The sequence below is a fragment of the Podarcis filfolensis genome (genome assembly GCF_964270895.1).
Source record: "Podarcis filfolensis genome assembly, chromosome: 15".
Lineage (NCBI taxonomy): Eukaryota > Metazoa > Chordata > Lepidosauria > Squamata > Lacertidae > Podarcis > Podarcis filfolensis.
In genome coordinates, this window is record NC_139618.1 from 21522860 (window position 1) to 21624838 (window position 101979).

At 42.8% G+C, this 101979-nt stretch overlaps 2 protein-coding genes and 1 long non-coding RNA gene across 4 annotated transcripts; 2 read left to right on the forward strand and 1 right to left on the reverse strand.

Moving 5' to 3' along the window:
- Window positions 1–17189: 17189 nt before the first annotated feature.
- Window positions 17190–70911, forward strand: CLMP (CXADR like cell adhesion molecule). Its single transcript, XM_083588941.1, has 7 exons — window positions 17190–17609; window positions 57298–57455; window positions 59911–60112; window positions 60228–60392; window positions 60650–60772; window positions 62956–63097; window positions 68067–70911. The coding sequence occupies exons 1-7, from the start codon at window positions 17582–17584 to the stop codon at window positions 68359–68361; spliced, it is 1113 nt and encodes a 370-aa protein (XP_083445067.1). The 5' UTR covers window positions 17190–17581; the 3' UTR covers window positions 68362–70911.
- LOC310750739 lies at window positions 41720–47148 on the reverse strand. 2 transcript variants are annotated; one of them, XR_014542211.1, is made up of 3 exons: window positions 46784–47148; window positions 46000–46094; window positions 41720–42841 (listed from the first exon to the last, which is right to left on the reverse strand). It is a non-coding gene; the product is annotated as an uncharacterized lncRNA (long non-coding RNA). The 2 variants fall into 2 exon arrangements; XR_014542212.1 differs by having other exon boundaries at window positions 41720–42789; window positions 45771–46094.
- Window positions 70912–74550: 3639 nt separating the features above from the next.
- Window positions 74551–81210, forward strand: HSPA8 (heat shock protein family A (Hsp70) member 8). The gene is made up of 9 exons (XM_083588624.1): window positions 74551–74730; window positions 76533–76742; window positions 77567–77772; window positions 77863–78015; window positions 78116–78671; window positions 78986–79188; window positions 79605–79803; window positions 80036–80268; window positions 80840–81210. The coding sequence occupies exons 2-9, from the start codon at window positions 76538–76540 to the stop codon at window positions 81023–81025; spliced, it is 1941 nt and encodes a 646-aa protein (XP_083444750.1). The 5' UTR covers window positions 74551–74730; window positions 76533–76537; the 3' UTR covers window positions 81026–81210.
- The last annotated feature ends 20769 nt before the right edge of the window (window positions 81211–101979 follow it).

Consider the following 101979-nt stretch of genomic DNA (forward strand, 5'->3'; position numbering starts at 1 on the left):
CTTGTACGTCTCCTCACCATGAAATCTTTGCAGTAACAACTCTAGACCACTGCAGCAACATTTTAGAATGATCTTTCACATACAACAGTGAAACACAAGACACCGTCGCATAAATATTTCCTCACAGATTCTTTCCCTTGGCAGTCATCTTGTCTTAATTGACTGGATTAAATTAAGCTCCCTACTGTTCATTTTTCAGCTTTTATGCCTGCCACTCAAAAATTTGGGATTTTGTGGAGGGACCCAGAAAGGCAACCCGAGGTGACAGGCTTTCATAGCAGATTCTAGACCCTTTGAGCATCATTCTCATTTTATGTGCCCCCTTTCTTATTTGCCATATCTATCAGACAAACCTGACAGGAAGTTAATGTCTTCTGATTGGAACTCTTGCCAACATCACACACCCTATGGTGAACTTACCCCGGCTGTAACAAGGAGCAGGCTATAAATCACAGACCACTATTGCTAGGGAAATCTCTTCACAAAACAGGGAAGGGGTGGAGAATGGCGAGAACAATTATCCACATGTTTCTGAAGTGCCTCAGGTTATTCCTTGCACATCAATTCATCCAAGGTATGTCTCCCCCCCCCGCCCCACCCCATTTTATTCTTTTATAAGTTTAAAATGGGAGAAAATACTTTAAAAGGGTTTTGTTTTGTTTTTTGCATACCTGGAGGAGCAGGAGATAACAGATCAAATGACCACAGAAAAGGGAGTATAATAGAAATCTAGCCAGAGGCAACACCACTACCTTCTCATAGTAAAACATATCATTCTTGACTGTTTCTTCCTTGCTTCTTGCCTCTTCTATGAATTGTTACAAGTGTTTAAACCTCTAGTACAGGGGTCCCCAAACTAAGGCCCACGGGCCGGATAACGCCCAAGGGACTCATTTATCCAGCCCGTGGCAATGCCCACTGCCGCTGCCCCCTCTTACCGGCGCTGCGCTGCGTGGCTACCCACTTCCAGGTCGGAGGAGCACCGGAAATAGCTTGTGCGCATGCGCAAGCATTATTTAAGGGACGTGGGTGGCTCTGTGGGTTAAACCACAGAGCCTAGGACTTGCCAATCAGAAGGTCAGTGGTTCGAATCCCTGCGACAGGGTGAGCTCCCATTGCTCGGTCCCTGCTCCTGCCAACCTAGCAGTTCGAAAGCATGTCAAAGTGCAAGTAGATAAATAGGTACCACTCCAGTGGGAAGGTAAACGGCGTTTCCGTGCACTGCTCTGGTTCGCCAGAAGGGGCTTAGTCATGCTGGCCACATGACCTGGAAGCTGTACGCCGGCTCCCTCGGCCAATAAAACGAGATAAGCGCTGCAACCCCAGAGTCGGCCACGACTGGACCTAATGGTCAGGGGTCCCTTTACCTAGTAGAAGACAGCTCCAACAGTTGCAACTGTTGAATGCCTGTGTATGTGCAGGGGGTGGGGGCGGAGTGGGGGTGGTATGGCCATTATCAGTTTCAATAGTTGCCCTCCACTTGGGGTCTGTGGACTCAATTGTGCTTTTATCTTCATCCTCCACCCTCTCCCTCTCTCTCACCCCCCCCCCCCGCACCAGAGACCTTTCACGAGCTGCTATGCTTCAGTTGCTGCCAAGCAGCTATGTTTCATCTTCACCCCCAAAGGACTCTGTGGCTGTAGATATTTAAAGGAATTCCCTACCCCCCACCTCTTTTCTTGGGGGCCTCGAATAAGCTTTTCATAGCTGCAATTAGCTGAAGGCCAAGCACAACCTTTTAAAACACCAGAGCTCCTCGTTTCATCAATCATTCCGCAGAGGGATGGAATTAGGCTGCTAATGTTAATTTCATCAGACAGGGAGCTGATTTCCTCTGGGGTTACTGCATGACTTAACTGTAGCATCACAAACGAACCCTAATTTGCCTAGATCTGGGGTCCTGTGGAAAGACGGACTAGGAAGAGATGGTTGGTGGACAGCTAGATAGCTGAGCTTGACGTATCTGTGCCATACCATGTTAATGCACTAGGGATGGGGGCTGGGGCTGGGGAGGACAGAATAGTTCTTTCTGTTTTTTCTTCATATGGGAAGAGATAGGATACGGGTAGATTTGGGACAGGGAAAGCAAAATGCTGCTAGGCACGTGGCTATGATAATGTCTCTTTATTTCCACTGAACCTCTCGTCCTAAAGTGTATGATGAATAAATGGCTATCTATTCATCCAGGTGCAGTAAACGCTTCATACTGTTATAGGAATTCCAAAGGCTCATGTATATAATGTTCATAAATTTACAAGGTCTGAAATGGTACAGGAGAGCAATCCTGAAGCCATTTTGACTCTTCCAGTGACCTCAAATATTCTCCGCAGTGAGGAAGGAAATGGGAAAGCCTCCTCCTCATTGTCTCTTCGCTCAAATCCTGTCTTAAGGGCGTATTTGTGTATGAATAGGATGAGCCTGTGACCTGGATTCAGAAACTAAGTATTTAGCATCTCAAAAGGAATGGTCGGGCTGCCCAGGTGGAGCAGTCAGTGACCATTATCAGGTATCCTGACAAACAGGATTTTTTGTGGTAGACCACCCCCTGTGATGTATTTCTGCTGGAGACTGTCCCCTTCTGTGAAGTATGTATGATGTTTTGAGCTACAGGGTGACCAATTTCAAAAGTCTATATAAGGGCTTGCACACTATTGTTCATGGTTCCTTTCCTCCCTCCCTGCATGGGGTGAGCAGGGGACCCTGTTGCAACAGTTTAATAAAGATCAGGCTTATTAGCTGCTTATTAGCTCTCAATATTCTCTGGCTGACCTCTGTTATTTGCTCCAACTGATAGGGAACCCACTTAAGGACTCTGTATGGGCTCTTGGATACCCCATAAGGGAAAAAGAGCAGTTTTTTCTTATAACAATACTATTTATTATTGATTTCATTTATACCCCATGTCTTTGTCCAAGGAATTCAAGGTGGAGTGCATGATTCTCGCCCTCATTTAATCCACACTACAACCCTGTGAGATAGGTTAGGCTGAGAGGAGAACCATGTACCGTATATCACCTTGAGTTCCTTGGACAAAATGGTGGAATATAAATGAAATAAATACATCAATAAATATTTTTGTCCTCGGAGCTAATCAACATTCACATGAGACCTCTAAGATCAATCAGTTCTATTTATCAGTAATATATTAATCTGACTGTCCTAAACCGGTTTCTGGACACTGTAATTGGCTGAAAAGGAGCCAATAAACTGAAAATGAAAGCCTTGTGGGTGAATGGTTATTCAGTCTGGGATATTGGTCAGTTGCTTGCACTAGATGGGGTTGAATTCCCTCTGGGAAAAATGCTGTGTAGCTTGGGAATATTCTTGACACTCAAGGATCAAGTATCTAGGAGTACCGTTTACCAGATTTGGCTGGTACACTAGCTATGAGCATGAGGGATCATTGGGTGACTGTTATCCATGCATTGGTAACATCTAGACTGGTTTACTGTAATGTGCTTTATATGGGGCTGCTCTTGAATTTAGTTTGAAAGTTGCAGCTAGTGAAAACATTTTTTGCACGGTTGCACAGACAACGTATCGACAATATGTGGCACCTCTGCTGAAAGTGTTCCAATGGCTGCCAATTTTCTACTGGCTTGGAGCCAAGGTTTTACTACTGGTGTATAAAGCCTTACATGGTTCTAGTGCAGGGAATCTTGGAAGATCCCTCTACATCTCACCCCGGTTGCTTAGATGTGTGGATGAAGATGATGGTGCCATGCTCCTCTGAAATTAAGCATGATGCAACTCAAGCACATCTGTTTAGCACTGTGACACCAGTTCTCTAGGATGCTCTTCCTTAAGAAGTGAAGCAAGCCACAACATAGTTTATGTTTTCAATGTTCGATGGAAAATTTCCTCTCACATCTTCCAAAATCAATTTATTTCATTTCTGCAATTTGCAATTCTTGTTGGTCTTTATATTGTAATATGGTTTAAAATCCATTTTATATTTTTGGGTATTCTCTGAATGCAGGTGAGCTTATAAATTCTGAAACAAACAAACAAAAACAAACAAACAAAATGATTGCACATCCATCACAGCCTTCTTAATCCACTGAGTTTAAATTGTTGTTTTCAGCAACTAAAAAACTGTCAGAAAACAGCTTGGGTGCCAAACAGTAACCACTGCAGAGTTTCTCTGGACTGTGAAGAGAAAACCACCAAGACATCAACAATGAGACGGGCACTTTATAGGATTTGAAAGAATCTATCTTGTTACTTCCTCCTTTTTACAGCTTAGGTCAAATTAGCACCACACTTTTTAAGGCATTCCTTTGGACAGAATGATTTGAAGTGAACGCCACAAGACATATTCCTCAAGGTGACTGTATATTAAATGAAGAGGAGTTAATATTTGTAGACTATCCTAACCTGCAAGCTACAGGAGAGAAACACAACCTTCAAAACAGATTTGTCGATGTAAAATATAAAATGTCAGCTGAGAATATATTTCTGATTCTAGTTAATTTGTACTGGTCCATCATTTTGGTGTTTTGTTTTTTCCCCTGTTTCCAAAGGTTGTCCAAGGTTGGGCAACTCTCTAGAGAAAATGGAATGTTGCAAAGCTACATTAATGCTCATCAACCAAGATACACCAGGGCCAGAACCAACACAGAGTCAATCAATGGGCAACTGTGTCACATTGCTATAATTAGGTATGCATTTCTTCTATGAATTTACAAGCGAACACCACACCATGAATGCTCTACTCCTCTTGTCAGTCCTGATCAGTGTGTGCATCTCTGTGTGAAGATAAAATCCAGTCACTGCTTTCCTCCAATTGCGGTTAGATGCATTCCTGCACAGTACTAGGACTCATCAATGTCAGAATTCTTACTTCTTCTGCCCAGAGTCCATCCTCATTCTGTTCTAGATTTATCAACTATAATTATTATTATTTATTACATTTGTATACCACCCTTCATCCTTAGCTCTCAGCATGGTTCACAGCAGAAGAATAAAAGATAGAAACACAAAATGTATAATAAAAACAAGGAACAAAACAAACAATAGTCCCCCATGCCCCAAAACACCTTTAAACAGATAGAGGGTGTTAGTCAGCCCAAAGCCTGGTTGAAGAGGAACTTTTTTGCCTGGTGCCTAAAGATGTATAATGTGTGGAGTTTGGAACTGACAGGGTCAGAACTCCGAGGTGTCCTGTATCTGGGAGGAGGAGGAGGAGTAGAAGGAGGAGCTTGTCGCAGAGCAGTGAGTCACAGAGTCTCTCTGCGTTCAGACTTACTTTCACTTCTCACTGAGCAGCAGCTTGGCACAGAAGCTGCGTGTGTGCTTTTGGAGCACGGCTGAGAATGCCTCCAAGTTCCGATGGAGAAGACTGATTTATGGCTTGTAAATAAACGCTTCTAGAGAAAAGAACCGAACTGTCTCTGGACTTGATTTATCCCTTATCTCACACGGACCCAGGACCACTGCGACTCTGCTCTCCTGCCAGGTCAGCTTCTGAACAGAGCTGCGCAAAGGAAGTGTGACTGGACGCAGGGGTTTTATTTTCGCAAATAATGAAGGTGCCAGCTGAAGCCAGCGGTGGAAGAAGAAGAGGAGTTTGGATTTGATATCCTGCTTTATCACTACCTGAAGGAGTCTCAAAGCTGCTAACATTCTCCTTTCCCTTCCTCCCCCACAACAAACACTCTGTGAGGTGAGTGGGGCTGAGAGACTTCAGAGAACTAGCCCAAGGTCACCCAGCAGCTGCATGTGGAGGAGCGGAGAAGCGAACCCAGCTCACCAGATTACGAGTCTACCGCTCTTAACCACTACACCACACTGGCTCTCAGGAGTGTATGTCTGCCTGTGCACCAGAGTTCAGGGTTGGAGAGGAGCAGGGAAGCTCTCCTCCTGCTCTCTGCCTCTGAGACAGGCCTGACCTGGTGGTGGAGGCAGAGCTACTGCGGCCAGGTGCACCTCAATGCAGCCAAGGTGGGATCTTCTCTGCCTCCGGGTCAGACATGACCCAGCGGTTGAGCTACCGGAGCCAGGTGCAAAGCGCCTCAGAGCCAAGGAGGGTGGGCGTCAGTATTGCTGCTGGGTCAGACCTGTCCTGGTGACAGAACCACTGCAGCCAGACATGCCTCACTTCAACCGAGGAGGGTGTTCTCCACCGCCGGGTGGGTGGAACTACAACAGGAACAAGCACTGCAGCCAAGGCACAGCTCCTTCTGGCACGGAGCCAGACTCCGACGAAGGAGCCTGCTGTGGGGGCACCTGTTTGCGCCGCCTCTCAAAATTGCGCCAGGGGCCACGGCACCCCCCCATGCTACACCTCTGGCCGAATCTTCCAGGGGAGAACATTGCACAAACAGGGAGCCACTGTGATGCTCACAAATAAGGTCATATGGAGAGAGGTGAAAGATTTTATGCTCCATGTGACACTGGGAAAAAAGGAATTTGTCCAAATGACCTTGTACATGTTTTCTTTCTGCAACACTTAACAAAGTGCTCTAGCTGCTGCAACCACTAGACTGTGCAAATCCAACTGCCAGAGAAGGATTGGATGCAACAGTTGAAGAGGAAGCAAGAATGACATGGAAGTAGTCGGTTTAGTTGCATTGGGATTCACCAAGGCTGCATCCATCTAGAATTGCTGCATGTAATGAAATTTCAGTGATGCATTAGCACTGTTGCCAAAGAGTGAAGCCCTGCATATCTTGACTCACCCCATTTCCCTTGTCTCAGCCATTTGTCCAGATAATTTCCAACCAACTCAATCTTTGACAAGAATCTAGCCTATCATTTGTGCTTCTGGTCTGTCTTTCACGGGATATAAGGAACTGCCTTATTTATACTGTCAGGCAGGCCATTGACTCATCTAGTCCAGCACTGCACTAGACTTTGGTCCAGTTACAAATTGATTGGCAATTGCTCTTTAAGAGTCCAGATAAGAGTACTTACCCAGTTTGCCTGATTAAGCTTTAAATCACATGAAGAGCTCTGCTGGATCAGACCAAAGGTCCTCTAATCCAGTGTCTTGTTCTCACAGCAGCCAACCAGATCCCTATGGGAAAACCGCAAGCTGGACATGAGTGCAACAGCATTCTCCCCACAAAGCTTCCCCAGCAAGGGCACTCAGAGGCATACTGCCTCCATCTTTCACTATAGGACACACAGCCATCATGTCTAGTAGCCAATGATGGCCTTATCCTCCACAGTTTGAGATGCGGTGGACTGAATTGGCCCCTTTCGCTTCCAAAGCATGCACTCTACTCTTCCACTTAAATGGTGATCCCTCTCTCATCCCTGCCTTGCAGTTCCAACCTGGTGACTCTCTGCCTTCTGTCCTGCCTCTAGCAGCAACTAACTGGCTCTTCTTCCCAAGGCCACCTTGACACCCTTTAGAAGGCTCCAGTTCTTGTTTAACCTATTGCCACTCATTTCATGAATATAACTTCAAGAGGCTGACCATACCTCCAGTTACACGGGAATGATGGGACTGGGGTATGACAGTGTCAGGGAACTGCCATCGGAACTAGAGGAGGAGGCGAGGCTCCACAGCGATGCTGGAGAGGGGCCAAGCAGGGAGAGAGGCAGGTCTCCGGCTGGGGAAGAAAATCAGCGCAACACCAGGGATAGAGGAGGGCCGATGGGGGAAGCAGAGAGGAGGCTCCAGGACTCTTCGCAGGAGACCAGCGAGGAGAGCACAGGTCCTCTGCTGCCCACACCCACCCTGCGCAGAAGACTTCCGCGCAGGGAAAGTAGGCGGCGACTTGGCGTCAAAGAACTTCTTTGCTGGAAGAGGTTCAAGAAACGCCCACTGACGGATTCTGCCAGCGACTGAACAGCCACGGAGGGGATGGCTGTCCAGAGAGAAATGGTTTAACCAGGCAACCTAGCCCAGAGCGGCGGTAACTTACGCACAAGCAACCCCTAAAGCCATTACAGACAGGATTTCATTGAAAGCAGACAAAGCGCCTTTCCAGGCAATTGGTTTATTGCACAATGGACTCCAAACTGTAACCTCCGATTTCACAGTGTCTGTAAGATACTGAATTGTTGCTTAAGAAAATCCTGGCCTACAGCCACCAAACTCATTTTGCAAAAGCCACAAGGGAACCATTAAATGGCAACATGTTTTTCCAACCAAGGCACAATGCTGAAAAGTCAAACAGGCAATCTCATTTGCCAGTTCCTATGCACACCAACTGCTTAATTCTTTATAGAAAGAGAGTGCTCATATAGCAATACTTGAGTTTGAACAGGGAAAAGCCACCTAGTTTGTGGCCACCGTCTTTCCAGCTACAGCTCAGTGGTAAGTTTATCCTCTTCTTTTTAAGGGTCATGCAACACAGCTTTCTCATGGAAAGCAAATTCATGAAACACCCACGATGGCCGACAAACTGGTGCCACCTTCAGAGAGGAGGATATGAGCTGCAGGGATGCGGAAGTAATGCAGCCTGACTGTTTCCACATAGAAATGGCTTTCCCCCCCCAGCTGAGCTTGAATAAATGAAAAGTACGAGAGACCACAGTAACTTGGGAGTCAGAGCCATCTATCCCTAGCTGGGTATTGCTGAACCACTTCAATGCCACAGCCCAAGCTATTTCCAGTTCACTGCTAGGCATCCATAAATATAACAAAAAGAACCTCTTAAGTGTGTTCTTCTTATTTTTTGTGGAGAAAGGGGAAAACAGAACCTCAACTGCTTCATTTCAACTGAGTGTTGGGGGAAAGACCCTTGTAAGCTTAAAACAAAAATCCTGTTTGCTAACCAAAGCTTTCACACTCAGTAATATGTGCTAAGCTATCTGCATGAGGCAGAGGGTGTATTTTTGTTCGCAAGCCCTGAATTCTGCATGTGCTTTTGTTAGCTTGTTATGTTTCTCAAAGCTGCTTAAGGTGTATGGGTATTGAAAAGACATCTTGAACAGCCTGTGAACTCTGAATCAAGTTCTAGTCACCCGTATTGCAAGAAACTGTTATCTGGCATGTAAGGTTGATATACTTTGTGTGGGGTTAAAAAAAGGGGGGAAACATACATTAGATGTGTAAGGTTTTCACTCATGCCACCTTGCTTGTCTTAGATACCCAGGTACACAGAGTGTCTTCTACCAGTTTTAGCAGTTTATGACCTTATGTGGATGGGAATAGCTGGACTTCAGTGGTCTATGCTTTGGTAATATCTAGATTAGACTGCTACAATGTGTGTCTGTCTGGCTTTGAAGGCTGTTTGGAAACAGCAGCCAGAGCAGAATAGTGATCAGACTACTGATTGGAACTAGATGACCGGAACATGTATAACTCCAGTTCTGGCTCACCTGCGCTTATTGCGTATCTTGCTTACTCCCAACTGCTTGGCTGCCAATTTGTTTTGGAGCCCAATTCAAAATGCTGGTTTTGACCTATAAAGCCTTGCATGGCTCAGGACCCCACACCATAACTCAAGGACCACTTGTCCCTATATGAACCCACCTGGACCCTGAGATCAACATCTTAGGATTATTTACATGTGTCCCCTGAGAGGGTGACATAAAATGGAGTCATTTCTGTAGAGGCCCCAGTTGTTGAATACCTTCCTCACAGAGGCTCACCAAGTACTGAATTCGTCATCCTTCTGGTGCCAAGCAAATACGTTTTTCTTCTCCTGGACATTTGGTCAATGCAAATGGTCTGGTTTGGGTCATTTATTTTTTGGTGGGGTGATTATTATATGTTGTTGGATGATTACTGTTGACACTTTAAGCGTAATGGGGGGTATTATATACTATTATTCCTGTAAACCATTTTGTATGAAGAAATACACACATTTAACAAAGCTAATCTAAACACACTCCAGAGCACATCTCCTCAGCAATGAGAGAATAAGTCTATGTACTTCCAAATGTCACAATTCATTGCCCAGCACTGGGAGCACATATCTACAGCTGACCCAAATAAAGAACAAACGCCCAAGCAGATGTGGGAGACTCCATGGAATAAAGCCACACTGGAAAAAATGAAATCCGAACACCACCTCCTGAGAGAATACCTTTTCATTCTGGTTCCTCTCTGGTCCATCCATCCAGTAATCCAGTTCCTTTTTAACCAGGTCTTTGGTTGATCTGATTGACATCCTATGCCCATTTAAAATGTGGCTATTTGGGGGGTGGGTTATTATGTTGTTTTTATTTTTATTATATATATTGTGGTTTTTATGTTGATCTTCTCTGTGACCTGAGACCTCTTGCTTTAGGATGGTACATGAGTAATAATAATAATAATAATAATAATAGTTGAATAAACTGTAAACTATGCTTTCAACTTCTGAGCTCTCAAATGTAACTAGAATGGGAAAGGTGCTTCTTATCACCTTCAGCACCTGAATCCATCAGTCTCTTATCTCCTAGCATCCCACACATACTTTGTTAATTTTTATCAAGCATTTGTTGTGGGCTCCAGTCAATGCTACTTAAAAGAATATTTGCAAGAGACATGGAAGCAAAGATATTCCACTACTTCAACACCCATACTCTCTCCTCTTGGTAGCATGGGATTTGAAACACGTTTGCTTCCATCATTGTCTTACAGTGCATTGCTATGCATGTTTTCTCAAAAGTAAGTTTCATTGAGCTAGAATGGGTATAGAATTGCAGGTTTTGCTTCTCACATTCCTCTGATGATTTCCATGGACACTGGGGAATAAGCACAAGGAATGATGCCTCTTTCTCTCTCGACCCCTGATGCATTGATTCTATTAAAACGATGAAACATTTTGGGTAGCGTTCATGGCGTAGCTTGGGATGTCGTCTATCTGAGCTGTAATGTGGAGTGACAAGCTCAGTGCTTCTTGAATCTGGGAGAGTGGGGGATGGGGGGAAATGCACTTTTCTCCATTGATTTGTGTCCTATGCTGAAAATTCAGCCATGCTCCTGGCTCCAGTGCTTAGAAACCAGCAGCCTATTCAGTCAGGCAAGTACAGAAGTTCAGAAGGAAACCAACCTCTTATTTTGTAGGCAAAATATGCAGATGCTGCTCCCTTTTAGCAAAGGTTGTGCTTGTTTGTTAATGATGAATTTTGCTGCCTTTGGGTGGGCTTGCTTTTAATAAAGCATTTAGCCAAGACAGTATTTTAAGTTATTCCTTTCCTATGGCTGCTCTAGGAAGACTACATATTCCACAGCTATTTAGTGATCATGAGGTTGGATTATATATATAAAAAATGAATTTCCCATTTCTAAGTGGTTTATTTCTGGAGGCGGTAATGAAAGTTCCTAAGCCTAAATTAACACTCACATAATTCATATGGGAAGCAAAAGACTCCACTGGTGTGGCTTCTCCCAAGCAATTTTTTAGTAACTGTTGTTCTATCTTACTATCCGTCCTCCTCTCTACACTCATATGTAGGATACAAAGGCCACTTAGTTTAACATCTGCTATGGGGAAATGGGTGGAAAGTATTATTAATTAAATATAGAATTACCAACAGAAGAACAAGTCTTTCTAGTGTGTAAAGAATCAGCATGGCTTCCACAACAGTAAGTTCTTTCTGAATTTTTAGAGTTCTCTGGTAGTTTTGATAAGTATATGGATAGAAGTGATCCAGTCAAAATTATCTACTTAGGCAATGATTTAGTCCCTCCTGTGTAAGCTTAGCAGTCAAAGGATAAGAGAGCAGGTCTCCATATGGATCAGTAACTCATTAAAGAACCAGTAGCAAAGAGTGGGAATAAATGGATTGTTCTTCCAATAGAGAGTTGTAGGAAAGCACAATTCTACAAGGATTAGTATAAGGACTTGTGCTTTTTCAAAAATGACACAGATGTGCTAAGTTTTATTTATGACACCAAGTTGCCCAGGCTGGTAAGGACAAAAAGGGATTGTGAGAAATTCCAAAAGGATCTTGCCAATTTGGAGGAATACACATTAAACTGACAAATGTAGTTCAAAGCACTGCACATTGGACCAAATTACCTTGGAAGTATGTGGCAGCTATGAAAAGGGTGAGTTCCATGTCACTGGGAAAACAATTAAGAATAAAACCAACAAGCTCATAATGTCAGTAAACAAATCTATGGCATGATTACATTTGGAATACGGCATACAGTTCTGCTTGCTACACTTCAGAAAGAATATTGTGGGGGAAATTCAGCAAAAGGGCAATCAAAATTATAACTGAGCTGGAACAATTCCCCTAAAAGGAAGAGTTGCAACACTTGAGCCTTTTTATTTTAGAAAAACATGTCTAGAAAGTGACAGGATAGAGGCATTTAAGATTATGCATGGTGTGGAGGAAGTTGACAGAGACATGTTTTTCTCCCTTTCTCATAATACCAGAATCCAGAGTCATGTTGGAAGATTCAGGAAAGACAAAAGGAAGCATTTCTTAAATTAACTATGGAGTTTCCTACCACAAGGTTTAGTGTTGTTGTTTAGTCGTTTAGTCATGTCCAACTCTTCGTGACCCCATGGACCAGAGCACACCAGGCACTCCTGTCTTCCACTGCCTCCCGCAGTTTGGTCAAACTCATGCTGGTAGCTTCGAGAACACTGTCCAGCCATCTCGTCCTCTGTCGTCCCCTTCTCCTTGTGCCCTCAATCTTTCCCAACATCAGGGTCTTTTCCAGGGAGTTTTCTCTTCTCATGAGGTGCCCAAAGTATTGGAGCCTCAGCTTCACAATCTGTCCTTCCAGTGATCTGTCCCTTCATGGATCACTGCCTTGCCGTGGCGAAGGGGCTTGAGTAACTCAGAAAAGCTATGAGCTATGCCGTGCAGGGCCACCCAAGATGGACAGGTCATAGTGGAGAGTTTTGACCAAACGTGATCCACCTGGAGTAGGAACTGGCAAGCCACTCCAGTATCCCTGCCAAGAAAACTCCATGGACAAAGAAACAAGGTTTAGTAATTGACACCAACTTGGGCGGCTTTAAAGGGCAGTTAGACAAATAAGGCTATCAATAGCTGCTAGTCCTGATGGCTGTATCCTACCTCCATATTAGAGGTGGTATTCATCTCTATACCAATTACTAGGGAGCACAACTGTTGCACCCATGCCTCACTTGCAAGCTTTTCACAGGCCTCTGGTTAGCCACTGTGAGGACAGAATGATAGCCTGTATGGGTCTTTGGCTTGATCCAGAAGCTGGGCACTTCTTATATATCCTTATGAAGCTCATATAGAGGGGAAATGGAAAGAGCAAGGCCAAGCCCATGGACATTTTTTTCACAGGAGACTTGAGGAGCCTTTTGCTTCAATAGTCTGTAATGCAAATATAAAGCCTACATTTGCCAAAATGCTCATTTACATTACAAATGCTCCTCTGAGTTCTCTTCCACAAGGATCAGTTAATAGCGACAACAAAAGCTCAAAAGCAATTTCAGCTTTACAATTGCTTCTGATCCTTTGCATCTATTTAGTCCAGCTATCTTTGAAGAGGGGAGGATACAGGATGGAAGCTTGTGATCCACCAGTCTATTAGAAATTCTATTTTCCTACTTCATTCAAGACCTAGCAATAGCTTTCATACAATACCTTTCATCTATCAGTCAGGGTGACTGTTATATATCTGGCAAAGCACCCAGTGGCTTTCCGCTTAGATCATCAGACGTTCTTTTCGTTTTGATTTTAAACATCTTGTAGGCACACAACTAGAACCAGGTCAAAGGATTGGTACATCTAGCTAGTATCACCTGCTCTGATTGGTAGTGGCTCTCCAACAACTCAGAAAGATCTCTTGCTCCTCACTTGCTAGCTCATCCTTTCCAAACTAGAGAAGCCTGAGATTGGTCCTGAAAGCTTCTACATTCAAAGCCTATATTATGCGCACCATATTATGATGAAGAGTCCCATGGACTGCAAGAAGATCAAACGTATCCATTCTTAAGGAAATCAGCCCTGAGTGCTCACTGGAAGGACAGATCGTGAAGCTGAGGCTCCAATACTTTGGCCACCTCATGAGAAGAGAAGACTCCCTGGAAAAGACCCTGATGTTGGGAAAGATGGAGGGCACAAGGAGAAGGGGACGACAGAGGATGAGATGGTTGGATGGTGTTCTTGAAGCTACCAGCATGAGTTTGATCAAACTGCGGGAGGCAGTGGAGGACAGAAGTGCCTGGCGTGCTCTGGTCCATGGGGTCACGAAGAGTCGGACACGACTAAACGACTAAACAACAACAACAACATTATGATGAAGAGAGTTCTACGGTCTCTCCCCATGGAAATTGGAAATCTGGTAAGAAGGCAGTCTCTCAGATATTTGGGTCCTATGTCCTACCCCCACCCCAGCTGCTACCACAGGGGTTTCTGAAGGACCATCTTGCCCTGAGAGTGGAGAAGAAGCAGTTTTGCTCATTCTAAGCAAACAGTTGCATTTCCCCTTTATTGCAACTTACAACAGTAAGTGTCAATTTTGTCTTTTCAATGGGCTTTTGTGAATTGCTTTGTGAGGTTTGCCTGAAAAGTGGTATACAGTGGTACCTTGGGTTACAGACGCTTCAGGTTACATATGCTTCAGGTTACAGACTCCACTAACCCAGAAATATTGCCTCACATTAAGAACTTTGCTTCAGGATGAGAACAGAAATCATTCAGCGGTGGCGCAGCAGCAGCAGGAGGCCCCATTAGCTAAAGTGGTGCTTCAGGTTAAGAACGGTTTCAGGTTAAGAACAGACCTCCAGAATGAATTAAGTTCTTAACCCGAGATACCACTGTAAATAAATAGGGGTGGACGGCCAGTTTTCAACCGTTCAAATAGGATGTGAAGCAATTAATATAAACAAATGTTGGTATGTGCAAGTCGTATGGCGATATAATCAACTAAATAATACATAGCATTACCATGCAGAACTAAGAAAAAGTCTTCATTAATATGTGCGGGGGGAAGCAGGGGACATGGAGTTGGGGGGGTTATCCCCCCCTTTCACCAAATTTTAAGCAACCGGACTGTGGAAATAAAAGAGTGATTAAAAGATTCTTAAGTGAATCTGAGATCGCAGCTGAATAATCCAAAGGGGCAATTGTGAAAAGAGAATTGTAGGATATCTGCTGTTTGGTATTCTGGTAACTTGCTCATCCCATGAGTGAGACCTGCTGCCTAATTGCTGTGCTGTGTTGTTTTTGACTGCTTTTATTGTATTTTTCACATCTCCTTCAGACACGTGTGTGGAAGGCGATAGATCGATTACTCAGCTTTCTGCAAGCTGGAGACAGGGAGATGCAGGCATCTGAGCCAAGTTGTAGTGTCCACACAACACACACACTGCCCCTAAATCCAGGACCAGCCTAAACATCCAAACCAAAAATTGCCAGTGTTAGCAGCCACCCATTGGTCTTTCCACTGATGAGCTGAGTGATATTTGCAGCCACTGGAGTTTGAAAGAAAGGCAGCACTCTGAAAGGAGCAGGAAGGCAGATATTTTTTTTAAAAGCCCATCCATTCTTTGTCCCCACTTGAGTGGGACCAAAAGTTGCAATAAACAACAAGGTTTGTGTGTGTGTGTGTGTGTGTGTGTGTGTGTGTGTGTGATCCTGCCAAACCCAGGAGGGTTTCAAATGCCAGTAACAGTAGGGTAAGAATAAGCTGAAGTACAGAAATACCACAGGCTAGCTTGCACTCTGGTTGGGTGAATAAAACTGATTTGGTTGACCTTCTACATCATGGGTAGGCAAACTAAGGCCCAGGGGCCAGATCCGGCCCAATTGCCTTCTAAATCTGGCCCATGGACAGTCCCGGAATCATGTGTTTTTACATGTGTGCTTTTATTTAAAATGCATCTCTGGGTTATTTGTGAGGCATAGGAATTCGTTCATTTATTTATTTTTTCAAAATATTGTCCGGCCCCCCACAAGGTCTAAGGGACAGTGGACCAGCCCCCTGCTTAAAAAGTTTGCCGACCCCTGTTCTACATGATACCACAGCTGCTAGATAATGTAAGATATGTCCTGGAATTGGTGGAAGGGGGGGCAAAATCAGTACTGTGACCTGTAAACAGCTACCTGTTGCTCTTCCCTCTGACTAGTTCAACTGATGATGTTGGCCAACAGGAATTTGTATGGGGAAAACCTAGACAAGAGGAAAAAGGAGTCTAACTTCACTAATCCTCAAACCACTAGGCATCACCTAGGCTTTTCCACATGTACGGCTGTGTAACCAGCTGTGTAGCTAACCACTAGGCATCACCCATGCTTTTCCGCATGTAAGACTGTGTAATCAGCCGTGTAGCTGGCTGCTCGGGCACCCAGGGTGGCGGGTGCACCCTGCGGGCAGTGTGGAGCCTGCAGGCACCCGAACCACCATGTCACTCCCAGGAGAGACGTGTGGCTTGGGCACGCTGCAGGCCCCGCAATAAGTGTGGCGCCCAGTGCCCTCCGTCTCCCTTAGTTCCGCCTCTGTGTGTAACACAGCCATAAAAGCATTCTCCCCTCCTGTTGTTTCCAGCATTCAGAAGCATTACAGTCTCAGACCAGGAACGCAGGGCATAAGTGTCATGGCTAGTAGCCACTGATAACCTTCTATTCCATGAATTTGTCCAATCCTCTTTTAAAGTCCTCCAGGTCAGTGGCCATTGCTGCCTCCTGTGGGAGTGAGTTCCATAGTTCAACTATGTGCTGTCTGAATGTTTTCTCTTATCTATCCTGAATCTTCCAACGTTCAGCTTCCCTCGATGTCCACACGTTCTAGCATTAGGAGAGAGAGTATTACTGTTCTTTTCCATGTCATTGGACTTCACTTTTGATCAGCCTCAACAGGATGGCCAAGGGGCAGGGATGATGGGAGCTGCTGCTGCTGTTGTTGTTATTAATATTTATTAAATTTATATCCTGCCCCTCGCAGTGGCATAGCGTGGGGGGTGCAGGGGGGGCTGGCCGCACCGGGCGCAACATCTGGGTTAGGGCAAATCCACGGGTTAGGGGGCGCAAATTACTTGCCTTGCCCCGGGTGCTGACAACCCACGCTACGCCACTGGCCCCTCGTTTCAAAGGTGCCCGGGCCGGCAAACAACTGACAAAGCAATAAAAACATATTTAAAACATGCTGTTGAAGTTCAGCAACACCTGGAATGCCACAAGGCCCCCCCCCTACTCGAGGGACAATTATTTTCCAAATTTAATCTACTTAACCATTTTGACACCAGTGCAATCTACTTGCTTTGCCACAAAACGTACAGTTGCTCTTTTACCAGGAGTAAGTAACAGCTCACCACATGACCAGCCTTCACTGTTAATCCTGGCTGACGGTAGGGAGGGGCTGTTCTGGGATTCAGCCATATGGTTAAAATTGTGCGCTGTGTATTTTCCCTCCTCTTTTCTCTCTTTCTTTCCAGACATGCGAAATTACTCTGTGCAGCCATAGATGTGTCTCTCAGCTGCACCGCCTCTTGTCTTTCCTCTTCCAGATGCTGACAGGCTCCGAACCAGCGGACAGAGAGAAACAGGCTCTCCTCGTATCTGCATGGAAACTGGATGGGGGGAATGAATAGCAGAAGGGAAGAAGGAGCAAAGTTGGTTATTTTTCTGGCACATGGATGCAATTACATGGAGCACATTCCAGAGGCGTTACTTTGAATTCTGAGCAGGTCTGCCTGCCATTCCTGAGTGGAGAGAAGTAAAAAAAAGGGGGAAGAAAAGTCTCTCTCACAGAGACGGAATGTCTGCACTTTCTATCCTGTTTCTAGGTAAGTTGGAGGTTTTTGTTTTAGTCTTTTCTAAAAGGAAAAAAAAATCCTAACAAAAGAGGAGTTGCAATCATAACAGTAACTAGCAAGGGAGGGGCTCTTGGAAAAATAAGTTACTTTTTATGATTTAAAGCTGGGGGCTGGCATCGAAGTTTGTTGAGCATGGAGATCATCTGTTTTCAATTTCTTGGCATTTTTATTATTTTTATGGAGAACAAAAATAGGGGGGGCAGTTAAAATTCAATTCGCATATCGGAATGAATAGCGTTTAAAGCATGAGGCTGTCTTCTCCTAAAGGTGTGGGTTGTTGTTGTTTTACACAAAAAGCTGTTGAAGCTGTTTAATGTTAAATACTTCTCTTGGAGAAATCTTAAATGCTGCCTGCAGAGCTCACACACACAAAAAAATGCTGAGGTTTTTAGGATACAAAGCCTTAGACAACTTTGCCATCCACACATTTGAACAACAAAGCATTGTTTCAAGATCACTGGCCAATCTGCTCACTTTTGTGTATGTCGTTCTGCTCAGAAATTTGTTTCTGATATTTTAAAGGAGCCCATTGTTTCCAACTGATACCATAGACAGCCCCAAATTAGAAACAGATGTGTTAAAAGTACATGGGAGGGAGGTGAAGAAGGGAGAAAGAAGGAGCGGGGATGCACAGGAGAAGAAAAGATAGACAAACTGAAGCCAACAAAAGAGAGAAAATAAGAATGGGCTGAAGACAAACATAGGGGAAATCAAAGGGGAAAGGAAACAACAGAAAGACAGTGGAAGAAAAAGAAAGTAATTTATATTACAGAGAGGAGAATCAGGTTTGCCACAGAGTCAACAGGGAACAGCAGCTAATAATGGCTTGCTGATGAGTGTACCTGTAAGATTCAAATTTTCCCAAATGTGTTGCTTACACCTTCACGCTTTCCATTTTTAGCTGCATAACTAAATTATATCTGGCATTTCAGCTGACTTTAAGCTACCTTGGGAAACCATTTATTTAAGTAGAGGGAGCTTATCCACTTACCTGGGAGTAAGCCCCACCAAACTCAATGGGACTTTCCTCTGAGCAGACATGAACAGAATTACATGGTTCTATATTATTATAATGCATGTTCTTAAATCTCTTCCGTTGAAATCAACGGGACTTCTAAGTGTTTAACTTGAAGTGGATTGTGTCCAGTGTGCGAAAGGACCAGAAAGGCAAGGATAGAAATCCAGGGGAAGCAGTAGAGCACGGAAAATTATTCAAAAGTCTATTTAAAATGCCTTTTTATAATACATGTTATCACCGCCAGCTACTTATACTACAACAAAAGGTTGATAATTATTTGCCGTAGATGGCAAAACAACAACAACAACAACCCCAAAAAGCTGCTGGCTGTTGTGTCATCTTCATAGCAGGCAAACTAAGTTAGTACCGATACATCCCATATAAAAGACATTCTCTGTAAAATGGAGGAGGTAAAAAGATGGAGGAAATGATTAAGAAAGGCAGGCTTGAGTAAAATGAGACGAAGGCTGGCCTCCCTTGTGACTGAGTCAGCGGCAGCCTCCTTCTCCACCTCTCCAGAGACATCACAGTGTGGAGAACAAGCTTTCCCCTCAATTCCACTTTCCACATTGGATTGACAAGCAGGCAACTCTGTGAAAAATCCCGTATCAGCGCATCGCAAAGGGCTGCTATGCCTTCATCCCTCCTCACCAGTCTGGAAGACCCAGAGTAGATTCAGAGACTCCTCCTCTCTTAGGAAAGCTGATGGACATCAGAAAATAGCAAGAGCTTGCTGGATCAAGCCAAAGGCCCATCTAGTCCAGGATGCTTTCAGAGCGGCCACCCAGATGCCTGTGAGACGGTGACAACTCAAGCACAAGAGCAACCTCCTCCCCATGGTTTTCCAGTAACTAGTATTCAGAAGCATTACCACCCAGAGAGGGTACTGAGGATGGAAACATGAGGATGGATGGAGTACAAGGTTTTGCTAGCTGATGCGTCTAAGGGTGTGAATCAATGGACCTTGGATTATCAGCAATAGCTGGGTGAGGCGTAAACATGAATGACCTATTCAAGTTCTTGTCTCCTACCAGCTGTCACATCCTGCAGTCTGTGTAAAGGTTTCCATCTCTTGAGCAACTCCAAGCTTTTGGGTCTCCCACAGGAAGTGGGATGTTGCAGTGATGTTGCAAAATGTCCACGGTGGATGGGCAAGTGGGAGCATGTGCCCTCTCTCATTAGCCTTGGCGCCAAGTCCCAATACAGAGTAGGTTGGGAACGGGAGTATCTAACATTTCCCAACTTTCTGGCCTCATCAGACTTAAACAGAAGACTGGCAACCAATATCTTGCACTTGTTTTAGCCCCAACATGGCACAAACTTTTTTTTGCCAAAATCTACAACAATTCAAAGGCAGCTTACTCGCAGGAAATGTGATATGCACTGATGGAATACAATGGGAACAAATTAAGTACAAATGGGTAAAAACTGCTTTATGACCCACCCAAAAGACTAATGGAGACACTCCATATTAAGGTTGTTGGGTTCAGGCTCTGTTTGTAGGATACCTGAAGGCAATTTGGCCAGCTGCTGTGGGAAGGAGGATGCTGGAGTAAATGGGTTTTTGGCATGATCCAACAGAGCTCGTAATATGAGGTTTCTTCTGCACGCAGTGTTTCTCCCCTAGTTTTCACATTTTGTGGCCATTTGAATGAAATCACAATACCGGGGATAATATCAGGGATTTGTAACCATTCTATGCCCAATAATGGATAAACTGAGCAATGGCCAGTCCTCAAGATAGAAGGCCAGTTCACTAGCAGGAACACAAGCAGAGTATGAAGAGTTGTAGTTCTGTTCATATACGTATGAATATAAATTAGTATATTTGTGGGCAAATATTACCAGAAATGCAAATTTTCCATACATTCACTTTTAGCACAGCACACACCCATGCTCATATTTCTGTGCAACCATTTAGCTATGCCCATGTTGCTCCTGCTGAAGAAATTTAAGCTTGTATTTCATTTCCACTTTGTGCAAGGTTAAAGGCTATAGCCAAATTGTCCATTTCTTTGATAGAAAAGAATGCCTTTTAAGATGTACGTTTTCATGTGTAATGTGCAGTTGGGCAAAGTAACAAAAATAAAGGAGTTCCAAGAGCTGTGCTGTGCTACTATTCTGAAAATGCTGCAGGAGACTTCACTGTGCAAGTTCTGTCCCATAACAGTAAAAGTTAGAAGATGAAAAGTCAACACACTCAACATGGTCCTGCGTGTACAAACTTTGCAGAAGATAGAAGTCCCAATATCCAGTAGTGTTGGTACAAAATGAAGTTCCAGTTATTTCAGTCCCTATTATTATTACTAACAACAATGGGTTGTAGCCAAACAAAGAGTTTCACAGGGACAAGGACTTTTAGCTGAGCAATGGCACTTCCCTGCCCACTATTCTCCCTGTGTGCCACTGTGCCCTCGGTAAATCTGCTCCAGACATTAGGGTTCTGCAAACTCCTGCAGATTTATGGAGGCAGGGCAGATCACATACATAGAGGAGAGGGCAGGTTACCCATAGAGAGTACAGAGCAGGCATAGGCAAACTCCGGCCCTCCAGAAGTTTGGGACTACAATTCCCATCATCCCTAGCTAACAGGACCAGTGGTCAGGGATGGTGAGAATTGTAGTCCCAAACATCTGGACGGCCGGAGTTTGCCTATGCCTGGTACAGAGGATGGAAGCATGAAGAATGATGGAGGACAAAAAATTGGTAGCTGATAATAGTTCTTGCAGTAGAGAAACTGTTTCGTTTGATACCACCCAGCATTTCCAAGACACTTCCAAGCTGAAGTTTTCAAAGCACCTCCTTGTTTTCTTTAGATTCTGGTATGCTGAACAAGTCTTATGAATGCTCCAATGCGTACCTAGATCTGGGCATAGAGATACCCTGGAGCTGTAAGGTCTGAAACAGGGCGTCACTGATTACATTTGGCGTGTTTGATAATCTGGCCCATTATACAAATCTGCATAACTTATTCCAGTCACAGGAGATGTCTTTTCTGGCTGTAGAACTTGGACTTACATAGCACAATCCCACACAGAGACATACACACATTGCATTTTTAATTCCCCATGTTCCATCAATCTAGTAATGTATATAACAAGCTAAAATCAGCTATTCGTTGGGGCGTGGGGGCGTGGAATAAGGCTGTTTTATTCGCTGATGTTTCCTTGTGCATTCAATTGTTTACACAGCTAATGGATTAGGGCTTGCTCTATAGCCAGCAGTATATGCTTGTAGCCATTCAAGGACAGGCATGTATCTTTATTAGGTTTTGTAAAACAAAGCATGGTCAAATAAGATGGGGGGGGTTGGCAAGAGACTTGTGGAAAAGGAATCCTAAATCCTACAAGCAATAGTGAGAACCAGATTCCCTTGTCCTCAGTGCTGAAGCTGCTAAGCAATGCTCCTGCAGGGTATATCCTACACATGGCATTTCAAATGAAGGTGTTAATTGGATTATCTGTGGTGGAAGATTTGCTGGCACTTGCTATATTCTATCATCATCAATAGCAGTTGTATTAGTATATATTCCAGATGGAGGGTGTGTGTGTGAGAGAGCAACAGCCTCTCTCTCTAAAAAAATGGATAGCACTCTGGGCTACAGAAAGATTTCATTAGTCTCTAGTTAGGGCTTTTATTTTTTTGTTTGTTTGCAGTTATATCTCATCTTGCATGTATTGTATTTATTTTACTGTTGTTAGCTGCTCTGAGCCCGGCTTTGGCTGGGGAGGGCGGGATATAAATAATAATAATAATAATAATAATAATAATTATTATTATTATTATTATTATTATTATTATTATTATCACCATCATCATCTTTTTCTCCAAGAAGCTCAAGGTGGTGTACATAGGCCTTCCTCTCCACATTTAATCCCCACAACAAGCATGCAATGTAAACTAGGCTGAGAGGCAGCAACAGTCATGGAGTGAGCTCCATGGCCAAGTGGTCATTCGAACCCTAGCCGCCCACATCCTGGTTCAAAACTCTAATTGCTACACAACACTGACTCTTCAACACCACACACCGGTGTGTGTGTGTGTGCTAAGTTGGAAAGAGGCCCACTTACAGACCCCATTTATATAGCAGTTTAGAGGTGCAAATCCAAAAAGTCACTGTTACAAGCCATTGTTAATGGGACACTCAAAAAGATAGGACATTGTGCTTCACACTTAGGGTGATACAGTCCATGACAGGATCTCGAAAGGCCTAATTTGGAGGCTGTTTCAACAAGCGACTCTTTTTCGGTTTTTGTTTTCCCCCGTCTCTGTAAATCGGGTCAAAGCGCTACATCGACTAGAAAGTATATTTGATTTCTAAACCGGTTCTCTTGCCCTTTTTTTATAGTGCATAAACACCACCCATCCATTATTCATCTTAAACTAAGAAGTGTTCTTCGTGCCGTTTGTGGACGTGTCCCTATCTTTCACCTTCCCCTCAGGGCTTTGTAAACTGGCAATCTCTTCTCACATCTTGTGTTAAATCCCAGGTACTATTATTATATATGCATAGTGTATGCATGTCTGTGACATCCCCGATTCCAATTGGGTCTCTGGATCAAGCACAAATTTAAAAAAAGGAAAAGAAAAGAAAGCTCAATTCCTTCCCCAGGCTGTTTCCTAGGACAAGCATCAGGAGAGCAGGGCGGCTCTCCTCCATTCTGTACATATTTATGAGACATGCACTGGATGCTTTGTACAGTTGAGTCTGCCGAGTATATTTTTTTTAAAAAAGAGCCTTGATAAAAATTTTAAGGGCTATGGAAATGTTTAATATAGAACTGAACTCTCCTTCAGAGCAAAGAAGCAGAGGGACACCAGGAAGTACTGAATAGAGCTTTGAGAAACCAAGCAGAAATGTATAGCCAAGAACATTTTCCTCTCCAACCCATTCAAGCTGCAATTTATTTATTTTATCTATTTTTTTTAAAAAAATTGATTAATTAATTAAAATTACAGGGCTTTCAACCTTGAAGGCAAATCACTTTGTGACTTCATTGTTTAAATTTAGGTTCTGTTTTGTGGGGGATTGTTAGACTTCGAGCAAAAGCCTCAGAGCACAGGGGCTGTCACTTGCGATTACTTCCAGTGCCACTTCCAATTACTTCCAATCACCATTCTTGAGACAGGAGGGAAATTGAGCCAGATTCTTCATCATCATGCTTCCCGCCCAACCCACCTCCTGAACAAAAGGGCAATTTACCAAAGTGCTGCCAAGATGGACCAAAGGGCAGTGGCGTAGCGTGGGTTGTCAGCACCCGGGGCAAGGCAAGTAATTTGTGCCCCCTAACCCGTGGATTTGCGCCCCCTAACCCGTGGATTTGCGCCCCCTAACCCTAACCCCCAGATGTTGCGCCCGGTGCGGCCGGCCCCCCCTGCACCCCCCACGCTACGCCACTGCCAAAGGGGGGTTATCCGGAGTAGATTCCGTTGTGGGGTCTACCTGAAATAACCCAGAGCAAACCCCGCCAAGGCAGACTGAACCAAACAGGAACTGTGATCAAAGAGCTGTAGACTTTGGAGTCTTTTGTATGAAATAAGCCATGGGTAGGCAAACTAAGGCCCAGGGGCTGGATCCAGCCCAATCACCTTCTAAATCTGGCCCGCGGACGGTCCGGGAATCAGCGTGTTTTTGCATGAGTAGAATGTGCAGTTTTATTTAAAATGCATCTCTGGGTTATTTGTGGGGCATAGGAATGCTTTCATTTTTTCCCTTCAAAGTATAGTCTGGCCCCACTCAAGGTCTAAGGGACAGTGGACCGGCCCCCTGCTGAAAAAGTTTGCTGACCCCTGAAATAAGCTCTCAACTGAAATCTGAACAATATTTCGGTGCTAGCAAATTTGAACTCCCCTTTCAACAAAATGATCAGTTTTTGTGTGTGTCACCATGTACTCCATTAGAAAACGGTGATGTATAGTTAATAAGCTGTGGCTATCTTGAAAATTAAGATTGGCTCAGGGGTCTGCAACCCGCAGCTCCGGAGCCGCATGTAGCTCTTTTACACCTTTGCCGCGGCTCCGGGGCGGATACTAGCGAGGGTGCTAGCGAGTGTGCCCCGACACTCCCCACTGTGGCGGGCGCTGTACTGGCTGTGATGTCGCATGGGGGCGGTGCGTGCATTAGTCACGCACCGTCCCGACGTCACCTTCCCGCCCGCTGTCAGATCGCGGCTCCGGAGATATATTTGTTTTAAATGTCGCAATGGTTTTGCGGCTCCCAGTTGTTGTTTTTCTTTGGAAACGGGTCCAAGTGGCTCTTTTTGTCTTAAAGGTTGCAGACCCCTGGATTGGCTGCTTATTTGTGCGTTTTAACAGCTCACACTACATGAGCAATGAACTCATGTGATACTGTAGCAGCAATTTGCTTCGTTTTCACTCCCCCGCGCCCATGACACTAGGACCATTTCAGTGAGTGACAATATAATTTGGTTTCTATGAGGGGTTTTTATATCTTCTTACTACGATGTGGGAATCAGCTCTCAGTGTCTCAGGATAAGTAATCCACCAGTGGACTACTGGCCTGGGAAAATTACAATGGAGCGTTAGTCAGTTTCCAGTGGACCAACTGCTGTGTGCTGGTTTCTGGGATTATCCAAACAATGCTAGACTGGGTGGGCCTTATTCTGGTATTCTTCAGGAAGTGTGTATGCTGAGAGTGTATAATCACTTAAAGCTGAAGGCATAACAAATATATGTTAAGAATCCTGTGTAGGATCCTCTGTAAATTAAACAAGACTGGTGAACAACATCAACCAACCAATCAACCAACCAACCAAGGCTGAAGTAAGCAAGGGCCCCCTTCAACAGATGCACTCAGATGTCCTTCATAAGACTGGGGCACAGCTAGTGTTGGAACAGTTTTCACAATACCAGAAAGTAGAACTACTTCAAAAGCAGCTTAGGGGAGATTAAAATCAGTTAAGAGGAGATCATAGCCACGGCTTGCAAATTTCATTAATTTTAATCTCTTCAACCATAAAAGGAACAATAACTGTGACTTGGCTCCTGACGCTCTTAGGTGCTGCATCAGGTTGTGTCTGAAGCAAGCTGAAACCTGTCAGAAGAGCTGGAGATGAGAATTAGTGTACAGGGAATTCAAAGATACAAACTGAAGGAACAACACTAGAACTCTGGCCTATTTCTCAGCTCTCTCCTTATACCCAAACTTTTCCTGTTTCTAAAAACGATCAAATTAATCAAAACAGGTGGGAGGATTGTACCCTTTGTTTCAGTTTTAGGCCTGATTCTGCATCCTATGGACCTTACTCATATGGTATAAATAGTGTATGAGACATGTTGATAGGTTTTTCTTAGTTCAGGGTGTGAAAATGCCCTTTGTGGTGTGTGCCAAATAAACCAGAAAAGGCTGCTCACTGGACAGTGGCTGACAGGTTAAGTAAAGTTCAGTCTTGATTTCTGTGGAGTAAAGTTTCCAGAGGAACTCACTCCTTGCCTTTTGAGTGGCTGATCCATAAATCCGTATGTCACAAATTCAACAAAGGAATCCATTGAAAACAGCTGTTTTGCCTATCTTGACTCATAAACTATAATTTGTGAACATCCAAAGAAGCTGAGTGTTGGAAGATTTCAGGACAGTTGAAGGAAATGACTTCTTCACACAGCTCATAGTTAAACTATGCAGCTCACTCCCACAGGAGGCAGTGATGGCCAATAACTTGGATGGCCTTAAAAGTTGTTGTTGGCATCTTGAGAGACAATGGAGTGTGCCTCCAGGGGTGAAGTCAAACCGCTTTAGTGCTGAAGTGATCTCCCCAGGGCACAAGCCTGAGCAGTGTGTATGGAGGTCCTGGGCTGCCCATAGGGCAAGACACACACACCCCAGGCTCGCTGATGTGGTTCAAGGAAAGCAGAACAATGCATTTAGCACCAGCTTGGCTGCAGGAATTGCCAGGAGGAGGTGTACTAGGCACCATCCAACTGTCTTAGGGACTCCACTCCAGAATTGTGTGGGGTATACTCTTTAGCCTTTCTTCTCCCAAAGAGAAGAAGTGAAGTTTTCCTTCTCTGAGATGGGCTACTTTCTCAGGTTCATGAGCCCCATCTGCCCCTCACTTCCCTCTGTAACACGTGCAGAAACCTCCTTCTTGACCGTTGGAGCCACTATTGGTCTCATCTACTCAATCCGCAAGAGCCTGTCTTCACATGCAGGGGAAGTCCCTAACTCACTGAGGGTTTGAGACCCAGCAGCAACCTTCACTTGGTTTAGCCAGCCAGTCAAAGCCATTCCTGGGGTGTACTGACAGCTTCTAGGAGCCATAGGTGAGAGCTGAGCGCAGGGTGGAGACCAAAGGTGGACAAACTACCCCATACTGGTCAGAGTCTTATGTTTTGCAGGTGGCTTACCATTATCAAACAAACCAAGCCATTATCCACCCACCCCCAATGAGCTATCACCAAGCTGGCTTCACAAAGAAACTAACTGGTGTTATTTCTAGCTATTACTAAATTCTTGAAATTATGAGTTTGCTCAGATTCTAACCTTTTGCTGAATCTAGAGGTTTGGGGGGCCTTGCCTCCCTGAACCTTATAACAATATATACTTGTTTGAATGGAATTCATCAGGTTTGTTAATATAAGACTTTGGGTGGCAAAATGGATTATATTGAAACATTATACAGTGGTATCTCGGGTTAAGAACTTAATTTGTTCTGGAAGTCCATTCTTAACCTGAAACTGTTCTTAACCTCAGGTACCACTTTAGTTAATGGTGCTTCCTGCTGCCGCCGCGCAATTTCTGTTCTCATCCTGAAGCAAAGTTCTTAACCCGAGGTACTATTTTGGGGTTACTGGAGTCTGTAACCTGAAGTGTCTGTAACCTGAAGCGTATGTAAACTGAGGTACCACTGTATAAGATATTAGATTGCTGAATTAAAACTTTTTTAAAAAGCTTATACTATTTATCATATAGCTACAGCATTATTTGTGGAAGATGGATCATGGAACTGCTGAGCGCTAGAGGCACAGAATGTTCAAATCAGGTCCCAAGTGCACTTTCAAAAGTGAAAGAAGGAACATATTTTAGCCTATAACAGGTCACCTCCAAATGCTATTAATGCAAAGTATACCTTTTGTTCAGTGTCCTTATGCGACTCTTTAATTACATGTTAATATGTTGAAAATTCAAACATCAGTTTTAGAATCACATTTTAAAATGCCCCCAAAACTCCATCTAAGGTCATCTAATTTCAATGTATTATAGACTAGGCTCTTATTTTTGTTAAACACGTGTATGGTTGGGGGGGGAGAGAAAATAAGCTTCAGCCTCCCCAATGCTTTCATTGCTGTTGCTTCTAATTTATTATTATTTTTTTTTAAATTAGGTGTGGTACTGATACCTTGGCAAAAGTGCTGCAGGCGTCAGCACAAAATGGCTGCCAGGGGCAGAACAAAAGAGGTGACAGTACTCAGAACAGTACTGGCGAATACTATCACAAGAAAAAGTACTGAGCCTCTGAAAGCCAGTTTCCCCATCAGTGACCTGAACTTCAATGAAACATAGGATAGCAGCAGCATGCCCAGGGCATTAGTAAGAACAAAGAGTCTTGTGACATCTAAGACTAACAGATTTATTTTGACATAAGCTTTTGTGGAGTATAGCCCACTTCATCAGATGCATCTGATAAAAATCGACTCTTGTGCATGAAAGCTAACGCCACGATAAATTTGCTAGTCTTTAAGGCGCTGCAAGATTCTTTGTTATTACAGATGCTTTTTAACTAGATTTGCAGCAATCACAGAGAGTTCAAAGGAGGTTCCAAGCGTAAAAAGAGAAGCCCATTACATGAGGTGGTACAGAAAATACTAGTCGTGGAAACACAATGACAGAGTATGAGAAAGTTTGAGGATTCCAAGGTCATTTGCTTTGAAGCTAATGATCCTGTAATACACAGTAATACACTAATTACTTTAACTCATTCTCCAATTTAGCAATGCCCTGGGCATGCTGCTGCAATTCTAGGCTAGTGAATGCACATCCATTAGTAAATGGACCTACTGAAAGAAACAGGGTGCATCAATTTCTTGGTTTTTCATGGTTCCCCCCACCATGCTATTGTAGCTTCCTTTTTTAACCATATGTGGAGAATAGACTAAAAAATACACTATCATTCTAGATATAGGTGTAGTAGTGCCGGAAAGAAAACATCATTGGACACTATCTGCACTGGTAGTTCACAACACAGAGACAAAAAACAGGTTAGCTGCATTTTTAAATGATTATTTGATAGGCTTGTTAAGTCATCTTTGAAACTGAAGTATTTTCTCAATGTCACATTGTCTGATAAAATCAGCTGAAAACATGCACAATAAAAACGGCACACCTCGATAAGCAGAGACAATAAAACCAAATGTATTTCAGCAAGCCAGTCAACAGAAACTAAAATAGGCTACTGCACCCACAATCAAATGCCGTCTGAAAGAAATATTGTTGTTAGGATCTGCCTGAAAGACAAAGGGTATTGCACATTTCCCAAGAATGAGAGTTCTACTGGGACCACCACTGAAAAGGTCCTGTCTCTCACATCTGCCAACCTAACCTAACCCTTTCTGGATGGTACCTGGCCATCCTTAAAGCATTTCCTTGCCCAGAATGACATTATGTTGGATCTCACATTTACTGCAGTGCATTCAAGGTGGGGTACGCACACAGTTTGTCTGGAGGCTGCCACTAATGCAGAATATGGCACCTAGGCTGCTTGTGAGGCAAACTACGGCCAGTTTATAACACCCCTTGACTGTGTAATCTGCACTGGCGTTTAAGGTTTAGGGAATCAGGAGGCTGCCTTACCCTCTCTTCACGCAGTAGGTCATTGTGTTGTTCAGGAGAATCTCTCCTTGCAGTTCTAAAATATTAGACGTCTGGTCCAAAACAATTCAGAGCAGGACTTTCAGCATGGCTGTTCCTGTTTTGTGAAACAGCATTCCAGTGTGGGCACCTAACAATGGACAACATTCTTACTTCATTGACTACAAACCCCAAAGTGCCAAAGATTTTGTAGGGTTTTGAGATGCAAACTCTTCATTTTGTTGCCCCCCCACCAAGCTGAGTAATTCATACTAACCAGGAGTGATAGGTATCACCCATAAATCCAACCCTGTCTGATTCACGCCAAACTGGTGCCAAAGTTTTGTAGTAGTTTTCTAGGGTTTGTAGCACAAACCCCACATTTTTAGTGCCCCCCAAACTGAGCAACTGATTTTAAAACACTGTGCACTGCCACCCAGAACCTAAACACTTAAGTAAATCCCAGTGATTTCATTGCACTTTAGATCAATATAAGTATACTAGCACAGCACAATCCATAGCAAGTCTACTCAGTAGTAAATTGCTGCAGGGTTGCAATCTTTATAAACATGTTTACCCGTAAGTAAATCCAATGTGAAATCAACCGGATCTAGTCTATAATTTTAGGTTTGCTGTTTTAATCTGGTCTAGAAGTAGTGACTAAATAAATGGAGTATAATTAATTGTGCAGTATTCGTAAGAAAACAAAAAACACAAAAAATACCATTGGCAAGGGGTTCTCAATTCTAACTGAATAAGAACAGCCTATCCCAACTGTGTTGAATTTTTAAGATTAACCAGTTCAGGCTCCACTCCTGCACATACTTATCAGGAAGTAATCCCCATGGGATTCAGCTGACTTACTTCTAAGTAATGTATTTTCACACAATAATCCAGAGCTGACCAGAGATATTTTACTGCACAAGGAGGGGTGACCAGTGACCCCACACCCACATCCCAAATCAAGGTGCATGATAGCCAAGGCTGGCCAGTTTCTTCTAGCACCTGAGGCAGAAAACCCAAAAAGCGCCTCTCCTGCTCCTTGTCCATAAAAAATACCATAATAATAAATAAAAATATTTTGCAACTTGCTGCCCCTTTCATATAATCCAAAGTCAGCAACCTGAGGCAGCCATCCAATTTGAATTGGACAATGTTGGATTTCTGGGTGATACCTAGGCTATGACCCCCAGGTAGATTATCAATTACACAGTTTGGAGGGGGGATGCTACAAAATGCGGGTTCACACTACAAAACCCTACAAAATGACTACAAAGCTTTGGCACCGGTTTGGAGGTGATCCAAAATTCCAGGGTTCATAGTTAATAAAGCTGACATTCTTTAAGTCTCTGCTTTGGGTGCTTATTTGTATTGTTTCACCCAACCTTTAACTGTTGTTTTTGTTTTATGGTTGTAAATTGCCTTGGAATTTATATGAAAGGGATGGGGTGTGGGTGGTGCATAAGCGATCATACAGAATTGCAAATCATCAACAGTTATTAAACTCATCAGTAAAGACAGCCATCAAACCGCCATCTTTCCAGCACCAAAATGAGAAGGGAACAGCATTTCCATGGACTGTTCATTTCTAAGCCTTCTCTTATGTCCTAACCTGACCCGCACAAAACAGCAGAAAATGAGGCACCAGGTTCCTATTTAATCATGCACTTCCCTGTCAAGAGCTGGAACTGTATGCAGACCAATAACACAATAGTCAGCGGGGAGTGGCACCAGAACTTCTGAAATTAACGTAATTTATTCTTCATTCCTGTGAACTTGGAATAATTTGTGCATTTGACTTGGCACAGCAATGGTGTCCCTAGTAATTTTGCAAATATATACTTTCCAGGCCTAACCTACTTGTGATTTATTTGCTCCTCCATCCCCCACAGCAGCCCCTCCCACTCACATTTGCAAGAATATTAATGCCTTTTTTCCAACTGAAATAAGCTAACTGAAGCTGCATTAATGGTCTCCTTTCCCTCTCTGGATAATCCTCCCATGGAAAAATTCTGATAGGAGACAAATGTAAGAGAAAGAGGGTTGATAACATTCATGCATGAGGAAGGATTTATTTAAGTGGCCCGTTAAATAAATTACTTGAGATGCCAATATAGTCTGTCTTCTCTAATGGCAAGGCAAACAAGAGACTCAACTCTTCCCAAAGCTATTCAGGTTGTCTATTAAAGGCACAGGAGCCTTCCTCAATAGGAAATATTGCAGTGGTGATCTCCTCCCATACTGCAGATCCAAGAAAAAGTTTTGGGTTTGCACCCCCTAGCTGAAGGTACTTTGATATAGTGGCATCATTGTCCACAATTAACTCATTCCAGTTTGTTCAATTTGGGGGGACGGGGTTGTCTTGCTACAAAATCCCACAAAACCTGTTTGACCAGAGAAAAGATCAGAGGGAAAGAATTGGGGAGGGGGGAGATACACCCAGAATGCCAAGCAGCCTAAATTCTCTTTTGTATAATTGTAATCTCCAACTGAACCAATTACTTGTTCACTAACTTTTAGGAACTATATAAAAAAATTCCTTCCAGTAGCACCTTAGAGACCAACTAAGTTTGTTATTGGTATGAGCTTTCGTGTGCATGCACACTTCTTCAGATTTAGGAATTATAGTGAGTGAATATCCTGCAGTGCTATTATTATTTTATTACAGGTTATTATTATTATTATTATTATTATTATTATTATTATTATTATTCTGCCCTTCTTCCAAGTTGGTAGGATGGAAGACAAAACTCTCTCTTCCCCATTTCAAACTTGCAATAATCCTGTGATATAAGGTGAGGCTGAGACAGAATGAGCCCAAGTTTATCAATGAGCTTCATGACTGAATGAAGATTTGAACCTAGGTAAGAAGAGCCTGCCAACCTAGCAGTTCGAAAGCACGTCAAAGTGCAAGTAGATAAATAGATAGATAAATAAATAGATAGATAGATAGATAGATAGATAAATAGTAAGTAGATAAATAGGTACCACTCTGGCGGGAAGGCAAACGGCGTTGCTCTGGTTCACCAGAAGCGGCTTAGTCATGCTGGCCACATGACCTGGAAGCTGTATGCCGGCTCCCTCGGCCAGTAAAGCAAGATGAGCGCTGCAACCCCAGAGTCGGCCACGACTGGACTTAATGGTCAGGGGTCCCTTTACCTTTAAGACGAGCCTGCTAGAATATGGATCAGGCCAATGACCCATCTAGTCTAGCATCCTGTTCTCACAGTAGCCAACCAGGTGTCCTAATGCGAAACCCTTGAGCAGGACCCAAGCACAAAAGCATTCCCCACTTCTGCAGTTTCCAGCAACTGGTATTCAGAAGCATTACTGCCTTTGACCGTGGGGCAGAGCATAGCCATCATAGCTAGTTGTCATTGTTAGCCCTCTCCACCATGAATTTGTCTAACATATTTTACAACCATCAGGGTTGGTGGCCATCACTGCCTCATGTGGGAATGAGGTCCATAATGAGCTTAACTATGTGCTGCGTGAAGTACTTTGTCTGTCCTGAATCTTCCAACATTCATCTTCACTGAATGTCCACAGGCTGCTGGCATTCCATCCTAAAAAATATTCCTGCTTAAAGGCAGAATATTCCCTTCAAATGTCTATTTCCAGATTCCAGCTGCATCACGTAACTAAGAAGGATCTGCCCACATCTGGAAAAGCCTGGCATGCAATTATCTCTAGAGGATTAATATCAAGCTAAAGGAATTTGCAGTATGGCTATGCAAGTGTGGTGTGGTGTGGTGTGGTGTGGTGTGGTGTGGTGTGTGTGTGTGTGTGTGTGTAAAGAGATAGATCCTTTTGCTTCCCAATTGATGGCATGTAAGAAATAATCATGAACAAAAACTAGTTCTTCTTCCAGAAAATTATGCCTCTTTCCACATAACATCACAATACCATCTTTTGATGACATGTAGGAAGCCCTAAGGAGGTTCTTGAACTGAAGGAGAATGTTCTACCTAATTTGCCTTCTACAATACCACTTATAAGGGTTTATTGGAGTTTTACGTTCTTATTTCCCAGCAGATAAATTAGGGCAAGAGTAATATAATTGCAATGTAACAAGTTTACACTTCCTAGCACTAACCAGGGCTACCAATTTGCATCTTCCTCTAAATTATCTCCCCAAATTAGCACATTTTATGCATGTGGGCTTTGAAGTAAAAATAAATTTAACGTTTAGTGCAGCTCAGCCTTCTCATCGAGTGTGCCACTTAGTGAACATTTCAGACCTGATACAATTACTTTTCCTAAGTGCCTTAAACTCTGCTTATGATGTTAAACACAACAAATGCTCCTAATGGGGTTATTCCCCTGCAATTTGAAACTGATTGTAAAAAGTTTCTCTCTACACCCACACTTAAATCTCTTTGCTCCCCCAAAACTTGAAATGATGCTCCTACAATCACTTCTTCATTTCCACCATTTGTAAAAATTTTATGTAGCAAATATTATGTAGCAAAGAATCTTCTGTTCATATGTGCTGAAATCCACATCCAAATTGAGAACTAACAGAAGGCTTTCAGTCAATACTTGGAAATACTTCCAAAGTGGCCAAGTTCAGCTGAACCATAAAAACAATAAATTTACATTAGTTGCATGCTCTGCATGCTGAAAGGAGAGCCCTCCCTGTTGCTTTAAATCACTCTCGGTTTTATTTTTCTGTGTCATCACTGCCAGTGCCTATAAGCCTCAACTAAAAGAGGCCATCCTACCCTAGCAAGCTGGGGGGGGGGTTGAAAGTGAGGAATCCCCTTCAGCAAGGATGTGGTGAGCAGACTCATCTGTTTATATGAGGGACAAAGTGATGGGTGGAGGGGGGAAATCCTGGGATAAGATGCAAAAAAAAAAATCAGGTCCACCAACTCAGGATGCTGTGGTCATTGCCACATACCACTGTCATCGCTACATAAACTGCATAACATGACAAACATCCTCCACTGAACACACAACAGCTCTGGAATGCCTCATGTTACTGAAATATGGGAATCTTAGATACCAACATTGCCTTGATTTCATCTGCGACACAAGTACTGTTATAGGACGAGACCAGCAAACAAATCTAGATTCTAATGTAAGGTTTTATAAACAATTTGGATGAAGGTATTTAGGCGATGCTCATCAGATCTGCATATGACACCCAACTGGGAGGGGTAGCCAATGCCGCTGAAGACAGAATTGAGATTCAAGATGAGCGTAATAGATTCAAGTACTGGGCCAAAGCTAACAAAATGAATTTGAATAGGGACAAATATTAGTTTTGGCCCAGTACCAGAATAGCCTAGAATAGCATTAGCTTTTTTTTTTTTTTTTTTTTTTTTTTTTTTTTGCTGCTGCACCATACTGTGGATTTATGTGAAGTTTGTGGTCTATTAAGACCCCTAGATCCCTTTTACATGTACTACTGGTAATGAAGATGATAAAGGGCCTAAAACAGATCCCCCAACATTCAGCCCTCCAGATGTTTTGGACTACAATTCCCATCATCCCTGACTACTGGTCCTGTTAGCTAGGGATCATGGGAGTTGTAGGCCAAAACATCTGGAGGGCCGCAGGTGGGAGATGCCTGGCCTAAAAACTAAGCCTTATGAGGAACAATTGAGGGAAATGGGTATGTTTAGCCTGGTAAAGAGGAGACTGAGAAGTGATATGGCAGCCATCTTCAAATATCTAAAGGGCTGTCACATGCAGGATGGAGCAAGCTTGTTTTCTCCAGCTCCGGAGGCTAGGAACCAACCAATGGATTCAAGTTACAAGAAATGAGATTCAGACTAAACATCAGGAATTACATTCTGACAGTAAAAGCTGTTCAACAGTGGAACAGGTCTCCGTGAGAGATGGCAGACTCTCCTTCATTGGAGGTTTCTAAGCAGAGGCTGGTAATCTGTCATGGATGATCTAGTTAAGATTCCTGCATTGCGGGGGCTTGAACTAGATGAGCCCTGGTGTCATTCCAACTCCACAATTCTATGATTCTATTATTATTTTCCTGCTTCAAAAGCTTACTCAGTGAGCATTCATTTCTAACCACTCCTGTGTTATAACTCCTGTAAACAGGAAGGCAGTTGTTACCATGTATTATAAGCACTTGCGTTTGATGATCTTCATGCTTAGTGTGCACTGAGACAATCCATACCTAATAATGTAAGAACTGGTGTCAATTCTAAATGCAACATGATGTGTTTGTAGAACAATCTGCAAAGGAGCAACTGTATATTAAGTGTGCAATACAATGTTCCTTGAAATGTAGTTTTGCCATTAACAATAAAAAAACTTATTTTGAAAAAAGTAAGAGCTCAATGGAATGTATTCAGCGACCTTTTACTCAGTGTAGAGAGAGCCATTGGAATTCATCATGGTCATTTATTTTAATGGGTCTGTTATGAATGAAACTTAGCTGAACACAACCCAAGGAAAATAATACGATGTTTTTAAAATCTCATTGCAAAGAAAGAAACATTTTCTTGCAAAACAAAATATCTCTAGCACCCTCAGCCAAATATCTTCATTTGCTTTTCTGGAACCTTGAGTAAGAGAGATTTGTTCATCCTTCCTTCCGGATAGCATTTCTAAATCCTCAAGAACAGAATCCAGATGTTGCAATCTGGAATAAAAATGTTGTTTTGAGTGAAATGGCCTGAACTGCAACACAAATATCTCTCTCTCTCTCTCTCTCTCTCTCTCTCTCTCTCTCTCTCTCTCTCTCTGTGTGTGTGTGTGTGTGTGTGTGTGTCACCAATTTTGGGACCTTACAGATTGAAAGAGCCCCACTAGGAACAAAACACGTATCATGCAAAGCTAGTTTTTCCAGTAATAATCTCTTCTATCTCAAGCTCCTCTGTAACACTCTCGAGCCATTAAAACAGTGTGGAAAACAATGAATCTTATGCAATACTAATTTGCATTTAATATAAGTTGCTCTTAGGAGAACTGTTTCCTGATCTAGGTGTGACATTAGGATATTAATTTGTAGCTACAAGGGTCAAATGGGATCTGAACAGAACGCTGAAGGTTGTTGCCTCACTTCCACCTTCCCATCCACATAGTGCAAGCAGATATCATGTGCAGCAAAGAAATATAAAAATGGCAAGTAAAACATGTAGATTAATAGTTAAGACATTGTGAACTAGTCCTTATTCCAGAAAATTATGACTCTTTCCACATAACATCACAATCCCACTGTGTTCCTTATGGTGAAATGTTATCCAAGTCACTTTGGCTAGAATTAAACTTATTCCATTGACGCCCTGCTGAAAAAGATGTAATAGCAAGGCCAAAGGCCAGATCTAAAATTTACTGAAGGAATGTTGGATAAAACCCTCTTATTATAAATAGCTGCAAATCACTTTGTTTTTAGCTTGTTAAAAATTTAACTAATTAATGGATTAAATAGCAGGTACCTTCAGATAACATCTTGGGATAATGGTTAGTTGATGGTCATTGTTTGTAACATGTATGCATGTGTGTATTGATCAGTTTTTCCCAAACTTGGGTCTCCAGCTGTTTTTGGACTACAATTCTCACCATCCCTCACCACTGGTCCTGCTAGCTAGGGATGATGGGAGTTGTAGTCCAAAAACAACTGGAGAACCCCTGGTATATAGATGATAGATAGATATTGTCAAAACCATGTTGATTTTTAATTGATATAAAGGTAAAGGTAAAGGGACCCCTGACCATTAGATCCAGTCGTGACTGACTCTGGGGTTGCGGCGCTCATCTCTCTTTACTGGCCGAGGGAGCCGGCGTACAGCTTCCGGGTCATATGGCCAGCATGACTAAGCTGCTTCTAGCGAACCAGAGCAGCGCACGGAAACGCCGTTTACCTTCCTGCCGGAGCAGTACCTATTTATCTACTTGCACTTTGACGTGCTTTCGAACTGCTAGGTTGGCAGGAGCTGGGACCGAGCAATGGGAGCTCACCCCGTCGCGGGGATTCGATCCGCTGACCTTCCAATCGGCAAACCCAAGGCTCAGTGGTTTAACCCACAGCGCCACCCGCATCCCTTAAATGATATAGTGGCATATAAATACATTTTATGGGAGGAGATCTCCTCCCCTGATAGGTTCTGTTTTAGGGTGGGCTTCCCAAAACCATAGCAGCAGTTTCTCAGAGAAAGAGAAATCACCTTTTGCATTGTTCCAAGTCCAGTATGGCCTTGCTATTTTTTTCCTACTACTTGCGGGGGGGGGGGGGGGAATGCACCTTCTTCAGTTTACCTTCCAGAAGTGTCTACAGCTATTTAGTTTCACTTTGGACTGCATTTACATAACAAAGCAGATAGTTAAGTAAATTGTCTAGCCAGATTTCCTAACAATGAATCTGGTTTGAGCTTTTTTTTGTAGTCCCTTCCTTGCAGCTTTAAAATCACAGCTTGGAGAGGACCTCAAAATTCGTTTAGTCTAACCCAGTGGTTCTCACCTTCTTGTGGGGGAGGAGGGGAAAGGAGAATGTTAGCCGCTTTGAGACTCCTTAGGGTAGTGATAAAGCGGGATATCAAACTCTTCTCAAACTTTATTTGGGCCACGCTTCCAAAATAAAAATTTGCTCGTGCCACACCAAAAATGCTATTGACAAGAAATACATTGTAAAACAAAAAGAAACAACACTTAACAGTGCTTTATTTATATTATAACATAGAAAACAACTACTTTTTAATACAATCATGGGACATCCAGAAATTATAAAACATGCGGCTACATAAGAGCACAAATCATTCCAAAAATAGTATATTGATTTGTCCTTGAATCTTCCCACCACACTTGTCATCCCCTCCGGCTACACCTGTGTGGCGCACCAGGCCCTTTGAGAACCACTTGCCTAACCCAAGAATATTACACTGACCCCCCCCCCCGCTTTGTATCAAATGCCGTAACATTCAAGTGTGGGTGTTGTTCCTTTGCAATTGAACTACTTTCCTAGGATGCATTTTAATGTGTAGCTGCATGTGAAGAAATGTCGGCCCCTCTTGATTCAGAACATCTTCAGAGTGTCTCAGCAACCACCCTCTTACTAAACGTTATAAACTTCCACTAAAAAAGTATGAACATTGTTTAAAGGGTGGGGCTCATACTGTGGTATGTATAAAAATATTTATGCATCGGTTATTCCTCCTCTCCTGCTTCATTTCAGCCCTAACTAAAAACCTATAAAACTTGCTGGAGGATGCTTTGGGTTCATTATAGGATTCTAAAGCTGTTCTTAGCCTCAAACAAGTTGCACGCCGGTGTGTGAGGTAGACAGAATGGGTACAACACACGGGCCAAGTTCTGACTTCATGTGATTTGTGATCTCTGGGTTATGCCCTGATTGGTTGAATTCATCACTCTCCCTGGAGTCGAGTAGATTTTATGACCTCCTCCTGGCTGTCTCATAATGCAGAAATGTGTAAACAAGGGAGGCTGGCGTGTGGCGTTTTGCTAGGGAGCCTTGCGCCTGGGGAGCACTGGGGTTATGGAAGGAGGTCCCCGCATTAAAACTCTGGCATGGATTTCATTTCAGCTTGTTTAAACAACAGGGCTGTGTGGAGTTTAGCTTGGGGGGAAGGAATGTGAGCTGTTTGAAATGGGAGGTTTCTCTGGGCTATGGTAGCTGTCAGATGTATGTACACAAGCCTTATCAGAACGATATGCCTTATTTCTTTTGGCAGTTGTGCTTATTTCACCTGATTACCATTTATAGTAAATGTTTTTTAATGAGGCCTGATGTGTCTGGGCCTGCAATGACGAAGAGGCAAGATGGGAAACAGCCCAAGACTGCAAGGCACATGGGGCAAAATTCTGCTTGCTTGAAGAATTACAGACAGCTCATAAAGTAGCGAGGGCTCCTCCTCTTACTGTTTAAAATCCTGAATGAGCCACAGATCCTAATGGCCAGTGACAGTTAAGGCATGGCCCATGATGTAACTTGCTCCCCATCCAAAAGGAGTGAAGATCAGGACATTCCCTGCCACTAGCAGAGGAGGCCATCAAAGGTCAACCAAGCACAGCATGTAAAGAAGGCAGTTAGCTGCTGTAGTTATGTACACTTAAATGACAAACACCTCAAGTACTTCCTAGGAAAATGGGATGTTATTTGTATGTGACAGGATCCAGCCAAAGTTAAATATTTTTGTGCCCTATCGATTTGATCATGTGCATAACTCTCCTACTCTCCTGCTTAAATCCACATGCACTAACTGCTTGACTTTCCTTGGATCATGCCATTGCTATGGGGCATAGGTGTCAACTTTTCCCTTTTCTTGCGAGGAATCCTATTCGGAAAAAGGGAATTTCCCTTTAAAAAAGGGAAACGTTGACAGCTATGCTATGGGGTGGGGGTTGAGGGTGGGCTAGGTGCTTTTTGTGTGTGCCCAGGTTAAGCCTCCAGAGGGGCGCCGTTGAGGCTGCCAGCCTGTGTTGGTGTGTACAGAAATGCACACAAGGGGTGCCAAACTGGATCTTTGACCAGAGTGAAATAAAGCCTAGTTTCACCCCTGATCATGCCCACAGCATTACCTTAGCATGGGACTACTTTGAGGATGTATTTGGATACAAAGAAATCCCCAATGCCTATTTTTTAAGAGGCAGAAATAATTCTGCTTTGGACACTGAACAAGATATTCTGTATGCAGAACAACAAAAAGAGCTGCAGCCAATTCAGATTTGAAACCTGGCACAGCATCACTGTGTGCATTGCTTTTGAAAGAACATAAAATACATTTCTAGCTCTCGTGGTTGAGGAAAAATGTAGCAGAAGGTCAAGACTTTATTTTGATGACCCTGCTCTGTTTTTAGGGGCCTTGTGGGCTTGAGATTTTGCAAACTCCTTATATTTTTCTTCTTCAACTGGCTGGGGTTCAAAATTGTCTAAGTGTGTGGGTCACAGTCTGTACAAAATGTACAAAAGCCAATTTAGTCCAAAAAACCTTGACTAACCTAGGTTGAATACACTTAACTTCCAAGTCATGTAGGATTCTTCATTTCTCCCTGTGCTGGTTATAAGCATGACTGCACAAGTCTTCACTACTGGCCATGCATTTCTCCTTCCCACTCTCTTGGAAGCCTACCTATGTGCAACATGACCTTAGCCACATGACCTCTCCATGTCCATGTTAAAGTTACAGTGCTTTGCATCACTTCAGCTAAGAAAGTATTCATGTTTGGAAAGTGGAGCAAAGACAGCTGAAAGAACCTAGAATTTCATGCTTAGTGTGAAACTGACCTGCAGCTCTGGAAGACAGGCTTCTGTTAACAGATATATTACATTTACACAGCACTTACACCACAATGTTTTATACCTGGAAAATGTAAATGAGCATCAAAGGAGCTGACCTGATTAATCATAAGTAACACAACTCTTAAACGACCCACATAGCTGCCAAATATTTTGAACTTCTATATTATTTCAAAATCAGATTCAGCCAACCAGACCCACCAGAGGGAGCCCACACAAAGGGCTTCCATCCTCTCCTCCCACCCTCTAAATTGGCCAGGGGGTTAGGAAAACCACCAGAAGAGGTGGGGGAGGGGAGAGAGGAGATTATTCCATTTGACAAACTGAAATGTTTGCGCTGATGAAACAATCACCTTAGCACTACAATGAATTCCTCCTTAAACTTAATCATTTTTTATTTAATATCAGTTTTATTTTTAATTATTTGAACGTTGCATGATTCCTGTTGTACAACTCTAGCACAAGAGCAGCAGAATAAATTGCTTCTATTCAAATGTGATGGACACGTTTTTCTCCTCCCTCTCCCATCCCTGTCGTGCCATCTACATTTTCCTTGTACTGGAGAAGTCCCAATGAAATTCAACAGCAGTCAGCAGGACTACCACAAAAGATTTAGTACAACCTAAAAAACCATGTTTCAGAAAACAGAAATCCTAAAACCTTGACTGCAGGAGACTGCTTTACATTTGGCTCTAATAATCAATGCCCTTTGAAATGCAATTGAACTCGTAGCTTCCTCATAGATCTGGAAGCTACAGCAAAGAACCATAAGCCAGCTATGTGTTTCTCTAGATCTCTTTATAACTTCTAAATTAGTGAGTGGAATTTATTCCCAGCAGTACAACATTGCTGTCACCAGCAAAGAGAAGGCAATGACATTAAAAAGTAATTGACATTAAGATGGCTATGACATTAACATTAATTATGTTTGATACATGCTTGAGGTGGAATCTATTAAGACTCCGGGCTTCAAGCTTCAGCACATTCAGACATTTAGTCTTTCCCTTACTTCTTGCCTGTTACACTTTTTCCCCCTACTTTTGATTCTCTCCCTGTAATGGGGCACTACGAACGTGAGGGTATTCTGTATAAGCCTGTTTCAAGATACTGTAGAGGACGTATTTTGTAAAACTGCAGAGTTTAGGTTACATTGCTGGATTAAATTCTCAGAATGAACTTTGATGAGAAATGTCAAGGGGATTTTGTTCCTGTTTCATTGATAATGCCACAATTCCCTTTGCGGACACAATCCGGTCTTCAGGTGGGAAGAAACATAAAAACAAGGCAAGGTTGTAGGGTTCAAGCCCACTGGCTTGGCCCCCCCCCCTGGACAGTGGATGGCCGGGGCCATGTGTGTGAAGTCTGCTCCCTCACACCCAGCCTTCTGGGTCAGGTCTTACTCGGGAGGCAGAGAGAGGAAGGCAAGTTGCAGCAAAAGGTGCCACTCCTTTCCACAGCTGGGCAGCACACCTTGCACGGCTGGGCGCAGTGGGCTCCCATATCATGTTTGATGGACATGCAAAAAGATGTGGGAATTTTGGGAGGAAATTTATAACGAATTAAAAAAGATGTTTAAAGTCTCGTTCCCCCCAAAGCATTCCTCTTAGGGATCATTGGGAATGAAATCCCAAGATTTGGCTGAGAGAAATAAAGTATCTTACAAAAATCCAAAGCCACCTACAGGCTTACATCTGAGCTGGTTCTATCACCTAAGCAGTTTCAATACCACAAGAAAACAGTAGTAGCTAAAAATATTAAATATCCCCCTTTCCTTCCATCATATGACACTTCCTCATTTCCTCCTTGCAGTGGCATCATTGGAAAGCAGCCTTACTCAACTCTATAATTTGTTTGCACAACCAAACAAAAACAAAGCCAGAAAAATATGGCTAGTTCATACAATACCATGACCCAATACAAGCCACAATGGACTTGTCAGGACAGTAGGTCCACAGGGGCATGTGACTCAAACCAGACATTATTGAGGAAACAGCTTACCAAGGGAGTTTGCCCAGGTCAAGACGGGGTGAAGCTGATTTAACGGGAAGCTGATCAAGGGAGTCTATACTTAAATATCCAGGAATGGTCGTGGGCAGATCTGTGTCTGCAAAGTCAAGATCGCCTACTTTGAAGAATGGGTAATTCTGAAACAAAACCTAGGAAGGTATAAAGATTTAAGAAGACAAACATATGAGACAACCCTGTTGTTAGCCATGGACTTCCTGAGGGTTTGCCCTTACTCATATATATATGAATTCTAAACTGCCTTTCATCAAACTAAAAATCCTACAATAGCTCTCAGTTGCACTTCACTGTCATCTATCTGATAATGTCTACCCATCTAAACAGGTCTTTCTACCTTCACAGCCCACAGTCGCTTTGAAGACTGGTACTGGAAGTTGTGGGGAAATATATTTACAGATGTTCACTACATTATCCATTTTCAGTGTCAGATATGAGAATGAGAAATAACGTGGAGAAACTTGAAAATCTAATTTTGGGTGTTACGGCTAAAATCTGGGTGCGGGGCTACTCTGCCACCCAGCTCATCGGACTAAGTCCGTGGGTCCCTGCGGAAGAAAATGAGCTCAGCCGGACAGGAGCAAATTGCAGAAGATCCAAGTTTATTGCGCAACAGGTTCAAGGCAAGATTGAACAGCGAGAAAGGGGTGACATGAACTTTTGAAACTCCCCCCATGTCCCAGAATACAGTGCAAAACACATCCCAGTTACATCATGAATACATTAAGGAAAGGTTGGGTTACACAGATTACATCATGAATACATTAAGGAGAGGTTGGGTTACACCGGATTAACATATGGAGGAGGGAGGGGGGAATATGCAGAGCTGGAGATATGCGCAGATAAGCACATCCTGAGTGCCGGTGATGAGAAGACAATGGTCCATGTATGCATAGTCTGCCACCTGGCATTGCCCGGAGGAAAGGCTTGGCAGAGTGATTTGACAGGATTAGGGCCTTGACACCTTGCTTGAGGGATTATGGAGGACAGGGGAGGTGTGATGGAGTCCTAGAGAAATTGAGCAAATTGGCACGTTGATTTTCTATGAATTTTATAAATTTTAGTCCCTTTTGACATTGACAATTGGAAATAAATTGATATATTGTAGCGAAGAAGAAGGTGAAGAAGACATCCCCCCCCCTTTCCGTAACAGGAAGCATACCCAAAATATTGATGACAGAATGGCTGCAGTACTTTGAGGGCATTACTTTTACTCCCAGGGAACAGGCAACATCATGGGAGTAAATGTGAAGTCTGGAAGCACTCTATATCCACAGAGTGCTCTCTTTAAGCTAAATGTTGTGCTACTCCTTAATCCACAGCAGAACTGTGATGTCTGCTTCACAAACAGCTGTAAACAGCACATTGGAATCTCAGACTGATAGCAGCTAGAAGCTTCTTTTTCTTTTAATTTTTTTTTATTCAAACAAGCAACAAAACATTAAGCTAAAAGTAATAATAAAAGCAGTCATAAAAGCAGGAAGAATAAAATTACAGGATAATAAAATAATAGTTGTAATAATTCATAGAAGGCTTAAAAATGAATGAGTGGTGTAAAATATATTCCATAGCAGAATAAAAGGTAGAAGGTTCATGTTTCTTCCAAACACGAATTTTGCCAAATAAATTCATATTTAGCGGGAATGTGCCAACTGTGAGATTGTTTCTTTTTTAAAAGTATAAAATGCACGTCAGGTGGTTTTAGCAAACCTTTGCCAAGGTCATTACCAAACTTAAAACCATGGAGAGACCTGGTCTGAACAAAGACATTGGATTCTTATCTCATTATACATGACAAAGCCATTTTTCACCTTCTCACCCCTTGCTTTTTCCTGTAAGACCTATTGCAGTCGTTAAGAGTCGTCAACAGGCTCATCACAGCTATCTGCCAATCACCCATTCCCACCACCCTTCTGAGTAATACCCCTCCCCACCTTCTCACTATATAGAAGGATCTGGCAACTTCTGTTTCAGTGTATCTGAAGAAGTGTGCATGCACACGAAAGCTCATACCAAGAACTAACTTAGTTGGTCTTTAAGGTGCTACTGGAAGGAAATTTTTTTTTTTGTTTTGACTTTGCCAAGGGATAACTGATTGGCCTTAGGATCTTCAAGATGAAACTGTGGGTTGGCTCTGTCACCAGGCTTATATGCTGTGTCCCTAACCCGGTTGGCTAATTAATGAACAAAGAGAAAACACATTAATTTTGAATTTGCATTTCACAAATGAAGCTTAAGATAAACAACCTTCTACCTGTGAACAAGCCTTCTACCTGTGAATTCTGGAGCTCAGCAGGCGCTTCAAGTGAGGAACAGAAAAGTATTTGGAATTATAGATAATCAGTCAAGACTACAGACATACTGTGCCCACCTCCCATTCCTATATGCTATGCCAGAATATGTAAAGCTCCACCAAGAAATGGAACACTGTACTAAAATAGATATCCAAGGTTCATTCTGTCAATATAAGGACCCAAACTGCCTTAACTCTGAAAATCTTATTCAGCATTAACCCTGCTTGCCGAATCTTTTCTGCATCCTGACACATCTCAGATCTCCTGACTTAAAATTTTGGACTTGGATACTTGATTCTTGCCCATCAGTGCACTCTGTCTTGTCTTCCTGACTCTAGTGAATGGGTATCAGCTTAAATCTAAATACTCTTGTTGTATCTGCTACTAGCATTAAGGTACCTGAGAATTACTATGCATTTGGCTTAAACTCATCTCTAAGCCTACAAATGATTAGGTTTCTCTGTCCCATTCTATCCTACATTAGCTAGGAACACAGGTGGTACAAATAGAACAAGATCTCAAATAAGCTTTGTTTTCTCAGATGCAAAAAATTGTATTTATTTTTCTAATACCATCAAATACTGCTCTCAATTTCACATGTGTATTTGCTTTTGCGTTAATCCAAACAGGACAGATCACTGTATGATTTATCAAAACAATCACCACTTACCAAGAGAGCACATCTTGGGGAGGTGGGGGGAATGTCACAGGGAAAAAAAATCATAAGCATTAGTAAAGTTAGGCTGTTTTCACCAATTTTGAGAGCTACCTTTGTGCAACCTCTGGCTGCTGTGCTTTGTTGTCCCCCCTCACTGTAGAGAACTGTTGTTCCCTGAGGCTGAGAGTCACTGTTCTATGTGCTATGAAAAGAAGAGTCACCAATGAGACAAAATGAGTTGATTTAAATGTTTGCGCTGAAGTTAAAATGAATAAGACAGGCGTTGTTTCAAAACTACTCATTTCTCTCCCCCCAATCACATAATGTATGCAAATGATACCTTTGCAAAAATGCTCATTAATGTCAGTGTTTCGCCATTTTGCCGGTTTATCAAATTAAACTTTAAGATGATTTCAAAACGGAGCATTTCCTTTACTCCCCATTTAATAATAATAATAATAATAATAATAATAATAATAATAAAATTATTTGTATCCTGCCCTCCTCGGCCAAAGCTAGGCTCAGAGTGGCTAACGTCTTAGAAATAAGACAATATGAATAATACAATATGCAATATGCAAATAAAACATTCATTAAAATAACATAGAATACAGTAATATTAAATATCAGCATTTCAAAATTAAACAGAAATCCACTCTTAACAGTTACAATAAGTAATTTCTAAAAGAAGTTTTTTAGCTAACTATGAAGTTCGTTTTGAGGCCTCCAAGAATCTTTATCAAGTACAAATGAAAGAGGGCCAATCTAACGGACACTGTATTCAATGGAACTTCTAAAAACATTCTGCTGGTGTTATTTGTGTGCATATCAGCTGGAGGGGGGTGGATCCTGAAAACCTGATCCACAATCCATCCGCAACTAAGAGGTGTTGTAACTCAAAAGTACTTCTTGCAATAGTGGGCTCCCTAGGCACAAAGGAAAACGACCCCTCTACCCCTTTTTCCTAGGCTAAGGTACATATACTTCCTCTGACCTTCATAGAATGTGCTCCTTGGTAACATGGCTGGCCTTTTCACATCTAATTAGTAGATATGCTCTGCAGCAGCCCACGTGAAGCAACATTTGTTCTGGTTCAGCATGTTAGAAACATTATGCTCACTCACTCACCCAAGCTCAATGACATCTCATAGCTCTCAGCTGAAGCATCTTTCTGTTCAGGTCACTGATAGCAAGATGGTTGCTTGTGCAAAAGGTCTTTGCAGCTTCAGCCAGACCTAGGGCATCTTCACTCTGAAACTGGGACAAGTGCCCAGTGGAAGCTGCAAAGGTCACAGGAATGCTTGTTGGGACACAGTACAAGTTTATTCTTGTTCAGGGCTTTCCTCAGACAACATCCCTAGGCTCTTTGGCCTTAGCTAGAGGAGCAAACATCAGATGATCTGTATGTATGTGTGTGTGTGTGTGTGTGTGTGTGTGTAGACACACAAATAGAATGAGAAAAAATAGTGATTGGGGACAAAACCTATAAAAACTATGTTACTATATATGCCTGAGGAGAGCCTCAGCATAGGATACGTGATATTACTTATTTTCTGTGTATACAGAGGAGTACCCTCTGATCCCAGCAAAATGACTTCTGTAGATATGTAGATTAGATGGTTAAGTAGACTCACCATGGCCTAGCTCCTGAACACCTGACTTACCACTGCTTCAAAGATATCAGTTTAGTGGAACCACTGACACAGAATACCTGTGGTGGAAAAAAAAATGTACTAGAGGCACTTAAAAAAAACACCACCCCCAGCCCAGTCGCCCTTCAGTAACAAACATATTCAACTTGGAGAACCTGAAATATACTTCTCTTTCTGGTTTGGATAGGCTAGAAAGAACTTTGGAATGACCTGTCTGAAGGTACTGAGAATCCCACAATACTTTTTACGCTAGGTGACTTTTGCATGAGGAACTGCATTCATAGATATGCACACCACAAGGATGAAAGTAATCAATATATAAATCCACGGTTACTGAAACTGTACCACACAAAAATATCTTAATGATACAGACTCACATTCTCTAGTCTACAGTATAAGGAACGTGGGGGAGTGGCTGTTGTTGTCATTCATATTTTTGCCCAGAGGAAATCTGTGGTCATCCATGCATGTTTTGGAATAGGTGGGAATATGAAAAGTGACACAGAACATTAGGCATTCATTTTTGTCTCATATTAGCAATACTTGTAGTGGGTATGTGAACTGTCATATCTTGTTATGAGCAAGTATTGAGCACTTCACTACTGTAACTTGAAAATGGCTAACAGGGAATGAAGCTTGTACCTGAAAAGTGACTTTCATTGATTGTGATGGAAGGTACACCAAGGTTACTTCTTAAGATCCAACGTGCATGTGTTTCAAAATAAAGCTTTTTCCCAAATGCAAAATCACTCTGTTAGAATTTGGCAAGGTTTATATCTAGCATTATCATTTTATTGTCAAATGTTTCGATATAAATATGACTCGTCTAGTAATTAATTCTGATGGCTTAAAAAAAATTCAGATCTTCCCCTTTCAAAGAAGATCACTGCAAATGTCATGCAAACTACCAGCTGGACCTGGATTTTAAACAGAACTAAACCAGACCCAGTGCCAGCAGTAAGAGTTCAAATCACACGGGCCCGTCTTTAGTACGAAGCAGGATCCATGGAGGAGTCAGGCAAACCTTCAATCCCACCAAAAATTAACAGATCCATCCACACTGCTAAATTCAGCCAACATTCAGGAGCTGCTTCAGATACAAGTGATCACAATGTGCAACTCCAGTGTTGATTTAATTTATTTATATGCTTCCTGTCCACAGTGAGCTGTGCCCAAAGCAGTTCACAACAAACACCTATTTATTATCAAAATACCAAAAAGGGGGGTGGGGTGGGCAGGAGCCAGTTTGCAAAAGATATAAATAAATTCAAATAGGACAAAATCAACAATTCAACAAAACACAGAATAGATTCAATATTACGAAAGAAATACTCTAGACTTAAAAGACCTAAGAGCAAAAAGGAAGTTACCGTAACAGCCAATAAAGTTCCAGCTGCTGATGCTGGTCTTACTGCACTGTCAAGGAACTTCAGCAGCCTTTCATAGGGGAAGGGATCTTCAGGGGAAGAGATTTACAGCTGGCCCCTTCATCTCTCCTTCAGAGATTGTTTGGGTCTCAGGTGGCAACAATCTGCTTGATGACTTACTGGCCATTACAGTCCTAATGTATTTTCTCTTGAATTGGCCACTTATAGTCAGGTCAACATAATGGTGCTAAGTTCTATGTCAAGAACTGGGTAGCTGTCTTGGAATAAATGTAACCTTTTGATCTTACATGCCCCATCGGTGTATGAACAACAGATTTCTCAAAACACAGCTGAATAGAAGGGATAAATGCCAACACTCAGCAACAGAACGGCACGTGTATCTTCGCTTGCCTCTATGCACAAACTTTACATACTGTTTTGTCTCTGAGGGGCAACAGCATCTGCTGCCTTCTGCATCACACTTTTTGCTAGTGTTATCCTGCACAGACATTGGTCTTGGAAATATCCACATCTTGCCTCATGTTGCCTTTTGCTGTGTGGTCAACTTTTAGCGACATGTGCTTCTGAACACCTATTCCCCCCTCTTCACTTTTCTACTGCTATACAAGAAATGTTTGGTGTTCAGATATCATACTAGTACTATTATAGCTAGAGGACACCCGAACAGCTGGCACAAGCGAGTGTATAATGTTACCGGAACCGAACAGGTTGTTGGACAAGTACCTTGCCATGAGGTAAACATGTCTGAAAGTATTAAATAGCAATAAGTAAGAAAACTTCTGCATACATGATGAGGCTTTTTCTCATTCGTAGATCTTTGCCTTCTGTAGTGCAGAAGGGTGACAATCTTATGATGGCCTACAGAAGGACAAATCATAATTAAATCTAATCATGTTTACATAGTCCAACAATTATAAGATAGGTGGCTCAGGGCATCCTTGTGGGAGAGTTATGTATTTGTCATAGAATAGGTAAAAGTTTAATTTTCTGGCTTAGGGACTTGAACCAGCAGTTGATTGGACTAAGGGCTAATTTGATCTTTTATAAAACAACTTCCTTAGCAGACAAAATCACTGTTAAGATCAGTCACAATCCCAGATCATGATGATGATGGAGAATACACTGTACACGTATACTGCTGTTGGCATCCATCTGTCTCAAAAGACAATGGAGTGCGCTTCTGGGAGTGACGTCAAACCCTGGAGAATCAATGCCTGCTGTTACTGCACAGACCAGTAACTCATATCTGCTGCCTACTGCATTGTTTTTGATTGTGTTAGTAGCACCAAAGTGATCTCTCCATGGCACAATCCTGGGCAGTGTGTATGAAGGTCCTCGGCTGCCCGGATGGCAAGCCCCTCACTGATGGGTTCAAAGGAAAGCAGAGCAATACATCTGTCACCAGCTTGGCTGGAAGGAGGCATTTGTTGTTGTTGTTTAGTCATTTAGTCATGTCCAACTCTTTGTGACCCCCATGGACCAGAGCACGCCAGGCACTTTTGTCTTCCACTGCCTCCCGCAGTTTGGTCAAACTCATGCTGGTAGCTTCGAGAACACTATCCAACCATCTCGTCCTCTGTCGTCCCCTTCTCCTTGTGCCCTCCATCTTTCCCAACACCAGGGTCTTTTCCAGGAAGTCTTCTCTTCTCATGAGGTGGCCAAAGTATTGGAGCCTCAGCTTCACGATCTGTCCTTCCAGTGTGCACTCAGGGCTGATTTCCTTAGGAATGGATAGGTTTGTTCTTCTTGCAGTCCATGGGACTCTCAAGAGTCTCCTCCAGCACCATAATTCAAAAGCATCAATTCTTTGGCAGTCAGCCTTCTTTATGGTCCAGCTCTCACTTCCATACTGGGAAAACCATAGCTTTTACTATACGGACCTTTGTTGGCAGGAAGGAGGCCTACAAGACGCCATCTAAACGTCTTAGGGACTCTACTCCAGATTCTTGTAGGGTTTACCCCTCAGCCTATTAATATTCTTTCCCATCTAGCCATTCATCATGGTCTCCCTTCAACCACCATTATTAGGTTTGATATGTGCAATATTCAGATCCAGGGCAAGGTTTAGCAACCCAGATATATTGGGCTTTCTGTTAACTATCATCTTAACCTGACAAGCAAGTACATGCACCCATCTGCCCTCCATCTCTCTTCCCTTCCCTAGGAGTTTGTACCTGCAACTGAAACAAATTGGATAAATGCCTCAGGTATTCCTGTCTCCAGCTGCAGATGTAATAACTGCAGACAATTTTCTTGTACAGTACTGTCAAGTTCTCTGTGACGGTCTGAACATCAGAGGCTATAATTTACCTGCTGTTTGGTATGTTACAATAATCAGGAAAAAACTGTTTCGTCTGTTGAGAGGGCACCTAGCCTGTCAGGCAACAGGCAACAAAACTTTGCAATGCTCATAAGATAAATATTTTGTAAACAGTTAAAATTGGAAGACATTGCTCAAAGCAGACATTATCAGCTGTTGATTGCCATGTTATTAGATTTCTCATATTTTACTAGCCATACTGACATAAAGTATGAAGAAAAAACAGCTGTCATTCCAAAACTCTTTCCAATTTTCAGTGTGATTTCTCAAGTAGGCTGGTCCGACACATAATGCTTTCTTCAGCTTCTACCCTAAGAAGCTTGATTATGATGGCTGTTCGGCCACATTTAAAGGTAATATCCTTTTATTTATGGCATTCTGCCAACAACAGAAAAGCAGCAATCTCCGGCCCACTTTTCCATCAGCAATTCCACTTTAATACTCTCTCAAAATTTCATTGTACATTCTGTCCTAGTACAGCAACTTTTGTGAAGGAGCCAAGAAAATAATGGTCACTTCCCCACCTACACAGCTGCTGACCACCCATGATTCAACAGGTATATATATCTGCACAGTACCCATCATATTTCCACCTTATAACTGCTTCTGATTGGTATGTGTGTGGGCGGGAGGTATTTAATCTTTAAATCTACAATTTGATTTGATCCTTACTAATTTCTTTAGCTTTAGACCTCAAATGCCTCACAATGCTTAAAAGAGGAAAGAAATTTACTTTCATTTTATCTTTGTGTCACTTGAAACTTCAAGCGCATGTGATACAAATTAGGCAGGGCCTCTGAGCACCATGTTTTATATTGACGGGCCTCTCTGTCCTCTTTGTTTTGAGCCTAGCTAGCTGCTCCCTCTGGGAGCTGACTGCAATAAAATATTTTTTTTAACCAGACACTTCTGACTCTCTACCAAATTCCTGAAACCACAGATCAGACTAGGAAAGCAGGCTGCAAGCATAATGCATGTGGGGCCGGGTCTCACTTATTCTGAGCGCTCACGCTCTCGGGAGAAGGTGACCTATAGCCTCTCTTCCATTGCTAGCCAAAGAATACAAAGAGCAGATGTCCCAGTATGTACATCGTCTGGGCATAACTGAGTGATTATCCCACAGAATGTTCCAACTCGTTTCCAACTTTCCCCTCCTCTGCAAGAAAAAATCTGCAAAAAGGCACCACTTGCACATTGGCTCAAGATTTGAAGTTATTAAGGATAGCAAAATTAAAGTTTAAGTGAAGAAAAGGAAGCCTGAAAACAGAATTGCAGCCAACGTTAGTTATACTTAGTAGCCCCATTAAAATTAATCTGCATGATTAACTTAGGTTCATTAACTTCAATGGGTCTACCCTGAGTAGAACCTATTTGGCTACAAGCCAGTTTTTAATGTATCATTTTTTGTTAGTATAGAATTAGATTCACAGAACTCTTTAAAAAAAAAATTCTCCAGGTTACCGGTAATCTACACAGTATTTTATTCTTGTCACAGCCCATGGTGTTTGTAGGCATCATAACATGGCAGTGAAAATTCGTCACAAGGAAGCAGCAGGAGAGTGGTTAAGATACCACTTGATCTAATAAAAATATAGTTGATAGCATCAGGACCAATGCAGAAGCAAGACCCAAAAGGAGAAGCATTTCAAGGAAAAGCATTTCCTGAGCGTATGCAATGTTTTGCTAACTGGGAATCAAACAGCAGTTTCTTCTATGGCTGTACGGCAGCCTGTCAATGTCTCTCTTTATCCATCTTTAACAAATTAATAACTATTGTTGTAAAAAAAGAGAAAAAGTCAAAAACCAGCTTCTAAACTGCATCTTTCTCCACCACCATCCTTCACTAGAGTCAATTTATTTTTTTTTACATTTCCAGCTTTAGATGTATTTTTGAAGTTCCTCATGACACAAGCTGAAGGATACGCATGTATTTCTTATGTGTGATGAACACTCCATTACAAAATTCCTTAAGACTGAGTTTTTCAGTGGATGCAAGGTAGGACAGATGTGAACACCATACAGTACCAACTGCATACATGAAAGCCCTGCCTCTTTAAAAGGCCAGTTGTTTCACATAGGATTTTATGGAATCAAACTCCTTGTAGATAAAAAGGATTTTCAAGATGCTTAGGGTTCAAAGGTGAATCCAGTTTGCATAGTGAAGAAGCTTGCAGTGTGTATCACAATCCATTTTATCTCCTACCTCTGTGCCTTCTTAGTTAACCCTTTCAAGCATAAACTGTAGGCTCAATTAATCAAAGTCTTTAAATACAGCCTAAGCTAGAGAATAGAAACAGTTTGATGGTTAGGCTCCCCCAAACTATTTTGAGAAATCTGAAAATTCCTTGCAATTAGATTTTCAGGTCTTAAGTTAGGGAGCACTTTCTTCAGACCTACTGACACTAAATACAAAAATACATGCTATTTCTTCCCCAGATTTTAGGTTTACTAAATTATAAATGTAGCTTACAAATAGAAACTCACATACATTTGCACGTGTGGTGTGTGCATACACACACTGACCTGGTTGAATTCTAAGAACACATGTACATTAGATTATGAATTATCACGTGTGATCAAGAAAGGGGGGGGGGAGAGAGAGAGAGGAAGAGAGATAACAAGCTCAAACGCCCGTGGCCTGAATTCTGCCCTCTTGTGGTACAACTCTTAGAAACACAAAGTACTATTAAAAATGTGTATTTTATCCATACCATTCATTTTAATTTTCTCCACCTCAATGCCATTCATGAAGCCAAATCTGAGCAGATTCACTGCCATATGCTTTGATTTCAGAATGCGATGACAAGGTCCAGCTCAGTGGGGAATATGGACCTGGTTCCTGGGCTGTTTAACTACCAGAAGTGTTCGCTATAACTGGGGAGAGGGGGAGCATATACATCAATATGCACGCTGTTTCCACACAATTTCACCGATTCAGTGAAACTTCTCACAGTATTTTTGAAAAAACAAACAAAGGATGCCTGCCAACGAACAAATTCTGTGTAGTTATGTGCGTTTTCAAGGGATTGCATTTCAATTTTCTATATACCCAGCATAGTTTGCAAAATGTACAAGTATGTTCGGGGTGGGAATAGAAAAATCTGCTAAGATTGTGATTGTTCAAAACAACAGTCTTCTTTCTCCTCCCAGAATATTAGATTCTCACTTAAGGGACTCCCGTGTTAAGTCATGGTAATTAATTTTCAAATAAGTAATCCTAATGTGCATTCTGACACGCTTCAGTCATGAGAAAAAAAGGTAACATGAAAGGCCTGAACATTTTGATTGTAATCTTATCACCCTATCATTGGCTATAGTTATCTAAGGGTCATCCCCCCCCCCCGTTTTTTTATTAAAATAAATTGTCTATACACGACTAAGGTCTTTGTTGCTACTTTGCCAACAGTGAATTCAGCAGAAATTTTCTGCATACCTGGGAGGCTAGGATTTATCCTGAAAAGGTGAATGCAAGAATGTGTGTGTGTGTGTGTCACTCTCATTGTTCCTGTTTCCTCAAACTAGTGTTATAAGAATTCTTAGGTCTCAAATATAGAATAAATGTTCATAAATGTCCAAGGCAAACACATACATAAGTATATAAACCTCGCGTCTAAAATCGTACAGGAGAACAACCCTGAAGCCATTTTGACTCTCCCAAATTGTCCTTAAATATTTCTCTGCAAGGAGGAAGGAAATGGGAAAAGCTTTGCAATTGTCTTTGGACTGTAGGGGCTTACACCTCCCTTTTCAAGTACAGTCTGGCAAGTATCTGTTAAGCTGAGCAAACAATTAATATGCGTAAGAGATTCCGTTACTAGAGTATTTACCATCTCAAAGGAATGGCCAGGCAACCCAGAAAATGCAATCAAGTAAGGCATTATCGGGTATCATGGCAGACAGGAGAGAAGCAACACTCTCAAATTTCTGCTGGAGTCTGCCTCCTTCTGTGATGTATGTATGATGCTTTGTGGGTGGTCTTGGGCTACAGGGTGGGCAATTTCAAAAGTCTTTATGGGGGCTTGTGCACCATTGTTCGGGGTTCTCCTCCCTCCTGTGTGTGGTGAGTGGGGACCCTGTTGCAACAGTTTATTTCCTTTAATAAAGATCAGGCTTACTAGCCGCTTTCCTTTCAATATACTCTGCTTGGCCTCTGCTTTCTCTCCGACCTATAGAAATCTCCTGAGGGACTCTATACAGGCTCTGGATACCCCATAAGGGGATTAGAAGTATTTTTCTTATAACACCAGGCAGAGCCAAAAACTAGATAAAACCAAACAGCTTTTTGAAATGCAAGCACAAATGAAGTAACTCATCATGAACACACCAACATTTCACAGTAAAATAATATAAATTGAACTGGGATGACATTTTATTATTGGTTTTCTGTTGCTTCTCTTTTCTGGCTGCTCTAAAGATGGTCAACTGAAAAAACAACAATTAAACAAGCTGTCACTGGGGTGTCTACTCTCCCTTTTTTAAATTTGAAAAAAATGATCTCAAAAACAGCACACATGATAAAAAAGACACTCCATATCTATTTGTTTTGTCTACATTACTTTCTCAGCCTAAATTTCACATGCGTATCAGAGTCCCTCTAGCGGCCAACTCTGGAAGCATCAATATAGCATTGTCAGCTGTATACAATTTTGCCATTGATTACAGTACAGTACTTGGTTTTCTTTTGTTAGGAGAGTTTTAAGTTAAAAATAATATGTTTCTTATTAACAAACTGTAAGCAAAAGCTTTATCAATCACAAGTCATAAAAATTTGTTCCTAATCCCACCACAAAGTAGCATAGCTCAATGGATGGAGTTTGAGGAGAGGGAATTGGCGTCCATGTCATTTCACAGCCCCTCAATGCACAACAACACAATATGGGTGGAAATGCTGCCAATAGTACCAAGACAATTGCTGCCAGGTTAGCCCTGCCTATATTCAGCTACAGGTTCTTTACGCATAGCCCACATAAATTAAATCCCTTGCTCTGGGCAGGGCTTCTGCCAAGAGTGTGTAAATCTAAAAACCAGTAGTTCAAGCCCTATGTTTTTTTAATATATATATAGTTTGAGGGAAGCTACAACCAGTACTGTTGTGATGAATACTCACAGTACTCAGACAGCTGAAAATCAACTCACTATTCAAGAAAAGGGAGTTAAGTGTTTTGATTGCTGCTTTAAATCATACTCTACTCATACACTCATTCACTATAAATAGTACTTTTGGGCTCAACCAAACCTATCACTATTTTAGCAACTGTTATACACTATGAGCCACAGCTCGGTGGTAAAGCATCTTGCTTTGCATGCAAAAAGTCCCCGTTTCAATCCATGGCTTCTCCAGATAGACCTGGGAAACACCCCTGCCTGAAACCACTGCTAGTTGGTGTAGACCAGGAGTGTCCAAACTTTTTTCAGAGAGCCAGATTTGATGAAGTGAACATGCATGAGGGCTGACCATAGCTGTTGACTGTTTTTTAGGACTGAAGTTGTTGACCTTTTACTGGAGGTTTTGCCCCAGTAAATAAATTGCCACAGGGGCCAGATTAAATCAACCAGAGGGCTGGATTAGGCCCCTGGGCCGAACTTTGGACATGCCTGGTGTAGACAGTGCAGAAATAAACCAACCAAGGTCTGACTCTATATAAGGCAGTTTCCTACATTCCTTTTATCAACTCCAACAGTTAAAAGAATTCTATGTTTACCATCTGTTTGGTGCACATGGCAACACTGGTTTTTACCACTGGTGTTTGCCAGCATCTGCATACTTTTTCAAAAAAAAGTATGTAAACAGTATCTAGATTAGCTGTAAACCAGTCAATAATCTACCAGCCAGCTCATCTGAAATACTGTAGATACAAATTAACTTTTATTTTGTAAAGCAAGACATAACCAAACTCTGTTTTGGTGAGGCTGCACTTGTGACATGCCTACCAAGCAACTGATCTGCAACACAGAACAAGACCCCCAGCATCCCATGATAACACAAAGATGATACGTAAAAGTCACTATGATCCTCTTGACAGAGTGATGGATGTATTCAGATTCCACCTCAGTGTAGCCTCATCATCTTGGCAAGTCACTCTCTCCCTCTCCATTTTGGTTGCATTTGTTAATAGGAATAATATTGCTTTAAATATTCATATCTTGTCTTCTTGATCAATTCAAAGCAGCTTGCCCCACAGAACACAACTCTCACTGGAACATGACATGAAATGCCAAGGCAGCAATTTATTGATATAGGATTACTGGAAGCATCTGACTTGATCTTTCTCTTTCAGCATCCTGTTCCACTTGGCTGTCACGGGCTCAGATAGAATTTAAGAAAGTGGCCGAAGCAAATATTACTCTGCCCTGTCACCATCGACTGTACCGCCTGGGGCAAACAAGCCTAGACATAGAATGGCTGCTAAAGAATTCCGATGCTGAACCGAAAGTGGTATGTCTATCCCCTGAAATTCAAAGTTCCTTAGTTTACACTATCCCCACATAGATTCTGGGATTAAAGGAATAAAACAACCTTGCCCTCAACCAGGGCTTTTTTCAGCTGGAGCTCATTGGAGCTCAGCTCCAGCACCTCTCAGTTTTATTATTATAAGAGAAAAAGGGAGAAGTTCATGGTGAGCTCAGGAACCTCTTTTTCTTGAAAAATAATTCTGCCCTCATGTATGCGGTGGCGTCACAAGGTGCGGCAGTGCTCCCAGGGTGCCATATCTGGGGGGGTGACAAGGTGGCACCCCGCGGGGTGCTCGCCCCGCCACCCCTGGGTGCAGTGGCGCGAGCAGCCATTGCGCCGCTGCAGCCACATATGGAGGACCCTCTGTTCGCAGTTGCAGCCGCAAGCAGAGGATCCCATCATCGTCCATACAGCATTTGAGCGGCGCCAGTGGCAAACTCCTACGTACAACGCATGCACAGTGTCGAACGCATGCGCTGATGCCGCACATGTGCTGTATATAGCAGTTTGCTGCCGGCGCCGCCCAAGCACCGTACAGACGGCAGTGGGATCCCTCCGCCGCCACTGCAGCCGTGAGCAGAGGATCTCACCACTGTCCGTACGGCGTTCTGGAACCGCCGGCGGCAAACTGCTATGTACAACGCATGTGTGGTGTCACATGCATGCGCTGTACATAGTGACGCTGCACATGTGCCCTACGTAGCAATGCCACACATGCGTCGTACACAGTGACACAACGCTTGCGCAGCCGGTGGTTTGCCCCGCCCTGGGTGTTGGTTAGCCTTTGTTCGTCCCTGCATGTATGCTAATATATAAAGTTGGCTCAGAACAATATGTGACTTCAGAGTCCTATGAAGAGGCTTTTGTTACAATGCAAACTGGGAAACACCAGCCACACCTTTGGTCACACCGAGATAGCAAAACTAGTTAACATCGATTACTAAGCACTACACATTTTAAAAGCATACAAAGAGCCTGCTTGGCAAACCAGCCATTCTATATTTTAAAAGAGCTCCCGCATTGGACGACAGATTTCTGGTGAAAAGGGTAACTTAGAAAATTTAGAAGAATTGTAGTGCAGTCTTGAACATGTCTAACTAAGGAGTATGCCCCATTAAGTTTGATTTGGCTTACTCCAAGGTAAGGGTATATACAACTGCAGCCTTAGACATGAAAAGATTTTTTGGCTGTAAATGTTTTCTGTTAAACATTAGTCACACTGTGAGACAGATGGATGCCAACAACACTGTAAGAAACACCAAACTATTCCATAAAGGGATATACACGCCTTAGTTAGGTTATGTTTGGATTACGTACTGTAACACTCTACGTGGGGCTGCCTTCGAAAGCTGCTCAGAAACTTAAACTGGTTAAAAGAGCTGCAGCCAGATTGTTGACTCGGGCTGGTTATAGGGAGCAAACAACTCCCTTGTTAAAACAGCTCCACTGGCTACCAGTCCATTTATAACCTATAAAGCCCTACAGAGCTTAGGTCCAAGCTATGTGAAAGACTGTACTCTCTCACATGAACCTACCCGGGTTTTGTGATTTTCGGGAGAGGCCACCCTCACAGGCACTTGGTGGGGACATGGGAGTGAGCCTTCTTGGTGGCTGCTCTCAGACTCTGGAACGCCCTCCTTGTTGTCCCTCTGCCAGCAGGTGAAGACTTTCTTGTTCCAACAGGCATGCTGTTTTTCTTGTAATTATTTGTGTGGTTTTAATATATTTTATACATGTACTGTATATAGTTTTAATTCTATAATTGGTTTTTTGTAACGATTTTTAAAAGAAATTTATAGCAGTTCTTATTTTTATCTGCAAGCCACCTTGAAGCCCGTCAGGAAAAAAGATGGAGTATAAATAAATATCTCAAGTGAAAAGATTAAATACATCTGTTGCCATACAAGAAGGCGATTTTTTTACTCTAAAAACCTAGGCTAAAGCTTGAATCAGAAGACTTTTGTCTCAAGTAACAATGTTACTGTGTATAAAAAAACATATTCTTCCCCAGACACAAATTAAAGGAAATGAATCATAAGCATGATTTTAAACAAAATGTAAATCTTATGAAATATAGCTCCAGAAGGAAAATAGGCATTGTCAAAATTACAGAATTGTAGTTGAAATGGACTCCCAAGCCCCCTGCAATGAAGGAATCACAGCATTGAGGACAACACATCTAGAACAAGTTACTCTTGTCCAATTTTCATTCAGAGAATGTTGAAAGTTAACCCTTAACTACAAGGACAAATTATGAAAGACAGAAATAAAACTCCCCAGAGAGGTAGTCATGCTAGTGGATTAGCATATGAACAATGTTCAAGTTTGGAAAAGCCCTTGGAATAAGAATAAATCCTAGAGATTTTGTTTTTATTAAACTAGCAATGGTGAAATGAAGAACAAAGTAACTAATGAGTGGACTCTCTCTGCCTCTCAGGTGATAAATTATGCAGGAAGCAACACCTACACTTACTTTAATGATGAACAAAAGGGTCGTGTTTCATTTGCCTCCAACAACCGGACTGGAGATGCCTCTTTGGAGATTTCTTTCCTGCAGCCAAGCGACGCTGGCCAATACACATGCAAAGTTAAAAATGCCGGGCAGTATGAATGGACCCACATAACCCTGAAGGTTCTGGGTAAGGCTCTTATGAAGTTGTTCCAAGATAAGCACTTAGTTTATCTATTGGGTATCATGTTATTCTGGCTTACAATTAAGAGTAGAAATCTGATATATATTTTTCCTATTCCCAGAAAAACCTTCTAAACCCAAATGCTGGAAAGAAGGAGAGATGATAGAAGGAAAAGAAATCAGTTTACAGTGCAATACTGTCTCTGGCACTACACCCATAATGTACAGATGGGAGCGTATAGAAGAGGATGGAAAAGCTGGGTCCCTGCCACCCATGGCACATATCAGTAAGTTCATTGTTGCCCCAAAACCACCTTCAGCAAAGGTTCTCTTGTGGCCGCTCATTATGGCAGCTATCAAAAGCAGGGAATGTTTCTGGGTCTTCTGTATAAAGTATAAAAAGCTGAAAGTCTTTGACATGTAGAGTATCTTTACTCCCTGCAAGAGATTTAAAAGGTTCTACATTATTTATTTAGGTATTAAACAATGTTTAAACAATGTATCCTTGTCCTACCTAATTCATGAAATCTTGATTTCCCCCCAGATTTTTCCAATCCTGCACAAGTTCTGCTGAAGAACCTCACATGGATGGCAACAGGGTTATACCAGTGTACTGCCTCTAATGAAGTAGGGCAGGAAAGTTGTGTTGTAAAAGTGACTGTGCAGTGTAAGTATACAGGGAATCCCAAGTGTTTTTAAGGGTGGAGGAGGGCAAAGTGGCCCAATATTAAATTAAACATTAAATTCACAAGAAATGTCAATTGTACCCAAAAAGACAGTTCATGAATATTGTAGAAAAGCAGAAGAACTAGAAGGCCACTGTTCAGATCTTGGCCTCATCACTCTCCATCTCCCATTCTCTCCACACAATAGCTGTCAGTTTACACAATGAAGCTTTGCTCCCAAGGCACAGTAACCAAGACCCTGTAGTCAGCCATTGGGTCTAGAAGCTGCACCCCTTTTTCTCCTTTATCAATCTCAGGTGTTCTCTGCTCACCTTTGGTCAAGCATGAGGCTCTTAATCTCAGGGTTGTGGTTTGCATCTCAGGTTGGGCAAGAGATTCCTGCATTGCAGGGGGTTGGACTAGATGACTCCTGTGGCTCCTTTCTAACTCTACAAGTCTATGATTCTATTATTTAGGGATCCCTACAAACTAAGATATTTTTGGCAGCAGCAGCATCTCTAAGCAGTTTCTCTAGGTTTCATTAATGAGCTATGTCTCTGAAGTAAAGGCCACACTTTTGAATTATCCACTTGCCTAATTTTATACTGAGCCTCAAATTTGACTGAAGAGGCAGTAATAATTTTTTATTTTCCTGTAGAGCAATAAAATATACTTATAACCAGAAGCTGAGTAAAAACTACATGGAAAGGGTTCACTGCAATGAATGAGTTTTACTTTCCTGCTTAGGCACTTAATGATAGCAATACTGTGGGTCATGAAGTTTTCCAAGTTAGTTTAACCAGCGTTTAGGGTTTTTTGGAAATCTGTTTTCCCCATGACACGGGAATAAGGGTAAGGCTCACATGGTTGGCAACAAGTCTTTGCCAGCATACACACAAATCTAGGTGTGTGCAACCATGAGGAATAGATTTGCTTTTAAATAAATGGACAGGAGGAATAAGAAAGTCCTTACAACAATAAACAGTAACTGCTTTGTGTGGGGTGAAGGAGCTGTGCTCCCAAGACAGGCGTCACCACAGCAGCCTATCTAGAAAGAACTTGGGTGGAACTGAGCAGAGGCAAGGTCAGGGCTACTTAGGCATACCAGCAGAAGCACTGGATTAGTTCCACTGGTGCACTTCCACAGTCCCAGCTACACCACATGCTGCCAGCAGCCATCACATATGAACAAGATGACCTCTCTCAACAGACTTTTCTTGTCCCGTGACATGGTCTGGTGATGCAGCCACCTTGCTCAAGATAAGGAGGTCTGAAACCTGCTCAATGACTGGATGGGAGACTGGAAACTACCCAAGCTCCTAGATGGAAGAAAGACAGGTTATAAATGTAATAACTACCCAATCAAGTAATAAATAGCTTAGAAAGTTCTACTGTGGTACAATGTGCTACTTAATACATATTAACTGAACACTTTAAGCCTGTGCCCAGCAACCATTATACATGGGTCACAATGCCAAAATAATGGCACACCAAGGTTAAAAGAATCTGTGAGCAACAACAGATTAGGCAACAAAAATATAAATAAACAGCAGTAATACATTTGGATACTATATTACACATTTCATAACATTTACTGTAATAAACATAAAATGTACATTATGGATACATTTAAAAATTTTTGTAGACTGAATGAATGTGTATCAGAGAGCATGTTTAAGGTGGAAACTTGAAGTCACTAAAAGGAATTTTTCAACCAGCCAGTCTTGTTGTAGTTCCTTTAAATTTATTAAATGTATCAATTACTTCTCACAACAAAAATTCCCAAAGTGATTTACAACAAAAACTAACCGTAATAAAAATACATAAACATAATTAAAAACATTCACAGTACTTTGTAAAAGTGATCTGACTTAAATTTCACCTCTTTAACCCAGAAGTAGACAGAGATTTATCAAGGCTTTATTTTTCCTAAAATAAATGTAAATATGAATAAAGGGACATTCAACAGAGAAGAGGTAAAAAGGGCTTAACCTGGACTACAGTGTTTATGCAGTTCACTATAGCAATTTGAGTATGCTGCTATTTTATCTTTCGGACACAGTATTAGAACCTATACAAGAGGATTAAGTTGCATGGAAACTCACTGAAACAGACACAACATACTGTGGCAAAATGTTTTGTTCTTTGGCAAATGTTAACACTGTATGCATTTATGAATTAACAGATGCACAAAATTTTGGCATAGTTGCTGGAGCAGTGTGTGGAGCAATGGGGGGCCCTGCCCTGGTTCTCTTGGCGGTGTGGCTGACAATCAAGAAAAAAGAGAAGAAGAAATATGAAGAAGAAGAGACCCCAAATGAAATCAAGTAATTACCTCTAAAGTATTTCTATTTACAACTCTCCAAAGACCAAATTAACACACCATTACCTTCCTGTGTCACAGAAGGTCTGAGCAGGCAGAAGCAGGGAGGGGGAGGTTATCACTCAGTGATGAGGTTTCTAATCGGATGGGGGACTATGTGTTGAGATTCCTCCACTGCAGGGGTGGACTAGATGACCCTCAGAACCCCTTTCAACTGTACAAGTCTATGATTCTAAGCACATGATTTACACGGGATCCCAGACTGAATCACTGGCACCTCAATTTAAAAGGCCCCCAAGTAACAGAGCTGGGAAAGATCTCTGCCAACACCTTGGAGAGCTGCTACAGGCAGCAAGAGATAGTACTATGCCAGCTGGATTAATGATCTGACAAAAACAAAGAGTTTTGTGGTCCTTAAAACACTTACAAAAGTATTATAGGATAAGCCTTCCTGGACTAAAGTCTGCTTCAACATGAAATGTTATCCTCAGGGGGCAGGTATATGTGGATGTAGTGAAAAAATGTAAACATCATCAAAATGAGATTGAACAATACAGTCTGTGACAACTCTGCTGAAGCTTAAACATATGCAGAAGATGGCAGCTTTATATACATACAGGCAACTCCCAATTTACACGAGGGTTAAGTTCCAAAGGCACCACACATTTAAGTGAAATTGCATATAGTTGAAACACCACTGAAAAGGCGTGCAAACACCCCATTCCACCCCTTTTTGGGTCACTTATAGGTTCATTGAGAATCAGGTGTGCGGTCACACACATATTGGACACACTTAAAATGGTTGCTTCCTGTATACCAGCCACTGTCTTGTGTTATCAGGCACAAGATATGTGGGCCGGGAAAAAGACTGGCTATCATATCACTCACCTGCCCAGTTTTTTATTTATATCATTGCACAGATAAATTATATTACTGTCTATTAAAGTTTGTGCCTACCTATTTAAAAGGGAAATGCAGTATGAATCTAGCTGCATTACAATATGCAAGCCTGGGGCAAGTGGAGTGAATAAATGAGTCAAGACTGAAGTTTCAAGGCTAAATATGTGTTATTCTATTGTGGGAGACTTGTGTCTCTTCAGATGTTGCTGGACGACAACTCCCATCATCCATATTCATTGGCCGTGCCAGCTGGAACTGATGGTAACTGGAGTCTAATTAAACACACAGGACCACAGGTTTCCCACTCCTGCAGTAGGGAAAGCGTATGGACAACAATGCAGTTTAGTTTGAGATAATTGTGAACAAGTTAGTTACATGCTATTTCAAAAATATTCATTCTCATTAACCCATGAATGCTGAGATCCTTAACAAAAATACTGTGCACCTTGTGTTCCTTTGAAGAGGTATTAAATACTCATTTGTGCATTACTTTAACTTGTCAGTGCTAATGAACATGGTGTAGACCAGAGGTTCTCAAACTTTCTATTCCTAAGGCTACTTGAGATGGCTGGGAATTACTGAGACTGACCAGTCACAAAACAGTGGTGCAGGGCAGTCAGCCACAAAATAGTGGCAGATGGAGGTGGAGTTTGGCATAATCAGCTGACGATTAAAATCATTGTCTATTGACTTCTATTCCCTCTTCAGAAATGGCTAAATTCTTTGCCAAAGCATTTCCCTTGTGACAGACAGTTCCTTTTCATCTTTTTTTCATTTAAATATAGAGTCCACATACAGCTGCTGGGTGACCTTGGGCTAGTCACACTTCTCTATAGTCTCTCAGCCCCCCTCACCTCCCATATTTGTTGTGAGGGAGGAAGGGAAAGGAGATTGTTAGCCGCTTTGAGACTCCTTAGGGTACTGATAAAGCGGGATATCAAATCCAAACTCCTCCTCTTCTTTATATATAGAGCTTTTATCTGCCATTTCCCAGAGTTGAATACAAAGTTTATTCCATACAAGATTCACCCAGCTGTATGCTTGTCAATTGAATTTGTAGTAGTATTTTGTATATTTATTGTTTTAAGTGATCTTCTTAAGATACTTGAGTTTGAAGCTGTATATTTTTATTTAATAGCTGTAACAATAATTTCAGTCACTATTGTGAAGTACTAATTCATATGAATTCTTGAAAGAGCACATACTTTCAAGAACTGACAAATGACAACTAAGTGTACGTAGCTCTCTCTATTCTAGCACATTACCCTTACCAGAACTTTCCTTAACTTTATTTGTGGGATGTTTAAAACAAGTCTGAACTACATGATTCAGCCTACACCCTCAGGAGAGAAAATGAAAAAGTCATCCTTTAAGATTGCCCAGCCCTCATGACTCACAGTATCCCATTTAATCTCTTTATAATCCAACCATTAAGATGATATCTGTGCTCTTTCACAGATTTTTTTTTTAAAAAAACCTCTGCATCTCTTCGATGCAGGGGGCAATGACAATAAAGATATTATTATTATTATTATTATTATTATTATTATTAATTAGGGTTGGAACTTTGTAAGAGAAACCATTAGTACAGATTACCAGTATTTGCCTATGTGACACTTACCTGGACTTTTTCCTGTCCCTTGCTTTCAACCTTAGCATCTTTGGAAACTTTCATTTCACTTCACTGCCCTTTTCTATACACAAGGCAACAAGAATGATGCAGGAAGAAATTGGAAGCCATGGGATACAATAGAAGTGCACAAACTACCTTGAGTATTTTATATGGGACAGGAATATACCAAAAATAACATTAATGATTGAGAGGAACGTCTCTCAAGATACAGGAAATAGTATAGTACAGTTCTATGGCACTGGGTTTGGCTGTGGGGAAACCCAGGCTCAAATACCCATTCACCTATGAAGTTCACTTGGATGACCCCAGGCAACTCACACTTGCACAGCCTACCTAGTTACTTGGGAGATGAGATACAAATGTAAAAAACAAATTCTAGATAACTGAATTGTATATCAGGAATGTAACACACACTAGATTTGTCCAACTTATGTACAGAGTGTCCTAAGTCCCGAAAGCACTCTGTGACCCACTTTCAAGCTGCAACAAGTAGTTCAGGTTCATCCGCTGACTCCACTATATTAATATGGGTTAGATCACACACAAGGGAATGACTTATTAACACAGTCTGCCTCAGCACTTTGCCCTAGAACTACAAACTTGGTCAAGGGTGAAAAATTCTCAAAGGTTTTATTACCCTGAAACTTTAAACCATGTTTTAAAGCACTTCAGAAGATGCTTCAAAGCAGATACAAAATAATTCTACTCAATCACATTTTAATGCAATGCTACTCAAAGTGGTAAGGGACATGGGTGGCGCTGTGGGTTAAACCACAGAGCCTAGGACTTGCCGATCAGAAGGTCGGCAGTTCGAATCCTCACAATGGGGTGAGCTCCCGTTGCTCGGTCCCTGCTCCTGCCAACCTAGCAGTTCGAAAGCACGTCAAAGTGAAAGTAGATAAATAGGTACCGCTCCAGCGGGAAGGTAAACAGCATTTCCGTGCGCTGCTCTGGTTCGCCAGAAGTGGCTTAGTCATGCTGGCCACATGACCCGGAAGCTGTACGCCGGCTCCCTTGGCCAATAAAGCAAGATGAGCACCGCAACCCCAGAGTCGGTCACGACTGGACCTAATGGTCAGGGGTCCCTTTACCTTTACTCAAAGTGGTGGTCCGTGGACATCTGTCAGTCCACGAGTCATCAGCTTCCACCATGGTCCAAGTTGGGTAGGATGTTTTAGAGACCAAATATGGTGTCAATTCTTGGCACACGGTGCGGGGCTGCCAATCCACCACATCAGATAACTTGAGAAGCAACTGTTTTAGCAGACTATGACAGAATGTGTTATTTTAGCAACAGCAGCCTAGAAGTGCAATTGTGTGTTTTTTCAATTGAATGTCAGGACAGATTCATATTCCTGCACTGCAGGGGGGTTGGACTAGAAAGTACTCAGGGTGCCTTCCAACTCTACAATTCTATGATTAAGATAGGGAATACAAACACATTGTTAAGGAACCCCTAAACTTTTGGCTGTTAGAAGCAAATACTCAGGAGACTAGATTGTTCAGTTGTGTTGCTGCTCAACCTCATTTCAAACTTCCAGTGTTGGTCTTATTGGGAAATGACTATGGACTCAATTAATTACTGATCTGACTCAGTGTGGTAGTTCTTTTGGATTTGTTTTTTGGGCATGGCATGGCAGGTGTTGCACAATATAGGATTGACCCAATGCAGTAATGACACATCACAGCTGTGTGAAACACAAATGAGTTTTATTTAAGCGATCACAGTAGAAAAATTACAAAGGATTCCTGAAAGAACATCTGGTTGGCCATTGTGAGAACAGGATACAGGACTAGATGGCTCATTTGCCTGATCCAGCAGGTTCTTCTTATATTCTTAATTGTCTTCACAGTGCATGGAGCCAGAAGTGACATGTATGTCATACCTGGCTGTATGAAGGCAGAATGTGTCCCCTCACACCAACACAATCAATAGTGTAAGGGGAGGGATTCAAGCCAGTCTTGCTGTGGTAATCCTTATACTGTATTTATACAAATTAATAGAATAGGTTTTGTAAAAGCCTTAGTTTAGAGTTTAGATCCATGTCACTTGTGTTACTTGCAGCATATCACTCCATATGAGCCTTTGGGTTCAGAGACTGTCCCTACCCACAATACAATACACAATATTCCTGCTAACTAATGCCTGCAACTTTCCTATTAGTAGATAACTGGTCATTTTTTTAATCCTCTAGGATTTACATTTTGCATTTAAACCCTGAATTATTTAGAATGGTATTAGGATGATTTGGATAACATGGAAGTAAGCATTTTTATTCTTTTCACGCATTGTGAATGATATACATATGTAATACAGGTGAAAAGATCAGCACTTAATTCAAAACCTTGTTGAACTTCTAAAGCATCTTAAAATTAATGAAATGAATATGTCTGGTCTTCATTATTTTCTACATTTAATCATACCATCTCTTGATTACAGAGAAGACGCAGAGGCACCAAAAGCCCGATTAGTCAAGCCTGGCTCTTCCTCTTCTGGCTCCAGAAGTTCACATTCTGGATCCTCCTCAACAAGATCAACAGCAAACAGTGCCTCCCGAAGCCAGCAGACATTATCAACAGAGGCCACTCCTCATATTACTCCAACGCAACACAACCAGGTTGAGATAGATGGCAGGGAAACTGAGCCAAAGAAAATAAACCACACCAACTTTATGAAAACAGAAGCCACACCAACCATGATGCCTGCTCAGAGTCGGGTTTTCCAGTCAGTTTGATTATTCCACATCTATTCAGGCTCCAGCTATGCCCATAACACACACACACACACAAACCACCAGCACTATATTAGATTGTTTACCTTCCAAGGGAGCTCCCCCACCACACACACTCAACCACTACATAATAAAACTCATCACAGTATTCTCTGCTACAGGTAGCCTTGAAAAGTGAACTCATGCTGGTTTTTTTATTATTGTTTTAAATGCTTTTTGTGATTAACTCTTAAAGGAAGAAAAGGGAACACTGAAGCGGCAGGTGTCAAATGCTGGAGTCTTGAACCATTTTTTTTAAATAAAAAAGAGACACAAAAAATCCCAATAGATCTCTGAAGTGGAAATTTATTTGGTAGTTTTCATGAAATGTACACAAGAAGCAATACTGAAGTGTGTCGGGGGATGGGGGACGATGGACAGTGTACTTCTCTTCTCTGTACTGGAAATAACACCATCCATTTTTAGGATGGATATTGCCAAAGTTATGTTGTTGCTTTTAAAAAGGCCAGAATAAAATGGAAAGTGTGAAGAGTAAAACTTCTAATTAATGGTTTGGGAAATCTTGTTGTAAATATATTTGTGAAAGAAACACACAGACACCCAAAATTTAAAGGAAAAAGCCAATGAAAGTTTGTTTACACAATGCGACCAGAACTGTAGAATTCCATAGCTGATTTTAAGAATTCCTCAAATTTTCCAAAGTACAAAAACCCTTCCATTAATACTATTTGTTACTGAAGATATAAATTTATAACTAGGCTGATTTAAAATGTTCATACTGCAGCTGATTGTTTTAAAGCCTAAATTCTGACATTTTATCACATTCAGAGTGAAACCACTAGCCTGACATAGTACAAGAATGATTCCCAAATGGCTGCTTAGAAAGTACCAGTGGATCATGTACTGTATTGGCAATTCATTAATGTTAGATACAACACAAGGGGTTTCAATAAAGGTTTCTCAAAGGAAATCAGGGGTGAATTTTCTTCCTAAGAGAGAAAGGCCTTTACTTGGAGAGTCTCTGTAACAAAATGTTTGGAAATATTTGAAGCATGCTCCAGTATGATTACAATCAGGTATCTAGGAATACTAATGGTTCTATCCAATTAGTCCTACTCAGAGCAGACCCACTGAAAAGAATGGACATGAATTATTTAGGTCAATTCACTTCAATGGGTCTACTATAAGTATAGCTAGCTGGATGCAACCCTAACAGTACCCCATATGTTTATTCAGAATTCTACTGTGTTGAAGAACATGCTCCTAATGTTCATAGAGTAGTACTTTAAGTTTATTATCCCCAACTAAGGAACCTACTTTCCCCTTCTTCAAAATAAACCTAATACAGTGCCAATGACTCCTGTTTGCAGGTCATACTGAATTCATATTATGCACATCCTTAACATGAATAAATTAAAATATTAGGTTTATGGACCACTGAACAGTTTTATCACTGCACTGATTTGAATCACCATAGAGAAGATTGCAAGGTGGTCAACAGTTTTTGATTTATTGTAAACTTCATTTTTCAAACTTTTAACTAGGAAGCTAGTTAGATCACTTTACTCAGGATCTGACCCAAGTACAGAAATGGATTAATGATTTGTATCACAAAAAAGAGGACACTGAAACAGTGATATGTGGCAGAATTTTTTTCAACACTTTGTTTTCCCTCTGGAAATTTTTCCACTCAGGAAGCTCAGTAGTAACAATGAGTGGATACAACTGCAAATAAAATACTAGGCAAGTTTGGCAATTTCAAAGTTTTTAGTTTTGTTTACTAAATACAAGTAAAATAAACATGCTAAATCAGATCACTCTCTAGGGCACCAAATTATTTTCCATTGCAAGCTTGAAGTCCCACCCCAATTTAAATTATCCCATACAAATTACTCTAATTTACAAAGGAAAATCTACATCATTGTATTCAAATTGGCTCAGTTGTAAATATATGGTACGTGTGTACTTTGAGCCTTCACATGCTATTAAATTTCCAAACCAACACCTGCCATTTCTTTAAAGGTGAAGTACAAACTATGGATTCTACTAGTTTAACACATCGTCAGTGGCATTATACGTTAAAATTAACCCAAGTGAATTACACAGGTATTAAGGGAGATAAGATCTAAATAAAGGTGGAATATATTCTTTCAGATCATCAAATATTTCACATTTAAAGAAAATGTTACGTGCAATGGCTTTTGAAGTAGACATGATACTAAACAGTATTTCATAAGGGAAATCACGCTCATGTTACGAGAAACCAAACTTTATTTTGTAAAATGTTCTATTTAAAGTATTTACTGTTATTCTGTATACCAATTGCTACTTAGTGTGGGTGCATAAATCTTCTCTAGTTTTGTTTTAATTCTTAATTGGTAAACTGAGATTATGTCTACCTGCTATTACTGGTGTACTTGTGCTCAGAATGAGCAACACAAAATGAAACAAACATTTATTATAGATTCCTTTGAATCAACAATTTAGTAAGGTTGTTTTGTTGTTGTTTTTAAATAAAAGAGGCTGCAGTATAAATGCTGTAGTTCAACCAAACCTGGAAAAGTGTCACAATTTTGTTATATAACTAACTTTATGGTCCAATTAATTATTTCAAACTGCATCGAGGGAAAATGAGAGGAACTTCCTCTTACCTACTAAGTGTTTAGAGGAAAGAGATTAGAGAAGGGGATAGTAGTAGGCTTCCATATCCTGGCTAGCAGGAGATCTAGGACCTGGGAGTCTATATTATATGAAGAGTCTGATGGCTTTCTTATGACCTCTTTTTTTTTGCTGATCCCACTTTACAATATGCAGTGGGATCTAAAGGTCATGAGATGCAAAGCCTGTCACATTTCTATGTAAACCGAGTAAGCTATTCATACTTGCAGTTACTTGTACGGTGCTAATTAGGCTAAATTGTATTAGAGCATCAATAGGCCTTATTTCAGAATAAACATAAATTCCAAGAAAACCTACAACAAAATGGAAATTTCAAGCTTTTGTATGCACGTATAACTAGAATGTCCTATGGATTATATAACCAATGAACATGCAATTCCACTGGGGGGAATCATTCCAGCAACATATCCCAAAAGACCTTATTTGAAGATATAAATAGATCCGATCCACAGTAGTTTAGTCACCCTTCAGAACCAACAACCGTAGCAAGCACATTTTGACATAAGATGATAGGGACAAAGCTTCCCTCTAACAATCTCACATTCAGCAGTATCAGTATTTGAGGTGAAAAAAATTCAACTTCAAAGAGCCTACTTGAAAAAGAAAACTTTTAACAGGCTAATACAAGGACATACTAATTTTGCCCCCAAACCAAAGAGATTCTTAATTAGGTAACAATTGGGGGAAAGAGAAATTTGTGTAGGAATAAGTGCCCCAAAATATTGAGATTGATAGGGAAATAAATTGCACACAAGTTTCAGTTTTCACCCAAAATGTAGGCAGTGGAATTTCCACATCAATAGGCAGAGGATAGCAAAAAAAAAAAAAAAGGAAAGAAAAGAAAAGAAAAGAAAAGAAAAGAAAAGAAAAGAAAAGAAAAGAAAAGAAAAAAAGAGGATTTTCTTTCATGTGAGGAATTAATTGCAGCCAGAATTAACCATGGTTTACAATGGCCCAATTCACATGCCACTGTAAACCACAGTTAAAATAAATTATGGTTTAAATATGAATGAAACTAGATTACTATTTGTGGTTCATTTGGAGAGGAGGAAATTATGGGCCTGGGTCTGAATTAAATCAGACCACTTTTTGTTTCCTGGCAGCGTAGCAGGAATGGGGAAGGAAAAGCACTAAAACAATGCACACTCAAATTTAATCCATAAGTTTATTTTAACAACCATTTAAAGGGGCATGCAAATCAGGTCAATGCAATCAAAAATACATTTACTCAACAACATCCTACTAAATTTAATGAGCTTTACTCCCCAGTAAATATGATTCTATCTGCCATCAAGCTTATGCATATTACTAAAAAAACAAGTTCCACTGTGAAATGGGACTATCTACACAGGGGACATAGGACGCTGCTGCCTTAAACCATGTTAGACTATAAATCCATCTAACTCATTATTTACACTGTCGCAGCAACTATTTCAGACAGTATTTCCTAACGCTTTCTGAAAATGCCAGGATTGAAGCCAGGACCGTTTGCATGCAAAGCTTGTGCTCTACCACTGAGCTTCAGTCCTTCCCCTTGCACATTAGGCCTACACCTTTAATCCCAGAACCAAGCATTCCTTGTCAGAACTAAACCATCAAAAAACATGAATAATTCATTTGCTGTCTGCTGGTCATCAGACATCTAAATTAGAAGACCTTCCAAAGCCAGAATGAAACCAACCATCGTCCATCTCAGCATCACATATTGTTGAGAGATGTGGAGCTAACTGCAAACAAGGTTGACAGTGGCTCAGCTAATCGGTTACTTGATTTTAGTACCCGGGCAGTTTTAAACTATATGAACTCCCTTTAAGAGGGAAAAACAAAGTGTCACCCCATAAGGGGGGGGGGGTCAGAAACAAGACCCTTATTAGGCCAACAAAAATGGAATACAACAGGAAGCAAACTTTCAGCTTCTCCTTTACTCTCCAACAGGCTGTGTGGTAACTAGGAGGGGGGTGGAAAAGAGACCAAGGGGTGGGAGGAACAGCTTGGGGTTGTTGTTTGGTAAACCCTTTGGAGGGTTGTTGTTGTTGTTTAACCATCAATAGGTATGTAAATCATACAAAATACAGTAATGAAATCTAACAGCCACGAAGTCTGCAGTGATCTCAATAAATCTCCCTCTGGACTCTGCACCTGCCAGGTGGGATTCAGAGCAGACCCCTTCCTCCATCCCCGCAACTGCCTTTGATTCCCACTTCAACCACCAGGCAGGTTGGTTGGTTTCTCTGCCTTGTACCCAGTGAAGATTTTATTCACTCCCCCCCCTTCCTGATAGTGGTTCTACACTCACCCTTTCTTCCCTGCCTGGACAAGGGTAGGCAGATACCATTTGGTGTTTCGCCTCAGGTACCAAAATGTATTGGGCCAGCCCTGGTCTTTCCCCATGGCGCTTATGCAGCTTTCAGGTTATGCCGGGTGTGTGGGTGTGTGCAATGTGCCCTTGAGCATGTGCAGAATTCTATAAGGCAATTCCTTCGCACAGCAGGTCGGCAAAGGGAGAAAGGTTAAGGGTATCGGCTTCAGAATGCCCTTCAGAAACTCTCTCATTTCACAACCAGTGTGGCATAGTTGAGAAAAAGGGTCACGACTAAGACTTGGGAGCTCACGACATGTGACCTTGGCAAGAAGCCAGTTACTGCCTCTAGGCCTAACCTACCTCACAGGGTTGCTGCGGAGATGAAGGGAAGAACCACGTGGAGGAAAAGGTGGGATATAAATGCAATAAATGAAAATGGGGGGGGGGGGAGCGCCACAACAATGTGTTGTGTGTTGAGTCGATTTACTTCCTCTCGAGATAGGTCGGCATTGTTCGCCCCTTGGCGCCCGAGCATGAACCGCCCGTCCCTAACTGACCCCGGCCTTGGCCATCAGCCAGCGCCCTGCGGCAAACAGGCCTCGCTAATCCGCCATTTTGTAACAAACTCTCTCCTTCACTTCCAAAAATGCGGCTGCTCTCGACCCGCCCACTGCCTTCCCGCTCTGAGGTAACCAGCGACCCGATTGGCCAGTTTCTCACCCCTTCTTCCCGTGCGACCACCTCATTGGTCACTCCCCACGTCCGTCCGAATCTTCAGTTTGCACTCAATTCGGCTCCCCCTCCCCCTCTCATGTTTCCGACCAATCCCTCCCGTTGAATATTATATAAATTTTGGGGGAGGGCCGACCCGATTCTGCGAGGGATTGGCTCCACCTCAGAACACAAAAGACAGAAAAAGAACAGGCCCTATCTACGCCTAACAGCTCTCCGGTTATGCAAATAAAGGCGACCAGGGGAGAAATCTCATTGGCCCAGGGCCACGTCGTGGAGCTCCAACATTTTCTCTCCCTCCCACCCACATACACTGTCTTGCCGCGCTGGGAGAGATGAAAGTTCTAGAACCAGAAGAAAGAGAGCGAGAAAGCCGGCCGGCACCCGTTGAATCACCGGTTTCGCCCGCCCCCTTCGCTTTCCTTTGTTGCGTCACATACGCCTCACGCAATGCCTCTACGGCCATTGGCTGAAGTGGGCGGGGAAGGCGGGCGACCGACGCGGCGGGATTGGCCTGTCGGCCGGAAAGAGGCGTGGCCCTTCTGGAAGGTTCTCCAGTAGTATATAATGACTTGTGGCTGGGCCGGGAAAGCCGCTTTTTCTCCAGAGCTACTCGAAGCAGCTACTCGTTTCCTGGTTTTTGAAGGAAAACGAAGCAGGTAATTTCTTTGAAGGGGGGCCCAGTAATGCAGAGTGGGTGGCTATATATGCGCTAATTGCATCTGATTCATTGATTTCTTTTTCTTCCGTGGTTGGGGTGGAGGAAAGTAGAGAATTTGCTAAAGTGGAAAAAACCGTGTCGCTCCTTAATTTTGCAGGCTTCCCATTCCTTCTGTCCCTTTTCCTTTCAGCTGTACAAAACGTCTTTCCAGCCTCTTTCTCTTCGCCCCCGCTTTCTCTTGCATAGGGGTCTCTGCCTGAGTCGGGGGGGGTGACAATGGCGCCTGAAACGGGTGTTCCTTTAGGGAAACAGATAAAAGGAAACAAGTTTAAGGAGAGACTCGGCTAAACGCTTCGTACCGAAGAAGAAAAAGGAGGAAACGAGCGGGGGGGGGGAGAGATAATGGTATGGATCGCCTTTGGAAAAACTAGGCTAAATCTGCTAAGGCGATTAAAGTACACGTGGGCGGGCTGCCCTCCTTTCATAAAGCAGCTGCATTGGCCTTTTCTTTGAACGGGGGAGTGAAAAGGAAGGAAGGATGAAGGCAGACTCCATTCTGCTACCCATTTGTTCAGTCTATGCCCCGATAAACCTGGCTATAGGATTGCACGGGCGAGCCCGTTGATTTAATGCGGGAAAATTAGGCGGGGGCAACCCCGGTTAGAAACGGGAATAACCTTTCTCTTTCTCCCCCCACATTTATGTATCCTGCGCTGCTAATCCATTTACTTGGATGGGGGAAGATTAACGAAATCGGCGGGGGCGTCTTAATTCTTAGGATACGGAGCGCAGGCGCTAAGCCTTAGAAAATGGGGGCGGTCGTTATTATTTTCCTGATGACCTTGAAATATCGAGGCGAGGAAATGAGCCGCAGATAGCACGGGGCAGGATTGCTGCCTCCCTCGACCTTAGATCACTGGAGTCTTGCTTTAAAAGCAGAAGTTCTTAAGTAACTGCTGGCGGAAGGTCCAGTTCCTTTTTAGGGTGGTGTGGAGGAATCTTCTGTCTTCTTCCTTAGTTAGTGGTGCAGAAAGCTTACCTAATCGCCCTTCTTTGCTTCCTCCTCTCCCCCTCCCCGCCACGTGCTCAGCAGCGCCCTCGGCCGGTTCCGGCCGGCATCTTTGCACGTGGTCTGGTATTGCTCCTCCCATCTTCCGAGGCCGCATGTTCCAAATGCAGGCCGCGGAGGGAGGGGGGAAGAGGAGGTTCCCAGAATCCATCGCGAAGCCCCGCCTCCTTCCCGCGCGGGTGGAACGCTCTTAGGGCATGCCGGGAAAAGTAATTCAATCCTTCCGGTGCCCCTCGTGGCTGGAACGTCGGCCACGTGGTGGCTTCTCCAAAGTCGCTGCACCGCCTTCGATCCCCATTCTATTGGCTTTAGGACAGAAGGGTTTCAGAGGGTTCAGATTTGCGAGTCAGGGAGCCTGATGGGATATTAAAATTGAATGCATAAAATCATGCATTACATCCAGGCAACGGGGTTCTAAGCAAGAAACATTTTGGAAAAGAGCACAAGTAATGCTTTGATTTCAAGGCAAGAAAAAATCCAAATTGTTTCAGAGTTAATCTAGTTAGTTTTATGGCCAAATGGGGATTTAAGTGTATGGTCCTCTTGGCCATTTCTGAAACTTCACTAGGCTGGTTCTAGGATAATCGTTTTACTAAATAGTTCTTAATGTCTTAATGATAGTTCTTAATGTGGATCGGCTGACAGTTTTTGCTTTGTATATGTTGCTTCCTGTGCTTAAACATTACCGGTATGAATTATTGATATCTAATTAAATGTTACTGTCTTCGCAGCTACAATGTCTAAGGGACCATCTGTTGGAATTGATCTTGGCACAACCTATTCCTGCGTGGGTGTCTTCCAACATGGCAAGGTGGAAATCATTGCCAATGACCAGGGTAACAGGACCACTCCCAGCTATGTTGCTTTCACTGACACAGAGAGGCTTATTGGTGACGCTGCAAAGAACCAGGTGGCAATGAACCCCACCAACACTGTCTTCGGTAAGGATCACAAAGACTTCCTGGAAGCATTTGTCTTGCACAATGGCCATTTAGATTAAGGCTTGCTTAAGGTGTTTGTAATAACAAAATTAGGTAATAACAAAGTATAATAGTAGCAGGGCGCTGCTAATTAAAACAGTTTTCCATTTCAAAAGCCAGCGGGGTTGAAGTTTCTCAACACCACTCTTGAGATACATTTAAAACCACTTCCTTAAGGGAGTCACTTCCCTGACCTTACAACATGCCCCATACAAATAGCTGCATTATTGGCAAGAATACCAGAGAAGTGCAGAGAAGGCTTAGTATGTCCACCTGGAGTTTTGGTAGTTTCTCCACCCCTGGGAAGATTTGGTGTTTTATTGAGGTGTATAACCCTTTGTATGTGCTCCATTCAAATTGGAAATAAGCCTTGTAGCACCTTAAAGGCCAACAAGTTTGTTGCAGCATCAGCTTTTATGGATTTGTTTAACTTGATTCCTAGTAGGTGTGTATAAAATGTTTACATGTATAAAATGTTTATTTAGTAGAATGTATAATTGTCTAACTCATACGTACATTTTATTTTGTATACATTCTGTGTACAAATTCAATTACCAATAAATTCAGACTTTTTTCCATTAAGCTGCATTTTCTGCTCAGTGCATGTATGCGTATTTGAAAGTTGGTATAATTAAATCTGAAAGACCCTTTTTTGCTGCATTCAATCTAAAATAGCTACTTTCCTAGAAACTGTTCAGACTAGAAAGTGCAGTGTGCTATTATTAAAATGACACAGGAAGTCACTAGTGAAGCATTACTAACAAGTAACTAAAATCTTTTTATAGATGCAAAGCGTCTGATCGGCCGTAGATTTGATGATGCTGTTGTCCAGTCTGATATGAAGCACTGGCCTTTCACTGTGGTGAATGATGCTGGCAGACCAAAAGTCCAAGTAGAGTACAAAGGAGAAACAAAAAGCTTTTATCCAGAGGAAATTTCTTCCATGGTGCTAACTAAGATGAAGGAAATTGCAGAGGCGTACTTGGGAAAGGTGAGGCCTTAAAATGACAGCATTGTGATTGCAGATCGTATGCTGTATTGTTTCCATACTTTAACACAGGTTTCTTTTTATCTTTTGCAGACTGTAACAAATGCTGTAGTCACAGTCCCAGCTTACTTTAATGACTCCCAACGCCAGGCTACAAAAGATGCTGGAACCATTGCAGGTCTCAATGTGCTCCGGATCATCAATGAGCCAACTGCAGCTGCTATTGCTTATGGCTTGGACAAAAAAGTGAGTGGTAAAAGGCACCCCACTCCATGGTGAGGGAGATCTGGGTATTACCAACTTGTCTTCATTTCCACTAATGTGTACCTATTATCATGTATCCTAGGTCGGTGCTGAGAGAAACGTGTTGATCTTCGACCTTGGTGGTGGCACCTTTGATGTCTCGATCCTCACCATTGAGGATGGCATCTTTGAAGTAAAGTCAACTGCAGGTGACACCCACTTGGGCGGGGAAGACTTTGACAACAGAATGGTCAACCATTTCATTGCTGAATTCAAGCGCAAACACAAGAAGGACATCAGTGAAAACAAGCGAGCTGTTCGAAGGCTCCGCACTGCCTGTGAGCGTGCGAAGCGTACTCTCTCTTCCAGTACTCAGGCCAGTATTGAAATAGATTCCCTGTATGAGGGTATTGACTTCTACACCTCAATTACCAGAGCTCGCTTTGAGGAGCTGAATGCTGACTTGTTCCGTGGCACTCTTGACCCTGTGGAGAAAGCCTTGCGGGATGCCAAGCTAGATAAATCTCAGGTGCATGATATTGTACTTGTTGGTGGCTCCACTCGCATCCCCAAGATCCAGAAACTCCTTCAGGATTTCTTCAACGGCAAGGAACTGAACAAGAGCATCAACCCTGATGAAGCTGTGGCTTATGGTGCAGGTCAGTAATAAGAGCTAGTAATAGTCCTAAAGCTCATCAGCAATGCATCCTTGCAGTTACATCAAAATTTTTGGCAATATAGCTGTAGATTAAGCATGTGTTTACATGCAAGCCTAGAATCCAGATTCCTTCCTATAAACTTGATTTCTTGCATTGATGACTGGTTCCAAATCCATTCGCGGTTTCCACCAGAAGCTGATAATGATGGTCCAAACCTTCCTTGGATGTCTGAGCGAGTAGAATTATTTCTGAGTAGTAAAGGTGCATAGTATGTACTTTTGTTTATGCATATTCTCTTTTTCCCCCCTTTACAGCTGTTCAAGCTGCAATCTTGTCCGGGGACAAGTCTGAAAACGTGCAAGACCTGCTGTTGCTGGATGTCACTCCTCTGTCGCTGGGTATTGAAACAGCTGGTGGTGTCATGACTGTCCTGATTAAAAGAAACACCACAATCCCCACAAAACAGACTCAGACCTTCACCACGTACTCTGATAACCAGCCAGGTGTGCTGATTCAGGTATGGTAAAAATGTTCCATAGGAGTTTAGCTAAAAATACTGCCATTTAATCTAGGACTAGCCCTCCAGATGTGCTGAAATTCTGGCTAACCTGACATTTAACAGTGTTCGTTTATGGGAGTATCAACTTCTGGAGGACATTACATGAATTTTTTACTCTGCTATTCAAGGCTAGCAGGCTGGTGTCTGGTTGCAATGATGAAAGAGATTCCAAAACCATTCGTAGTTTCCACCAGAGGTTGAAAGACCTATGTTGGCTCAAAGTACCTTCCTTGGATGTCTGAGCGACCAACTTACTCATAACTGCTTAGTTTCCTATTAAAGAAAAATTATTTTTAAATGCATTCTAACCCTATAAATAGAGCCTTTGCACTTGTAAAAGAGGCTGACTATAGACACTTCCTATTCTTTTATAGGTTTACGAGGGCGAGAGAGCAATGACAAAAGACAATAACTTGCTGGGCAAGTTTGAATTAACTGGCATCCCTCCAGCTCCAAGGGGCGTACCTCAAATTGAAGTAACATTTGACATTGATGCCAATGGTATCCTTAATGTGTCGGCCGTGGATAAGAGCACTGGCAAAGAGAACAAGATCACAATAACCAATGATAAAGGTAAGTTGCTGATATGCGAAGAAGTTTATGAAATGGAAGTAGGTAACGCAGTATAGATTAGCCAAAACTAATTGACCTAATGTTCAGGTTTAGGTTGAGAATAAGGTGGTAATCCAGATGCCAGGGGCCCTTTACTTTAAAAAAAAAAAAAAAAACAACCCCAACTATGCAGCAAATAGTGGTTTGACTGCCAAAACACAAAACTTAAAAAAAAATATTTTATTCTTCAAAGGCCGCCTCAGTAAGGAAGACATCGAACGCATGGTCCAGGAAGCTGAGAAATACAAGGCTGAAGATGAAAAGCAGCGTGACAAGGTGTCATCCAAGAACTCCCTAGAATCCTATGCTTTCAATATGAAAGCTACTGTGGAAGATGAGAAACTTCAAGGCAAAATTAGTGATGAAGACAAGCAGAAGATCATGGACAAGTGTAATGAGATCATCAACTGGCTGGATAAAAACCAGGTTTGTAGCTCCACCCCAACCTAGATATCTAAAGGAAGGGTTTTTTACACTTCAAGCCTCAAATAGTACTGGTGGAAAGCATTTAAACACTGCTTGTCCACAAAGCTGTTCTGTATGGCAGCCTACACTTAAAAAGCTAGCAAGTGCCTAGGGTGGCACTACAAATCTTTAAATAGTGGGTCTGTCCTTGACGCTAAAAAAAGGGTGGAGTAGAGTAATACCCAGTGGTTCGCAATGATGAAAGAGATTCCAAAACCATTCGTAGTTTCCACCAGAGGTTGAAAGACCTATGTTGGCTCCAAGTACCTTCCTTGGATGTCTGAGCGACCACTTGGTAATACATCTGTTGGCCATTGCAATCCCCAATTGCCCAGTAAAGACGCTTTATGCATCATACAAAACTAGGCAAAGTTCACTTAGAATGGCTTGTATAAATCTTAAGATGTGATGCAGTTCAGGAGTGCTAGTGTTTAATTGAGTGGTAACTGGGTTTAGCCAAGCCTCCTTCCTGTGTATACGACTGTACAGAGAAACAACTAACACAGATGCTTTCTTCCTGTTTTTTTTTTAGACTGCTGAGAAGGAAGAATTTGAGCACCAACAGAAGGAGCTGGAAAAGGTTTGCAATCCCATCATAACCAAGCTGTACCAGAGTGCAGGTGGTATGCCCGGAGGCATGCCTGGTGGCTTCCCTGGTGGTGGAGCACCCCCCTCTGGAGGAGCATCTTCTGGACCAACCATTGAGGAGGTGGATTAAAGCTCTAGAGAGGACATTTCTGTGGACCACCTTCAGAACCGAAGGACTCAAATTACAAAGGGCATTCTTAATACTTTGAACATGTGCACAGGGAGGGGAAGGCAAACACTGCACTTTACCAGTACTGTATAAAAGTAGAAATGCAACTTGAGTCCCAATAAACTTATTTAATTGGCAACATGAAAGATTTACTTGTGGTGCTTCCTTAGTAAGCAGACTCATTGTGATGCCAGGAGCAAGGCATCAACATTCACGTTTAGCTACTTTACATGAATCTTCCTGGTGCTGTTTCGAGATTTCTACTACACAGCATCCTTATTATAAGGTCATATTTGTATGCGTGCAAGAATGCCAAATTATTCCACAGTAAGCGTAGATCTGAACCTGGAACTTTTAAAATTCAAGGCTATTAATTTCTTTTGCATAGCTCCTATATTAGCTGAATTGTCCTCTTACCACCTTTTGACAAGGGAGGAGGGGAGACTTTGACTAAAACCCTGCAAGCTCCCACAAATGGGTTTTTATAGCCTCTCCCCAGGTTTGTAATACTGTGGGGGTTTAAAAACTTGGGGAGCCTCTTATCCAATATTAATCCACTCAGCTGGGAGGCATCATAGGATTGCTACACAACAGTACACATGGAGGTTTTGTACATTCAGCATACCTTTCTAACGCTACTAACACTTAACATGCTTCAAACGCATATGAAATACATTACCAGAGAGGGCTAAATACTGTATTAACTAGCCAGAAACTTAAAAACCAGCAATCCCCACACCAATAAAATTTGTTTGCTAAAATGTTTTGTACGTATATTTTCTTTCCCTCCCAAGGTTTGATGGGGGAAAGAGAAACTATGGCCCACAATAAGGGAGAGGATTTGAACCTAGATGAAGCCATAGAAGGGCAGTCTCCTAAAAATTAGTTCTCCATATTTCAGAGAAGTGACAATGAAGCATCATACAAAATGGAAGTTGGAAGGGTTTCATGAGATTGAAGGGTCTGCTCTTGGATACATTCGAAAGGAAGTTCTACTCGCACATTCTACAAGTATTCTAGCATTCCCCGCCCCTCCAAATACACTTAATAGTGCTAGTTGTTCAGTTAATCAGCCACCTATATATTTTCAGATGATCCAGATCTGGCTGGTGAAGCCGCCCCCCTTTTTAGGGGGAGATATAACAGATTTTGCTTGAGGTGGGGGGGGGAGAGGAAGATCCCTGCTCTCGGTGCAACCTGAAACAGCTAGTAGAGCGTATTAATGAATTTAAGTTGGCTGTATCCAATTCTCTGTTGTGACTAACACCAAAGTTACTGTTAGTTAATGCTGTAAATCCCACTGAACTCGGTAGGGCCTACTCCAAAGTGGCATTAGAATAGTCTTTGGCTTTGATCAGGGCAGCCTCTTGCCCCCATATCAGTCCTGTTTTCCTTAATATCCATGTTGATAAATGTGCTGCTTTGACCAGTAAAACAGCTGCTTTAAACAGTCTAAATCTGTTTATTTACCTCTGATTTGTCAACACCGGCTAGCAGTGTTGCTCCAGGGTTTCAGACAAAAGCTCTTCCTATCTAATTGAAACCGAACCTCATACATTCTGCATGGAAGCGTGTCCTTTCCCACTGAGCTATGACCCCCTTCCCTAGAGGAAGTGGTGTTAGTTTTGGGGGAGGGACGTGAATTTGCAGTTGTGTCATGTCTTCAAATATCTTTGTAAGAGTGCCAGTGTTGTCTACTGGTTAGAGCAGTGTTTCCCAAACTTTGTCTACAGCTGCTGTTGGACCACAACTCCCATCATCCCTAGCTAGCAGAACCGGTGGTCAGGGATGATGGGAATTGTAGTCCAAAAACAACTGGAGACCCAAGATTGGGAAACCCTGGGTTAGTGTGTCTTACTAGGATCTGGGGGACCAGTGGTCTAATCTCCACTCAGCCATGAAGTTCACTTGATGACCTTGGATCAGCCACGGCAGAGCTGTTGTGGGGATTAAATGAGGAGTGGGGAGCTCCTTGAAGAAAAGGGTGGGATATAAATGTAATAAATATAAGACTAATAAAGCTTTTGAGCTCCCAAAATTATTTAAGCAAGGATACGTACCTCTCACATGCATAGCTGCTGTATAGATGCCCCATTTAATTGCTTGATTGGCCAGTGAGCTCCCAGAATTTGTGGCCTGAAGTGGCATGCCTGGTTTTAGGCCTTTTTTGAAGCGGTATAGTTAAAAGCCAAAATTCTTGTTCTGTCCACCAGATGTCAGCAGTCACTAATTTATAAAAGCTGTGATGAGTTGGGGATGTGGAGTTCAGCTACTTAGGGATGTGGAGCTCAGCTAGTTTTGTTCTTCGTTCTTCCTGGATGAGTTTGAATGCCAAGTGAGAGCATGGGAGACAGTCACACAGCAGTTGCACTTCAGAGCATGAATTTCTTTCATCACTTGCATATTCGGGTGGGGTGCGCCAATCAATGCATCCCTAGTTGGCAGGAGCATCCCAAATCAAGACACCTGCACAGATTCTAAGAGGAGAAGTTAGCAATTGCCTCAGCAGTGAAAGGTCAACAAGGAAATTTTACCGTATTTGGAAGTGGGGCATGAAGCTCACTGGGTGATCCTGGGCCAATCAGTGCCTTTCAGTCTAACCTACCTCACAGGGGTGTTGTGGGAGATTAAATCAGGAGGAAAACCACATACAGGACTTTGAGCTCCTTGGAGAAAAAGATGGAATATATCTAAAATAAATAAACAGAAAGTAGATTTTTTTTCCTCTCCAAATAGCTCATGGGATTTGAACCTTGCTCTCTCCCAGGTCCAGGTTGGCACTATAACCACTATACGACACTGCCTTTGCTGCTGCATGAAGTGTGGAAAGGCCTGGCGCAGTACATACACCCTCCACCAGAACCAGCTGGTTATCTCCCCAGCTTTCTCTGAGAGAGCCTGTCTTTATATCATCAACTTCAGTTCCTGCCTGATTAAAAGAGGGCAGGAAGCTAATTCCTTGCTTATTGGAGGGTCGAGAAGCTATCTCATCACATCTGACTGGAAAGTCTCATAGATTTTAACTCCTGTCTCGGCCATCTCTGCATTGGTTCCCCTTTCAGGAGGATAATTCCCAGCCAGGCGCCTCGAGGATCGAGCCGCCTGTTTGATCTGAAGCTATTTAGGCCCTTTTAGTTGCGTCATAATCTTCATGAAACTTGGAACAATGCGCAAACTGAGCCTGGCTCCTTCCCTTTTGTGTTTTGCAACCACTTTGGAGCAGCCGCTAGATCTCTGCCCCCCTCCCCTTCCCCTCCATCCCTATATTAGGATTATGGCCATTAATTTTAGATTACAGGCGCAACAGCATCCAACTGGAGAGGACAAAAGGCGAGAGGAAAATAACATCTTAGATTGGGCCTGACTGCTGACTAATTAATGTGCATGGGCAGTCATCACATATGCTAAAAGCGACCTCCTCCTCCATTGCTGATCCTTCTGCACCACCATCCATACAGACTTCGGGGGGCGGGGAATTTGCAGAAGTGCAAAAGAACTTTTGAGGGGAAAACCCTCAGTTATGGTGAGGGAAACGCCCAATAAGCTGAGAAGGTTGCATTGATGGAATTGCAGAATTGCAAGGCACCCCAACAGTCATCTAGACAAAACCCCTATAATGCAGGAATTTGTTGAGCAGGGGGTGAAATAAAATATCCTAGAGAAGGATGTGGCTGGATGAAACCTTAAACAGAGCAATCTGAACTGCAGTTTTATTGCAGGTTGCCTTGTACAGGCAAAAAGACCCAGCAATGTAAGGAGAGCACAAGTGGATCTGGCCAAAGGCCCATCTCATAGAATCATAGAGTTGGAAGAGACCACAAGGGCCATCGAGTCCAACCCCCTGCCAAGCAGGAAACACCATCAGAGCACTCCTGACATATGGTTGTCAAGCCTCTGCTTAAAGACCTCCAAAGAAGGAGACTCCACCACACTCCTTGGCAGCAAATTCCACTGTCGAACAGCTCTTACTGTCAGGAAGTTCTTCCTAATGTTTAGGTGGAATCTTCTTTCTTGTAGTTTGGAACCATTGCTTCGTGTCCACTTCTCTGGAGCAGCAGAAAACAACCTTTCTCCCTCCTCTATGTGACATCCTTTTATATATTTGAACATGGCTATCATATCACCCCTTAACCTCCTCTTCTCCAGGCTAAACATGCCCAGCTCCCTTAGCCGTTCCTCATAAGGCATCGTTTCCAGGCCTTTGACCATTTTGGTTGCCCTCCTCTGGACACGTTTCAGTTTGTCAGTGTCCTTCTTGAACTGTGGTGCCCAGAACTGGACACAGTACTCCAGGTGAGGTCTGACCAGAGCAGAATACAGTGGCACTATTACTTCCCTTGATCTAGATGCTATACTCCTATTGATGCAGCCCAGAATTGCATTGGCTTTTTTAGCTGCCGCGTCACACTGTTGGCTCATGTCAAGTTTGTGGTCAACCAAGACTCCTAGATCCTTTTCACATGTACTGCTCTCAAGCCAGGTGTCACCCATTTTGTATTTGTGCCTCTCATTTTTTTTGCCCAAGTGCAATACTTTACATTTCTCCCTGTTAAAATTCATCTTGTTTGTTTTGGCCCAGTTCTCTAATCTGTCAAGGTCGTTTTGAAGTGTGATCCTGTCCTCTGGGGTGTTAGCCACCCCTCCCAGTTTGGTGTCATCTGCAAATTTGATCAGGATGCCCTTGAGTCCATCATCCAAGTTGTTGATAAAGATGTTGAATAAGACCGGGACCAAGACAGAACCCTGTGGCACCCCACTAGTCACTCATCTAGTCTTGCATCCTGTCCTCACAGTTGCGGGGAGCCCACAAGCAAGATTTGAGGGCAACAGCGCTCTCCCCACTTGTTGATTCCCTGCAACACGTATTCAGAGATATATGGCTTCCACAACAGAGGCACAACATCGCCATCGCGGCATCTAGCCATTGATAGCCCTGTCTCCCCCATCCATTTGTCTAATCCTCTTTCAAAGTCATCCAAGTTGGTAGTCATCTTGCAGCAGTGAATTCCATAGGTTAACTAGATAAATAAATCCCAGGGACGCTGGTGGCACTGTGGTCTAAACCACAGAGCCTAGGGCTTGCCGATCAGAAGGTCGGCGGTTCGAATCCCTGCCACGGGTTGAGCTCCCATTGCTCGGTCCCAGCTCCTGCCCACCTAGCAGTTCGAAAGCACATCAAAGTGCAAGTAGATAAATAGGTACCATTCTGGCGGGAAGGTAAACGGCGTTTCTCTGCGCTGCTCTGGTTCGCCAGAAGCGGCTTCGTCATGCTGGCCACAACACGACCCAGAAGCTGTCTGCGGACAAACGCCGGCTCCCTCAGCCTATAGAGCGAGATGAGCGTGCAACCCCAGAGTCGTCTGCAACTGGACCTAACGGTCAGGGGTACCTTTACCTTTACCTATGTAAATAAATACCTTTTAAAAGAACTTCTTTTGTCCTGTCTCTTCTAACATTCAGCTTCATTAGCTGTCCCCGAGTTTTAGGAGGAAAACTTTTTCTATCCACTTCCTCCACCCCATTGTATACTTTTATACACCTCTCTTAGGTCACCTCTTACTTATTCTCTAACCTATAAGGCCACAAAAGTTGCAACTTTTCCTCAGAGCTGACTTGCTCCATCCCCTCGGTATCTCAGTTGTGCCAATTCAGTGACCTTGCTGCCCTTCCCTTCCCTCCTCTGCTATGTTGCCAGGTGTCAGTTAACAGAGTGAAGAGCCTGGCTTCCCAGCTGGGTAGGTGATGGTTTTGTGTTGCTTCTTTTCCACCCTGTGTTGCAGCCCTGGTGAAATGGCTGCTAGCGGGAGACATTTGGGAGGATATAAATGACATGGCAAATAATCATGTACCCTGCCTTGAGCTCCTTAGAAGAAAGATGAATTAAATAAAATGGACTGTCCATGATTCATAAGGGCAAATGCAAAATATGTCCCTTGGGAGCTTTCTCGTACAATTTCTAATTGCAGTCCCTACCCCTCCACTGCTCATTTATCAGGGAATGAATTAGATGCTTAATGCAGTCAATACCTAGCCTCTTGCCCCATCAGATCAGAAGAAAAATCCTTGCTATGTTCAGTGGTAGCTCGGGTTAAGTACTTAATTCGTTCCGGAGGTCCGTTCTTAACCTGAAACTGTTCTTAACCTGAAGCACCACTTTAGCTAATGGGGGCTCCTGCTGCCGCCACGTCGCCGGAGCACAATTAGTGTTCTCATCCTGAAGCAAAGTTCTTAACCTGAAGCACTATTTCTGGGTTAGCAGAGTCTGTAACCTGAAGCATATGTAACCTGAGGTGTATGTGACCTGAGGTACCACTGTACTGCTTTTTTTCCTTTTACTGATATGAGATGAGCGGGGTAGGCAGCGCAGGTAAATATTTTTTCTACTGTGATTCCTAAACTTGTGATTCCTAAACTCCCTGCCCTTGGAGAGCCACCAAGCTATTTCTCAACTGCCTTCACTGGCAGGGAAAACATCCTAACCAATGGGCTATCGCCATTGCTCCATTTCTCCACCAGCATCCCAAAGGACTTCCCCATTTCACTTCAATGGAAGGAAGAGCTGTTATTTGTGCATGCGTCATGAGATGCAACTAGTCTGCTGAAGTGCACTATTCTTGAGCGCACTTGAGTACACTTTGAGTTCAGAAAGGTAGTGTGTGCGCGCACAAATTTGAACTCAGACATCTCCAGTTCTGTTCCAACATTCTGACCACCATGACCCCACACTTCCTCTGGCTTCTGGTCCCAATTGTTAATGCACCTCTGTCCTGATAACCACTACATCACATGGGCTTTGTTCAGATGAAGTGTGTGTGTTTCTACAAAGAAGAAAATGCAGCACACAAATCAGAAAATTAAAAGAATATGTAAGTACTCCTTAAGGAGGGCCTGTTGAGCGAAAAGTTATGACGAGCCACTCGCTGTGAGTGGAAGTCAGACAACGCAAAACACAACACACATATATACACATATTCAGTAAGGCTGACTCCGCTTTGCTGGTTCCCAAAATACAGGTCTCTGTGAAATGGCACTAGAACCACCAGGCCTGCTGGGATCATTTCCCTTGCGCAGTGAAATGCTTTCCTTTCCCTTTTTTTCTTCATCTAGTATAAATGAGTTCCTCTGGGATGTGGACTGCCTTGCAGGAAAGGGAGAAGGTAAACCTGTGGTTGGAAGAATGGGTGCTTCAGAGCTTCCCATCCATGGCCAAGAGGCAAACTATTTCTTGAAAGCAAAACAGCCGATGGGAGAATGCATGTAAAAGTACTGTATATAAAGTAATTGATTCTAAAATGAAACTGGACACCTGTAAGAAAAACCCTGAGATACCCAGGCAAATTGCACGCTAGCTGTTTGCGTTGAGATGTTTGTACTAACTGTATTCCCCGCCCCCCTTGCTTTAAAGGGTGGAAAAAAGACCCTGAGAGATCAACTTTCCCCTGCTCTTGAGAGAGGGAAGAGGTTGCTTTCGAATTTCTGCTGCTTAAGTATGATTTATTAATAATAAGCCCTTTAATTAGCAGACAAATGGGTTCTAAGAAGGCAAAGGGGGGCGGAATATGTTCCTCGCTTTCCTTGTCCGCGCTTATTCCTGATTGATTTCCCAACAATACCTAATTCTATTATTCAAAGTGATTTCCCCGCGGGCGGCAGTTTATTTCTGTCATCAAATATCTGATGAAATCTTTAGGCATGAAATATTACGCCTAGTAGCAACAAATCGCATATCGTGCTAACAAGTCACAAGCTACCCGGAGTTGGCGTTAGAGTGTAATTTGAAAGCGAGTGAAGTGATAATGCCATGTGCACTGCTTTTGTGAGCATGCATTAATGTGTCTTTGACTCGGCTGCCCATTGACAGCAAATTGACTTCTGCTAATAGAGTGCAGGAGGGGACAAGGCACTTGGAGGGGGGGGAGCTGGAGCTGGGGTGGATTGATGCAGCAAATAAAGAATATTGACCGGCAAACCACAGTGCCTTGGTAGCCTTTAATCTACGATTGCCCTTGATGGGAATGTTTTAATGCAACTTTAGCATCAATTGCATTTGCAGGCCGATGGCCTGCCTGCTGGGTAGCGCTGGGCAAACGGCAGAGCTCAGAGTGTGTGGCCGCTTCAGAGCTCATGGCTATCGATCGCTCGGGGCTCAGGAGCCTGAGTTATAATTATTTCATTAAGCTGCTTAATGGTTATCAAATATGAACCCTTCCATAGCTCTGCTGAGGAAACGTAGGGAGTTGAAGTTTCCTCACTAATCCAGGGGGAATCTCGTTTTAGGAAACTGTCAGATGCTTGCAAAGCATCTTGTTCCCTCCTAAAAAAGTAGAAAAAAATAATATTTTGCAGGGATCAGCCCAAAGCAAAACCGAAAGTGCTGTATTCTCTTCCCATCACACCCAATAACATACTGGAATCATCATGCCAGTCTGTTTTCCCATCATTGCCTCTTTGGCATCATGTATCAGTGTAAAATTCTGGCCTATAAAAAGTACAACCAATAGAGATTCAGTGGGAGCCTTCTGCGTGTTCCCTGTGGAACAGCCCTCCCTTCAGATGTCAAGGAGATAAAGTACTAGAGTACATAACTTTTAGAAGACGTCTGAAGGCAGCCCTGTATCAGGAACTTTTTAATATTTGATGTTTTACTATGTTTTTATATATGCTGTAAGCCGCCCAGATTGGCGGGGCCAGATGGATGGGGTGTAAATATTATTATTATTATTATTATTATTATTATTATTATTATTATTATATGCCTGCAGAAAACTTGTCTATAATGGTTAATTGATGCCTGTTCTTAATTTTTAAATGGTTTATATTGTATGCTTTTATTGCTGAAAACCACCTTGAGATATATATATTAGGACACAGCAGTATACAAATATTTTTATAAATAAAATATTCATTTAGGACTCAGTTGAGCCAAGGGTTTTTTCTCCCACTATCAGGTGTTAAAATTGCAGCTACAATGCCAGAAAGAGATCTGTTTATTACCATTTTTGAGAATCGCCACAGTGCTTCTCTCGTTTATGTTCTGAGTTTCCTGCTGAAGTGCTACATAGCACTGCACACATTCGATGAAATGGGTCTAGTCCAGTGGTTCCCAAACCTTTTCTCCCACAGACCCCTCGAAAACTACTGACGGTATTGGCGGTCCACCTAACAATTTCTCTGCCCGTTGTGCTGATTGCAATGCACTGTGCTAGATTTTGTGTAATTTTTAATTGTATTTATGCAAGCACACCGTGAACCACCACCTGAACGAAGTTCATGGACCACAGTTTGGGAATCCTTTGTTATTTAGTTGTTTAGTTGTGTCCGACTCTTCGTGACCCCATGGACCAGAGCACACCAGGCACTTCTGTCTTCCACTGCCTCCCGCAGTTTGGTCAAACTCATGCTGGTAGCTTCGAGAACACTGTTCAACCATCTCGTCCTCCGTTGTCCCCTTCTCCTTGTCCCCTCAATCTTTCCCAATATCAGGGTCTTTTCCAGGGAATCTTGTCTTCTCATGGGCATCCTTACTTTACTCCAATTATCTTTGACCTTTTCACACCTAGGACCTACTTTTAACCCAAACATGCATCGGGGTGACCCAAGATCTCTTAATCCTTTACCATACATCTGCATGGCAGTAGTGCTCCTATTGCAACCCACTTTGGATCAGGCCATGACATTATCATCATCATCAGCCTTCCTCCCATCTGACTGCGTGCCCCACTCATTCTTGGCGGCTCCCAACAAAATATTAAAAGCACAGTAAGGCATCAAACATCAAAAACTTCCCTGAACAGGGCTGCCTTCAGATATCTTCTAAAAGTCAAGGAGTTGCTTATCTGTTTGACATCTGATAGGAGGGTGTTCCAAAGGGCGGGTGCCACTACCAAGAAGGCCCTCTGCCTGGTTCCCTGTAGCTTCACATCTCGCAGTGAGGGAACCGCCAGAAGGCCCTCGGCGCTGGACCTCAGTGCCCAGGCTGAACGATGGGGGTGGTGATGCTCCTTCAGGTCCTGACCCACCAGCTGAAGACCAGCACATCTACTCCATGGAAACTTATGAACAGAAATGTTGTTGCACCAGCCCAGCACAGTTGTCTCTCTGGAAGGTCTGGCTTCCAAAGCTCTCCTGCCTGACCATTCACTTTTTGCCACCACACACAGGCCTCCTTGCCCTTTGGACCTACTTCCAAACACAGCCTCATCCCTTTCCTGTCTCACGTTAGCTCCCATGTCACCCCCCTTATCCTCACATCCCTGTGTCTCTCAGCTCTCCGCCTGCTTTGTCCCTTCTCTTTCTCCTCAGGTTCTCTGCCTGCAATCTGAGAGCCCCTTAAGATGTACAACAGGGAAATCAACTCCCTTTCAAAACAAACAAGCAAACACACACCTGCCAGGACTTTAGTACAAGCTACCTGCCGAGTCCTAGAAGCTGTTTGTCACGAAACCACTCAGGGCCAGTCCAAGACATTATTCCGCCTGAGGCAAAGGACAAAATGGTGTCTTTCCATTCCATGCACTGAAGCAGACCAGGTCTTCCTTTAGGGCTGAAGATGGTATTGCATCTTCCACCACTCCTAAGGGCAGCAAGCTGGGTTAGGAGGATACAGGGCAGGCCATGGGGGCACACCCAGTGTTGCCCTTCAACGCTTCACTGCCATTCCCCACTTCCTGCATATACTGCTCAAGGCAATTGCCTCATTCTGTCTAATAGCAGGGCCAGCCCTGCAGCCTGTAAATGTAGTCAGCCTTATTTATAATAATTTCCCAATCAAAACAGAGCTTCATGGCTTCCTTATCACAAACAGCAGATGAGGGGACAAACATGTGCCTGGGCTGTATGCAGTGAAGGCTGTTCTCATTGGGGCAAGGGGGGCACTGCCCTGCTAACCTCTCTCTGCCTTCAGTCAGCCCCCACCTACATGCCTGTCTTCTTACAACCAGGGGGATAATCCTGCCTCTCAGCTTTTTCCTCCTCAGTCTCAGATTTGCCCTTGCAGAACTCTGCAGGGAGGTAGGTGGGGACAAAACAATGATTTATTTATTTATTGCATCACTTACAGTTGGCCTCCCTGCCTTCCACCCTACCTATTCATTATTATTATTATTATTAATAATAATAATAATAATAATAATAATAATAATAATAATAATTTACCTGTCCTTTACCTTTATGTCCCAGGGCGGGTTACAAGAACCTCCATTGACTGTACCACTTTTGATTACAGGGTGGCTCTCAAATTTATTTTTATTTATTTGCATATAGGTTCTGGAGAGCTACTAGGCCTTAGGAGATAGCTGGGTTTGTTTCCAAGGCAGCCCTTCGATGGAGCCAAAGAAGCAATCCGCATACACAATAATGATGTATGACGAACACGTTTACATCCCGGACTAAGTCTTCATTCCCCCTCCCCCAAGTGAATCCAGAAAACTTTTCATGTCCACAAACACCCAGGTTATATCACATCAACACTGCACAGCATCCCATGTTCAGATGGCGAGGGCGGCATTTGTATTCAAGCTTTGCTTGGAAGCCAATGTATTCATTTTCACCTTTATGTTTTTAAAACCCCGGACACTTCAGGAAGGCTCAGCCCCTAATTTTAACAACCTGATTCCTAGTTTTTTCCCCTGGCTAGGTAATGCAGCTCAGTAGACTCCTTTATCAGTATTCTCAACTGCCTTCCAACAGATGCTCATTTTCTGTTGCCTCAACCCACGCTGACCTCATTTTCTGTCGCAGAGCAGCCAAGGAGATGGTCAAAATTAGTTATATTAGTGGCTCCTGATACACTCCGTTTATTTGTGAGGCGACAAATATTTCAGCCATTAGGATCTTTCCGTCTCTTATCAGCTTAAATGCACTCACTTATATTCCAAATCACTTCCTAATTTAAAAGCCTATTTGTCTAGATTGTCAAAGGCGTAGGAAAAGGAGGGGGGAGGGGGGAAAGGAATAAATAAATAAATAAATAAAACCCCGCAGAAACCCGCCAAGCACTTACACTCTGATAGGGCTGTACTCTTACGCGCAAAGTCCTAATCACTTAGTGTGCAGCAGAAGCATGTCACAATCCCAGAGATGGAAATGCGATCCCCTCGCTGAATATGCAGCCTCAGAGGTCCTGGTTTTGGGAAGGGAGGGGGGAGGCGGCTTGCTGTGCCTCCCATCTGAGCAACGAGGGTAAAGGCCAAAGTCTGCACATGCTCCTGTTTTGATGCTTTAGCATTAATCCCAAAGTGTGGAAAGTCTACCTTTCTGAAGGGGGGGGGGGGACTGTGGCTCAGTGGGAAAGCACATACACAATGCAGTTGTTACAGAGTCTTCTCGGGTTTTCTCAGTTTCCTCTCGAATCCCCTCACCTCATCAAACCCCCCTCCCCTTTTTCAGATGGTTGCCGCTAAGGTCACATTCACAACATACATTTAAAGCACTGTGGTGCCACTTTGAACAGTCATAGATTACCCCAAAGAATGCGGGGAGCTGGAGTTTATTAAGGGTCCTTAGAGCTGTGAGGAGGCCCCCATTCCCTTCAATGTGCTACAAGAAGAAGAAGAGGAGGAGGAGGAGGAGGAGGAGTTTGGATTTGATATCCCACTTTATCACTACTCTAAGGAGAATCAAAGCAGCTAACAATCGCCTTTCCCTTCCACCCCCACAACAAACACTCTGTGAAGTGTGACTAGCCCAAGGTCACCCAGCAGTTGCATGTGGAGGAGCGGAGACGCGAACCCGGTTCACCAGATTACGAGTCTACCGCTCTTAACCACTACACCACACTGGCTCTCCCAGAGTTCCCTGGAAAGAGGGATTGATTGTTAAACCACTTTGAGAATTGTAGCTCCGGGGGATGAGGGACGGGGGTTTCCTCAGAACTCTCATCACCTTTCACAAACTACCCTCCCAGGCAGTGGCGGATGAAGCTGCTCAGGTGCCTGGGGTGGGGCGAGCTGCCCATGGGGCAGGGCGCACCACAGGGCCTCCGGAGTCTGCTTGCCTCCTCCCACTCAGCCACCCTACAGCTGCGGGGGGGGGGGGGGGAGCAGCAGGCGGACTGTTTGGCAGCATGGACCCTGCATGCACCCAAGCCACCGTGTCTCTCCCAGGAGAGACGTGTGGCTCGGGCGCACTGCAGGCCCCGTGGTGAGTGCCGCCTGGCATTTTGTCACCCCCTCAGTGGTGATACCCGGGGTGGCCCGCACCCACTGAACCCCCTTCCTCCGCCCCTGCTCCCAGGATTATTTGGGTGAAGCCATGAGTGTCTAATATGGTATCATAGTGCTTTAAATGCATGTTGTGAATGTGCACTGCGTCGGTTTACACACACACACACACACACACACACACACACACTTAGTGTATATGAATGTGCATGCATCTTATAGAGTCATAGAATAGTAGAGTTGGAAGGGACCCTGAGGATGATGTAGTCCAACCCTCTGCAATGGGGATCGAACCTGCAACCTTGGCATTATCAGCACCATGCTCTAACCAACTGAGCTGCAAGCTTTAACCCAGCAGGAGCCAGATGCAAACCATAGCTTAGACACTGTGGGGGGTGCTCTGTCCTCCTCCACTCCCTCCTCCCAGTTAACTTCTGTCTCCATGCCCACTTCCCTGTGATACCACCAGGGCTTGCACCCTGAAATATCAGAGTCCGGGATGCTCTTGACCTGGCAACCTTGGTTTCGCAACCTGTTTTTAAAGACTGTGTCAGACTAAAATGTGACACAGGCTCTTAACTTAGCCCTGCAGTTTTAAGCAAATAAGAGATGTGATTTGTAAGAGACAAAAGGCAAGAGAAGCATTTGTTTAAACAAAAAATCAATTTCTGTCTCCTGTGTGTGTGTGTGTGTGTGTGTGTGTGTGTGCGCGTGCTGTATTTTGTTTTCTTGTGTCACCATTTTTTAAAATTTTGGCTAGGGACCTCTAAAGTTGGAACTAGCCCGGGCCTGTCTTGACCTCTGAGAGGGCCTGTGGGAACTCAAGAAAATGTTCATATTTGATGGGACATAAGGACAGATGACCAGAGATCTAATTTACAGGGGATTTATTGAGAGGGAGCTGTGCTGAACAAACCAGATGACTGCTACAATCCTCATCTCAAGGTACAGTACATGTCATTTTAAAGCCCTCAGCAGAGCCTAACAGGGTTCTCCCTACCTGAGCAGTCTTGAGGCCTGGTAACATGCTCTTAAAAAGAAACAGATTAGGATCTCAAGATTCTGCAGAAGTCATGGGATTCAGTGATGATACCAGCAAAGGTTCCCAGACCCTTTGTTCATGTTGCTTGAATGAAGTGATAACGAATAAATGCTCGAGGCTGATCAATCCTGTTAAACAACTGGGCAAGTGGCTCTATGCATAAAATCAATAAGAGGGCAGTTCCCCTCCAGTGTTATCACTATCGACCAAAGGCAAGGCCCACCTGGACATTTAGCCAGTTACTGGAGACCAGCACAGAGGTCAAGATCATAATTTGGCAGCTATGGAATTACTGAAGGCTTATTTTTATGACTGACGTTATAAGAAGTGCACTGAAGGCTCCCATGATGTGGCAAAATGACTCACTCTCGAGGCTCTCATATAACTTCCAAATAAAAAGGGCTGATGCTGCTGAGGAGGTCAGAGGCCATCCTGGTTGTGAGTCCTAGAAGACCTGCTTCCTGCCTTGCTGGCCTTTTCCCACCTGGCCTGACTGACTTCAGCTACAAAAGTTGAGGCAGCTGAACCTACTCTTGGTATGGGATGTAAGATATGCCAGGGAAGAGAGGAGATGGGTTGAGCAGGGAGGACCCCGATCACAGTGGTACTGGGCAAGGAGGGATTTGCTGTGGGGGTGGGATGCGTCTGAGGAGATGGGGGCATTTGGCAGCCCCCAGCTGGCTCCAGCCACCGGCCAGCAGCCGGGCAAACTTCGGTTCCCGGAACAGCATCAACACGAACCTCCGAAACGTTCAGAAGCTGTGCACGCTCTTATCAGCAGAGTGAATAAATCCTCACAACAGAAGTGGCGGACAGAATCATGTGTAAGCGTTATTTACAGGTGTTTATTCAGCATAGTTCAGGAACAAAGGAAAAACATGTCTGCTTCCCTTCGTGTCCAGCAAAACAGCAATATTTCAAAAGCAATATACAAACAGAAGTTCCCAGCAAGCCTGTGCTGGAAGTAAACAGGCATGTGACATACAACAGTCATTCCTGTTCCTTTTAAGGTGGAACTGAGCTATATCCTAAGAGCAGGCAGGGAAAGGGGCACATGGCACAGGCCATTAGTGACTGTGTCATGTGCCAGGCCCTCCTCCAACTGGGGGGATTGCAGCTGTCCTATCAGCCAGCCCCCAGGTCTGTGGCTGCTGTTGCTCTGAGGTTGGCTCTGAGTAACACCTCCCTCATCCATGATCTGTTTACAGATGAGGAGGCTGATTGGGTTTGTATTACTGAGTCTTGGGTGGGGAAGCACGACAGAGTTGGTCTCTAGCTGTGCCCACCTGGGTACTCAGTAAAGCATCAGGACAGACGAGGGTCCAGGTGTCAGGCAGCAGAGGATCCAACCCCCACGGCAGGGCACCAGGAATGGATATGACAAGGAAAAGTTCTTACCAACTGTTCTTTATTCAATATTCATAGAGAGAGGCTTGGAAATGCTGCCTTTGGAATTAGGGCGAGTGAGTCTCATGTATAACAGCTACAGGCGCTGAAAAGTGCCTTTGAGCGCTTTGCTCTCCTACTTTCAATGCTTGCCGGGTTCTGGGAGAGGGGGTCTGGAATGCTTTCTAAAGACACTGTGTCTGTCAACTGTTTTCCCCCTGGTGCTTCTTCTTCTTCTTTCTCCTCCTCCTCCTCTCCTATTATTTCCCATTATTTTCCCCTCATCTGCCTCTGAGCTGTGATCTCCCTCAAACCCCTGTTGTAATTCTGAACTGTCTCTTTCTTCTCTGGAAGGGTCAGGCTGGGAAGGCATTTTCCACCATTCCTCCTCTGCCCAGTCCCTGACACTGGGAGAAGAAGTTGCTATGGTCTATAGAAGAAAAAAAAATTCCCTCCCTTCCTTCCCTCTCTATCCCAGGCCAGTTGAGTGAGGGTCCTGAGTGTGTATTCCTGGCATTGGGCAATCGGGACAAATCAGGGATTCTGCTGGTTTACTGCCTACCTCACTGCCCAGCCATTTCATTGCCTGAGCTGACAGAGCTGGTCTTGGAGGCTGTGTTGAGGACTCCCAGACTGCAAGCTTTGGAAGACTTCAACATCCATACCCTCCCACATTTCTCCGATGAAAATAGGGACGTCCCATTCTATAATGCTAATTTTACTATTTATACCCCACACATCTTACTGGGTTGCTCAGCCACTCTGGGCGGCTACCAATATTTATAAAAAACATAATAAAACCTTAAGCATGAAAAAAACCTTCCCTATACAGGATTGCCTTCAAATGGCCCAGGGGTCAGATAACTCCATACCCTCCAACATTTCTCCAATGAAAAAAGGGACGTCCTAAGGAAAAGTGGGCCATTCTGGGATCAAATCAGAAACTGGGATAGCTTCTCTAAATCAGGGACATCTCTGGAAAATAGGGGCACTTGGAGGGTCTGCAACATCCATGCCAAGGCTGTGGTGTGGTTCAGGACTTCATGGCTGCCATGATGACTATAGGGCTGCCCAGTATGTCATCCACCCAATGCACGTTGCACACTAGCTGCCAGTTAGTTTCTGGGCCCAATTCAAAGTGCTGGTTTTGACCTATAAAGCCTTAAGAAACTCAGGGCCGCAGTACTTCAAGGCCCACCTCTCCACATATGAACCAATGCGGACCCTGCAATCATCACCTGAAGCCCTTATTTGTGTGCCACCTCCATGAGAGTTTCAGTGGGAGGCAACACAAGAATGGCTCCCCATTTGTTGCATGGCTGTCCCTAGAGAAGCTTGCCTAGTGCCTGCATTGCATTGCCTGCATTCAGGGCCATCTTATCCACAGGCACTAGGGGTGCAGGGAACCTGGGCGCTGGACTCTCAGGGGTGCCAGGCCAAGAGTCCGGGGCCCAAGAGTTGAGTCTGGGGAAGAGCCCGACTATCGGTTGGAGTGCTGCGGCAGGCTCTTCTGCTGAGGGTGGCTCTGTGCCATGAGTTCGGGGGCGACCGAGCCAGCGAGACGCTGAGGCTGCCAGCCGGCTCCGCCCTCCTACATGCCTGGGACTGGGCAACCGGGGGGGGGGGCGCCAGGTGGAACTTTGCACCCCAGCACCACATATGCTTAAGACAGCCCTGCCTGCATTGCATATCTTTAGGTGCCAGGTGAAAACATTTCTCTATAACCAGGCCTTTTAAATGTGCTTGTGGGAGAGGAAGTTATTGGTTTGTTTTTGTTTCATATGTATTTTTGGTTCTCATTTTGTGTTTTTATGTTGTGAACTGCCCTGTCATCTTCAGATGAAGGGCGGCATGCAAGTTTACCTTAATAATAATAATAATAATAATAATTCGCTAGCTGAAGGTGATTGCTTAATGGCATCCAGTGGCTAGTGGCTACTAGCCATCTAATTATTTTGGTGATTTGAATGTAGGCAGTGAAGCAGGTAGAAGCCTCAGTTTTGCTGCTGCCTTGGGAAAAGGAACTTTGGGCTTTTTGGAGCCACTGATGACTAACAAAAACCCCAGTCAAAAGTCCACTAGCCTTCAAAGTCAGTCTATTTCTCTTTCTCTCTGTCTCTGTCTCTCTCTCTCTCTCTGAAACTTGCTCAGTATTCAAACTGCTTAAGGGACCTTTCTGGGATCTACCATTCTCGCATCAATTATATTTAATGACTTACCATGTCACCCAAAAAATTAAAAATAAAATGGAGCACGCTTCATAGTATTTGTCAAGTTTCAGCATTTGGCTCGTGAAAACGCTGGGAGTTCAGCTGCTGATGGAAATGTATTGATTTTTGTCCCCATATTGAATGTTTCAGAAAGAAAGGAAGACGAGGGGGGAAAATGCAACTCCCCTGGTTCCAATTAAAATCACCTGTTAACTTTAAAAAGTCCCTTTTAAAAAGGGTTTAAAAGATTTTCATTTAATTGATTCCCATGTAAAATGCCCTTTACAATTACCACCACAAACTAGTCAGTACCTGCTGGGTAAAATCCTATTTGAGATGTTGATCAAGACTTCCACACTTACCACTTTTCATACTGAGTTTTAAATTCCTTATTGATAGCTTGCATCTGTCAGCAACAGATATTTTTAGTGAGTTGCAAAGAAAAAAGAAAAGAAAAAGGAGAAAGAAAAGCTTTTAAAAGATTGGAATGGCTTTATTTTGATTGTGGTTGCAAGTGTTAGCTAAGCTGTGAAAGGCCTGAGACATACAGACCGCTGGGCACACACCTTAAACTACAGGGGTGAAATGGTTTGATTCTCTTGCACCCTCATCCAGCCCCCTAAGTTCTCCTCTGATGACGTTTCCATCTCAGTGAATGCTACAGTACAATTGTGCACGGTGGAGCCAAACACGTACCACAGCCATGATTTCAAAGCATTTCTGCTATTTTGAACTGTGCACACATAACTCCCATGTTGGCTAAAGAAAATTTGAATCTGTGGCTGAAAGTCAAGGGTCCTGCATCCTTTTCCAGGACACTCCATTTACCCATCCCAACTGGTTTCCTATCCATCTTCCAACAGACACTCAGCTTTTTCCAGCATCCTTAGGAAAAACACTCGGCTGTTGGGAGGGAAGAGTTTACCCCTTCATTTCCCCTGTTTTCTGCTCTCTCTGCTTCTGGAAACCTGAGATTGCTGAGATCTGCCTCTTCTTTCTAAATAGCCCCATTTTGACTATGCAAACATCATCACCCAGTACCAGAGTTCTCTATTTGTATGTTGAATGTGCTTGCAATCAGGTAACCTTTGAGAGTCTGCTTCAGACCCTGGTCACTTCCAGCCACCTATCGCTAACCTAAATTGTGGAAACTTAGGCTAGGGACCCTTTCAGTGTAGGATCTTTCCCCACCCAACCCAAGAATCGAAGGTGGCGATACAGTTATTTTTGCCTGTAGAGTAATGTATATACAGTGGTAACTCAGGTTACATACACTTCAGGTTACAGACTCTGCTAACCCAGAAATATTACCTCGGGTTAAGAACTTTGCTTCAGGATGAGAACAGAAATTGTGCTCCAGCGGCACAGCAGCAGCGGGAAGCCCGATTAGCTAAAGTGGTGCTTCAGGTTAAGAACAGTTTCAGGTTAAGAACAGACCTCCAGAACAAATTAAGTTCTTAACCCGAGGTATGACTGTAGTCAGAATTTTGGGTTGGTTTTTTTTAACCCTTATGCTTCCTATCTGTAGTTAAACAGCTTTCATAGCCCATCATAAACCTGCAAGAGCTGTTTGAACAGAGACAGTAAGTGGAAGGAAATTTCCTGCTCTTTTGATCTCCTTAAAAAAAAAACTTAAAAAAAACATATGTATGTATGTATGTATGTATGTCTTTTTTTGCACACAAGGCACACTGCAGAGCACCATGGCTATGAGATCCCAATCTCCCTCCAGCTAAATTTGTCCAGAGGCATCAATACATATAAATTAGCATATGCAAATGTCATGCTGATTTTCATCACAGGCCTATGTCCCTGAGTCCTTCAAGTGCCTAGCAACCTCCTGGCTGTGATAAACCCCTCCACATCAGCATTTGTTCCCAGTATTTGCAAAAGAAACGAGAAAAGTTGCTTAATTTGAGTTTAGTGGCAACCAACTGTTGCTGACGTGAAGCAGTCACGTTTCTGGACAATGACATTTTTGAGCTCTCTCTCTTTCTTTCTTTCTTTCTTTCTTTCTTTCTTTCTTTCAAAAAATCCTCATGGATTAGACTGCTCATTTGCTAAGGTTGAAAACATTTGGCCTGCATGGAAGCGGCAACAGACAAGACCCTGTGATCCTCTTCTTTCTTGTTCATTTAGGGGTGAAAAATTACCAGCAAGAACTCAATTAACCTCATATTCTGCTTAGCCTGGTTTGAACCACGAGCCACCTAAGCCAATATTTTTGCTCCATTGTTCTGACAATAGTGGCATCTGTTTTATTATGAGTGCCTAATTAATTCAAGCATTGGCACTTTTAATAGGTTAACATTGCCTTTTGGGGTGAATTCCATCAAAAAGGGGGAAAGAGGGTGTCCCTCAATACTTTCTTTATTTGGGGCATATTCCCACAGTTTGTCCTCACTCCAAAGAGATTCCATAGTAACAAGCAGACTGCAAATGTGGGGTTTTTAAATAATAAAAAAATGACTTTCCTCCAGAAATACAAGTAATACTCCACACACAAAATTACCATGTGCATATGCAATGTCTGTCCTACTCAGAACAACTTTATTCAAATTGATTGGCATGATTAATTTGGGATATATTATTTTCAGTGGTTCTACTCTAAATAGAACTCAGTTGGATGCAACCTAAATTATACAAAATACATATTTCAGTGGTTAATAAATAGATTCCTACCATAGGGTTGCCATATTTCAAAAGGTAAAAACCAGGACACCCCAAAATTGTTGAGCTTTTTTAAAGGAAACCACCGAAGGTTGTTTTTAGACAAACTCAAAAGTTGCTAAACTTCTTTTTACAAGAAAGATCCAGGACAAAGCTCTGCTCTTGGAAATTCCCCCTGGAATACATAATGCTTCTATTCTATTCTCCTTTTCTTCTCATATTGATCCGCCAGTTGCATATTGACCATTTCTTTTCCTTTATAATTTTTCCATGATCTGTCTGTTTCAGTAAGACACCCATATAATTTGGCTCTGTATTTCTTATATAGGAAGATAACACTAGCTAGCTCTGTTCCTCCACATGCAAAAATGGGTAGAGATCACCCCAGATGACAATTTAATAGGCATCGGTTTTAGAAATCTATTATTATTATTATTATTATTATTA

Bases quoted from the DNA above. Each gene is read 5' to 3' on its own strand.
- CLMP (XM_083588941.1), top strand. From the start codon at position 17,582: ATGTCTGCACTTTCTATCCTGTTTCTAG. The intron at 17,610-57,297 runs GTAAGTTGGAGG...TTTCTCTTTCAG, and splicing joins ACTTTCTATCCTGTTTCTAG to CATCCTGTTCCACTTGGCTG. The intron at 60,773-62,955 runs GTAAGTATACAG...ATGAATTAACAG, and splicing joins TGTAAAAGTGACTGTGCAGT to ATGCACAAAATTTTGGCATA.
- HSPA8 (XM_083588624.1), top strand. From the start codon at position 76,538: ATGTCTAAGGGACCATCTGTTGGAATTGATCTTGGCACAACCTATTCC. The intron at 78,672-78,985 runs GTCAGTAATAAG...CCCCCTTTACAG, and splicing joins AGCTGTGGCTTATGGTGCAG to CTGTTCAAGCTGCAATCTTG. The intron at 80,269-80,839 runs GTTTGTAGCTCC...TTTTTTTTTTAG, and splicing joins ACTGGCTGGATAAAAACCAG to ACTGCTGAGAAGGAAGAATT.